The sequence below is a fragment of the Cornus florida genome, unplaced genomic scaffold (genome assembly GCF_030987335.1).
Source record: "Cornus florida cultivar Cherokee Brave unplaced genomic scaffold, ASM3098733v1 CherokeeBrave_3.0.0_Hap2_Chr11, whole genome shotgun sequence".
NCBI classification, from domain to species: domain Eukaryota; kingdom Viridiplantae; phylum Streptophyta; class Magnoliopsida; order Cornales; family Cornaceae; genus Cornus; species Cornus florida.
This window is the reverse complement of record NW_026775581.1, coordinates 108,591,905-108,736,083: the sequence shown is the minus strand read 5'-3', so window position 1 is coordinate 108,736,083 and position 144,179 is coordinate 108,591,905. Positions and strand designations below refer to the sequence as shown.

The following is a 144,179-nucleotide window of genomic DNA, read 5'->3' as shown; positions in this document are numbered from 1 at the left end:
ATGTTCACAGACAGTTTGAGAGGCAAACGACTTTTATATTTTTTACTTTATTTGAAATATGATTAAAATAATTTTCTTTGAATAAAATTACTCCTTTCGTTTCAAAATATTTAAAATATAACAAAAACAATTATTTTGAGACGAAGTTGTGAATTATGGATTTCAAAATACTTAATTATTTTGAGATGGGTGGAATAGTTTTTACTTACTAGTAATTATTTTTTCATTTCTTTTGTAAACTTCTAGACGAGGGAGATGGAACGGAGGATTAGGTTCCAAAGGTGAATAAGAAACTTAAAAAAAAGGGCCGTGGTCTTCATCTCGTGGGAGAAAAAGGATTCATTAATTGACAGCAAAGAGAAAACGAAACAAACAAGCAATAGAAAAGTCATGGCAACTGACGTCATCAATGACAACATGAGAAATAAACCCTAAAGTGGGACTGACTATTCTTCATTCCTCATTGGTTGTCTATCAAATTACTTGACTAGACTACATGACCCATTATTTAATTTTAGTTGGAATTCTCATGTCTTTTACAAATATATTTTTTATTTTAGTTTATTTTATTCAACTTTTACAAATAAAAAAATATAAAAAAAACTCTTGCAATGCTTTATTTCTTCTCAAAAGAAGAAAAAAAAAAAAATACCATCACGCCCCATAATTTTTATATTAACAAATAAAGAGGGGTTTGTCAGCCCCCCCCGGGGCGATATTATATACCTATTATTTTCCTTTTTTGAATTATATACTTTTAAAATTGTCCCATTAAAAATAAAAAATAAAACTATAGCCCCCAATACATTATATACCTATTAAATTTTATTTTATTTTATTTTGTTAAAGCTACCCTTACATAATTTTTTGAATTCATACTTTTAAATGGAAACACAACAACTAATGATTCGACATCTAAGTAAATAAAAACGTTTTTAATTTTTTTTTCAAAATCACCTTTTTCAAATGAAATCCGGCGATTCTGGTAATCCAATATAAGGGGAAGTGGGCTAATCACATGATGAACAGTGCCTGGAATATGTCATGATGTTCTTTGAAATACCTAGAAAAAGGAATATATGAATTTAAAAAGAAGTGAGAATTAAACAATTAAAGACAGCTTCAACTACTCCCAGAAGATAATGCTCGACTTTTTTCCTTGGTTTATGTAACCAACCCCATACAATTCCAAGTCGCTCTGTAATAGAGAGAAGAAAAATAAACCATCTACTTCTTGACTATCTATCACTAAGTCTAACTTTTGACAAAGACCAAGCTAGGTGATATAAGTGTACTGCCCCAGATTGATGAAAAGTAATCGGTTATTATTTAATAATTTAAATTTGTTTTTTTTTTTTTTTTGATAAATGAATAAGTGTTTATGTGTTACATTTGATATTAGAGTTAGACTCAGTTCTTGATTCGGTGTCATGTCAAGCGTTCGACTCGGAGGCGTCCGGATGAGCCTACCCGGATAGACAGGATGGTCCAATCGCAAACAAGAACGTTGTGAGTTGGAGTGGAAGAGAATGTTACAAGGGGTATTTGTTCCACGTTACATTCGGATAAAAAAGTGAAAATTTTTGAGTAAATAAACAAGCGTCCATCTGTTACTATAGGCCATGAAAAATATGAAAAGAATAAAACTTCCTTGCAGAGTATCAATCATTGCACAAATAATATAAATTTTTTTTTGCCAGTAACGGTAACAGAGCTCAAATATTAACATCCAACGTCAAATTTGCTGGGTCATAACCATCTTTGTTTGATTTTACTCACTACTCGGTCCTTTCAATTCCCTTGTAGCTGTATTACATATTCATGTTCTGCTATCTGTCATGGGCAATAAGTTCAAAGATTTGTGTGTTTATTTTGATAGCATTAGATTTTCTTTTTCAACAAATTGTCTGTCATAGGCACGAGTTCAAAGATGTTCCAGAAACATTTCCTTTTCCTCCGTCAATCTAGAACTTTTGACTTTTCTCATGATATCTTTTATGGGGAATCTGGAAAATTTCATGGACGTCAATACATTTCAATATCATTCATTCTTCATCTTGATTTTATCCTTTAGTTTTTAGGAGCTAGGAAGCAAAACAGTATTATTCTAGAACCACAACAATAATAGTAAATTCGAGTTGTAAGAAGGGTAAAGTGTGCCATTGTTCAAATTGAGAAAATAAGGACAATGGGTGAATTTGATAATTGAAATATCTAAAATGCTCTCTAGACAATAAAATTAAAAAATAAATATTGATTATTAAGTGATGGGGGTTTCTATAAACTTTTTGGTCAAAATTGATAATGGGTCAATTTAATAATTGAAATACCTAAAATGTTTTAAGACAAAAAAATAAAATAAAAAACATTAGGAATATATATGCACATATTAAAATGCAGGTGTTTGAACATTTTTTATGTGGCAGGTTTTTTTTTTTTTTTTTCTTGAAAATGACTAAAAGATGCAATTGAGGTCACAAATAATTCAAGAGACAGTGGAAATAATAATAGTAGTGTAAAATAGTCAGATATAAAACATTGTCATGTTTCAAAAGCTATATAAAAGATGATGAAATGACTTTCTTTCAATGGACGAATTTAAAAATGATATAAGCGGAAGCGATAAATTTGTTCACGAGGAACAGGTTACTTTCAATCCATAAAGTGGGTGTCTTGAAAGAATAATATTTGTATTGATAATTGAATGAATAAAAAAAATTAACTCTGCACTTAACAGTACATATAAAATTAAACTTTCTATAAAAGGAAAATAAATAAGAAACCTAAAATATAAAAATTATTAAACACATAAATGTGTCATACATCAGTCCCCTTTACTTTAAAAGAATTCGTTCTCGAATTTAATTTGCGGTAGAGTTCCTCCCCCGTCATGATGCATTTTGACGTCTAGATCAAGTTGAGCCGATTGTCATGTAAGAAATTGCGGTATTCACTGCACTATGTAGACGACATTGAACAAAGTCCACATCTCCATAAAAAATGTGAACATCATTAACCTCCTTACTTCTTGCATCCTCAAAAACCCAAACACTCGCTGCCTCAATATTTGTCAAACACCAAAGCTTTTGATTTTCTTTTCCAAAAAACCCCATTTTCCCAATTGAGGTTCCCAATTTAATTACCAACTCAAATCCATTGCTACTGATATATCTCTGTGTGTAAATCCATTCAATGGTAGCGGGTATAAATGGAAGGCGCGTCAAGCCCATCATGTCATAGGTGACTCCACATATTTTAACACAAAAGATCATTAAAAATTGGATGGCAAAGCAAATCATCCAAACTAACCACAACCAGCCTTTCATTTCCCTTGGCAACTCAAGAAGAAAGAAATAAGTCTTTGCAACTTTTGACCAGACCCAATTTCATCTAGAATGACAACAAATAAATTCTTCCGGCCCACTTCAATGGACTCCAAATTCAGAAAAATCAAATTAGAATGGGTACAAATATTAGGAGTCATTATTCTTGTTGGGCAATTGTACAGAAATTCAATTACCCAATGTCGTTTGAACAGTCCAACCCCATGAGGAAGATGAGCTCTCGTATTATTGTCCAAAGTTTGTTGTAATTCGATGACTTTGGATGGGTATTGGAATCCACTTGAAATACCTGTGAGGTAATTAATGGGCAGGTCAATTCTTGTCACACTTTCCAGCCCAATATGCCTTTCCAGATCTTCACCTTTTATCGCACAAAGCATTGGTGCGCGACAATTAATAGCAAAGAAGGTAAAAAGTAAAGAAAGATGGGTAGTATGTGCATAAAATAAAGTCCTACTATTTCTGTTCTATAATAGATGTCCATATTTATAAATTGGAGTTTTTAAAGGGATATACAATTAATGCATTATTGCCTTTTAAAATTACCAAATTATCCTTTTTAATTTAAATATATATAGTTACAAAGTTTGAAAATTTTTAAATAGATAAAGGACAATGATGAAAATATAAAGAAAAAATGCTTTGAGTTTTCAAAAAGGATAACTAATTTGGAACATGTAAAAAGTGAAAAATAGACTAATATTATAGGATGGAGGGAGTATTTTTGTGCCCCACACAGAGTTTTTCTGTTTGCTCTTCTCTACGTGATAGAGAAGTGTTTGGATATGATATATCATTTTGTTTAATATTTTATTGGCTGCTCTTGTTTCTTTAGTTTGACATCTTGATATGTTTTGAAACGGCTCTTTTATTTATTAAAAAATTATTATTTTTTTAAATACACTTTATAAATACTAATTCTCTTCTTCAATAATTCTCTCTCTCAATATTTTTTTTTAACATTCATCTTCATGGATCCTCCACCTCCATTATTTCGCTCCCATCTCAACTAATCTCATAACTCTGAATTACCACCGCAATCCAATTATAATTTGAATTCTTCAATTTTTTTTCAATCCGAAAATCCATCTCAACCCCAATACTCTTATTTCCCATACTTACCACATCCCCAATTCCAACCTCATTTCCAATTCTAACCTTCCCAGTTCCAACCATCTCAATCCCAACCTTCTTAGTTCCAACCTTCTCAATCCCAACCATCTCAAACCCAACATAATTCTAAGCGTACGAAACAAAATTGGTCAATTGAAGAAGATGAAGCATTATGCAAAGCATGGGTTGACATTGGGAAAGATCCAATAACGGGTTCGAATCAATAGAAAATCACGTATTGGCAACGACTCCATGAAAATTTTATTTGGCAAGCAGGGGGCACGACGTCCCGAAATGTACCAAGTTTGCAAAATCATTTCCCACACATTAAAAAAAGTGTTAACAAATTTTCTAAATATTACAAACAAATCCAACATCATACTCCTAGTAGCATCAACGTTGAAGATGCAGTAAGTTTTTTACTTTGTAAATTTTAAATTTTTTTATTTATTTTAATTGGTAATCTAACTAATTTCAATTATTGTTTATTTTTTATACCTCAATAAAACAAGAAATATATTTAATATTAAATTGGATCATTGTTGGAGTATTTTAAAGAATTCGTCATAATGAAATTTTATTTTCGACAGCAATAATAAAGGAAAAATTCTTGAAGATTGTTGAATGACATTGAAAACATCTTTTACTGCCAAAGGTTTACCACCGCAAAAACTTTTAACACTTTTAGCATTCCCACGCTCTTCGCATAATAAAAAATTATGCCATCAACACCTTCCTAGCACCACTAACCATATATTGTACAACATTATCTTCTTATACTTCAACCTCATGCTCACAATTGGTCACCAGCTTAGTACGTGAATTTTCAACCTTCCTAGTATGCAGAATATGGAGGCACTTTCTGCAGTCATCAAGAACTTTGTGGCTAAGGCTCATAGAGATGCAAACATCATAAGATCACCCACTTATCATATGCCGATGACCTCATTTTGTTCTCTCATGGTGAACTCAACTCTGTATCTATCCTCAAGAATGCTCTTGACCATTTATGCCTAATGTCTGTGCTGCAAATCAACCTCAACAAAAGCACTGTGTTCTTCTCTGGAATTCACCAATCTACAGAAACTGACATCTCATCCTTGCTAGGCATTGCAGGAAAAAAGTATTATTGTAAGAAAGGTAAAGTGTACCATTGTTCAAATTGAGAAAATAAGGACAATGGGTCAATTTGATAATTGAAATATCTAAAATGCTCTTGAGACAATAAAATTTAAAAAATATTGATTGTATTTTGGGGGGTTTTTGTAAAAACTTTTTGGTCAAAATTGATAATGGTTCAATTTGATAATTGAAATACCTAAAATGCTTTTAAGACAATAAAATAAAATAAAAAACACTGATTATTAAGTGTATTTTGGGGTTTGAGGATACTGAAGATAGAATGGGCCGGATCTGACCCGATAGGAAAGCATCGGGTTGGGCAGCAGGTTTTAACGCAAGCTTAAAGAGTAATACAACAGGCCTAACACCTGAGATCCACCGGATTGGGTCAAGCCCAAAAGGAAGAAGGCCCGAAGACTAAGAGCCCAACATAAGAAATTAGTTATAACACTTGTAATTGCCTATAAATAAGCATAGAAGAGAAAGAGAAAAAGCAAAAAAAATGAAAAATGTATGAAACTCTAAAGAAATTCGGATAGATATTTTCTTGCATTTACAATTGGCGCCGTCTGTGGGAATCGTTGAAGATTGATGCATGTTTGATCAACATCATGTTGATTCAGATTGATTCGTGAAGACGAAGCTTGATTTCTAGAAGTTGAATCCAGATCTAAGGGATTGTGGTTTGCTCTTGAGAAGTTCTTGATTCCTGATTGATTTTGAGAAATTGGAGTCAGATTTACACAGTGGTGATTCATTCTATTGTGGCTCAATCTGACAATTTTAAAGCCATGAAAGCTCAGATTTAGCGAATAGTGAACATAATTCATAAAATTTGAGTCCAGATCTGACGTGATTCGCATTAGTGAAACTCAGATTTGATTTAGAATTTGTAATTCATGCCTTTGCTCCGTTCCGAAATGATGACTGGGGGTGAGAACTCCAATCCGGTAGAGAATGTCCAGCAGATGAAACTTGATGAGTTGATGAACATGATCGAAGCTCTCAGGAGAGAGAATGCAGACCTAAGGACTAAATGCAGCGTCAAGAAGCTCCGGTGATTCCGCGACCGCTCCCGACAGGAGAAGAAGTTCTACGTCCCGGTGCTGCACATCACGATGAGGAGGTAGGGAACAACCAGACAGATCTTCACCACGAGGAGGTTCGGCCAAATGATTTGCCGCCAAATCCTCATCGTGTTGATGATCGTGAAGGATCAACTCACGTGGATCTGCGGCGTGAACAGATCAGGCGAAACGAAGCCATGGCTTTCGATCCATATCAAGAAATGCTCAACCGAGAAGAAACAATAAGCTATACCGCCGTGGCACAAGGAGTTTATGAAGGAAAGATCATTCGATCCGTCTTATTGGCCTTCCATGGCAATGTTTGATTATCGAAGCTTAGAAATGAGATCTATAGATCAGAGAGCTACCGCAGGGTTCCAGAGGGAGAATGAAGCCCTCCGCTCAGCGGCTCGAACGGTTGACTCGCCGTTTACCAATGAAATTCTGAATGCTCCAAGTCCGAGGAAATTCTCCATGCCCGTTTTCATTCTGTTTGACGGGACGACCGATCCGATTGATTATGTATATCACATCCAGTTGAAAATGGCCTTGAACACTGAGAACAATTCCTTGATGTGCAAATGCTTCCCTACAAGTCTAGCTGGACCAACGCTCAATTGGTTCAAGAACCTGCCGAGGGGCTCAGTGGATAGTTTCCGAAGCTTATGCGATCGGTTCATAAGCCAGTACTATGGGAATAAACGTCTAGCAAAGGACATTTCGAGCCTATTCACAATGAAGTAGCATGAGGACGAACGTCTCCAAGCTTTTCTTACCAGGTTTAACCTTACTAAGAGCATGGTGATTGAATGTCATCCTTCTACGGCGGTTCAAGTGTTTAAATTGGCCATGACTCGTGGCACTCCATTACACACAAGCTTGGTAGTAAATACGCCGAAGACTATGGATGAACTCAATGAAAGAGCTGATGGTTTTGTGCGCTTAGAAGAAGAAGAGGCAGCTAACGCTCGGAAGACATCCATCATATCAATAGAAGATAAAACCAAAGCAAAGATCAGGCAAAAGCATATTCAGCCACGGTATCAGACCTCTTGGAAATCTAAGAAGAGGCCTAGAGAGGAAGAGCTGGTTACTCCATTGAAAGTCACTTTAGCAAGGCTGTACCAAGAAAATAAAGATAATTTCCGATCTCCTTTACCAATCAGACAGCCCCTCGAACAGAGGGACCAGTCTAAGCATTATGCATTCCATTCTGACTTTGGCCATCAGACTAATGAATGTAGGAACTTAAGGAGACAGGTAGAGATGTTGATAGCCAGAGGGTAGTTCACAAGTTATATTCAAGGCCCAACGGTAGAACAAAACCGACCGATGGAGCACGTGAAGAGGAATCAGAAGCCGAGCTACCAAAACTCGTAACCAGTTTGAATAATCAATGCAATTCACGGTCGGCCAGAACCCACTGAGGAGTCAGATGAACTGCTTCGAACACACCTCCGCCAGGCACAGATGAAGAGGATGATAGGCAGTGTAAACACTCTGTACCAGCAGAGCGCATCAACACAGATAAAGTTTGACAGAACCGACCTGTTACGTGTTCAAATTTCTCGTGAGGATCCGTTAGTCGTCAGTTTAACAGTAGCGGAGTGCCTGGTACGATGAATCCTGATTGATCATGGAAGTAGCGCGGATGTTATGCCGAGGGACACGTTCGATCGACTCAAAATAAAACCCGAAAGGCTCAAGCCCACTGCAAATCCCTTGCTAGGGTTCGATGGAAAATGGGTGGAACCCATCGGTATGGTAGAAGTCGCAGTGCAAGCTGCAAAAAGGGTTCTGATAGAGAGCTTTGTGGTTATTGAGATCCATCTGTCTTACAACCTTCTGATGGGCAGAGGGTGGATTCACAAAGTTCAGGGTGTTCCCTCGACTCTGCACCAAGTGATGAGATGTTTGGGGCCTTACGGAAATAAGGTGATTGACATTCATAGGGACCAGGTTGCAGCTAAGGAATGTTATTATGTGAAATAAGCCCCAGATAGCAATTACAGGAGCCTCCACCCAGCCAAAGTGGGGAGGAGAAGTTGGGGAACTTGACCGAAGAACCCCTTGTTGATGTGCAGATCGATCATAACAAACCGGAACGAACAACTAGAGTGGGAATAAGACTTGTCGAGGAAGAGAAACATGAGTTAATTGATTTCTTGTCTCAGAATGCTGATGTGTTCGCTTGGAGCCACTTGGACATGCCCGGCATAAGCCCTTCGGCATCTTGCCACTCCCTCAACATCAATCCGAACGCGAAGCCTGTAAGGCAGAGGCAGAGAAGATTCGCTTCATAGCGTAATCGGATCACAGCCGAAGAGGTTGATAGGTTACTTGATGCGGGATTCATTAGAGAAATATATTACCCAGACTGGCTTTCGAATGTTGTAGTTGTGCGAAAGAAGAATGGGAAGTGGCGAGTATGCATTGATTTTACTAATTTAAACAAAGCTTGTCCGAATGATAGTTTCTCGCTGCCAAAGATTGATCAAATGGTGGACGGCACTATTAGATACGAACGTTTAACTTTCTTGGATGCTTATTCAAGATACAATCTGTAATACCCCTAATTTCGGATCCAATTGGTATGATATTGTTCGCTTTGGGCCTGAGCTCGCATGGTTTTGCTCTTGAACTTCACCCAATAAGGCCTCATACCAATTGGAGGTGACACACTTACATATAAGCACTTCACCTTTCCTCTACTCAGGCGATGTGGGACTGTGCACCCGTAGCTCGCCAGTGTGGTAGCCTGAAAGTGTCTATCGCACCCGCCCACGGCACACCCGCCCACAAGGTCATCACAATCCACCCCCTTTGGAGGCTCGACGTCCCCGTCGGCACACTTCCGGCTGGGTCAGGCTCTAATACCAACTGTAATACTCCCTAATTTCGGAACAGGGGTTGATCAGGTCCGCGCACAAAGTCAGGGAATATTAGTCAATCAATAATAAGCAAGCACAGAATACAAGAGTAAAAAAAAATAAATAAAATAAATAACGCTGAAAGGGAAAACTAAATTAATAATTAAATAACAAAACCTCTGATTACATAATCTCCAATAAAATTCCATAATAATAATAAATCTCCAGAGTACAACTTAGGAATCCATACAAGGTGGACCCCGAATATAAATCCCAACTAAATACGAAATAAATCAATGTCTAACCCAGAAATAATAAATAATAATGAAAACATAGTGGAGGTCCTACGTCTATAACACGGGAAGAGTGATGAAGTCTGGCCTCTGCTCTGCATGAACTAATTCTACGTCTGGAATTGTCGAGGACCTGAAAAGATATCAACAAAGGTGGGTCAAAACCCACGAATAAGCCCTTACTACTACATCCCAAATAGAGACCCGATAAACGATACATCCTAGTCCGACTCATGCAATAACTACATAGGCCAATATACATAAGTATACACACTATAGATTTTCACTGGATTATAAGACAGCCTCAACCGGATAGCAGGTCTCATGCAAGCGCACACAAGGTGGTCATGAGTACCTCTTCTACCAGGGCACACACATCCCTATAACCAGCTACTCATCTCATCTGGCAATATACGCCAACCCTAACCATCGATCCTGAGATCTTAAGCTCGTATCATAGTACCCAATTAAAATATACAGATATAAGTAAATATAACCATATCCTGACAACGGCACATTAAAGTCATAACCATATCCTGACAACGGTATGACAAAACATATGAGTCTAACCTTATTAGTTAGCTCATATGTGTATCAGCAATCCATATCCTAACAATGGTGCTGCGAGGACCATATCCTGACAATGGTCCTCCTGTTATATTCGTATATACAAATATATACAAGTCTATATTTACACGATCACGCCCATAATTAATATCATTCTACATTATATAGTAATTGCTATAACAAAATAAGTAATTACAACTTGTAAGTCAAATAAACGCTTTAACTACCAATATAACCATGATAATTAATCCCACATTCATCGATAAATTATAACATAACTTAAAAACCACTTAATCAATTAACAATATAATAAAGTATTTTAACTCTCATGCACCCAATAATACAACCATGATTAAGGTTGACAACCTTGACTTTTTTTTTTTAATTATTTTATTTTATTTTTATTTCATACTTTAAAGCCCATAACAGAATAAAATTAAATAATATATATACATGTGCTATGATCGTAATATATATAACTAAATAATATATATATATATATATATATATTTATATATATATATTATTTCTACCATCATCTAACCAGCCCAGGTTGCCAAGAGAGCATTGAATAAAATTACTGCGACTTTGATTTCAGCAGTAGCCTCCAAAAGACACGGACAACTTCCACATGCAATGGAAAAACTAACAGTTGAACAGGGTTCCCAAGCTATATATAAAAATTGCAACTTCTCTAAGTTGTTTGGTAACTGACACTTACTAAAAAAAAACAATACAGAATTTTTTCCCAAATAAGTCCCTTAAAACTCCATTGTCAATGCTCCTAAGGTCTGTAACTATATCCCAAATCGTTCCAATAATCCATAACAAGTTCGGGTAATTATTTTACACAACAAAACCTTCAACTGATGCGTTTTAAAACTCAAAACAGTAACTAGAAACAAGAATATATATACTTGAAATTCACACTATTCAGATATGATTTAGTTATGCAATTAAAATTTCTTTTCTGTAATTACACCCTATAATTATCCTAGTTATGTACCGCATACAAAGTCTAAGGGAATGAATAGAAGAAGACTTGCCTTTAGGATTTCAGATCGTAAATCCTACGCCGTTCTTCTCCAATTTAATTCTTGACGTCGGCTGTTTTCGGGTCGCCGTTAACTAGCCTTGCCGTTCCGATTATCGCCTACACAGCCTCCTGCCTACTCTTCTTAATTCGGCATCACAAATCCCTTCTTTTTTCTCCATTTTTCCTCTCTTCTTTCCCCTCTTTCACGCCGCCGCTCTGTGTTTGTTTGTTTTTTTTTTTTTCACTGTTCCGTTTCTGTTCTAGCATTGAATATCACCCAGAACCTAAACATCTATATAATATATATACAAATCTATAATTATGTAATATAACCTAAGTGATTCTACACTAACCCACTTACATCCAACCACACCATATCACTACCCATCCATCACACTAATATTGTACAAAACTAATAATCAAAAAAATATATGTATATAATAACAAACCACAAAGCCCACCTGTGCACTGACCTTGTCCACCACGTAAATAACATTTATTCATTTATTTTATTTATTTGATAGGTCACCATGTAAATAACATTTAGTCACCATGTTAATAACATTTATATAAATGTAAATAAACATTTACATAAATATAACACCTTAATATAGTGTATATAAATATATATTTATAATAAACTAACCATATATATATATATATATATATCTATATAACACCTTAATATATATATATTAACCCATCCATACAACTAACTAAAAATAATAATAATAATAATAATAAAATAAAATAACCTCAATGAAAAATTTACAATTAACTAAAGAATTTCTATTAAATAATTAACATTGAAATGACAAATAATTAAATATTCCAAAACAATTCAATTAGTCTAGGTACATAATAAAAAAATAATAATAAACTAAATAAGTAACATTTAATGACAACCAAATAAAATCCTAAAACAAATGCACAAACAATTTAAATAACCACGTAGATAAATAAATTGAAAAAAAATAAACAAATAAAAGCCTTTAAAAATTTAGGGGTATTACACAATCAAATCCCCATGAACCCGGCTGATGAGGAGAAAACTTCTTTTGTAACCGAACGAGGGACCTATTGCTACAAAGTTATGCCATTTGGATTAAATAATGCTGGGGCAACTTATCAGAGGCTGATCAGCAAGATTTTCAAGGATCAGATGGGGAAGACTGTAGAGGCTTACATTAACGACATGGTGGTGAAAAGCAAGAGAAGAGTTGACCATTTGAAGCATCTGCAGGATGTGTTTGAGGTATTAAGAAGATATGGAATGGAGCTTAATCCAACCAAATGCTCATTCGGCGTAAGTTCTGGTCAATTCCTAGGACATGTGGTTAATCATAGAGGAATCGAGGCAAGCCCAGCCCAAGCAGAGGCTCTGGCCAAGAATGCTGAACCAAAGACAATTAAAGAAGTACAAGCCCTCACAGGTCGAATAGCTGCATTGAGCCGGTTTATTTCTAAGCTGTCAGATCGCTGCAAGCCATTCTTTGATACTATACGAAGCCATGGGAGACAGGGCTTGGGGGATGAATAGCGGCAAACGCTAACTAGTTTAAAAGAATATATGCAGAACCCTCCGATCCTGTCTGTTCCCGAACCAGGAGAAAAGTTATTTTTGTACCTCGGGGTACCTAGTATTGCGACGAGTGCTATTCTGATCCGCTGCAAGGAATGAGCTCAGTACCCAGTGTTCTATGTCAGCAAAATAATGACTGATGCCGAACGAAGATATTCAATGGCCGAACGAGTGATACTCTAGCTCATAAATGCAAAAAGAAAGCTAAGGCATTATTTTAAATCCCATCCTATCGTCGTTATGACCGCTTTTCCAATCAGAGTGATCCTGCATAAACCAGACCTCTCGGGGAGAATAACGAAGTGGGCCATAGAGTTAAGTTCATTTGACATAACTTATGAACCCAGAACGGCTATCAAAGGGCAAGCAGTGGCTGATTTCTTGCTAAAATGTGATTCAGAGGATGTGGAGGAAGACCTTCGCAGTTGTCCATGGAAACTCTTCGTAGATGGATCCTCAAATCAGTTGGGGGCAGGCATTGGGATCAAACTACAGATGCCAGAAGGCACATTCCTAAGTCAAGCGCTCCGACTTGAATTCCGAGCCACTAATAATGAAGCAGAATATGAAGCGTTGTTGATAGGACTCAAGTTAGCCAACGAGCTGAAAATCAGGAACTTAACCGCTTTTAGTGACTCACAGTTGGTTATTCGCCAAGTGAATGGCGAATATGAAACTAAGAACGAAATAATTGAGGCATACCGTTCTGCCATCATGCGCGAGGCTAAAAACTTTGATAGTGTCAAGTTTGTCCAATTACTGAGGGAGCAAAATGAAGACGCCGACCAGTTGGCATGCAGTGCTTCGAGTTCTGGGGAGACATTGGCGAGGGTGATCCCAGTAGGTATATTGAACCAACCATCCATCTTCGAAGAACCTTCAGGCTCAGATCCTTGGCAGGTGAATGTCATTCCATGTGAACCGAGCTGGATAGATCCGATCATAACTTATGTCCGAGATGGCATTCTGCCTGAACAAAGGGATGAAGCTAGAAAAATTAAGTCAAATGCAGCGAAATATGCCATAGTGCATAACCAGTAGTATCGAAGATCTTTTTTTGGGCCATACTTAAAATGTGTCACCCCCACAGAAGCTCGGCAGATATTGCGAACCATTCATGAAGGTATATGTGGGAATCATTCAGGGGGGAGGTCTTTAGCGCACAAAGCAATGACGCAGGGGTATTTTTGGCCGAACATGTCACGAGATGCAGAAGAATTCTCTAGAAGATGCGATAAATGCCAAAGGTTCGGACCACTGATTCACCAACCACCTGAAGATTTGCACGTAATGGCCACGCCCTGGCCTTTCGCGCAATGGGGGATGGACGTGGTTAGCCCTCTGCCGACCGCAAGATCACAGAACAAGTACATTCTGTTAGCAACGGATTATTTTACCAAGTGGGTGGAAGCAGAGCCATATCCCACTGTAACCTAAACTCATGTGAGGCGCTTTATTTGGAATAATATTATTTGCCACTTTGGTGTTCCAAGGTCGATCGTCATGGATAATGGAACTAATCTCGATAGTAAGCAAGTAAAAGAGTTGCTAGAAGAGTATGGAATCAACCAGAAGTTGGCAGCAATAAGTCATCCGCAAGCAAATGGCCAAGCAGAAATCACAAATAGAACAATCTTTGCTTGCATCAAGAAGAAACTCGAGGATCAGAAAGGAAAATGGTTAGATGAACTGCTGAACGTCTTATGGGCTTATAGAACGACCCCAAGACGGCTGACCGGAGAGAGCCCATTCGCCATGGCATATGGTATCAAGGCAGTTATACCAGTCGAGCACTTGGTTCCGACTGTCCGAAGCTTAACATGGAACCGAGAGTGAAACGACAGTATGTTGAGGTTTAACCTCGATATGTTAGAGGAAAAGAGAAATGCAGCGGCAGTAAAGCTCGTATCTTACCAGCAAACCCTTATGAATAGCCATAACAAAAAGGTAAAGCACAGAGACTTTGCACCAGGTGATCTGGTTCTGAAGAGGAAGGTAGGAATGGTTAAAAAAATGGTGTCACCTTGGGAAGGCCCATATAGAATTGCAGGAGTCATAGGAAAGGAGGCTTACACCTTAAAGACCATGGCTGGAAGGCTGGTCAACAAGTCATGGAATGCTACATCTCTGAAAAGGTATTATAAATAGAAAGTCGAGTTTTAATTTTATCATTGTTCATTTTCAAATTATGTACGTACGAATATACGGAATTTTGAAATCTATAAAGAGTTATCTTCTTTTGAAAAATTGAGTGTTTGAAAAATAGCAAAGTAAATGGCAGCTGGCATTATGAACCGAACGCCAAAAACTTGCCAAAAAATAAAGAGTGACAGTGGCAAGTGGTATTCTAGCCGAGTGCCAACCACTCTGCAAAATAATTGGTAGCTGGCACTATGAGCCGAACGCTAGAAACTTGCTAAAAAATGAAGAGTAACAGTGGCAAGTGGCATTCTAGTCGAGCGCCAACCACTCTGCAAAGTAAATGGCAGCTGGCACTATGAGCCGAATGCCAAAAACATGCCAAAAAATGAAGAGTGATAGTGGCAAGTGGTATTCTAGCAAAGCACCAACCACACTGCAAAATAAGTGGCAACTGGCACTATGAGCCGAATGCCAAAAACTTGCCGAAAAATAAAGAGTGACAGTGGCAAATGGTATTCTAGCCGAGCGCCAACCACTCTGTAAAATAAGTGGCAACTGTCATTATGAGCCAAACGCCAAAAACTTGCCAAAAAATGAAGAGTGAAGGTGGCAAGTGGCATTCTAGCCGAGCACCAACCACTCTGCAAAGTAAGTGGCAGCTGGCACTATGAGCCAAACACCAAAAACTTGCCGAAAAATGAAGAGTGATAGTGGCAAGTGGCATTCTAGCCAAGCACCAACCATTCTGCAAAATAAGTGGCAATTGGCACTATGAGCCGAACGCCAGAAACTTGCCAAAAAATGAAGAGTGAATGTGGCAAGTGGCATTCTAGCCTAGCGCCAACCACTCTGCAAAGTAAGTAACAGTTGACACTATGAACCGAATACCAAAAACTTGCCAAAAAACGAAGAGTGACAGTGGCAAGTGGCATTCTAGCCGAACGCCAACCACTCTGCAAAATAAATGGCAGCTGGTACTATGAGCCGGACGCCAGAAACTTGCTAAAAAATGAAGAGTGAAGGTGGCAAGTGGCATTCTAGCCGAGCGCCAACCACTCTGCAAAATAAGTGGCAGCTGGCACTATAAGCCGAACACCAAAAACTTGCCAAAAAATGAAGAGTGGCAGTGGCAAGTGGCATTCTAGCCGAGCGACAACCACTCAGCAAAGTAAGTCACAGCTGGCACTATGAGCCGAATGCAAAAACTTGCCGAAGCTGAATATGAAGTTAATTGTTATTACTGATGAACAGGTGTAATCAATGGGAAAATGTAAAAAGTTTTGGAGCAAAGTTCAGCCAAAAATCTGTTATCTCATTTATAATAAAAATTTTGAGGTTATAACCCATGAAGTATACAGATGACATGAATACAAAAAGAAAGAAATTATGGCAACAGGAGAATCGTAACTGACTGCCTCTGATCCATCACCCTCCTGGTTGAGCTGACCTATCTCCTCGCCACCATTGGTCACCCCATCTCCACGAGGAGGAGAATCAAGCTGAATAACAGAGTCGTTCTGTTGAGTCTCAACCTCGACAGTGGTCGCAGAAGGGACCAGGGTGGACAGAGGAGGCACGTCCAAAGGCTGATCAGTGGTAGGAGTAGGAGTGACCCTGGAAGAAGCAATCTCCTGACACTCATCAAAAATATGCTCAGCAGGAGTGGAGTCTGGATCAACATAGGTTCCTGGGGATCAATCTCTAACTCCTTACCAACCTCATCCGGAGTAGAAACGGTCTGGCCTTCGGCAGGAACGCGGTCAGTATAACCCTCTCAGAACCCTTGTGCATACCTAAGGGCACCGACCCTGGAAAAGCGTGCATGAAGAGCCATCATACCGCCATTTACTTTACCAATAATGTTAAACAGGGCATCGCGTTCTTCCAAGGCCCTTTCTCAAAAGCCATTCGCGCAGTCTGCTCATCACTAAGTAGGCGCTGAAGTTCTCCCTTCTCAGCCCTAGGTGATTCACGCTCAGTATGCCAAACACTCTTCTTAATTTGCAGAGCGTCCTTTCCATCCCGAAGAGAATCTGCCTCCTTTTTCAGAGCATCTCTCTCTTTTTTAACTTTGTCAAGCTGAATCATCAGCTCGGCATTTTTGGTGCTGATGATCTCATTCTCTTTTTTTGGCCACATCAAAGCTATCAGAAAACTTACGAGCCTTATCATTCCTCAATTCCACTTGCTTCTGCATGGCCATCATACCGAACAAGGTCTGCAGAGATATACATGAATACTAGGTTAAATCGAGCGCATGGTCAGAGGAGGTCAAGTGTAAAGACTATGAAAAGATCTGGTGATTAAGGGGGGAAAAAATACCTCCATGGCAGATAAGGGGAAGCGGCTGAACACTTCCCTTTGAGACAAACCTCTGGCTACCTTAATGTCTTTGGGAGTCCACATATTCCTATAATACGCCATGGCGGTAGGACTATCCCTGAACATGGTCTCGCTTGGCTTCACGGTTGTCCCATCCTTTTAGACGAACCGAGGACTCCATGGCACCATTACGGAGGTAGAAATAGTGGATGTGACAGACCCAGAGGGGGCAGGGGGCCTAGTTGGTGGAGGCACGGGCACACTCGGCCCAGAGGTACGAACCCTTCTTGTCGGAGGGATACCATCTGGGCCAGATGTACCATCAGGCAGGGGCCTCTTCCCTCTCTCATTTTCACAAGTAGCAACAGTGGTAGCGTTCGAAGGGTTGCTGACTGAAGAAGTTGTGCTCGGATTGGTAGGCAAAACGTTGATGACCGGGCTGGCAGTTACCACGATCAGATTGATAGAAGGGGAGGTGCCAGGGATGGTGGCAGAAGAAGATGCCGAGGCTAGAGAAGAGGTTGCAGCAGATGCGGCAATGGTCTTTGGAGGGTCCTTCTTCCTACCAAAGGATGAGATCTTGAGCTGACTCATTGTATTGCCGAGGACTGAAAGGGCAAAAAGGTTATTTGAAGAAAGGAGATCTGAACAGGAAAGAATGTTGTTCAGAACATACTTCTTTAGGTAATTAACCCTATCCCTGCAAACACCATAACTAAAGTCATTACAAGAAATGCCCAGGGAATGGCATAAGAAAGTGCAAAAGCGAGGAATATAAGTTTCACAGGGACAATCGTTCTTATGTGTTTTGAATTTCTTATACGAAGAAACAGAGCACACGCCAAAGGCACTCGGGATTGGATAATCTTTTACAGCCATAGAAGACCAGGCCCCCCTAACCCCTATTATGTTGTTTCTCCAACCCTTCTCAGATTTGATTGTGTCCTTACATATGGATTTTTTTTCAAACGGGTAGAAGTAGTAGAACGATTCATCAGTTCGGATTTTGTTAACCTTGTAACAGATGAGAAGATCTATGATATCAAGATCCAGACCTCTGTCACGGGTCAGGAGCAGCAGAACGGATAAGATTCTAAAGAAATTGGGATTTACCTGCAGAGGGGAAATCCCTAATTTGTTAAAAACATAGCTAAAAAAGGGGTGCAGAGGGAACCTAATGATATTAAGATGAAGATGGGAAAATAGAACTTCGCCGGGAAGAAGACCCGTACCAGTTCTGACATCTACATCTCTAGGACATACCCTAATTTGAACGTCACTGGGGAGATTATGTTTCATACGAAGGATTTCTAGGTCGATTGTCATGATGAAAACGAATAAGAATTCTGGGAAAGTAAAGCAAATCCCCAGAAAGAATAAATAGAAGCAAAACTAAGTTCAAAGATTGGAGACTGCAAAGAGCATTGCGAGATCGCTGGAAAATAAGCTTTTGCAAGAGTTTGCCAGAAAAGATTTGATTTGATTCGAAAGGGACAAGCGAGGATTTGACTAACAGCAAGGCAGGATGGAGACGGTAAAGAGGGTTGTGGGAACATCTTTGAGACTTATAAAGACAAAGTGGGCCCGAAGGCTAAAGCGTCAGGAAAATGAGAAGTTTTTTGAATCTTGAAGCATCGTTTCTAGGTCCAACCATCCTTTTTCCCATAAGATCTCTTTGAGCCGTCAAAATCATGATTCTGTAATAACCCGAATTTTTCGGATAATTTTTTTCTGTTGTCTTTTCTCTCATGAGTTTGGTTTCTTGTCGATTAGTGTTGTCTCGAGTGCTCTGGAGTGATTTCCGAGACTCTTTTCCTTGGATTGACAACTTCCTTTGAGGACCGAGTCATTTCCACATTTTTCGTTTTTCGACACTATTCACTTTTCGTCCTTTTCCCTATTCTGTCTTTTTCCCTATTTCGTCTTTTCATCGTTTGGCACTTTGTTTACGTAACCACACTTCTTGTGTTCGGAGTTGGTTTCTAACTTCACGTATCTTCATTCCCAATGATTTCTATAAGATGCGTATCATTACTTTCGTGAGAAAATACTCTGTTGCTCCCGGTGTCCATAGGGACATAAATGCAAAGTTCTTTGGAAACTTTTTCTTTTCTTGGGGTGTTTTTCATAAATATTTTTTGAAGATATTTTATTTCAGGGGTATCTAAGAAAATATCTTTTGGAAGATATTTTCATTCGGGGGCAGTTTCGCAATTTTCACTTTTTGGAGGGGTCATTGTGCAATTAATGAAAGTTATTGCTCAATGCCTTGTTTTGAGCCTGGGTCCGCGTATGGGATTCATTTTCACATTTCGTCGAGTCGTGAACTCTTAGAAATTCCTCCTAGATGATGTTTTCCAGTTTCAGGTTTTCTGGCCCCGGTTTGCGCTAAACTTGTTTTGGGCATAACTCTCTGCTCGGGACTCAGTTTTCGACGTCGTTTCTTCCGTTGTTCATATTTTCTCATTTGAAATCTTTTTTGTTCACTGAGTTTTGCCATTTGAGCGCGTCTGCATGAATTCCACTTTTCCGGACCCGGCGGGGCCCGTTCGGGGCACTTTTTGAGTTTTTCTATAAATAGGAGGTCTTAGAAAAAAAAAATCAGATTTTTCTCTCCTTCTCCTCTCTCATGGCCGGTCCAAGCTCCATCCATGGCTGCCATCTTCTCTCTCCTCTTTTGGACTTCTTCCCTTCATTAAAAAGTGGTGATGCCTTTGTATTTATTGTTCCCCTCGGCGAGGCCTACGATTCCAACCGATTGGAATCTCGTTTTGGCCATTTCTTGAGTTCAAGTTTGAAGTCAAGTTCTGTTTTTGATGGGGCTTCTTTGGGATTCATGTTCGTGGTGTTGTCCCTGACAAAACCTAGAAGTTTCGTCGGATTCGGAGCCGATTTATTTTGGTGGGGATTTGAGATTTCATCTCAAATGGAGGTAGGGAATGTTTTAGGCTTTTGTGTGTGTTGTATTGAGTGTTTAGCATGATTATACAACTTATATATGTGCCTTGTATCAAATCTAGAAAGTTGGTAATTTTTAATTCTTTGTATAAGATTTAAAATTCATGATGATATATGACTTTGATTTGAATTGTGGCATGGTAGAAAATCTTGTTTTAACATGTTGGTTAAAATATACTAAATTTGGATTAATTAAATAAGAATTGCTCTTTTAATTAATATTTATCTTTTGTAAAATATTTAAGTTCATGGCCATACCTTGCATGAAATTGAGTTGTATTATGCTTTTAAATTAAGTTTTGTCATATTTGTTAACATACTTCAATTTGAGAGCATTTGGTTGAGTTTGGAAATCTAGAGACTTTAATTAAGGGAATTAATTAAAATCTATTTTGGTGGTTTCATGGGCTTAATTAAGCTTGTGTGTGAATATATGTAATGACCATGATATGTCTGTTAACATATATTAAATTGGGGCCAATTGGAAACGATTTGAAATCTAGAGAGTTTAATTATTTTGATGTAATTAAATTCTATCTTGTGTATCCATGGATCTAATCATGTTTAGAAGTTGTTTCTATTTTAAGAGTATGGATTTAGACTTGTGATGTATTCACTAGATTGTGTTATATGCATTGAAGAGCATTGTTGTTAAGTTTATATTCATGAGAGTATGTTTCTAATATAAATATATTATTGGCTTGTGATTTCGTAGCATTATGGATATGAAATGCTTATTATGCACAATTGAGAGTTATATTGCTAACTTGTTACTATGTAATAGTAATATGTATAAGTTATGAACTTATTTGGCTTATTTTGGAATCTTGGAACATTGTTGAGTTAAGATGGTTAGGGTTTGGCTCTAGTAAGGGGACGTGAGTCCTCTAAGTCATTAAGATAGTGCGCACTTAGGGTGGTCTTCCCTGCGGGTCAGTGCCCGGAATAACCATTGAGGTCTCGACAGAATTTCGAGCGTGATGTCCAAGTATTCCACTGTTTGTTTTCGCATTCAATTCCAAGTTGACAATCATGTTTACCTTATTAACTTGTGGTTTTGGCTATTGGCGATTTTGATGTTGTTAAGTACATCCATACTAAATTGATATATTTAGTTGATTTCACACTTTTAGATTTCTAGTTGATAACCTAAAGAATCTATGTCTTGATGTGTGGTATTAGATATTCTAATTATGCTAAATTATTATATTTAATTGATGTTGCATTTTAGACTTCAAGTTGATAATCTTGAGAATCTATATGTTGTTGCTTTGTGTAAGCATGCTTCTATGTTGTTGCTTTGTGTAAGCATGAATCTATGTTGCTAAAATTGCATGAATGAGGTGATTGATGCTATAAATGATCTTAGGTAGCTAGGATGCTCCTTGAGTCTCACCTTTGACATAGACGTTAGGTGGAATGAACCACAATGATTAAATCATGCAACTTGTAAAACGTAGGTCGATGCATGCTTATTTCCTACAAGTAGCTTTATGTTATTCACCCCTACGATACTGGGGCATATTTCAGGTGCAAGAATCAAAGTTGAGGTCTTCATTATGCTTGGATGGTTTGTGGACTTAGAGACTTCCACTTTTGTGAAGGTTGGCTTGGAATGCCAATTGTAGTCTTGTATGTCAACATGTGTACATTTGATTCCTTATATGTAATGTGTACATGAGTACACTCTTTACGATGTATTTGACATTTATGAGACGAGGCCAGAGACCAATGACATATAAATTGTATCTTATGTAAGTTTTGACTTCATGGAATATTATGAAAGTATTGTAAAATATTGAGTTTTTGATTCACCATGTTTGCATTGGGTGTGGAAATTCCATTTTGATTCTTCCATTAGCATTCATTCACCATGTATGAAGTATGGCCAAGGGCCAAGCAGCATTTTGAAACCATTTCATAGTTTTGAATTCCAAGTTTTCGTTCCAAACTTCATTTTTGGCATTTTGGCCGTTGGGGGGTCATATTTTGCATCGGCCATATTTTTTAGCCATAGACCATTATAGCACATTTTACTAAGTAAGTTACATTTGCGTGCATGGTCGTTTCCGGGCAAAGCTTTTTCTTTGGTGAAATGAGTCTCCTACGGACTCATTTTTCACTTTTGTTGCATATTCTGACCTAAGGGTATTTTGGGAATTTTCTTTGGGAAATAAATTCCACTCTTTACATGGTCACTTAGAAAATGTGATTTTAGGGTGGGGTGGGGGGGGGGGGGGGGGTTTCTTTTTAGAGTTTTTTTCAAAAAATGCCATCTTGGCATCGGAAATCGCATCTGAAGTTCAGCTCTCAGTTTTTAAATTTAGCAGCTTTTTGGACCCTCTGGACCAGTTTTCTTGGGAGGGCATTTTGGGCATTTCACATTGCGTATTTTTTTATTTTTCTCCTGAGTCACGTAGAAAGCTCGATTTTGAGGGGGGTTTCTTCTTTGAGTTTTTCCAGAAAATTTCATCTTGGCCCTCAAATTTTCATTTTTCCCAGAAAAACCCCTGCTGCCAGGTTTTTTGGGCTGCCCATTCTGCCTCCTTCACATGTAAACGGTTACGAGGGGTTTCGTAACCGGTTACATGTGCATGGGCAGTGTGTTTCTCGTGATTTTTGGCTTCCTAACCGGTTAGGAAGGTCTCCTAACCGGTTAGATGTTCTTGGTTGCCATCTTTTTGACCGTTTTGCCCATTCTTCTTCCGTTAGCCATATCTTCTTCATCCGGACTCCGAATCAAGCGATTTTTGAGTCTAAGTTCATTGATTTTTCGTTGTCTTTCCAATGGTGTGCTCGATGGCATCCTCTTTTAGGCTGGAAATGATAATTTTGCCCCCAGGTGCATTCTTGTCCGTTTTTGAAATGTTGTTTCCGCATTTAAATCATTTGGGTCCCGTGACCTTGTTGAGGGTCACAATGGTGTCTTAGAGTCATGTTGTATATCTAGGGACCGTTGTTTATCTTTTGCTTCCGCATTTCGGATCCGTTATCAGTTCATCTTTCGGTTCATCACTGACGCACCGGGTTGAAAAACTTGGGCCGTCACAGGTGGTATCAGAGCTCCTTGGTTTGAAAACCTTAGGACGACGGGTTTTGGGTGCATATCATGCTTTTGTTTCCATGCTCTATCTGTTTATATGCTTTATGATAACATATTTTGGTTGATAACATGTTATGTGTTTACGTGCTACATGTTGTATGCCGTTTGTTTAACATTGTTTTATTCTAATGTAAAGAGCATGACATATGATGTATGCTAGATTAGAATTGCATATGCATAACTGTGTTGCATTTTTGGCATGACACGAGTTTGGTCATTGAGGCACGAGTTGAGGTTGATGGTGATTGTAGTCACAGTCTCGTGGTGATGTAGGTTGTTGTCGACCTAGCATTGGTTTTGAGGTAGGTGGATGGTCACCTTTTGTTTAGACTCTCGTGAGATGAGTCATTTGGCATTACCGTAGTGGTGGATTTGTTGGTTTTGGGCCATGATGAGGTTATGGACCTCTTAGGATCCTTAATTGTTTAGGATGATTCCTTTGGAACTTGCGTTTTTTCGTGGGCGGGTACGTTTGTGGGCGGGTGCATGGTACTGTCATGCTACCGTACTGGCGAGCTACAAGTACAGTTCGGATGGAATCAATGTTGGTTTTGTTTTGATATGCGTTGTCCTTTTGATCGATGATGATGATGATTGTTTTGGAGATCAGTCATAGTGATTGATTTGGTTGTTATTAGTATGGCTGTAGTTGCCATTTTCCTTGAGGAGTTCTTGCGTGATGACGTTTTTGGGATCAAGTCCATTGATTGAGGTTACGGATAGTGAGAGCACTGCACTGTTAGTGTCACTTGTAGGGTTACCTTTAGATTCGGAGATGGATTGTAAGAGTCTTACTGTTGTGGTAAGGGCTCACGTTTGTTTGGAGACAGGTTGTTGTCACATTGGTTTTGGAGACAGTTTATGACTAGGAATTGTCCTTTCTTTTCTTATATACTCTAGGACACGATGTCCATAGGGTTCATTGTTGCATCATGTTGTCTTATGCAGTTTCGTTTACTACCATGTTAGTAGTATGATTTATGATGTTGTGATGTATGAGTAGGTAGAATTGTGTCCACATTTGCCTTCTTGTTATGTGGCATTAGCATACCTTCTTTATATGCTTAGAGATGCCATGTTGTTACTATATTTTTGTGACATGTTTTTGTGCTTACGTGGAGACGTGTTGCATGTACCTTTGATTTTTATCTATGTGAGTAGATTTTCTTACCGGTAGTTGAATTCCTTGTCATATGCATGACTTCCAGGTTTGGTTTTCTCATTCGTTTCCCTCAGTCGCACGTAATGTGTATGCGGATTTTCACAAGAGGGTTTTGTGTTGGTTCGTGTAAGGGACTTCACAAGGAGTGAGTCTCTTCTTTCCGTTGTGTTGTGCACTGTTTTGGGGTTGGTTGGTCCATGAGAATCATCGTTGTTGTTTTGAGTCCTTGGTGAGGATTTGTTGGATTTTGGTCGGCTTACTTCCATATAGGGGGTGAAGTCTTTGACCTTGTTGTCTTTCATTTCAGAGATAGAGTCGAGGTGTTGTCCTTTTTAGGACTGGTAGCTCCCTTTCTTTCGTGTCTTTCCTTGGGGAGTTTTTGCCGTGGTTGTTGACGGAGTTGTGGTGTTTAGAGTGAGTTGATTGGTGTGAGATCATTTTTTTTGGGGACTTATGTGCATATCATTGAGGATTTGTTTGATTGTGAGGTGAGCTCGATGCTCTTTTGAGAATGTCTTTTGGAGACTTGTTTCCGTTTTGGAGACCTGGATGTGGTTAACTTCTAGGAGAAGTTTTGGAGGATTGCTGTTGGATATGGCTTGTTGTGGAGTTTCTCGTCCTAGTTATGACGAGGCATAGTTTTGAGGAATCGTAGTTCTGATGATTGGTTGTGAATCAAAAAAATTGAGGAATTTTGATTTAGCTTGGTGTTGCCAAGCATGGTTTTGAGAGATCCATCTTGTGACCTTGGTTGTTGGCATTTTGATGTGTATGCCACTTGGTCGATTTGTATTTTGAGGACTTAGTTATCCGTGATAAAAATGTGGATCTGATGTTTGATCATGGTGATTGGTCTTGTAGTTGATCAGTTTCAGGGAGAAATGTAGGCTTTCGATGAAATGCCTTATGGTGAGGTTCGTTTTGATCTCTGGAAGTTTTGATTTGCTTGTCAGGTTTTGGATTCCTGATTAATATTGTTAATAGTGGTATTTTGAGACATTGGAGATGTTGGTTTTGCTGTATTGAGGATTTGGGGCCTTAAGCATAGCGGTATCTATAGCATTGTTGTCAGAGTTTTGGGATTGGCCAGGATGGTCTGGCCAGACATCTTTGGACCATATCTCAACTCTCACAAAATGTTGGTCTCCGTAGTGCTTTTGACAATGATCATTTTTGACATTGATGTCATTTGTATCGAGAGGTTTCATGGGTAGACCTAGTGAGGAGCAGGTTATGAATTAGTGCCTTATACTGTCATGCTACCATACAAGTTGTGTGTTGTAGGCGAGTACTAGTTGCCGTCGATGCTACCTTACTGACGAGTAAGTGTAGGCGGGTAGTAGATACTGTCATTGCTACCACACATTCGAGTACGTCGTGGGCGAGTTCTGGTCGCTATTCAAACTGCCACGTTGTGTTGTTCTGTACCCTGATTTGACATGTGGTTATCTTGGAGTTCTTTTGGTGGTTATTTTTGGTTCCTTATGATGGTTTATCAGGAGGGACGCATACGGTTGTTGTTTTCCATTCTTTTGTCTGACCTTGGGTTCTCTGTGTGAGTTCAGACTTGTCGTGTGGCCATGTGGTCACTTTTCCCTTGAGGGGTTGTTTTGTCATGAGCACGCGGGTGCAATTGACAATGGTTTGTGTGTTTCTTTCAGCTTCGAGGTCGCTGGTGTAGCACGTTGTGAGGGATACTCGGAGATGTACTCTGTAGTTATCTTGGTTTTGCTTTCTGTTTCGTTGGGCTGGATTTCGGGGACGAAATCCCTTTAAGGTGGGAAGGTTGTAATGACCCGGATTTTTCGAATAATTTTTTTTCGTTATCTTTTCCCTCATGAATTTGGTTTCTTGTCGATTAGTGTCGTCTCGAGTGCTCTGGAGTGAAATCCGAGACTCTTTTCCTTGGATTGACAACTTCCTTTGAGGACCGAGTCATTTCCATATTTTTCGTTTTTCAACACTATTCACTTTTTGTCCTTTTCCCTATTCTGTCTTTTTCCCTATTTCGCCTTTTCCTCGTTTGGCACTTTGTTTGCGTAACCACACTTCTTGTATTCGGAGTTGGTTTCTGACTTTACGTATCTTCATTCCCAATGATTTCTATGAGATGCGTATCTTTACTTTCGTGAGAAAGTACTCTGATTGCTCCCGGTGTTCATAGGGGCATAAATGCAAAGTTCTTTGGAAACTTTTTCTTTTCTTGGGGTGTTTTTCATAAATATCTTTTGAAGATATTTTATTTTAGGGGTATCTAAGAAAATATCTTTTGGAAGATATTTTCATTCTGGGGCAGTTTCGCAGTTTTCACTTTTTGGAGGGGTCATTGTGCAATTAATGAAAGTTATTGCTCAATGCCTTGTTTTGAGCCTGGATCCGCGTATGGGATTCATTTTCATATTTCGTCGAGTCGTGGACTCTTAGAAATTCCTTCTAGATGATGTTTTCCAGTTTCAGGTTTTCTGACCCCGATTTGCGCTAAACTTGTTTTGGGCATAACTCTCTGCTCGGGACTCGGTTTTCGACGTCGTTTCGTCCGTTGTTCATATTTTCTCATTTGGAATCTTTTTCGTTCACTGAGTTTTGCCATTTGACCACGTCTGCGTGAATTTCACTTTTCCGGACCCGGCGGGGCCCGTTCAGGGCACTTTTTGAGTTTTTCTATAAATAGGAGGTCTTAGAAAGAAAAATCAGATTTTTCTCTCCTTCTCCTCTCTCATGGCCGGTCCAAGCTCCATCCATGGCTGCCATCTTCTCTCTCCTCTTTTGGACTTCTTCCCTTCATTAAAAAGTGGTGATGCCTTTGTGTTTATTGTTCCCCTCGGCGAGGCTTACGATTCCAACCGATTGGAATCTCGTTTTGGCCATTTCTTGAGTTCAAGTTTAAAGTCAAGTTGTGTTTTTGATGGGGCTTCCTTGGGATTCATGTTCATGGTGTTGTCCCCGACAAAACCTAGAAGTTTCGTCGATTATTCGGAGCCGATTTATTTTGGTGGGGATTTGAGATTTCATCTCAAATGGAGGTAGGGAATGTTTTAGGCTTTTGTGTGTGTTGTATTGAGTGTTTAGCATGATTATACAACTTATATATGTGCCTTGTATCAAATCTAGAAAGTTGGTAATTTTTAATTCTTTGTATAAGATTTAAAATTCATGATGATATATGACTTTGATTTGAATTGTGGCATGGTAGAAAATCTTGTTTTAACATGTTGGTTAACATATATTAAATTTGGATTAATTAAATAAGAATTGCTCTTTTAATTAATATTTATCTTTTGTGAAATATTTAAGTTCATGGCCATACCTTGCATGGAATTGAGTTGTATTATGCTTCTAAATTAAGTTTTGGCATGTTTGTTAACATACTTTAATTTGAGAGCATTTGGTTGAGTTTGGAAATCTAGAGACTTTAATTAAGGGAATTAATTAAAATCTATTTTGGTGGTTTCATGGGCCTAATTAAGCTTGTGTGTTAATATATGTAATGACCATGATATGTCTATTAACATATATTAAATTGGGGCCAATTGGAAGCGATTTGAAATCTAGAGAGTTTAATTATTTTGATATAATTAAATTCTATCTTGTGTATCCATGGATCTAATGATGTCATTTCTATTTTAAGAGCATGAATTTAGACTTGTGATGTATTCACTAGATTGTGTTATATGCATTGAAGAGCATTGTTGTTAAGTTTATATTCATGAGAGTATGTTTCTAATATGAATATATTATTGGCTTGTGATTTCGTAGCATTATGGATATGAAATGCTTATTATGCACAATTGAGAGTTATATTGCTAACTTGTTACTATGTAATAGTAATATGTATAAGTTATGAACTTATTTGGCTTATTTTGGAATCTTGGAATATTGTTGAGTTAAGATGGTTAGGGTTTAGCTCTAGTACGGGGACGTGAGTCCTCTAAGTCATTGAGATAGTGCGCACTTAGGGTGGTCTTCCCTGCGAGTTAATGCCCGGAATAACCATTGAGGTCTCGGCAGAATTCCGAGTGTGATGTCCAAGTATTCCACTGTTTGTTTTCGCATTCAATTCCAAGTTGACAATCATGTTTACCTTGTTAACTTGTGGTTTTGGCTATTGGCGATTTTGATGTTGTTAAGTATATCCATACTAAATTGATATATTTAGTTGATTTCACAGTTTTAGATTTCTTGTTGATAACCTAAAGAATCTATGTCTTGATGTGTGGTATTAGATATTCTAATTATGCTAAATTGTTATATTTAGTTGATGTTGCATTTTAGACTTCAAGTTGATAATCTTGAGAATCTATATGTTGTTGCTTTGTGTAAGCATGCTCCTATGTTGTTGCTTTGTGTAAGCATGAACATATATTGCTAAAATTGCATGAATGAGGTGATTGATGCTATAAATGATCTTAGGTAGCTAGGATGCTCCTTGAGTCTCACCTTTAACATAGACATTAGGTGGAATGAACTACAATGATAAATCATGCAACTTGTAAAACGTAGGTCGATGCATGCTCATTTCCTACGAGGAGCTTTATATTACTCACCCCTATGATACTGGGGCATATTTCAGGTGCAAGAATCAAAGTTGAGGTCTTCATTATGCTTGGATGGTTTGTGGACTTGGAGACTTCCACTTTTGTGAAGGTTGGCTTGGAATGCCAATTGTAGTCTTATATGTCAACATGTGTACATTTGATTCCTTATATGTAATGTGTACATGAGTACACTCTTTACGATGTATTTGACTTGTATGAGATGAGACCGGAGGCCAATGACATGTAAATTGTATCCTATGTAAATTTTGACTTCATGGAATATTATGAAAGTATTGTAAAATATTGAGTTTTCGATTCACTATGTTTGCATTGGGTGTGGAAATTCCATTTTGATTCTTCCATTAGCATTCATTCACCATGTATGAAGTGTGGCCAAGGGCCAAGCAGCATTTTGAAACCATTTCATAGTTTTGAATTCCAAGTTTTCGTTCCAAACTTCATTTTTGACATTTTGGCCGTTGGGGGGTCATATTTTGCATCGGCCATATTTTTGGGCCATGGACCATTATAGCACATCTTATTAGATATTCTAAGTTACATTTGCATGCATGGTCATTTCCGGGCAAAGCTTTTTCTTTGGTGAAATGAGCCTCCTACGGACTCATTTTTCATTTTTGTTGCATATTCTGACCTAAGGGTACTTTGGGAATTTCTTTTGGGAAATAAATTCCATTCTTCACATGGTCACTTAGAAAATGTGATTTTAGGGGGGGGTTTCTTTTTTGTGTTTTTCCAGAAAATGCCATCTTGGCATCGGAAATCGCATCCGAAGTTCAGCTCTCAGTTTTTAAATTTAGCAGTTTTTTGGACCCTCTGGACCAGTTTTCTTGGGAGGGCATTTTGGGCATTTCACATTGCGTATTTTTCAATTTTTCTCGTGAGTCACGTAGAAAGCTCGATTTTGAGGGGGGTTTCTTCTTTGAGTTTTTCTAGAAAATGTCATATTGGCCCTCAAATTTCCATTTTTCCCGGAAAACCCCTGCTGCCAAGTTTTTTGGGCTGCCCATTCTGCCTCCTTCACATGTAAACGGTTACGAGGGGTTTCGTAAACGGTTACATGTGCATGGGCAATGTGTTTCTCATGTTTTTTGGCTTCCTAACCGGTTAGGAAGGTCTCCTAACCGGTTAGATGTTCTTGGTTGCCATCTTTTTGACCGTTTTGCCCATTCTTCTTCCGTTAGCCATATCTTCTTCATCCGGATTCCGAATCAAGCAATTTTTGAGTCTAAGTTCATTGATTTTTCATTGTCTTTCCAATGGTGTGCTCTGTTGCACCCACTTTTAGGCTGGAAATGACTATTTTGCCCCTAGGTGCATTCTTGTCCGTTTTTGAAATGTTGTTTCCGCATTTGATTCCTTTGGGTCCCGTGACCTCGTTGAGGGTCACCATGGTCTCTTAGAGTCATGTTATATCTCTAGAGACCATTGTTTATATTTTGCTTCTGCATTTCGGATCCGTTATCGGATCATCTTTCGATTCATCACTGACGTACCGGTTGAAAAACTTGGGCCGTCACAGATTCGCAGCCATTAATAATTACCCCCTAATTTATTAGGGAGTAATTATGAAGGCAGTTAAGGATACTGAAGATAGAGTGGGCCGGATCTGACCCGAGAGGAAAGCATCGGGTTGGGCAGCAGGTTCTAACCCAAGCTTAAAAAGTAATACAACAGGCCCAACACCTGAGATCCACCGGATTGAGTCAAGCCCAAAAGGAAGAAGGCCCGAAGACTAAGAGCCCAACATAAGAAATTTGTTATAACACTTGTAATTGCCTATAAATAGGCATAGAAGAGAAAGAGAAAGAGAAAGAGAAAAAAAAAAAAAAACGAAAAATGTAATGAAACTCTAAAGAAATTCGGAGATATATTTTCTTGCATTTACAGGGTTTTTGTAAAAAGATGACTAAAAGATGCAATTAAGGTCACAAACAATTCAAGAGAGAGTGGAAATAATAAAAGTAGTAAATAGTAGTGTAAAATTGGCAGATATAAAACATTGTTATGTTTCAAAAGCTATATAAAAGATGATGAAATGACTTTATTTCAATGAACGAATTTAAAAATGATGTAAGCGGAAGCGATAAATTTGTTCACGAGAAACAAGTTACCTTGAATTCACAAGGTGAGTGTTTTGAAAGGATAATTTCAAATAAATCTATGTTTATATTAATAATTGAATGAATAAAAAAAAAAATTAATTTTGCACTTAGCAGTACACATAAAATTAAACTTTCCATAAAAAAAATTATAAAAGGAAAATAAATAAGAAACCTAAAATATAAAAATTACTAAACACATAAAAGTGTCATACATCAGTTCCTTCTACTTCAAAAGAACTCTTCCTCAAATTTAATCTGCAGTAGAGTTCCTCCCTCGTCATGATGCATTTTGACATCTAGATCAAGTTGATGGAAGTCTCGGCTATAGCCCATTGTCATATAAGAAATTGCGATATTCACTGCACTTTGTAGACGACCTTGAATAAATTCCACATCTCCATAAAGAATGTGAACATCATTAACCTCCTTACTTCTTGCATCCTCAAAAACCCAAACACTTGCTGTCTCAATATTTGTCAAACACCAAAGCTTCTGATTTTCTTTTCCAAAAAACCCCATTTTCCCAATTGAGGTTCCCAATTTTCTTACTTCTTGCATCCTCAAAAACCCAAACACTCGCTGTCTCAAATCCATTGCTACTGATATCTCTTTGTGTGTAAATCCATTCAATGGTAGCGGGTATAAATGGAAGACGCGTCTAGCCCATCATGTCATAGATGACTGCACATATTTTAACACAAAGATCATTAAAAATTGGATAGCAAAGCGAATCATCCAAACTAACCACAACCAGCCTTTCAATTTCCCTTGGCAACTCAAGAAGAAATAAATCAAGTCTTTCCAACTTTTGACCAGACCCAATTTCATCTAGAATGAAATTCTTCTGGCCCACTTCAATGGGCTCCAAATTCAGAAAAATCAAATTAGAATGGGTACAAATATGAGGAGTCATTATTGTTGTTGGGCAATTGTACAGAAATTCAATTACCCAATTTCGTTTGAACAGTCCAACCCCACGAGAAAGATGAGCTCTCATATAATTGTCCAAAGGTTGTAATTCAATGACTTTGGATAGGTATTGAAATCCACTTGAAATACCTGTGAGGTAATTAATGGGTAGGTCCATTCTTGTCACACTTCCCAAACCCAGTAGGCCTTTCCAGGTCTTGACCTTTATCCCTCGGAGCATCTGATGGGCGACAATTAATAGAGAAGAAGTGTGAAAAATAGAGAAAAATAGGGGTGGTATGCGCATGAAATAGAGTACCATTTTTGTGACCCCCACATAGTCTTCTCTATGCTCTTCTCTATAGACAAAGAAGTGTTTGGATATGATCTATTATTTTGTTTAATATTTTATTGGCTGCTCCTGTCTCTTCAATTTGACATCTTGATATGTTTTGAAACAGTTCTTTTAAACGACTATTTTATTTTATTTTTTTTAAAAAATTACACTCTATAAATACTAATTCTCATCTTCAATAATTCTCTCTCAATATTTTCTTTAACATTCATCTCCATGGATCCTCCACTTCCATTCTTTCGCCCCCTTCTCAACCAATCTCATGACTCTGAATTACTACCGCAATCCAATTATAATTATAATTTAGATTCTTCAAACTTTTTTCAATCAAAAAATCCATCTCAACCCCAATACTCTTATTTCCATACCTATCACATCCCCAATTCCAACCCCAATACTCTTATTTCCATACCCACCACATCCCCAATTCCAACCTCATTTCTCAATTCCAACCATCTAAAACCCAACATAATTCTAGGCGTACGAAACAAAATTGGTCCATTGAAGAAGATGAAGCATTATGCAAAGTATGGATTGACATTAGAGAATATCTAATAACGGGTTCGGATCAACAAAAAATCACGTATTAATAATGAATCCATGAATATTTTATTCGACAACCAGGGGGCACGACGTCTCGAAATGTATCATGTTTGTAAAATCGTTTATCACACAATAAAAAAACTGTTAACAAATTTTCTGAATTTTACAAACAAATCCAATATCATATTCCTAGTGGCTTTAACGTTGAAGATGTAATAAATTTTTGACTTTGTAAATTTATAATATTTTTTATTTATTTTAATTGACAATCTAACTAATTTCAATTATTATTTATTTTTTATAACTCAATGAAGCAAGAAATGCATTTAATACCTAAAAAAATGAGCTATTTAAGTTGGTTCAGTGTCGGAGTATTTGAAAGAATTCGTTCAATTTTCAACAGCAATTATAAAGGGAAAATTCTTTGTTTGAAGACTGTTGAATGACATTGAAAAGCCACAGGTTTAACACCGCAAAAACGTCCGCAGCACTTCCGTAGCACCACTAACCATATATTAACCATATATATTGTACAACAACATTATCTCCTTCTACTTCAACCTCACGCTCACAATTGGTCACCAGCTTAGAATGTGAATTTTCAACCTTTCTAGCATGCTCAAAACAAGTGGCGGGTCCTAGCAATTTTGTTGTACTTTCACGATCTTGATGAGATTGTTGTTGATGGTGGTTGCTCACCTGCCGCAATGGTAACTAGACTGAAGAAACCATAGCTGCACTTTTGGGTTTCAATAAGCATGAATGCTGTTTTAGAACCAAATTTTCCTTGTTAATTTGTTATCACCACCACCTTTTTTGGTTGTGTTGAATGTCTTACAACCATCACTTGTAATAATTGAAGGAACCCTCTCCAATTCTTCATTCTTTGTATCTCCTTTTTTCTCCAATTCTTGGGAACTACCACGGGATTGCAATTCTTGGACACGTACAACTTTTGGTATGATTTTACCTTCTCGTGTAAACCTTTTCATTGGAGGAGGATGTTGAGTTGGAGACCATGATGAATTGGTATAGGCTTGAACCTTTGTACACCTATGGCATAAATTGGATCTCCTCCTACCCCTCATAATCTAGTGGAAGAAATTTGACTTTCAAAAGTCTTTTCATCTCCAACCAAGATCGTATAGGTGTTTTTTTTTGTCTTGCACAAGTAATTCGCAACTGTTCCCACCAATTAAAAGCTCTTTCCTTCAAATTGTATGTGACGACTGACGAGGGCCACCTTCTTATCCTCTAGAATCCTCATATAATTAAAGAAACTCTCAAAATCTTCCGGCCAATCAAGAAAATCTTCAACATGAGACCATCAAAACTAGGAGGAAAATTCCTAAAGTCATAATCTTTATAATCATGATATCTTCGTGCATATCTATGACCCCCAAAACTATGCGGAGGGAAGGGGTTGCGATTACGAACATGATAAAAACGATCTACGTCGTTGCGCAACCTATTGTCATCGCGGTTTTGCTCTAGACCCAATTTAAGCCTAACAAGCATTGCTTGAATATCTTGCAACGTTTGCTAAGTTTTACGCTAACAGTCTTGATATTCGGCCCTAAAAGGAGCCACTCTCTTTCGATCTTCGTCGCCAGCGAGGTTGTCACAAAAACGATCATCTGCCATCAGAACGGGAAAAGACGAGGTTCTCATATCAACTGACATAAGCAGAAGTGATAAATTTGTTCACGAGGAACATTATACCTTGAATCCACAAGGTGAATGTTTTGAATCCACAAAACAAAGAATAATTTTAGAGAAATAGATATTTGTATTGATAATTAAATGAATAAAAAAATTAATTATGCACTTAACAGTATACATATTTATAATAAAACCTAATACAAATATGTATATTGTTAAGTGCATAATTAATTTTTTATTCATTTAATTATCAATACAAATATCGATTTTATTAAAATTATTAACATAAAGAAACGTAATAGCAAAAAGAAAATAATTCCTAAAAACTAACTAAAATTAAACTTCCTGTAAAAAAAATTATAAAAAGAAAATAAATAAGAAACCTAAAATATAAAAATTACTAAACACTTAAAAGTGTCCTACATCAAACAAATCCCAGTCTAGTTGAATACAGTGGACAAACGGACGTCAAAGTAAATATTTCATGAACATAAAACCCCATTTTAAAATGAATCAGCAGATGAAGGTAAAACAAAGTTTTCATAATTTATTCATCAAAAAGTTACCTCAAGTTTAACAATAAACCATCACAACACAATAATTGCAAAATACATGACAACTCACTCTGTCAGTAGTTTATGGAAGGAACCTGAATCATTCTTCATCATCATGCTCTTTCTCATCTGTGTCATTTTTGTTGACACCAGAAGCGAGTTCAGCTTCAAATGACCTGGAAGGCAGCCTCTCATACATTCTGGACCCTAGCGGGAGAAGCCTACACCGGCCCAAAATAAGGGTTTGACTGAGCTTCTCGTAGTTCCACTTTTGCTGAATATAGACTACAACTGCTAGTAAAACTGCTGTTACAGGTATGGCAATGTCCCCAAACTTGGAGTAAAAATCCAAACGTGGGTTCACAAACTCGTATTCTTGGGAGAAGTAGGGATTAGGAATCGGAGATCTTATGCAATCATAAATATGAGGGAGAAGTCTAACCACTGTTATCCCAACAAAATATAGTTTTCTGAGTGGCTGACAGTGGATCTGCCACATTAAGTTCCCAATAATCTGAGGAAGCAAGAAAAAATCTTGAACAAGACCAACATACTCCTCTAGTTCAGTTTCCCATTCCCGCAGTGTACTGGGAATTCCTGATGAATCTATAACTTTTTCTGACTGTAGTGGACTCTGGGTGGTCTTCACAGAATGATAAATGAGAACAATCACATACCCAATCACATGTATGATCAAGGCAGTAATAAGTACCCACTTGTCATTCGGGACACGATGTGGTTCAAGAGGGCTGCGTGTGAGTAATCTAATTCGGGATCTCCACACCTTCTGGCATAGCCTTAGAGTTAGTGAAAATGCAACCAGTACAAGAAGCTTCACTGTGTAATCAATTACATGGATCCACTGACTATTGTCAAGATCATAAGATGAGCTTTCATAAGTTTCGGAAGACATCCTCTTGAAGAGAGCTTCTGCACCTGTGATCAGCGGAAGGCTATACCCAAGAGCTTGGACGCCTAGCATGACAAGAGAAATATAAGGAACAGAATCCAAAGTTTCCTTGATGTAAATGAGTTGGCTCCAAATGAAAGCAATTGCCACGGAAAGTGTAATGATGCGGAGGATCCCTTCAACACCTCTGCGAGAAAGAATTTCTTCGCGTTGCCTCCTGTACATAATTGGAAGAGTCTGGAGCTTGATTGGACTAAAATAGAGGGGGTCATCTTCATTTCGTTGGCTAGATATGGAAATCCTAGCTCTTGGATTGATCAACCACCGAGTTGTAGTAGGCGGATATGATACGACCACTTCGATTAAGCAATCTAGCCCAGCCTCAAGGTCCATGCTTTCAAACAGAACCTTCCATGAGGCGCGAACATCCCTGCAACCAATTAGATACATCTTCCCAACCCGTTGATCATAAAGACCCTCTACAAAAAGCATAGAGACATTGTTGTAGGGTTTTCCAGTAAGCCTGAGTTGAGCTGATACATTCAGAAGAAGCTGTTTTTCTGTGTACTCAGCCTTGGAATGGTAAGGAGTCTCCTCTTCTGTAGTGGAACCATTTTGTGAAGACCAGCGGTGACCAAACAAGGGACCAACTGAAACAATCTCCACCTGTAGATCAACTCTTTGGGAAACGTAAGTAGGAATTGGATCAGGAAATGCAGAAACATGAAGTGTTAAATCTTCTGAAAGAAGAGAGAGACTGCTTAGAAACGCCTCTGTGTCTTCTAGTTTGGGGAATTTCAGCAATGATCTCTTAATGATAGTTCCAAAGTTAAAGGGCTCATTTTTCTCAAGGACTGCAGCAGCTGAATCAAGTTTCGAGTATTTGTAATGTGCATGGAAAGCAATGTCCGGATCCCACAGCTCTGAAAGTTCTACCAGTTTTTCAAATGATAAAGGGAAGTATGATCTGGTACTTCCATTAATGCTCGAAAAAGTCCCCATAATTATGCTGCGTTGCTTAATGGAAAATGAAAGAGGAATATACAAACAGATCCGAGAATCACAACCATTTCCTTTTGCATCAACAAGTCCAGGGCAACCAACCATGCAAAGCTGCCCACTGGAAGATTTCCAGATTCCTTCAGCAGAAAGAGTCATGTTATTGAGCCCAGTCCTCACCGCTGCATTGAATTGATTCGGAGGAACTACTCTAAACACTGCAGAAACCCTTACAAGACCATCATTCTTTAAAGTTTCTTCCTCACATCGAGCATCCTGCAAGACAAGTTTAACATCTTTAAAGCCCCCATCTGTGGCATTAATCTCCTTATCTGACATAAATGGACCCAACTTGCTGCAAAAATCATCAGTGCTATTGCATCTCCAGTTTGGCATAATAGTCATACCATTCCCATTACTATTAACTCGCTCAAGAATTGAACAAAATTGAGGACCTTTATACACATCAATGTTGCCACTCATCAATCGGTCCTCATATGGGTATGGATGACATGCTTTTCCCACAATCTGATCGGAGCCAAACTCATACTTTGCAGAAGAAACCATCCAGGAAGAAATGTGGACTTCATCAAAGTACTTAAGGTTGGATTTCGGGTTTAAACTTTTCATGCTTCCTCGAATGGCTCTTTTTGTCAAGTTGAATTTCTTTGGGTAATGGAGAACAAGCAAGATTTCATCATCCTGCAAAAGAGGCGGCTGATTCTCATAACCAGATATCTTTACCCACTCCCATGGATCACTAGAATCAGGCTGACGAGAAGGCAACATTGTGGTTCCCAACAAACACATCACTCTTTCCCCACCGTTTTCTTCCAATTCCATGGAAATCCCCTGGAAAAAGACAGAGAGTTGAGAGTGACGGGGCCATATAGTAAACTGAGGACTTCCCTCATACGGTTTTTCCATATATATGCCATCTAGTGTCATGCCAATTTGCATAGCACCACTGACACTGACTGACTTCTTAGATCTATGAGCACGATCCACGTCAGTAACCCAGAAGGAAACCAATTTTAATGGAGATCGGAGATCCATTGAACCATTCGAAATATTTCTATCATCAAATGGCATTAAAGGTGCCCCATTTAGCTCCTGCCACCAATCTCCATTCGTAAAAGTCAGCTCTTCCTTAATACTATACACTCTATTATCATCGGGTTTCAATTCAGAAGCAGAACGTAAAATCGAGGCACATTCTTTCTTCACCTCATCGATTCGATCATATTTGTAGGTAACAGAATGTCCATTTCTAGACTCAAACTCTCCATCTATATACTCTGAATTTGTGAAGCCAATGCAGAACAACAACAACAACAACAACCCAATTACCATAGTCCAACCATGATTAACCAGAGACACAATCTTCATGATTGCAGAACCTAAACCCTAACCACTTTCTTCAAGACTTCTTAGCTACCCACCAGGCACTAACATATATCAGAAAAGTTGAACACCCAATTGTTCTTAACACAAATGGGTATTTGAATATGCAGGTACTAACCCACAATACATGAAGTTTCAATAGCAGAGTTCAATCACATAGACCATGAAAAAAATTACAGAAAACAGAAACAATGCTCCAAGTTCAAAACTTCAACTTATAGATTAGTGTGTACAGTGTAAATTTGTACAATTTACATAGAGAAGACTAACCTGAATTAGGGTTTTGTTCTCTTCTTCCAGTATGAACCCTTCTGAAATTTAACCCCACTGCATAGTAGTTGGATCTTGGAATCGAACAAAGAGATTGTGAACTTTGAGAGAGGTTTGAAGTTGAAGTCAAGGAAAAAAGTGATGAGTAAGTTGAGCGATGTTTTTTTAACAATGCAATTTTGAACCCACTCTCATATAAGCGCGTGAATCCTAGTATAGTAAATGATGGATTCAACTTGATGGTTCTCCTGTTTGACACGGACAATGCTGCGCGTGTGAATACTGCTAAAACTAAAGAGCATCTTGGTCATTCAAAGTCAAAATAGGGACGTTTTAGTAATTTCAAGTTGTCCTATGAATCAAGATCTAACCCGTCGTGGCATTTCGGATGTTTTTGGTAAAATCGTTGGGCAATTAGGGTATGAAGAAAAATGTGATAGAGACAAACAACCTAACTCTCAATAAAGATATTTCCTTAAAAAAAAAAAAAAACTAACTCTCAGTAGAGAAAAAGTATATAATTAATCGCCGATAAACACATCGGCGATGTTCGGATCTTGAACTGTCTGACTTTATTTTTTAAGTACTTGGGTTAGTGAACGCTAGGGTTGTCTAAATAACTTACAAAAATTATTAGTTTTTTTTTTTTTTTTTTTTTTTTTTTTTTTTTTTTTTTTTCACACAAACATTTCCTATATACAGTATATTCTAAAAGTGCTTTGCTTGTATTTTGTATATATATAAAATAAAATAAAAAAAACTGTAATTTTTCTGTTTACTAACATAAAATTAATGTACAAGTTCTATCTCATAGACCATTGAAACTTCTTGAAAACTTCTGTATTAAAATTCTAATACCTGTTGAAAAAAAAAAAGCCTTTATATTATGAAAATGTATTTAACACTAACTCACTCTTAAATTTTTTTTTTTTACTTTAAAACTCTAGAAGACATGATTTTTATACCATTTGTTGAAAAGCTTGTCGCTCACATTTATTTTTTCTCATTGACAAAAACTGAAAACTATTTACCTACATCTATACATCATTAAAATTCAACTAAAAAAATAAATCTATACATCATTAAAGTTATGGTTTTGTTATTTCCCAATCATGAATATTGGTAAGATCTTTCAATTTATTTATTTACTAAAACACAAGAAATATCATTAAATAATTAAAAAATAATTTTTTACGCCTGATTTTAAAGCCCACCCTGCTAAATGATGTGCAACACCATTTGCTTTCCAAGGCACGGAGATGACCGAAAAATTGTGATTTGGAGCCAAACATTTTTCAATATCTTCAGCGAGATCGAAATTAACAGTTGCACCTTGAGCCTAACAGCTTGTACAAATTACTTCAGCATCACCCTCAAATCTGGGCCTAGGAAACTTCCAATCAAGAACTAGTAAAACATTGCTTTCCTCAAAACCAAAAATTGGACAATGGAAGAAAGGATATTTTTCTGAAGAAAAGTAAAATCTGATCAGCGTGAATGACGATACCATTATTATCTCTCATCACCATACCACACCCAAAAAAGTGTAGCATCAACATTAATCTTAACGAAACTCCTTTGTGGAGGTGTGAAACTTTGGTAAGACTTTTCATTAACACATCAATTATACTATATAGTAAAAATGCCTTGAAATGGGATATTAGTTTATTGAATTTATTTAAGACTTTAAGTTAAGAAGGCTTATTTGACGGGAGGTTGCTGAGGAAGATTCTATTGGGTGCTATGTAGTAGCTGACACTCCTACGAAGGAATCCGATACCGACACTCCTCGAATACACTTTAGATATATGTATACACTTTATATACGTGTCTAATATATATATATATATATATATATATTATATTGGATACTTTACCAACACTTTCCGAGCATGTCAGATAATTTCCAGATATTTCTAACACAAGTATATCTAATAATTTTGAAAATAATATGAATACTATCATGACAAAATAGTAAAATAATGGTATATATGATATAAACATTATTGCAATACTGATATAATTTCATTTTCTTAATCATTTTAGAGCAACTCTTAATATATAAATTATAAATTAATTAAAATTTTATAATATTATTACTAAATAGATGTATAAAAATAAAATTTTATATTTATATGTAGTCGTATCCACGTTGTATTCGTGTCCTACTTTTTAAAAATTTAACGTGTCGACGTATCAGTGTTGTTTCGTGTCCTTTTTCTGTAGCCATGTGTGTGCTACATAGTTTGTCATGAGTAAAATGGAGTTATAGAGCCTTTTCCAAATTATATGGAGAAGAAGATTCTAGAATTTTAGAGAATATTGAGTTGTCTTCGACTGTATGGAATTGGAAAAAAATTTAGTTCGAATTGCTTTTCTCCAATTTCACTAATTTCAAAGTTGCCTCCAATTCCGTGCTATTGAATATAACCTTAAGCTGTGTTTGGTTAGATGGAAATAAGTAATAAAAGAAAATAAATAAAAGTGAAGTGAATGAAAAATAAAAAAAATAAAATAAATAAAAAAATAAAATAAATAAAAAAATAAAAAATAAAAAATTCTAGTATGTATAATGTTAGCATAAAATTTTATTCAAGAAAATGGTAGGAAAATAATAGTTAGTTAATTTGGATAGCATGAAAGTGAAAAAAAAATCAAGGGCCACCCGTATCATCTCTACCTTTCAAAGTGGATGATGTGGGTTCGAATCCCCAATGAAGCAAAATGGGTGTATGAGTTTCTTGCTAATGATTTCAAATGTTAAAAAAATAAACAAATTTGTGTTTGATGATATCTACTTCTAGTAAAGAAATAGTAAAATGATGGATTATTAAATTTAATAATATAATTGTTTAATATTTATTTCTATTATTTATATTTAAAATAAGGCTTCATAATATTTTTTAGATAAACTAATTACAATATTAGTTTAAGAAAAAAAATTATTTTTAAAAATTATTGATTATATATTTTTCTTTCGGGTAAAATTATATATAGTTGTTGCAAGTATATTATTATCAACTCATCAACTATTAGATCAAACAAATATTAAAAAATAAAAAATAAAGAGCTTAGATGAGCCTCCATAAACCAGTAAAAAAAAAAATCATTAAACAAGTTAATCTTTTTTTGAAAAGTTGTTTTGCCCAATTAAATATTGGATAAAATAGGAATATGGAATAAAAAATAACTCTTTTCATGTGAAAATATTATTTTCACGATTTAATTTTGCACAGGAAAAGTTTTTGGAGGAAAATAGATAAGTGTTAGAAACAAATTTTCTTAAAAATTTTAAAAAAAATTCTTCCTTTTCTAGTTGATTATATTTAACCGTCTTAGGACGTGTTCGGTTGTATGGAATTGGTAGAATGGAAAAAAAATTAGTTTAATTTTTTTAGTTGGCTTTTCTTTAATTTTACCAATTTCAATTCTAAGACTCTAATTCCATGTAGTCAAACATTAATTTTTTTAGTTAGCTTTTTTTCAATTCCACCAACTTCAATTCCAAGACTCTAATTTCATGTAGTCAAATATAGCCTTAAAGTATTGAAGAATTTGTAAATATATGCATGTGAATATAAGATTTTAGAATTATATGGAGTTGTGTAGTGTTATAAATATTTGTGTAGAGTATTTAAGGTAGATAGGATGGCTATACAAGGAGAAGAGTGAGTAACAGCCGATCAAGGGGGAGTGAGAATCCCTGTGAATGAAGTCATGGGAGAGTGATTTTGTACATGGAGTGGAGTTATTTGTACGTGGGTGACGGGATTCGATCCATCATTTCCTATTTGGTTAGTGAAATGAAAATAATCTTTTTACCTTTTAGAAATATCTAACCTAGAAAAATAGAATTTAATTAACAGTACATGCTGGGCCAACAATATTTTAAACTAAATTTTTATTAACAAGATACTAATTACAGAATGTATGCTTGACAAATTCCACATTTGCTAACATAACCCCTATTATTACAACATCTCAAACTTCATAAAAATGTTGAGCTTCGGTCTAGTCATATTGGTAAAGTAATGGCTGAAAAGCAGAATATCTCCATTAACAAATGAAAACCAAAGATCATACTTGTAAGAGTTGAAAACAGAATCTCTCCATTAACTAATGAGACCCAGAGGAGAAAAAAAGAAAAAAAAAAAAAAGCTTTACTGTGAAACCAAATTTACTTGGACATGTTATATCACAACACATATAATTAATTAATATGAGCAGGAGGTAAAAAAAAAAAAAAAATCTTGATCAAGACCCATATACTGTACAGGTGATTCTGAGAAATAGAAATCCGTCATTCTTGTGTATCACTTGCCTCGTACTTTGAAGTCAGAAGGCCTACCAGTGGAACCTAGAAAATCTCCTGCCTTTTGAGATAAATTCAGATCATTAAAAATGCGATCCATAGAAGAAATCTCACAATTAAATTAAACACCACATACTTGTTCCAATGTGTACAGTTGATATTCACATTCTTTCCACAGAAAAGAATGACAGCGTCTGCAACTAGCTGAAGGTCAAAACCAAGAGCATGAACACTATAAGCATTATCAAGGTATGGAAGGAATTATATCATCCTTCTTTTCGGATGGTATATGCAGGCAATCGAGTAGAAAAGCATCAGAATCCTAAAAAGTACCTGAAAGTCGTGGCAAAATATGAGTTCTCTTGAGCAGTATCTTTATGGAATTAGAAACGCAAGCAAGCTGATCAGACTATTATAGAGAAGATCCTCCTTATTCCTTTGGCTGACAACAGAAACTTTTACTAACCAATGTGGCTGGATGAGTACAGCATTTTCAGTTATATCAAGCAATCCATCTCACTTTCTAGGTTCATGTATATAAACAGATGAGACTCTTAGACATCATAACAGTTTCCAAATACTTGTACAATAATAAGGGTTGTCCTAATCATTTTTACGTGTTTCAAAGGTCCAAAGGATGGAATGCCTTTTTGAACAATAGTCTTGTCTTTCTGATGGTAGAGAAGATTCCAATAATGATGCTCTGTTGAATGAGTGTAAATGTAACAGGTAAGTATAAGCATATTGTTGAATCGCATCCAATTGAGCCGGCTTCAAGTCCAACACAACCAGCCAGGCGGAGTTCCAAACCGAGGAATGACATTCACTTAGCAGATACAGTCATTTCAAAAAGATCAGTACTTTCCTGTTAAGTACAATGATCCTCTAGAGAAGGGACTGCTCCAAATACGGAGGAAACCTTTGCATTTCTGAGCTTTGTCTGGATTCCGCCTGGCACAACTCTCCTCGTGATAAGCCTAAATTTTGTCAAGAATTCCTTTTGTTTCCTTAATCCCCCTACCAAGCATTAAAGGGCCCAAAAACATTGCAGTACTTTGCTCTCGAACATTTCTGCACCACGTCATGTAGAACAAGAAAGAGAAGGAAAGAAGAGAGGAGGAGATCGGGGGAAGAAGAAATTAAGGAAGAGAAACTCTGATAATGCAATATTCAATGATCAAATTAGCAAATGTATATATTGGCAACTAAAATAAGAACCTAATCAAACACTAACAAAAATAAGGCAAAATCCATAAAAATAAACCCTAAAATCATCCTCTGTGCCTACCTCCAACTTTCACCATCAAGGGTAGAGATAAAACAGTTCTGCACTAGGTTTCAACCCCAGCAAAGCGTCCATGCTCGCAAATACTACAGGGTCGGCTTCAATGTCTGAGATGAAGTCATGGAGGTAATTAATATTGGAAACGGGTATACAAAACAAAAACTTTGGATGAAATTTGGAATAGATTCCACTAAGAATTTTTTGCGGATCTATAGACCAGCGCGTTACTCTCCACAAGGAGATGAACGTGGTATATTTACTTTCTCAAATCCGTTTCTGGATGAATGAGAAATTAGATCCAAAGTGAGGTATTTGAAAAGCCTAAATAGAAAAAATGTTGAAACCAATTGAAGTTTAAATAAGTCAAGCTTGGGCTTGGATTTGGGCTTGGGCCTAATTGTAAAGTCCGGATTATTCCTTTTATTAAATGGAATTTTAGATTGGGCCTATTTTTGTGTTGGACTTATTTAAATGGGTTTCACAAATGGGTGGGTTTTTTGGGTGGTTGGTTTTTTGAATTAAAAAAACTAATTTTTAGTTTTTCTAAAGGGTTACGCCTTCTAAATTAAAAAAAAAAAAAAATCATTTTTTAGTTTTTCTAAAGGGTTACACCTTTTAAATAAAAAAAACCACTTTTTAGTTTTTTCAAAGGGTTACACCTTTTTCCGAACCATCATAACCCATGGTTGCACCCACCCGAAAAGGCACCTTCCTACCTATAAATACCCCCCTTTGAATCATTTGCAAATCACACCAAATTCAGAGAATTCTTCTCTTCCTCTGAATTTTCTTCTTCTTTCTTCTCTCTTTAGTCTGTGGGTTCGAGCCTCAGTATTTGGGTTCAAGCCTTAGTCAGTCACTTCGAGTCCGAGTTCGAGTCAGAGAGTACTACACCGAGCCGGTTCGCCTATTCCTTTGGTTTCCAGTGCTACTACCGAAGGGAGACAAGTCGTTGTATCCTGGGAGATAGACGCCACTGAGTCCGTAAGCACCATAGCGGGGCGAATCTGTCTTAAGGACATAGAATCAAATTCTAGCCTCGACTTTTAATCAGGTTCCTTTATTTATAATTTTTATTTTATTTTATTAAACTATACATTATAAGTAATTATATATATAGATTATTATTTTATAATATTTATATATATAAGCATTATATTATTTTATATTTACAAATAATATTTAAATAAATAATACTATAGTATATGGTATACTTAGACCATATTTTGGACAACAATCTTAAGACAGATTCATAGTATACTATAGTTTAATTATTTAAATATTGTTGTATTTTATTTCTGTAAATTTGACTGTGGTCTGTATATTTAATATATAATCAGACAAATGGCAAGTATAAGTACTACTATGCCTAATGTTCCGTCAGTCATGAGGAGAAGCCTGAAAAATTCAATGGGGCGGAGTTTAAAAGGTGGCAACAAAAAATGATGTTCGATCTACCTTACAACTCTAAATCTAAGCAAGTATCTAACTGAGACTGCCCCAGTGCTAGATGAGGGTGAGACTGACATTACCAAGCTAGGAGCTGTTGATACATGGAAGTATGGAGACTTCCTATGCAAGAACTACATCCTCAATGGATTGGACAACACTTTATATAATGTGTATAGTCCAATAAATACTGCTAAAGAGCTCTGGGAGTCACTAGACAAAAAGTATAAAACAGAGGATGCTGGCTTGAAGAAGTTCGTGGTCGGATGATTTCTGGACTTCAAAATGATAAACTCCAAGACAGTCATGAGCCAAGTGCAGGAGCTCCAGCTGATCCTACATGAGATACATGCTGAGAAGATGACATTGAGTGAATCCTTTCAAGTAGCTTCAATCATTGAAAAGCTGCCACCTACTTGGAAAGATTTCAAAAATTACTTGAAGCATAAGCGCAAGGAAATGGGGCTCGAAGACCTGATTGTCAGGCTAAGAATTAAAGAAGATAACCACTCATCTGAAAAGAAAGCCGGGAATTCTTCAATGGTGTCAAAGGCAAATGTAGTAGAAGTTGGACAGAAGAATAAGAAGAGGAAGTACTTTAGCAAAAGTCCCAGCCAAGGAAACTACAAGAGGTTCACTGGGAAGTGCTTCATATGTGGCAAGCTAGGACACCGAGCTAAAGACTGTCGTAGTCGCAAAGCACAACACAACCCCAAGAAAAAAACCACTGAGGTGCATATTGCTGAGGAAGATAAGTTGACAGCTGATGTGTCAGAGCTAAATCTTTCAGCTGTGATTTCTGAAATCAACCTGGTGAGCAACAATAGAAAATGGTGGGTGGACACAGGAGCTACTCGTCATGTTTGCTCTGAAAAGAAGATGTTCACTACCTATAAAGCTATAGATAATAAACAACTCTACGTGGGGAACTTTTCTACTGCAAAGGTTGAAGGATAAGGAAAGATCAAGCTACTAATGACCTCAGGGAAAGAACTCACTCTTAATAATGTGCTGCATGTACCAGACATCAGGAAGAACTTGGTCTCTGAGTCACTTTTAAGCAAGAATGGGTTCAAGCTGGTCTTTGTATCTGACAAGTTTATGCTGACTAAGAATGGGGTGTATGTGGGCAAAGGGTATCTAAGTAATGGACTATTTAAGTTCAATGTAATGACTGTTGTACCTAAAGCTATTAATAATAATAATAAAACTAATGCTTCTTCTGCTTATATGATTGAATCATCTTATGTGTGGCATGGTAGGTTAGGACATGTTAATTATGATACGATTCGTAAATTAATTAACATAGAGTCTATACTTAAATTTAGTATTGATTTAAATCAAAAATGTCAAACATGTGTAGAAGCAAAATTGACTAGAACCTCATTTCACTCTATAGAGCAGAGTACTGAACCTCTAGCATTAATTCACAGTGATATTTGTGACTTTAAATCTGTGCCAACTAGAGGTGGGAAAAAGTATTTCATTACTTTTATTGATGATTGCACAAGATACTGCTATGTATACTTGTTAAGAAGTAAAGATGAAGCCTTGGAAATGTTTAAACATTACAAGAATGAGGTTGAGAATCAACTTGGCAAAAAGATAAAGGTGTTTAAAAGTGATAGAGGTGGTGAATACGAAGTACCATTCGCTGACATTTGCTCAGAACATGGTATTATTCACCAAACTACCGCTCCTTATTCATTACAACAGAATGGTGTTGCTGAACGCAAAAACCGTACCTTAAAAGAAATGATGAATGCTATGTTGATAAGTTCTGGTTTAACCCAAAATTTGTGGGGGGAAGCTTTGCTCTCTGCTAATTATGTTCTTAACAAAATACCTCAAAAGAAAATAAATGTGACACCTTATGAATTATGGAAAGGTCAAAAACCTTCCTATAAATTCTTAAAAGTGTGGGGGTGTTTAGCTAAGGTTGCGGTTCCTATTCCTAAGAAAGTTAAGATAAGACTAAAAACCTTTTATGGTATTTTCATAGGCTATGCATAGAATAGTAGTGCATATTGTTTCATTGTGCATAAATCAAACATTCCTGACATCCATGTCAATACAATTATTAAATCAAGGAATGCTTGTTTTTTTGAGGATATATTTCCTTGTAAAAATCCTTTTAAAAGAAATCATGATATTGCTAATAGCAATATACAAGAGAATATAGACCAAGAGTCTATAGATGATGAAAATAAGGAAGAACCTAGGCGTAGCAAAAGAGCTAGAACGTCTAAGTCATTTGGTCCTGATTTTCTGACATATATATTGGAGAATGAGTCACAAAGTTATAAGGAAGCTATGTCTTCTCCTGAAGCTCCTTTATGGAAAGAAGCCATAAATAGTGAAATTGAATCCATCATGCAAAATCATACTTGGGAGCTGGTGGATCTTCCTCCTGGTACTAAACCTTTAGGGTATAAGTGGATTTTCAAGAGAAAGATGAAGCCTGATGGTTCAATTGATAAATATAAAACCCGACTTGTTGCTAAGGGATACAGGCAAAAGGAATGCTTGGATTATTTTGATACATATTCACCAGTCACAAGAATAACATCCATTAGATTGTTACTAGCTTTTGCAGCATTGCAAAATTTAGAAATACATCAAATGGATGTTAAGACAGCCTTCTTGAATGATGAATTAGATGAGGAAATCTATATGGAACAACCTGAAGGTTTTATAGTTCCAGGAAAAGAAAAGAAGGTGTGCAAGCTTGTAAAATCTTTATATGGATTGAAATAAGCACCTAAACAATAGCATGAAAAATTTGACAAAGTGATGTTGTCAAATGGTTTTAAAATTAATGAGTGTGATAAATGTGTTTATGTGAAAAACACTCAAAATGGATATGTCATTGTGTGCCTATATGTGGATGATATGCTAATAATGGGTAGTAATGATGTTATAATCAAAACTACTAAAAAGATGTTGACCAAAAATTTTGATATGAAAGATTTAGGCATAACTGATGTCATACTAGGAATCAAAATTTCTAGAATATCAAATGGTTTAATATTATCTCAATCTCACTATATTGAGAAAATATTAGAAAAGTTTAATAAAGAAGATAGTAGTCTTGTAAAGACTCCTGTTGATGTAAATCTTCATATATCGAAAAATACAGGTCCTAACATATCACAACTTGAGTATTCTCACATTATAGGAAGCTTAATGTATTTGATGAATTGCACACGACCAGACATAGCATACTCAGTTAATAAATTGAGTAGATATACAAGTAACCCAGGAAAGAACTATTGGACTGCAATAATCAGGGTTCTAAGGTATTTAAGATATACCATAAGTTATGGATTACATTATTCTAGATATTCAGCAGTACTTGAAGGATACAGTGATGCTAATTGGATATCAGATACAAAGGATTATAAATCCACAAGTGGCTATGTCTTTACTATTGGAGGAGGTGCCATATCTTGGAAATCTTCAAAACAAACTTGTATTGCCAGATCCACTATGGAATCTGAATTTATTACTTTGGATAAAGCTGGTGAAGAAGCTGAGTGGCTTCGTAATTTCTTAGAAGATATTCCAAATTGGCCTAAACCTGTGCCCGCTATATGTGTACATTGCGATAGTCAATCAGCAATTGGAAGGGCACAAAGTAATATGTATAACGATAAGTCTCGACATATACGTCGACGACATAATACCGTTAAACAATTGCTCTCAAGTGGGATAATCTCAATAGATTATATCAGGTCAAAAGATAATTTAGCGAATCCGTTTACAAAAGGTTTGACAAGAGAGCAAGTGTATATTTCATCGAGGGGAATGGGATTAAAGCCGAAAGCTAACGAGTCATCTTAATGGAAACCCAACCTAGTTGACTTGAGATCCCAAGATCTAGGTTCAAAGGGATAACAGAAATTCTGAATGGCTCACCAGAAGCACTGGGAAGAATTAATCTTCTACCCATTTCTATGATGAGACAGTGCTACTTACAGCGATGCGTAGGATAAGCTATGCTTTTAATGACTCTTATATCTTGAAAATTCAAGTGGAGTATAGTAGGATACTCTTAATAAGAAATCACCTATATGAGTGTGAAGTGGGGCCGCTTCTATGAGAACTTCTAAGGCTAAGTTTTCTAGAGCGCTCATGAAATACCAGGAGTTGTTCAGGGCCATATGAACACAACCGTGAGAACCGACTTTGTGCGGGAAGGAATTGTGTGTTTGCTATTGTCTTGGTTTACATCAACGGCTGAACAGTTCAAGACATCATGTTCACTGGTTAGCCAATAAATCCGATAGTAATACACTAGGGAATGTTCAAGGCCAAAAACTACCTATCCCGATGCAGTTACTTTCTAATAGTACTCTCTCTAGTGTCGGTATCTTTTTTATTTGCAATTGACGCTAATTTCCATTCATGTGGGGGATTGTTGGAAACGGGGTATACAAAACAAAAACTTTGGATGAAATTTGGAATAGATTCCACTAAGAATTTTTTGCGGATCTATAGACCAGCGCGTTACTCTTCGCAAGGAGATGAACGTAGTATATTTACTTTCTCAAATCCGTTTCTGGGTGAATGAGAAATTAGATCCAAAGTGAGGTGTTTGAAAAACCTAAATGGAAAAAATGTTGAAACCAATTGAAGTTTAAATAAGTCAAGCTTGAGCTTGAATTTGGGCTTGGGCTTGGGCCTAATTGTAAAGTCCGGATTATTCCTTTTATTAAATGGAATTTTAGATTGGACCTATTTTTGGGTTGAGTTTATTTAAATGGGTTTCACAAATGGGTGGGTTTTTTGGGTGGTTGATTTTTTGAATTAAAAAAACTACTTTTTAATTTTTCTAAAGGGTTACACCTTTTAAATTAAAAAAAAAAAAATTCATTTTTTAATTTTTCTAAAGGGTTACACCTTTTAAATTTAAAAAGTTTTAGTTTTTTCAAAAGGTTACACCTTTTTCCGAACCATCATAACCCATGGTTGCACACACCCGAAAAGGCACCTTACAACCTATAAATACCCCCATTTGGATCATTTACAAACCATACCAAATTCAGAGAATTCTTCTCTTCTTCTGAATTTTCTTTTTCTTCCTTCTCTCTTTAGTCTGTGGGTTCGAGCCTTAGTCAGTCACTTCGAGTCCGAGTTCGAGTCAGAGAGTACTACACCGAGCCGGTTCGCCTATTCCTTTGGTTTGCAGTGCTACTACCGAAGGAAGACAAGTCATTGTATCCTGAGAGATAGACGCCACTGAGTCCGTAAGTACCATAGCGGGGCGAATCTATCTTAAGGACATAGAATCAAATTCTAGCCTCGACTTTTAATCAGGTTCCTTTATTTATAATTTTTATTTTATTTTATTAAACTATACATTACAAGTAATTATATATATAGATTATTATTTTATAATATTTATATATATAAGCATTATATTATTTTATATTTACAGATAATATTTAAATAAATAATACTATAGTATATGGTATACTTAGACCATATTTTGGACAACAATTAATAGAAAAGCAGAAAAAGAATGCAAGATCCAAGTGATTATGAATCAGAAGCGAAACCCCATACCTGACATGGTAATTTCTGCATATCTTGGTATCAGAATATTGGTAATTAAAAAGTTCAAGTTCTATTACACAAAACTAAACATTCTAAGTCTTAAAGTACAACCAAGACAAAGTTTGTCTTTCTTCTTAAAGATTCAATAGTGCTTGGAGAGAAACAGTGAACTGGAACGAAAAAAGGGGAAGGTTTGGCTAGAGTTCTAAAGAATTTGAAATATGAAAAATAACCTTGGTGTTGCAGCTGTTGCTAATGTAAGTATTATAGCAGTGAAACTGGGACAATATGAAATAATAAAGAAAAAAGAACTAATGAACAAAAATCAGAATGCATTCCACTTTTTTCCTTTTTATGCTTCAATGACAATAATGCAGCAAAAGAAGACCCAGTAAATTTATCTACTTTACATATCAATGCTCTAGATAACAACAAAAATTCCTCTAGGATATAATTCACAAGAATGAAAACAAAAACCTTATTCCACTAATTTGTTTTCGGGATTGTATAAAATTGGTGAAAGATTATCAATGTCCACCATTGAAGTAGAGAAACACTTAAACCCACAAGTCCAAAGTCAAGATGAACCAAGAATCAAGATCACAAATTTAATTTGGGGGCAATTTAGTTGCCGACTGCCTGAGAAGAAAATTTTAGTTGTTGGCTGACAGTTAAATGTTACTTTCAGGATGTTATGTGCTGATGACATTTCCAAAAATCTAAGCACCATGCAACAACTAACGTGCAAGAAAAAACAAAAAAAAAAAGGTAGAAGCTTGAACCTTGTAAAAAGCTCAAACCAGATATAAAAGTGTGCGCGCGCGTATATATATATATAAGTTATATTTTCTTAATAGTAAATCAATAGAGCAATATTATTTTATACAAAGCCAATAACAAGATCTAATGCTATCTAGAATCTCCTAAGGGCTTAAACTAGTTTCATCATTGGAAAAGGCACAGGACTTGGATAATTTACCAAACCCAAAACAATGACATTCCATTTGCCTCAATTTCAATAGCAAAAACAGAACAGTGCCACACCCAAAGCCCAAAGCAGCACTAGAACCAGTGAGTGACACAGCAGCACATACCAGCATCACAAAAGATTCTTCCTTTGTGTTCATATCTCTGGAAGCCATAGCCAATTCAATCCCAGCAAACAGCAGTAGCACCCCAAGAATCCCAATCGGAAACTGACCCAATATTCTCACAAAAGAGTTCCCAAACAGCAGCCCAAGAACCAGCTTCCCAGTCCCCAAAAGAATCACAGACACGCCGCTCCGGCCACCAAACCGGTACTGCCCTGCTAACCCTCCGGCACCATGGCATACAGGCATAGCCCCGAACCAGCACCCAACTAAATTCATAGCTCCAACACTCACGGACACCGCCGTAGCTGACACTTCCCGTTCAGGAAACAAATCCGCCGACAACTTACACACTGCAATCACAGAATTCAGTATAGATAGCGGAATTTGAGGTATTGCAGCTCGAAGAAACCCAATTTTCCAATCCTCCCATGTAATTTTCACCATATGGATCTTGGATGGACCCCATTGGAGGTCATGAATAATGGAAGGATTTCTAACAAAACACAAGATCAACCCAAGTAAGAAAACTATCAGAGCTGCCGGAATTGACGATAAAATCCGCAATCGCCGGCGGACTCGAAGTTGAGAACGATTTGATGAACTATTTGGTTGTTCCGAAATTTGAATGTACTCGTTGGTGTCATGTGTTTCACCGGCACCGGTAGACAGTACAAGAAATAAAATTGAGCAAATAGCGAGTATAAGGCCGTCGAGGCCGAGCCAAGATCGAGGAGTACCCGATTTTCCGGAGACGAAATCTTGATTGTATCGGACGTATTTGATGGCGGAGAAGGCGAAGGAGAGGCCTTGGGAGAGCTGGACGCCGCGGACGACGGGGACGGGAATGTAACGGTAGAAGAAGGACATGAGGCCGGTGACGCCTAGGAGGAGGAGGACGGAGGCAGTGGAGATACCGGCGGCGGCGATTTGCGGGACGGTGAGGTGGGGGGTTTCGGAGACAGCAACAGCGGCGATGGACTTCATGGGTTGGACGGGCATGGGGATGGAGAAGAGGAGGCCGGTGGCGATGTTGTAGAGGGCAGTGAAGATGAGGGTGGTGCTGAGGTCGAGGTTGGAGACCAGGGTGAGGGCCAGGACTATGGGGATGTAGGTGCCGAGATCGCCAACAGAGCCGCCGAGTTCGGACCATATGGTGGTTTTGGGGCTGAGGGTGGGGAGACGATGGCGCCACCACTGGTGGCGGAGGAGAGGGGTGGTGGAAGAGTTTGATGATTCTTCTTCCATGGTGGAGGACTGTGGGTGTTGACTATCTGAGGGTGAGATTTCTTTGATCCAAAGTGAAGTGAGGATAAGCCAAAACTTTAGGCAAAAGGGCATATGCCGCGGATATTATTCTTAGGTACGCATAACGATTAGTTAAAGTTTTTGTACGAAATTTAATTGAATCGTATACGGGTATTAAATAATCTATGTATTATAAAATACTGCATATAAGCACTAAGCAGCGCATTTGGGATTGTTATTAAAATTATAAAAACGCTTTTAGTAATAAAGTTGTTACAAAATTGTTATATGGAAAAAGTATGTTATGTATTTCGTGATGTATTTTATTATCTAATTTACTAATAATATTTCTATCCTCAATATATTTTGTTTAATATTTCTATCCTCCGTATATTTTGTTTTATTTCTAATATATAGGTTTTTTCATGAATATAGTAATTGGATGATTATGGAACTAAACTCTTTCTAAACTAAACTTCTAATATAACTTGAATTTCTAATATAGGTTTCTTAAAAGGAAGGATGCCGAATTTCAAATACAAATATATAGGTTTCTTAAAGAAAACGGTAGGTTAACAGCAATACTAGCAAGTTCCAGTTTTCAGACAACACAATTCAGTTTGCATAATATTTGTATATTCTTTTAACACTATGGATAAAGTTGTATCTATAAAAAGTAAAGAGGGATTAAATAGTCTAAAACAATATAATTGTCATAAAAAATTTATGTTTACTTAAAACACAATTTTAAAAGTTACGGGTTTGTAACTTTAAGTGGATGCGCTTTTTAGATGAAACCTCTACTATCTAACCGCACTTATTTTTGTCACCAAGCGCATCTCATCTCAGTTTTTTCAAATAAAAGTGCTTTCTAATAGTAGAGAAGCAATCCCAAACACACAGAGTAAGATAAAAAGTCTGCATTACATTTTCTTCTAATAAAATCTAAATATTGTGTAATTATATTAAAATGACAAAGCACAATTAATCTAAGGCTATGTTGGGTTGGAATTGAGGAAGAATGGAAGAAAGAGGGATACAAGAATAGATGAAGTTTTCCTTATTTTGTTGGAACTTAGAAGAGAGGGAGAAAAGTAAGGAGAGATGAAGCATCCCTCCCAATACATGTTTTTTAAAAGTTTTTTTATTCATTTTAAAATTAGGAGGAAAGGAACCAAAGAAAAAAAGGTTGCCCTACAAATATGTAATACCAATTTTAACATTTAATTACTTACCAAATCATTAGTTAAATTCCATCGAAATTCTCTCACAATACATGATAAAAAATATATATATAAATTCGCTTGCCATCCTTCCAACCAAATCAAAAAATTGGTAGTAACCCATCCATCCTTTCTACTGTGCTTTCATTCAACCAAGTAAAATGCAGACTTAAACTATCACCTTGAAAAATGAACGTGATACTCGTAATTAATGTCATGATGTCACTGATGATTCATTTAAACCATAAAACTAAGGTTTTGACGCACCCAGAATTTCCATACATCAAATTTAGTCTGCTGATTTTTCTTTGACACTATTGAGTTCTAACCAGAGGAGGAGGACAAACATTGTGAAGGGAGATAGAAAAAGGTCAACATAGCATCCATTTGTGCAAATTTATACACTTATCTACCAGGTTCAAATTGTGCAGGAAGTCAAAGCATTCAACTGTGATAGAAATATACATATGTGAGCAGAGGAGAGGAACCCACACTTCACCAGTAATGCCTTGCTCCACAGCCAAATCTCCAATGGCAGCAAACCACAAGAATTTCAGTGTCAATTTTACTGATTAGCAGTGCAGTGGATAAGAGGACAAGGAAGCAGCTTCTTTCTTCAAGTCGAGCCATTGACAGAAGATAATTGGACTCTGTTTCAGAATACCTCGATCATTGTTCTGCTCTTTTTTGCTTTACATGTAATATGTTTTAGAAGGCCGGTTGAGACGTCCAGTATGCAATTTCAGTTCACAACCTTGGGTCTACCATTCCCGAATTCTCTTGTAAATCAGTAGGAAAGGTTAGAAGTTATTACAGCACTCTTGCTTACCAGTAATCAAGTTCTTCCCCAGTAACCTTCATCCCCACAGGAGCAGACTCCATCCTTAAAATTGTGTAAATGTTCGGTATCCCTAACCGAAATCTCTCTCCGAACAACCTTAGAGATAAATTTGATGGTATTATGACAGCTCTCACACATGTAGAGATTCTTTGTCACCCATACAGGCATACCAGGGGCAGTATTTATAAGTGAAAATGCAATGGCCAGTCTCTCACTGTGCCCACAGAAAATGTCAGCTTTTGAAGCTTTAACTTCATCTAAAGAACTTCTTTCTGGACTACTGAAATCGGCCAACTTCATTTTCTCATAAAATCCCTCCAAAATTGCACCTATTTCCTTTATTTGAGGGTGGGAATCATCACCGCTGAGGAAAGCATGGACTTTTCCTTTCACTTCCACCCAACTGCACCCGGGATCAACAGTAAGCCCTTTTTCTCTCATCATCTTTCTCAGTCCTGCGACTTCATCCCATTTACCACTGTCAGCATAAAGATTACAGAGGAGGATGTAATATCCAACACTTCCTTTATCCAATTCAAATATATTCCTAGCCGCAAGTTCCCCAAGCTCAACCCACCTGTGGATCCTGCATGCATTTAGTAAGGCTCCCCAGATGGCTGGATCTGGTTTTATTGGCATTTTCTTTATAAATTCATAAGCATCCTCCAATTTCCCAGCACGGCCAAGTAAATCCACCATGCAAGCATAATGTTTCAGATTCGGGGTAACAGAATACTTAAGTTTCATACTATTGTAAAACCCCAATCCTTCAATAACCATCCCAGATCTACCACAAGCACATAATAAAGCAATAAATGTAATCTCATCAGGCTTTACCTCTGAATTTATCATTCTATTGAATAGCTCCACAGCCAGTGTTCCTTGCCCCCGCTGAGCATAGCCAGTCAGCATAATATTCCAGGATGCCACGTCTTCTTTCTGCGTGTTAAATTGGTTCCATGCAGGTCCCATCCTTCCACACCTTACATACAAGTCAAGGAGAGAATTGGGTAAAAAACCATCAAATGCTAATCCATTCCTTAATGCATGAGCATGGATCTCTTTTCCACACATCAAAGCTCCTATCCTAGCACATGCAGATAGGACAGCCACCAAGGTAACAGAATTGGGGTTGATACTTACTATCATTTGCCTGAAGAAAATCAAAGCCTCAAAGCACCGGTTGTTGATTCGGAGCCCAAGGATGATAGATGTCCAAGATATCACATTCTTAACAGGAATGTTGTGGAAGACTTCCAAAGCCTTGTCAACACATCTACATTTGGAATACAAATCAATGAGAGTATTTGCTACCATAACATATGATATGAGTCTTGTCCTCTTGGCAAGCTCATGCAGCTTAATGCCCAAATCTAAAAGGCCCAAAGAAGCACATGCAGATAAAACACTGGCAACGGCAATCTCGTCCGGTATGACACCTTGCAGCTCCATCATTTGGTAAGTTTCCACAGCTTTATCAGGCAATCCATTATTTTCATAACCTGAAATCATTGTTGTCCATGATACCACATCTTTAGACTCGATTCTAGAAAAAACTTTTTCTGCTTCCTTCCAATTCCCAACACTCGAATACATTTGAATTAAAGAATTTTCCACCGAAAAATCAGCCCCGAACTCTGTTCGCACTACATACCCATGAATTACCCTCCCTAATCTCTCATCACCAAGAAGCTCACATGCAGAGATCACACTTGTCATGGTCATCAAATCCGGATTAATAGAAAGTTCACGCATCATGAAGAACAATCTCAATCCTTCCAAGTATTCAACATTCTCAAAATACCCTGAAATCATCGCATTCCAAGAAATCCTATCTCTTCTAAGCATTCTATCAAACACAAGCCGTGCAGCATGCACATTGCCGCATTTCACATACATGGTTATCAAAGCATTAACCACATCAATATCTGACTCAAACCCAAATCTAATTACATGAACATGAACCTCCCTACCCCTCTCCAAATCCGGTACACCGCCGCAAGTCCTCAAAACGCAAGGAAACGTATACACATCGGGTTTAATCCCAACCCACAACATCCGATGGTACAGGTTCAAAGCCTCATCAAAATAACCAGCTTTCGCATACCCACCCACCAAAACATTCCATGAAAAAATATCCCTTTCCTCCATTTTCCCAAACACATACCATGCATCAACCAAATTGCCCAACCTCACAAACATACTCAACAACGCATTACCGAGTCGAATACTCAACCTGTTCGTCGAATTCAATACGCACGAATAAACCTTAGCTCCTTGATTAGCTGATCGCTTCCACTCACAAAGCCTAAGCAAAGCAATGAAAGTTTCTTCTTCAACTGCAATTTGAAGTTCTTGCATTGAATTCAAGAGTTCTAGAGCTCGTTCTATGTGCCCATTGAGGCAGAGCTCGCATATACGAGAGTTGGGGTTTCTGGTGTCGAGGGAACTGGTGTTTAGTACAGAGATTCCATGGGTTTTCTTGAGAGAGAATTTGTGGGTTTGGAGGTTATGAGAGAAATTCAACGCTTTGGGTTTTTGTACATTGGAGTGGAGGTTGGAAAGGTCAGGGTGTGGAGGGATTGGTGGGGTGTTAGCAGAGACCGCCATTTTCGGAGATACAGAGCAAATGTGCAACGGGTGAGGTTTAACGGCTAGAACATTGCACAAGGTAATGTTGCACACTGAGAAGCGAAAGCGTAGCGATACGACGCCGTCTAAAGTGTTTGTTGTTTAGGTGCCAATTAAAAGTGTTTGTTGTTACCCATTATGACTTATGAGTGGTACTAGGAATTGGTTCCAACTCCCAAATTAATGAAATTCGTGTGTTTTGTATTAGTGGATTCGGACATTTTGGTAATGAAATTTGTTTTGTGTTTTTTCAAAAATGTTGATCTGAATCATTGTTATATCAATCAATAACAAAAATAAATTGGCAAAATTGTATTAATTTTATATTTATATAGAGTCATACTGTTTGTTTTGAGTTAATAACATTGTAATTAAGCACAAAGATGTAGTAAATCCTACCAATTACGGCAACCAATTTCAAGTGCTGATTCTGTGCTCCCAAACTTAACTATTTATTATTCACGAACTTCTGTGTAAAAAACTTATTTAGGCTTCGTTTGTTTGAATGGTATTTGGTTGTCGTAAAATATTTACGAAGAAAAAAAATATTAAAATTTAACAAAAATAACTTATTCATCAATTTTTAGCAAGTTATTTTATATGCCCCGTCCTATATATATTTGACTTTAACCTCGACTTATAACTTTACCAAATACTAAAAAATAAAAATAAAAAATGGATTTTACCTAAAAAGAAAAATATTTTCCATCAAAAATATTTTAGGTCGAAACAAATGGAGTCTTAATATGAAAATTTTGTGAAGTCTATAAAGAGGAATTAATATTTATTCAACCAAGTACTAGTAATATCGAATGTGTGTTTTGGAACCTATGGATGTAGGATTGGGTTCAGTATAAAAAACAGATCAATCTAATAAACATAATCACTACAGAGGTTACATCAAGATTATATGTTTGTGATGAAAAGAGATTTCGAGGTAATTAAAAGACAGCAAAATAACCACAAAAGGAACTTTAGAGTGGAGACTATATAAGACTAATTTTTGTGCTTTGATCATGATGAATATCAGATTGAATAAGAAGAATGATTAAGGATGTTTCAAGTAAAAATCTTAAAAGCATTGCAATATTAGAGGCACACAATTTGTTCCATCATATAATATTTAGCAACACACTCCCACATGTTTGAGCGCGCAGCTTGCAAAGATACAAAAAGTGCAGCGATATATATATATATATATATTTGAAATCCCATTGATCAAATTCAAGACATGGATCTCCTCCACTTGGTGGGAGTAGTTCTTCCTCTCATCACCAGCTTCGTCTTCTTGTCCGATGGAGTTTGTCGTCCAAACCCTAGCTCAACTTCCCCTTCTCCCACTAGTTCAGCCTTGTCCATGGGGGCGTAAATGGTTTTTTGTGAAGAAGGCATTCCAAGCTTCTTCCACCACATAAACCCTTTCTTCTTCTCCGACAGCCTCTCTATCTGAGCTTGCATGGAAAAGCACTGGTTTTGAAGCCTAAGAATATCTTCTCTTAACTTCTTGATCTCCATTTGTTGAGCCGTCATTCGTCGCTTGGACGGACAGCGAGCAGGAGGCTCCAGCCCAAGGGTGGGACTTGGGGCGCCGCCATTGAATGATCCGCTCCAATCGATCTGTTTGGTGAGTTTCGTTTGCTCGGAGAAGAGCACTTGGATGACTGCTCTCACCGGCAAACGTTCATTATGAGCTGCATGCAGAGAGGCCTCTGGAGAGAGTTTGCGACTGTCTATTAATCTACACACACTCTTCCTTTCTTGCTTTGACACACCGGGATGTGCCTGCACCCAAAACAAACATTAGGGTTGCACATTATCAATTAAAAGCTGACTTATAAAAGTTTTTTTTTTCATGTAAATACTTGGCATTTTGATAAATATATGAGTACAATTGGTACTATTATTATTCTTGTATCAGTCAATACTACTCAGATCATCTTACTATAAATACAAGAAATTAAGTGTATATATATATATATCAGTATAGTACTTTTGCAGTTAATCATTTGGGTGTATAGTCACTTGCCATGCTAAATAAAATCTTTAAGAAAATAAAATAAAATAAAATCATTACATAGTTTGAACCTAAAATAGGCCTGGTGGCCCGACCCAAAGAGTTGTAAGATTGAAGGCCAATATCCCAATTCTCTCAGCGGGCCGGCAATTGTCCTGATCAAGCTTGGTCCACTGACTCCACTGGTCTTGGGCCATTGCCGGTCCCGGGTTCGGGGTTCAGTTCATTTGGGGATGCATAAGTGTAATGATCAGGGAATACTGTATTGACGTCAAGATTTAGAATTGAAAAAAGTTTAATTTATATTAAATTTTCTTCAATTCGATATCATGTAATATTAATTAATTGATAATATTCTAATAAAACAAAAGAATAAAGATTCTTAAAATTAATTGTTATTTCCAGCTTCTAACTTTATTTGATTAGAGTGTTACCATCAGTGCGGATTGAGTAGCGCTTTAGTATCAACTTGCTGAAAATTTTAATGGTTAGATGGGAATATTCCACTCTCCAAAAATTCACACGGACAACATAAAAGACAATTATTGGTAATATGTGTTGATGTGTATACGAAAGTCAAGACAAAATGCATTTAATTTTGGAAAATGACTTGCAATGTATAGAACCCCAGCAGACACACATAAAGAATCTAATGCTAGCTGGTGGTGTTGTGACAACACAATAACTAATCATTAGAGGTGTAGGATGTGGCGGGTAACGGGTATCCTTTTTCTAGTATTTGGTGTTTACATGTAGACTGCATACGTATTAATATATATATATATATATATATATATATATATATATACATAGATAAATACACGGAGATACATTTGATAGCCTGTGAATCAATTTAAGGGACTATAACATCATAATAAGGTAGGCAAGCATGGATTAATTTAAGACCAATAAATTAACATTTCATAAATATGGTGAAACTTACTTTGAGGTATGTATCAATGGCTCGGTATAAACCATCATCTGTTGAACGGGCATGGCTGGGAAGAGCTCCGGCGAGGGCAACAAACTCCGACAAACTCAAGCTCGAATCGACAGCCACCTCCGCCAGATAGCAGTCGAGCAGCTTGGCCACCTTGATCAATGCAGCTCCACTTCTCACCCCTTGATCATCCAAGCTCACATACCTATTGACAAGCCTCAGAACCAGCTCTACATCTAGTAACGTACCACAAGTGTGACTAAATGATGGTATCATCAGCTCTTTCAATGAAGCCTGATCAAGCAGCCACGAAATGCGATTCTCCAGCTCATCCAGATACGCCGGCTCCACACCGACCATGTTGGCGATGCGGAGTAGCCGGAGGAGGAAGTTGCAAGGGATGGAGTCTTTCTCCGGTGGGAGAATTCCGACCAGGGTTTCGACGAAAAACTTTTTTTTCATCCACATTGCCGTCACACTCTCCGGTGATGATTCAAAATTGGTTATGCCCTTCTCGGCCTTGTCGGTGGAGAGGTCCGGTAGCCATTTCGAAGCGTAGTGGGTTATTATGGAGCCAATTAGGTCGGGCCGGACGCCTTTTGCCTTGATGTCGGAGAGTGTCTTGACGAAGTAGTCCATGTCAAGGATGCATGCGTCGTTGAACCAGCATTCCGACGCGAATTGTGTCGGTTTTCCGGCCAAAGTGAGGGACTCCGGCGAGGATAGCCTCTTCATGTTAGTACAAGAGAGGTTGTGTGAAGAAAGGGTTTCCGAGTACTGAAATTGTGGGCGGGCTGAATTTTTAAGTTACATAAATAAATTAAGTGCTAGAATTTGTCCTCATAAAAGAAGGGCAGAGGATAAGAGAAGTGTTCTCCTTGCCAATGCCACATATGGACATCCTTGAGCACTATTAGTTCTACTGACACAAATAACCATGAGTTATGGTACTTTTTGTGCTGAAAACAGCGATAAGATATGGGTGGTTTGGGGACTGAAGGATTCTCATAACCGTTTGAGATTGGAGCATGTTGTTTTTGTAATTTGTGTGTGTGTGTGTATTGTGTGTGTGAGAGAGCGAGAGATCTGTTCCAGGTCTCTGTCATGCTAATGTGGTGTTGTTACTATTGAGAATGCGCCATGATGTGTCTTTGGATGGAATATTAATGCATTTAAGGAAACTTGTCCTCTCTTGATATGTGTGGATATATAGTGCAGTTGGTAGACACACACTAGCCGTGAGTGCTTTCTAAGCATGGTCATGACGATTTTGTCTTCATCCTCAGATTGATCTGGTGATGACCGCGTGTGAGTACGCAAAGAGCCAATACTAACAATTAGGCTGTAATTCGGGCAGGCCCAACCCGAATTTACCCAAGCCCAGTCCGCATTTTTATAGGCTTGGACAATGACTTTTTGTTCTGGGTCTGGACTTGGGCTGAGTTTATTGAGCCCGAATTCAATTCGGGCCGAGCTCAGGTAGATATCTTATGAAGCCCGAAGCCCAACCCGAACCCGCCCAAAATGCTAATATTGGTTATGAATTTTATATTTTGTTGGAATGTGGCTTGTTATTTTGTTAATTTTGTACTTATTTATTATTAATGTTGGACTTGTATGTTTTGTATTCAAGGCCTGTACGTTCTGTATGTTTTGAATGTTTTGTATGTTTTGTTAACTTTGTATGTTTTGTATTTTGTTGGAAGCGTCATCATAAACACACATCACACAGATTCAAGGCCGTGTGGTGCTACAACTTCATCATCATCATCATCATCATCAGCTTCTAGAGTTGTCATCTTGATGTTGTTGGAGATGATGATGCACTACTTGAACATGATAAGGTTGAAACTTGAAACTCATACAACTACTCCAACTCTAAGCACTAATAAAATTGAGAGAGCCCGATTTAAAAGCCCAAGAAAATCCGAAAATATAACCCGAATAAAGAACCCGAGTTTAGCCCGTGTTTTAAAAATTAAGTATGGGCTGGGCTTGGGCTCACTAGGCGAAATTATACCCAGGCTTGGGCTGGGCTTGTGCTGAAGATTTGTATGCTGGGTTGAGCCCGAGTTAAGTGTCCAACCCGCCCGAGTTGCAGTCCTACGTACAATGCAATCATTTTGGTTTTAATATTTAATACGTTTGGATGAGAGATGTGGAAGGAGAGTGAGAGAAACTAAAGAAAGGATTGTTGAAAAATAAATTTGATTTTAATATTTAATTAGTCATTTCAAATATTTGTCTTACGTAGTATATGTGGGCATTTAGCAAGTTCGTGGGTAATAAATTGTCTTGAGCATTGCTATTTCACCCAACTTAAAAAAAAAAAAAAAAAAAAAAAACCTACTTAATAGCGATTATTTTTTGAAGTCCAAGTGTCATGTTGTAATTAGTGGAGTCCTTAATAGAAACACACACGCCTCTCTCCGCTTCGCCCACGCCCCCAAGTCTTCTCATCCCCTCTCTCTTTATATATATATATGTATTCCCTTTCTAAACTCTCTCTATTTTCATCTTTTTCCATATGAGTTATGGAGACCCGGTTAACCCATGAACCCGGTTCTTTAATTCTCAATTATTGTTCTTGATATCCAAAAAAAAATTTCAAATGACGAAAAAGATAAACGAAATAGATCTACAAACCCAATTTTTGTTTTCTTCCTCTTTTTCTTTCTTAGGGCGAAAACTATGGTTGAAGTTGAAGATAATAGCAAAAGACAAAAATTTCATTCCCTGCAACAAAGCCTTTTAATGGAAAAGATATTTTATAATAAGAAGAATTTTAAGCTATGGAAAAAATATTTTATAAAGAGAAGAAATTTTAAGCGAAAATATGTACATACGAGTAATTTGTACACAAAGAAAAGATATAACAGAAAGAGCATAAAAGGAAACCAAGAGGAAAGGGTAATTTTGTCTAAAAAAATGTATTGCATTTAATATGCCATGTGAGCCTTGGTATTGCGATTAGTGTATTGTCACGTGAAAGTCGGTTTTTATCGGTTACAAGAAAGTCGTCAAAAATAAATTTGATTTTAGTATTTAATTAGTCATTTTAAATATTTGTTTTACGTAGTATATGTGGGCATTTAGTAAGTTAGTGGGTAATAAATTGTCTTAATAAGATTTAGTATATGAGAGTTAGTGTGACGGTGAAAGTTATGTAAAACCAAGAGTCATCAGAATTAAGGCTAAATGGTTATGTTAGTGGAAATAGTAGGTATAATTAGGCATTTAAATGTAATGGTTACACATATGTTTGTGAGGCCTATATAATCTTGTACTCGCAATTTTATAAATAGTAAAAGTGGAATAAAATAATTTTTCAAGTATTCTTCCATATCATTCTCTTCCAAAATATATATTATTGAGTGTTGTGTGTATCTAGGCACTATTTCCAATAAAGTGGTATCAGAGTAAAACTAAAAAGTAGAATTAGAACAAAAGCCAACAAAGTGGTATCAGAGCTAGTTTGTGAGTGAGGGAAGAAATGGCAAACAATTTGGTTCCATTTCAAATGCCGCAATTCACCAAAAATAACTATGAAAATTGGCGTATTCGTATGAAGGCAATTTTAGGAGCACAGGATGTGTGGGAAGTTGTTACCAAAGGTTATGATGAGCCACAAGATGAGGCAACTTTGTCTCAAGCCGAAAAAGATGTTTTACAAGCCATGAGAAAGAAGGACCAAAAGGCGGTGATGACCATCCATCAATGTTTGGATGATGGAATACTACAAAGAGTTGCTAGTACAGAAAATGCAAAGCAATTATGGGAGATTCTTCAAAATTCCTTCCAATGAGTTGATAAAGTGAAAAAAGTTTGCTTCCAAACGTTACGGGATGAATTTGAAGCATTGCATATGAAGGAATCTGAATCAATTTCAGATTATTTTTCGAAGGTCCTGACTATTATAAATCAACTAAGGAGATATAGTAAAACCACCATGACTGATACAAGGGTCGTTGAAAAAATCATTCGGTCGTTGGATTCCAAATTCAACTACATTGTTGTAGGCATGAAGAGTCAAAGGATTTGGATTCCATGACTGTTGATCAACTTATGGGTTCGTTGCAAGCTCATGAAGAAAAGGTGGTGAAGAAACAAGATGCTTTGGAGCAAGTGCTATAAACAAAGTTTTTGTTAAACAAAAGAAACGAAAAACATGGAGGCGGAAGTTAAAGAGGCCAAGGACGTGGAAATGTACGTGGCTAAGGAAGAGAAAGAGACCGTGGAAGAGAAGAAAGAAGCGGTCAACACACAACTAACAATGAAGAAAAAAAATCATGACTCACAACAAACAAGAGGTCGTGGTAGAGAAAATTACTCAGGTCATGTGGAATGAGGTATGATAAGTTTCAAATTCAATGTTACAATTGTCAAAAATATGGTCATTATGCTTCGGAATGTAGAAATATTGCTAACGATATTGAAGAAAAGGCTAATTATGTTGATGAAGAAGTGGAGCCTACTTTATTGTTGGCATACAAAGGTGAAAAGAGTGAAGAAGGTGTGTGGTATCTTGACACAAGTGCTAGCAACTATATGTGTGAAAAGTTCATCGATCTTGATGAATCAATAAATGGTAAGGTGACATTTGGAGACTTTCACAAATTCCAGTAAAAGGGAAAGATAAAATATTGATTCGTTTAAGGAATGAGCATCATCAATTTATCTCTAATGTTTATTATGTGCCTAACATGAAGAACAATATTTTGAATTTTGGACAACTCTTAGAAAAAGGTTGCAATATTTCCATGAAGGATTGTAGTTTTTCGATAAGAGACCCATTGGGTAATTTGATTGCCAAGGTTCCAATGACAAAGAATTGGATGTTTTTGTTAAATATTCAAACCGACAAGGCTAAATGTTTGAAAGCTTGTTTTAATGATTTAATTTGGTTTTGGCACTTAAGAATTGGGCACTTGAATTTTAGAAGACTAGAGTTGTTGGCCAAAAAGAAGATGGTGAAGGGATTGCCTTTCATAAGCAATCCAAATCAATTATGTGAAGGATGTCTCGTTGGAAAACAATCAAAGAAAATTTTTCCTAAAGAAGCCACCACAAGAGCTACGGCGCCACTACAACTTATCCACTCGGATGTTTGTGGTCTAATTTCTCCATCATCATTTGGTAAGAATAATTATTTTTTATTGTTCATTGATGATTTTAGCCGAAAAACATGGATGTATTTTCTTGAACAAAAATCGGAGGTGTATGAAATTTTTAAGAAATTTAAGGCACTTGTTGAAAAACAAAGTGGCTACGATATAGAGGTTCTCTAATCCAATAGAGGTGGTGAATTCACATACAAAATCAAGTTTGAAGGGGGGTGTTGAAAAATAAACTTGATTTTAGTATTTAATTAGTCATTTCAAATATTTGTCTTACATAGTATATGTGGGCATTTAGCATGTTAGTGGGTAGTAAATTGTAATGTTTCTGATTTTCGCCATTTTTCATTTTCTGGAATTTTTTGAAGGTATTTTCGTCTTTTCACGTTTTGCGTGCCGGACACCGTGGAGTGTTCCGAATGTGTCCAAGAGTTGTGTGGGATATTTCCTTGGATTCAGAACTCTTGAAAATGCACTGGTTGTCATTTTAGTATATTTCTATTTTTCGAGTAGGGAAATCTTGGGTGGGACCCACTTACGGAGTCGTCGTGTACGAGGGTTGTGTCTCGGGTCCGTTGCATACCATGCATAATTATTTTTGTGCATAAGTTAAATGCTTAAATGCTAATTTGTGGTTGTATTATAAGTGGTGTTTGTATATGAATTTTGTGTAGGAAAATTTAAGTTAAAATGATATTTATTTTTGGGAGCCCACCATTAATACATTTTAATGGCCAAAAGGCCATGTTTGGCCTCACTTTCCTCTCTCTCCCGTAAGCTCCCCCTCTCCTTCCCTTTCTCATTTTTCTTTTTCTTTTCTTCACAACTTCAAACTTCATTTTCTCTCTCATTTTTGGGAGTTTGTTGGTGCTGTTTGAGGCAAAACGGAGAGCTCGTCGAGATCTTCAGTTTGATAGGAGCAAATCACACTTTTGACCAACCTTGGATTTTTGAAATCTAGGGTTTGAATAGGGGCTTTTGCTTCAAAACAAGGTAGAGTTGTCTAACTTGCATAGTTCTTAAATTTTGTAATTGAATCCATGTTTTTACATGCCAATTTGATGTCATTTTGGTAATAGCATGCTACGGTTTTATTAAATTGATGATATATGTCAATTTGTTTGTTGTTATGTGTTAAATGATGATTATGTGATGAGAAATTTCAAAGGTTGAATGGACTAGGTGGCTAATTGTGAACAAGCATGCTCCTTGATATTAAATTGACATTTTTAGTGTTCTTAAATTGCCAAGTATGCTATGTGCTTGTAAAATTGCCAATGTGAATGTTTAATTGTAGAATTCATATTATTGTGGTTTTAGTGATCATATGTTGACTTATAGAATAATTATATCATTGTCAATGCCATATATGTTCATAATTTGATGATTGTGTAACAATTCATGTGGAGGTAAAATTACGGCTATAAATGGACAATGATGACTATTGAAGTTGTAGAGAATTGTAAGTATGGCATTAACATTGTTGCATTCGCATTGACCATTGGGTGTATTGTGAAGGAAATTTTGGATAAGTGAATTGGGAAAGTTTGAAGAAATTTTTTTCTAAAACCCGGTTTTGGGGAGGTACCCCCCTATCGGTGGTGCTAGCTAGCTAATAGGAACAAGGGAGGTACCCGTGAGTAATTTAGCTACCTCGGGCCCCAAATGGTAGTTGTGTGTCACCATTTGCCAGGGACGACTAGCAAATTCTCCCTAGGGATAGCGGGGGTACCAAAATCCGGCTAGTTAGTACGTTTTCGGTGTGTGGATTGGGTGTGTGAGAGTGTATGTGTGGAATGCATTACATAAGCCATTTCATGCATATTTGATGATGTGTGATCCCGACATGATCCCTATTTTCCTACTCTATTCATTAACGTGTCTAAGCATACGTTTTCTCTACTTAATTTTAGGAGATGCCCTTTAGGCAATCTCTACTGGGCCTAGGGATGTCAATCTTTACCGCCCCATCCCACCCCATTAATAACGGATATGGGAACACTTTTTATACCGTTGGGGCGGGCATGGACACAAATTTTGTACCCGTTGCAGGTCACGGGGCTGGTAAGGGTTTAGTACACATATCCTAAGGGCCCCGCCCCGCTAAGCATATAACTATATTATATATATATATATATATATATATATATATATATATATATATATATAATATTAATAACTTATTTTAGCAGCTTACCGAGTTACCCATCTCTTACAATCCTAATTTGGGATGTAAACTTGGTATTAAATTTGTTTTTGTTTTGGTTATGGTGGAAGTTGAAGCTTAGAACTTTTTGTGATTTGGTTGTATTAAATTTTTATTTTTGTTTACTATATTCACTGAATTATGTTATGTGCATGTTATTTTTTTATTTTTGTTGGGATACATAATTTCATTTTTGTTGTGCCATTCCCAGACTTTCCACATTTAAATAGCACGAGCTTAAGTTCCAAAACGTGGGAGAAAAAAATTTGTTAGCGGGGCGGGCACGGGGCACAGTATTTCCCAACGGGGCGAGGCTGGACATGAAAGTCTAACCCGTCGCGGGTCTCGGGGCGGGCATGGACTTGACAAAAATTAAAAGCGGCGGGGCGGGATTTAAGGAAACCCGCTCCAAACCCGCCCCGTTGCCATCCCTAACTGGGCCTTGTGCTCATTCCTTTATATTTTTCAGGTTTGGAAAAAAAAAGTGGCGGACGACAATTCACCACAAGCCTAGTCTGGTTGAGAGAGATTTGGACTTCTTTTGTGTTTGATGTGTATATTACCTTTTCTTTTCTTTTTTTTCTTTTTTTTTCTTTTTTGTAAATTGTATTAAGTGGTAGCGTGTATCTATTCAACGGTAGGAATGGTTTTGAGACCTCGACACCATCTGTTTGGGGTCTCATTAGGATTTCTATCTTCTTTTGGGTTTATAGCTTTTCAACAATGTAATTTAAAGACATTTTGTTTTGGAACATTGGAATCGGACAAATATGATGAATGTACGATGAAATCAAAGTTTCTTTATGTCGCCATGTTGTAGAATTCCTTGAATTAGTTTGTCAAGTTGTTATTTTATCATTCATGTATGTTAGGGTTGAGATGATTGAATTTACAGCTTAGAAATGCATTTGGGGTAGCAGATTTCAGACCTCCCAGGTTGGGAGTCGACTCTTTCCTATTGGGAGTCGGCTCTAGTAGCCTTATTTCATCGAAAAAAATTGGAGTGGAGCCTGCTTCTTTGGAATGGAGCATGCTCCTTTGGGGTGGAGCTAAGGGTGCACACGGTTCCGGTTCTCACGGTTCGGTCGGAACCGGAACTAGAACCCATTCACCACGGTTCCTTGAAAATGGAACCGGAACTGGAACAGTATAGTACGGAATCGAACCGTAGAACCGGTTCGATTCCATGAAAACCTTTAGCATAATTCACCGAGTACCATGACAGGAATTGCAACATTGACTGAATGCCATAAATTAATAAAGCAATTTCGATGGGGCACATACACATCCCGGCCAAGGAATCAACAACAATCTTAGTGTCTGATTCAAAGCACAGTATCTGAAATTTAAACTCCTTAACTGTGATGATCTTGTGAGTGGGTGTGCCGTGGGTGGGTGAGAGACACTGTCAGGCTACCACACTGGCAAGCTAAGGTGCAACAGTCCCACATCGCCTGGGTAAAAGAAAGTTGAAGTATTTATATGTAAGTGTGTCACTCCAATTGGTATGAGGCCTTTTGGGGTAAAACTCAAGAGTAAAATCGTGCGGGCTCAGGCCCAAAGCGGACAATATCATACCATGTGGTGAAGTGGGTCATTACAAATGATATCAGAGCCTGACCCAGCCGGAAGTGTGCCGACGGGGACGTCGGACCTCCAAGGGGGGTGGATTGTGATGACCCTGTGGGCGGGTGTGTCGTGAGCGGGTGCGAGAGACACCGACAGGCTACCACACTGACAAGCTACGAGTACACAATCCCACATCGCCTGGGAGAGGGAAAGGTGAAGTGCTTATATGTAAGTGTGTCATTTCCAATTGGTATGAGGCCTTTTGGGGTAAAGCCCAAGAGCAAAACTATGCGGACTCAGGCCCAAAGCAGACAATATCATACCATGTGGTGGATTGAGTCGTTACATTAACCCAATAAACTTCCCTTCAAACAAATGAGAGAATTTTGATAAACATAATTAGTGAACCAAACAGTACTTGTATTAAGACAACACAGGTTCATTGCTTAGACGAAACAATTGCAATGTTCAAACCATCATCACTACAAATAGTATAGTAATAACAAAATACTTAATATATTATCAAAAATATAAATATAAATAAATACAAAATACAGAAAATTTGAGATGGTGGGTGGGTGTAGATCGAAGAAGCCGTGTGACCGTGTCACTGTCTTAGAAGTTTGGAGGATTCACTTGACTCGAAATCTGAGATGGGAGTGAGGATGAAATTATGAATGATTGATGAGAAATCTGAGATAGGAGTGACAGATCAATCAAGGACTTACCAAGTAATCTGAGATCGGAGACGATTAATGATGAAATTTGAGATGGCGAGGGCGATGAGGACTAAATCGACGAGAAAGCTTCAGATGAGACTTGAGAAGAGGCGAGGGCGATGAGGACTGAGGAGATGGGAGGAGGCAACTCAGGCAAGAGCAATGAGAGGTCAGACTTCAGAGTAGGCGAGGGTTAGCTTAGGGTTCGTCACTTCGTCAAACCCTAAGATAAGAGATTGGGAGGAGGCGAGGACTGAGAGCAATGAGCGTAAGAGATTTAGGGCAAAAAACTAATAGGTTTTTTTTCACGCGTAAGGTCCAGGCTCCAGCGACTTATCTTTCCTTCTTTTTTTAAGTATAAAATTAAATATTATATAATACATATATATATATATATATATAATATAATATAATATAATATATATACGGTTCCGGTTCTTACCGGTTCCCACGGGCTGGAACCAGAACCATATGTCAACGGTTCCTAAATTTGGAACTGAGACCGGAACCAAAACCGTCAGAACCGGTAAAAACGGTTCTGGTTCTCACGGTTCTAGTTCCGGTTATTTTATGCACCCCTAGGTGGAACATGCTCCTTTGGAGTAAGTGGAGGCGGCTCCTTTCACAGAAAGGAGGCGGCTCCATCCAAATGGGAGCCGGCTCCCTTACTGCTTGTCTCTTCTTTTTAATTCAGACTTTGAATGGTTATAACTTTCTCATTTCAAATCCAAATGGGTTCATTCTTGAGTCAAATTTCAAGTATTTTCAGTCAAATTTCCAATGAAATTAATTTCATTCAAAAATTCAAATCGTAAAGAGAGTTACAACCCTTTTTAGTGTGGACTGCTCCGAAATTCCTTGAAAAATGAAGGGCGCAATTGTGTGAAATTCTCATTCTTATGTCTGGGACTTTGTGTTATGGGTTCAAATGACCCTAATGACTTATGTTGGCCTATTTAGACTCATTTAGAGTTATATAATTAATTTACACAGCTTAGTTGACCATTTTGCCCTCGGTTGTTTTCGGGTTCGGGTAAGGACCCAGTTAGCAATTTGGACCCACGGGTTCGGGTCATTACATAAATTGTCTTAATGAGATTTAGTAAATGAGAATTAGTGTGATGGTGAAACTTATGTAAAACTAAGGGTCGTGAAAGTTAAGGCTAAATGGTTATGTTAGTGGGAATAGTAAGTGTAATTAGGCATTTAAATGTAATGGTTATACATATGTTTGTGAGGCCTATATAATCGTATACTCTAGTAATTTTATAAATAATAGAAGTGAAATAAAATAATTTTTCAAGTATTCCTCCATATCATTCTCTTCCAAAATATTATTGAGTGGTGTGTGTATCTAGGTCACTATTTCCAATAAAGTGGTATCAGGGTAAAAGTCAATAAGGATAGCGTAGATTGCATTTGAGTTGTTTAAAATGAGAGAAAATAAATGATATATGAAGGGATAAGGAGGGATCTCATATCTTATCTCTACAAAAATAAGATAAAAGACTAATAAAGAGATAAATGATAGTGTTTAAGTGCTTTTATAATTCCAAAACTACCCTCAACAATTAAAATGAGAAAATTATTATTCCACTCATATCCCACCTATTTAAAGGGCATAATAATAATTTGATTGTTATCTTTTCTTTTCTTTTCTCCCCTACATCATTTCCTTTCTTTTCTTTTTTCTAATAACAAATACGTAATATCTTCTCCTCTCTTTTCTATCATGTGTATCCAAACAGAGTCTAAGACTTGTTTGCGCCGAGTAGGAATCACCTAATACTTCATAAGGTATCAGAGCCCAAATCTTTTATAACTATTCCAACCCTTCGGTTAAGAGAATTTTTTTTTTTTTTTTTTTGGTTAAGAGATTTGATTGGCTATCAAACCCATACCTTTACTGAACTCGAGCATTGCATTGGTTCTTTGCAATAAGATACAATATCATGGAAATCTTACACAGCACATTATTTTGACAATGCAATATTTTACATTAAGATATAACAGTCCAACGATATTCAAACATGTCGTTCCTATTATATTATCGATTTAACAGTGTTGCATCAATCCAGTAGAATCTCGCAAAGCGGTGAAGATGAGTTGAGAATTGTTCAAAAGGAATGTGATGTAGGCACATGTATATTGCCAAATTTTGTAATCTGAACACACAGTAGTACGTGCACACCATGTGAACTTTTCATTTCCTTTTTGTTTTATAGTCCCACAGTGTGGTCCAAGTGTGCCTCTTCTCAAAAGCTTGGGTCGGGGTGATTTTATAACCACTCAGTTCGTGTGGTGTGCCTCACCCCCAAAAACATCATCAATTCATGTGGTGTGCAACCCATATTATACATGGATACATATATTTTAATATTATATGTGATGTAATCAATTACTTGTATTGTGTGTGTTTCATATAAATTGTATTATGGGATTTCATTAATTAATTGACCACCAAAACCAATCAGCAAACTCAGTCATCCATTAGAGAGAGCAAGGAAGCCACAACAAAGCTCTACCAAGCATAAACCAAACCACAGCAAAATCAATATTTGCAAATTCAGCTTTTGAGGAAGCTAATTCACTGCCAGACCATAGAAATATTTCAAAGATCCATTCTACTTAAAGAATATTTGCTTTCAGGAAGAAGTAAGTTACCAAAAAGGACTCTGATTCAATAAGTTGCAACCTTCCTGCATAACAAAGGTACCTAGAAGTCAAAGATTTGATCTTTCTTGTATTTTTTTCTTCCTCTTTTTTTTCCCTGAATGATCTTACTAGTAATTCTATCTACCAGAAGCTTTAAGTTTTGAGGACTCCGATATATTTAATATGAGGGAATCCTAATTGGGAATCTAGTAGCAGAATAATACTTTGAAGCTCTGAATCAGAAACGGCTGAAAGAAATATAAGGATTAAGAGTTAGACCAGTAGACTGACAAAGGGAAGATAAGCTTGAGTAAGCAATGTGATGGAATTGAAGTAACCATGAGAGAACAAAAGAACATCATCAGCAAATCATAAATGGCTGAGGTCTTGTGTTTTCTTACACCTCCAATGCTATTTTAAATGAGAACCAGCTGTAAATTTCCTAATTGTCAAGCAGAGAAATTCATAGCTAAACTTAAAAAGGTAGGGTGAAATAGAATCCCTTACCTTAAGCCTTTTAACTCCTTTAGAATACCCTTCCAAACTACGGAATGCAAGAATAGATCCAATGAATTGTTGTGACTAGTTGGTGTGCAACTTGCACCCACTCGCCACTTCACTGTCTTAGCCGCCAATTCTAGTTCTCTCCACAATATCCAATCTCAAAAGAATGGAAATTGCTAAGAACTTACCACCATTATCGACATGCCAATCTTTAGTTGCCTGTAGACAAAGACTCTAGATCATTGCATCAAATGAAAGTATAAACGACCAAAATTTAAAATGTTGAAGGTCGACATGCCCTCTCAATTTAACAATAATCAAATTTTCTAGCTAAACCATCGAGAACAGATGGGGATGCTAATCTTCATGTAGGCAATCCACATCTTGACAAGAAAGTTTCCCAATACATTAAATATAAATTCAATGCATGTTCTACAAAAAAGAACTTGAATTATACAGAATAAGCTCATCACATCACATCACATCTATATTTTAGAAGAAACTAGAAAGTTGGCTATATGCCTTGGTCCTGATTATTTCTATAAATAGTACAAAACCCTACAACCAATATGTTCTGATTACTTCTATAAAAAGAGTAAAATTCTACAAGCAGCATGTTCTGATTACTTCTATAAAAAGAGAGAAATTCTTCAACCAGCAAATCACCTGACGGTACATTGAATTGTCATCTTTGCTTAATCTTCCTTTTTTGCAATTAATTGAACGATATTGTCAAATATTGCGGGGAGTTGAGGTTTCAGATGAACTGCTGACTGAGTCGTCTGGTGCCAACCCACTGGCAAGAGAACCATTTCCAGTTTCTTTTTGTGCTACAAGTGGGACTTTCACAGCTGCCCTTTCCATCTCCTTCTCAAGCTCTTCCTCCCGACGCAACGCAGTGAACTGGGTATCCAAAGACTTGGCCGCCGCTAACCATGCAAGAACAATTACCAGAAGTATCCCTCCAAGGTAAGGAGTTGAGTTTGCAAGTGAACCAAAGGTTAAGATCATGAACTGCTGGATCAAAGCGCCGCCGGACTTCCCCAATGGGTTGCAGACAACATCAATGGCTGCCTTCCCTTTAACCTAAGGCAATATAATGGGAAATTATGTTTCAAGTGAAGAAAAGACAATTATCTTTGAAATGTAACTTAGTAAATTGTGGTTTAGATTTTAGAAGAATGACATTATCTCAATGGTTCTTTTCGCTTTAAAGCAACTTTGGAGAAATATTATATTCCTCACCAAATATAAAGCTTCATCAGTCATATATTTTGACATTCCAAAATTGCGTTTTATTTTTAGCATGACTGACATTGATGGCAAGAGGCATGACTGACATTGATGGCAAGAAGAAAATTTAAAATCTTGAATCGTAAGTAATAGTTTTTTTTTTTTTTCTTTTCCCAGGAGAGTAAAGAATCAAACCTTGGTGTCTTCATCTAAAGGAATATATGCCATTTCCTTGCAAGGATCAAACAAGCTGTATTTGGCACTCTTGCTGAAAATGTTTTGCATTGCACCCACATAAACAGCCGCTAGAAGTGGAGTCATCCCAAGGTTCCCAATAGCAGGTGCAAGTGGGCCCCCAAACAAAATCAGAGAAAAGAAGCCAACTCCAGTGAGTAGCAGGACAGTGGGTGTGATCTTTGCAGCGACTCCCCAACCATACTTGTTAAATATCCATTGGCTTAACAGCATCATTGTAAAAGTTGCTATTCCGGTGGCAGTTGAGAAATCACCCATAAAGGAAGAGTATTCATTTGGGCTAGGAAACTGCACAATTTTGAGAGAGAGGAGGGGGGTGGGGGGGGGGGGGGGGGAGGAGTTGGGGTTAGTAATAAGTAGAAAAACGAAAAAAACGAGAGAGAAATAGATGACTAATTTAGCTACCTGAGCTTTGAGCTTTGATTTCCACGTAACCTCAACAAGGTTGATGCTAATACCATATGCTACCACCAAAGTGGCAAGATCCCTAATGTATCTCGAAGACACCAAGAATTTTAAGCTCTCCATTGTCCCCATCTTCGGCTTCTCCTGCCAAGGGAATTGTGTTCTGTTATGGAAATCATTACTTTACAAAATGCAACTGCCTAATAGAGAAAAAAAAAAAAAAAAAAAACTGGACCTGTAGAGTATCTTGGATATTCCAGTTAATTTTTCTTTTCCTTTCCTTTCCTTTGATAGGTTGCAGTCATTTAACAACAAAAGGTAAAAGTATTATCTTAATTTTAAGCACTTGGAGAACAGGGTCTGAGCCAGTATGACCAGTAAACAGCAGAAAAAACTATAGAGTGCAAGCCTTTTTCATATTAGAAGTAGCAATTCTCTATTCAATTTAATGACATTTTGGATCCCACTGCCTAATGTGAAGATGGGTTACCATGTTTCTCATAATAAGGGATAAACGGAAGTGATTAAAATTTAAGTTTTTGCACCAGATAGATAGACTCGGGTTGCCAAGAATCAAGATAGTTGAAATACAATAAGAAGAGAGAAGTATCTATGTTGATGATTACCTTCTTCTTCATACTACGAGTTGGAAGAGGAACAAATTTATTCACCCACCAATACAGAAAACAGATTACAAGCCCCATCAGCACTACAATGCTCATCATTGCTTTCAGGGAGACAGCCCAACCATCAACTCCAGGACCCAAATTCTTTCTCAGATTAGAGAAATACTTCACTGTCCGACCTGAGAAAACAAGGGCAACATTGGCGCCAAGCCCAAACAGAGGGTAGAATCTTTTGGCTTCTTCTACAGTTGTTATCTGCAAAAAGTATGCAACAATGTTAATTGCAGCCTCAACCACTTCATTTGACGGAAAATTTCAGAGAAGTGTGTTTTTAAAACTAGATTCTAAAAGAATCTGTCTACTGCCTAAAATAACATCAGCATGGAAAAAGTGTAGCCCAAGCAAATACAAAAGAACTCACAATTTTTCCCATTCTGATTACCAAGACCCAGCGAGGGTCAGAAATATTGCAATAAGTTCAAAGAATACTAACAAATAAATACTTCAAGGTCTTCTGAAATTGGACGATTTACATGAACTGCAGTAATGAAATTTATGCTGATGGCAGAAAACATTATGACACATATTTTCTAATTATGACTGAAAGTCTAGACATTTATATGCTAACAACATTACTGATACTATTCCCTCCTTCATTATACAACATATATAACATGGCTCTTCGGAATGATAAAAGACCACAAACTCTTGGACAGGGGTATTAGATATGTATTAGATGTGTAGTTGTGTACCTAACAGGTATATCCAATAGTACAACTTTATTATATAATTATACATAAAACTCTCCAATTATATTTATTTTAATATAAAATTACTTCAAAACGAGTGAAGCACCGTGTTGAACACTATATGTTTCATAAAAAAACACCATTTTACCATACAGACCTGACCTTTGGTTTAATTTATATAAAGTGATTGTTCTACTCAAGCACACATCTTCATACTAGTCAGTCCAACCTATTATTATATAATTAAGCAGTGGCCCTACATCCCCTATAAAATAAATACTTAGCTTTGTCCGATGTCCATAGGTCTAGAGATTTGACAAATCCAAATCACATTTTTACACCCAATACATATACCTGAGTTGAAGTAATGGTAGATGAAAACCAAATATCATATTTTCTGTAAAAAATTCTGCTCCGGAAGCCGGGAGTGCAACAAAGCAAGGGGAGCTCTTCCGTCTTATTACATGCATATACACATACATATACAGCAGGAGCAGCAGGAAAGCATTTGCCAATCAGGGATCGATGCTCAAGCAATCAAGCTACCATGTTGCACAACAGAAGGGGAACACAGTGTCCAAATGAAGGGAAACGGGAGCAAGGGCTCTTCTTCACAGCCATCAGTCAAGTGCATGCATGCCCGGTGCATCACATACATACATACATAGACATAGACTTTTTTTTATAGAAATGGATTCAGAACCAGCCAAAATGTTTATTAATATACGATTATTAACATAAATTCAATCAACGTCAAATTCTCTTTGTAGTTTGTACTATTGCAAATTTTCTTTAGGTATCTGACCATCAATAAGCAGAGAAACCATTACGAATCCATTAATTCAACATAATGAAATAAAGAATCAAATAACAATGTTCTTATAGAAAAATCAAAATCACATAATTTCAAAACATAAGAATAAAAAACCAAGCAGACATATGTTAATTCAAAAACCAGAATTTACTCTAGATGACAAGATTATTACCTGATTGGCAAACCCCCAAAAGAGCACAGAGATCACCACACTTCCCCAAAGCTCAGCCATGACATAGAACAAACAAAAACTCCAGATCCTCATAATTGCAAGCGGACCAAGGAACCTCGGACCGAGCGTGGCTAGAAGCTTATCAGCAAGAGCTGTAGGATGAAAATAGTTGCTGAGAGGATACAAGACAAACCCAAAGGCCCCGAAAAAGGCGATGAAGGGGACAATAACAGTATAGAAGAGGGCCTGCTTTGACAACACATTAGATAATTTTGTGTACCACAGCATAAACCCAACAGCCATGGGCAAATTCACCCAGGTTTTCAAGAATGGTATAATCTCAGCACTAGACCCTTTAGCTGTCACAACCAGAACATCTTTGGTGTCCCTAAGAATTGTGTAATTGAAGAGTATGCAAAAGAACATCAATCCAAGTGGAACAATCTTCTTGAGAGTGACAAGCTCAATACCCATAAACTTGGGTGACTCCACTTCTCTATATAGTGGCTGCCAATCAGCAGCTGCTGCAGCCTCAGCCCTGCAGATAAGTGAAGTTCTATTTTTGGGGGCAACCCCGTGAGATTTTGTGACAAACCCATGAATTTTTTGGAAACCATTGAGAGAAAGAGAAAACCCACCAAGGGTTTTAGGTTTGAAGGTGTTGAACCTATGCCTGAATCCCTCTTGCGGTGGATTGAAAGCCCTGATTTTGGGATTTGGAGATAGAGAAAGAAGCCCTTTTGTCTGTAGAACAGCCTCCATCTCTCTCTCCCACTTTTCTCTCCCTCTCTCTAACCTTCAGAAACACAAAAATATGAATAAAAAAAAAAAAAAAAAATCTGAGAGAGCTCTTGGTTTCAGAGAGAGTGTGTGTGTGTTTTTTTTCAAGTTTCAGTAATTGCTGAGAATGGTTCAATGAATGGCGGAGCAATTGTTAGAAATTTCAGATTGAGTTTACCACGTTGTCTTACAAATTTGTCGAGAAAAGTACGGATTTAAATAACAGACTGAAGAGAAAAATTGAGAAACGAAGAATTAAGTGTGTGATTGGTTTGATTGAAAGAAACAGTCAAGCGTAGAAAAAGCATCTGAAAGGGATCTTCACCAAAAGTGCAAGAGAATCATGTGAACATGTATGTGATAGAAATTATATGTGTGTGTACTGTATATATATGGTGCCCAAAATGTCCCTGACTTGCTAAATGACTAAAAAATGTTGTCGAGATATTTGTTTTAACAAATTCCCAATCTGTGAAAGTTATTACTCCGTAATTCTTAGATTTGAATCCAACCGTGAATATGTGATGTAGCATTTTTCGGTACAATTAGGGAAAAGAAAAGAAAAGAAATTTGAGTTAATAAATGTAAGGATGGATATTCCATATATGAATAATTATTTTCTATTGTCAAATATCAAAAACTAAATTTGTACTCCCTCTTTCCTTCTTAATATAATTTTTTAAGTGAATGATTTTTATTATTTTTTAATTATATTAGTGATTAATGAATTATCAATTTTATTCCTAATGAGTCCATCATGATGTGATAACTTACCTTTTATAGATTGAATTTTTTTTTTTTTTTACTAATATACTTTATTAAATTGTTCTTTTTTAGTTATATATCTCTAAAATATTACTATTTTCCCCATAAAATTATTAAAAAATATTATTATTGTCCCCTTCACTTAATGGTCTGGGTCCGTCCCAGCTTTTACTCATTGTATGTATTAATTTTTAATTATATAATACCTTCTTCCGCTAATCAAAAACTATACCAGAGTATCTCTTCTATAAAAATAATAATAATATAAATAAATAAATAAATACCTCTTTCATCTTATTTTTCAGATATATATATATATATATATATATATATAGAGAGAGAGAGAGAGAGAGAGAGAGGGAAAACAAGTATTCAAAATATGAATCACGTTTAGAATCAGCCAGTACTTCTCTCTTGTGCAAGTGGGGGAAGGAATTTTAAGTGTGTCAATGCCTATCATTTTCGCAAAAGCTCATTTCCAATTTGTCTTTAACAACCACCAATTTGGGGTGGGTGGTGTTCCTATGTTGTTTGCTGCATACATCTTGTTTCAACCGAGCAAATAAGACCATACTATTCAAAGTTCAAAAGAAGTGGCCCTCCGCTTTTAGAATTCCTTAAGGTCTGTTTCGCGTACGATATATTAAATGTTATGTTTTTTGTCCATATCAAAATAATTATTTTATTATAGAAATATTTTGGGTAATAATTAAAACTATATTTGATAATGAAAATTTGTTTTAATTTCGCGGCTACCGTACCAAAACACATAATACTACTAATTTGGTCATATGGATTTGGGCCAAAAAAATCTTATATTTTATAAATAGGGGTGACAATTTTTACAACCCCGTTAATAACGGATATGGGAACAACTTTTATACCATTGAGACGGATATGAATATAAATTTTGTACCCGTCGCGGGTAAGGGTTCTTATACATATCTGTCGGGGCCCCACCCCGCCCGTCTCGCTAAGTATATATATATATATATATATATATATATATATATATATATAATATTAATAACTTATTTTACCGGTTTACCCGGTTACCTATTTCTTACAACCCTAATTTCTTAAGCCTTATGTGTGAACTGAGCGACGCATCAAAGAAAGACAGAGAGAGTCACACACTCACGCAGGTAGATCTATTCTTCTTCAGTTCTTCTTCTCCCTTATATATATATATATATATATATATATATATATATATATATATATCTCTTATTTTATAATTTATCTGATCTATTCTTCTCAGGCAGAGGGATTGATCTATTATTTGTCTTCTTTTGTTCGGCCTATTCAATCAAGAAAATTGTGGAAGAGGGCGAGGCGGGCATGGGGCACAATATTTCCCAACGGGGGTGAGGATGGACATGAAAATCTAACCCGTCACGGGGCACGGGGCGGGCATGGACTTGTCAAAAATTAAACCGGGCAGGGAGGGATTTAGGAAAACCCACTTCAAACCTGCTCCGTTGCCATACATAGTTATAAACTATTTCAAACCAATATCAGCGATTTCAAATATGATATGAGCCCAAATATGAAGATCAATATCAGAAAAACAATATCATAAATGTTTGGATCCAAAATAAATGGTATTGTCAAATTCCTTTATTTTTTTCACAAGATCATTGTGATAGGGCTACAACTTGGGCACGTTGAAAGTACAACTTAGGCCCAATCCAACATAAGAATTGTTCAATCTTAATTCCATCTCCAATCCTAATTACTCAACTCAAATCCAAATCATTCTTGAATTTTTAAACTTGAGTTGAAATTTTGAGTTAGAAAGTCAGGTTAACCGGTTATCCATGTGACCAATCTCTAAATTAAAATTTTAAAGTATTTTTTAGTTATTTATAGGTTTGATTACTCCTAAGCACAAAACTTATATATATATATATATATATATATATATATATATATAATACAAATTTTTTAAAAAATTACAAAGAAATTATTAGGAAATCAATTATCTACAATGTCGGCATAAAATAAATCAAATTTTAAACAAAGAAATTTGAAAATAAAAAAGTAATCACAATCTGAATATTATATATAATATAGTTCAAATAAAAAATATGTATAATAATAATAATAGGATTTTTTTTCAAAGATCATTGTGAGTTAAGTGAAAATAAAAATAAAAAATAAAAAATAAACCATGACGAATCAAATTTTATTTATTTGATGTACATCACTTTTGCGTTCTAGAATATGAAAAGTTTTAGAGGACAAAAAGCAGTGTCCGCATATTATTGAATACTAAATTGGAGATTATGATTACCAAATGAAAAGGAGAGGGGACCATCCACCAAATATCCTACTATGCCATGCTATTATTACAAGAGCCCCAGATTGTCTTGCCAAAAATAAAAATAAAAAATGAATATGATAGTTTTTCAAATTAACTAATTGATCTTAGCCATGAACATACATTAAAGACTTAATTATAATGATACTCCAATGTGAAAAATATAATTATTTGACATTGTATCAAATTATCACATCTCTACCTTTTAACAATTATTTAATCTTGCTTTGCTAATGTGCATAATAATATTATTATTATTATTATTATTATTTATTAGTAAAAAATGCACACACATTATTCACACATTTAATTTGATTTTTTGCAAACTCTAATCTTACCATTCATCTAAAAGATAAATAAGATATCAATAAATCACAAAACTCTTGATAATACTCATATTACCCCCCAAGTATATGCATATACACACGTGTATATCTATTAAATACTCTCTCTCTAAGTTCCAAAGTTGACATGAGATCTAATAATTGATAGACAGCTCAAACATCATCAATCGTGTTTGATTTAAGTTCTCTGCCCCATGCGCTCCACGAGTTCGGTGAAAGTCGCTACCCACCTGTCCACCAAGTACCGAGGTCACTTATCACTCAACAATTATGTAATTGCTTTGCGGTTTTGTCACTATCAATTTTATCTTCTGTTTTTTTTTTCTTTCTGGGTTGGAGTTTAAGAAATTTTTGTTCTATTAAAATTCTGCCCTATTCAAAACCAAATGTTGCAAAAAAACACAGAGCATAGATAATTAAAACCGATAGTAGCTTAATGTCAGACGATGAAGATAGTATTTGACTGTATATGAAAGAGATTCTATATCCTTCAACTTTCTTATTGTTTGAGCTTCCTTTTCTTTTTAATCATTTTGTATCTCTCAGGTACATATAGTTTAATCTTTTGCATTCGAGTTAAAATCCATGGGTATTGCGTTATTGAATTTGAGGGAATGCATTCAATTTAGAGCATGATTTCACTTGGCAAAATATCTGTCTGCCCAAACCAACCACCTCTCACCACATACTACACAAACAGAACACATATATCAATGCACAGGATGCAGTCTATCTCTCTCTATATGTGTGTGTGTTTATATATATATATATAAACACCTCAACGTTATATCAAAATCAACAATGATTGTCGACACTTGATGAAGAAGGTGAGACTAGTGGGTTCAGGTATTAGCAACATGTATGATTGAGAGCTTAAGCTTTGTCTGGTGCATATACGTACAATATGAACTTATGGGTCACGTCAAGGATGTTCTGTATGTATCATCGTTTATGGGCAATAAACAATCACATGATAATCTTCTTTTTTTTCCTTTTTCTACTTTTTTCGTCCCCACATTGAAGGCTACTAATGTTGGTTTACTAGATTTTTCAGGGTAAAGCCACCCAAATATTGATAAAAGTCACATGACACGTGTGTCTTAGTATCTTAAGAGTTTGACACCATATCTTCCTTCATAGTTCCAAATATTAAATATAAATAAAATAAAATAAAATAATTGACATAAAATTATTCAAGGTAAAATAATTTTGTTAAAAAATATTTTTTAAGTAAAATGTATATATATATTTTTTATTTGACAAAGATCTAAATCGAATTGAACAGGTAAAATTTGTAAAATAAAATTTTAAAAATTAATAAGTAAGTTATTTTTATTGAAATTTTATTTTATATAAATATTTTATGATAATTAAATACTATAATATAAATATATATATATATATTTTTATATCTATAATTTTATTTTCAATATATATATATATATATATATATATATATATATATATATATCTTTATACCCCTAATATTTGATTAAATATCTAAGTAGATCCGTGAATTTTGATTGAGTGGGATAGTCACAATTTTGAACGGACAGGGCACTTCAGGGCTACAAAAGGTTTGAGGTGGCACGGATTGTCTGGCGTTTCTTTTTGAATGACGTGTGGTCTCCACTAGTGAACGATGAATATCAATCCACGTGGCATGAAATTTAATGGCAAACATCAAATCCGTTTACAGTTGCACAGAAACACCTCAACGGCTTAGAAAGAACCCAGCATAGACACATTCTAATTTTTTTTTTTTTAGTTGAATCGTATGAATAATATTTTATTAAATAGAAAATTTTAAAGGTTTTATCACCTTTAAATATTTTATTAAAATAAATTATAAATTTTTAAAATGTATGCAATTACAATGACATAGCCCACCCATAACTATCCATATATATATTATAATCTTTTGGTGACCATGTGTAAATATAATTTTTTATCTTATAAAAAAGAAAAAAAAAAGTTCAAGAACACACTGAGATGTATCTATATATATATTATTTTCAAGGATTGCCGAAGTAGTGTGAAAGAGTTGATCGGAAAGTATCAGTCCAGTGTTTTAAAAAAATTTGTTAGGTGCACAAAATATTTAAATTTATTTTAAAATATCAACACATTCAAGAAGTGTCCAACATATATTCAAAAAATATATGTAAATTATAGACAATAATAATAATTTTTTCTTCTTAAAAGTGTCTGCTTTCTAGGTGGATTTGAAGCCATTGTCTATGGCAAATTTCATATTTGGTTATGAACATTGCTTGATTGATTATATAAAGTTTGGAGTTAATCACAATTAAAAAAGTAAGTGAAATTTGAAATAAAGCTGATATATTTATTTGTGTATTGAGTTGTGATTCATCGAATTCGAAGGGTGATATAAAAATTTATCTTTTCGGTGGAACTTTCACCAGTTGAGCCAGCTTACATAAGGTTAATATAATTTCAAAATTGAAGCAGGCCCACTGGGGCTGGCAACCAAATAAAGTCCAATTTAAAAACTAGATTTGGGCCCATTTATGAATCCAGGTGAATAGGACCAACCATCTCAAGATAGTTAAGCTAAGTCCAGCTGGTTGTAAATTGTAATGGATCCATATGGATATGGATAGGTGAATTAGTCAAAAACAGTTTTTCAAGAAACAGACGCTGTCTTATGTTCAACTCCTTTTGAATTTGCTTGTATTTTACAGTAGTTGATTATTAGCATTCACATTTACTAGTGTTCATTCAAGGTAGATTATATAAAATTTGGTCTAATATATATATTGTTGATGCACAATTGTGTCACAATCCAAACTCGAACGATCCTGCAAGAGAAGAGAGATGGTTCTAAAAATTTTAACTTAAATATACATTATTACTACTCTTATTTGTTTCCATAAAATACACTCATTTCCCTCTTATGTATCATTTTTTCTTTTTCTTTTTCTTATTCTTATTTTTTTTATTTTTTTTTTATTTTTTGTTTTTCACAGCAAGTTTCATAGAATTCAAATATAAGATTTTGATTTGTACAAAATTTAGAACAAAACCTACAATGTGTTTACAATTTTTTAGTGCTTTGCAATTTTTTATTTTTTAAAATTCCTCCTTGTTTTGTTTCTCGAAGTCCGATAGATAATTAGATTTGATCATTATAACAATTAACAAATGCGGATATTAATGATTAAAAACACATTAAGATGAAACATACATAATTTAATATACATAGTGATTGAAACTTTAATCTGCCATACTATATTACTTTTCAAAAAGTTAATTGCCTTATATTTTAAAATAGATCCCATTATATTTGACATATAAATAGCTACATTAATTCGGTGAAGTAGTAGATTTTTATTTGTCGTGATAAATAACAACACTCTTTTAATTTCTCATACTTTTTTGGTTAATATTCAACTAGCCTGGCCTTCTGCGTCATGATATCTAGGGAGAGATCTTTGTGATTCCCAGGGAGATATTTTTGGAAGGAAACGTCAACTTATGAATTTTAAATTTGTATCTTTAATTATTTTTATATATTTGGTTTGAATTGAAGGGAATTAATGTTATATATGGTGGCGTCGCATAGTATAGCATGTAAAAATTCTCTTTTTCAAACAACAAAAGTTTCCCACTCTTTGTTTAATCATCTTTCAAACTTTCCTAAACAGATCGAACTTGTCTTCTAAAACAGAGAAGCTCAATAAATGGGAAAATTTTCAAATCATAATATAACAATAGAAAATTTAATGTGAGTTTTATGATGACAGTGTCTTCATTGCAGACTTGTTACAATTTATTTTACAATATTTTCATACATCTCAGGCATAAATGGCCTGTCATTGTAATTTCCTAATACAGATATGTTGCCTTTCTTCCACTTGGACCCATCTATATATATGGATTTATTTATACATATATAATTATATATAATATATATGAGTGACATTGTAAGCTCAAATTAACAAACAACCCAAACTCCACCAACAACCTTTATCCCCAAGGACACCTAGCAAAACTGCATCGCTCCAAAAACCCAACCAGCTTAGCTCATTATATTTTAATTTATCTGATAATCAACATTTTTGTTTATTTATTTATTTGTTTTTTTTATTATTATTATATTGATCCAGCATTTTGGTCTCTTTTAGGCGCGGAGTTGTCAACTGTCTATGGGTTTTGTCTGAGAGAGTTTTGTATCAGAACATCTTCTTGTCCACAAAGAAAAAGACAAAAACATTATGATCACATATATATATATACATGTCGTTTTATAGTTATGGAATATGATCTATTTTCTAAGATCCTGAGAATTATTTTTCATCTTAATTTTTGTTATACTCATCTTCTCATTTTCTGTAATTTTTTAAATAATTTGTAGTTAGGTAGTAATTTTTTTCTTTGAAATTTGTGCATGTATGAAAAGTATAAACTTGATCAGCATGCTAGTTTGAAATTTGAATATTGTAAGGTGACACAATTGACAAACAAACTTAAATTTTATATATTTGACTTTTAATAATTATTTAAATCCACTCCATGGTCCATTGTAACGTCAGTAACAAAGCTTTTGTAATGGTGAGTGAAGTATGACAAGATAAGAAATATTAAAGTTATTAAACCATCAGTGTTAGTAGGTGTGACAGCATTAATTTACGATGTAAAGACACTAATACTATGCTATTGATTACCCATCATATATATATATATATATATATATAGAGAGAGAGAGAGAGAGAGAGAGGCATAGATTGATCAATCCATAGTTGGATATGCACCTCAGCTACATTGGAATAAAGTATTTTTAGTCAAGTTGAAAATTAAAAGTTGGAATATACTTATATGATTATGCCAAGCTGTACACAGTGCACACTTTGATCTTAAAAATAAATAACTGAAAAGAAAATAAATAAATCTTAAAAATAAATATAATTAAAGTTAATTTTTAAAGAATAATAAAAATCATATAAGTCAAATGGATTATTCCAAATAGCACAGATCACTATAATTAACAGATATGTTCTCGTAGTGTTACTGTCATGGTTGGCTGTGGCTGGAATTTCTATGAAGGGGACCACATGAGAGAGAAATTTCTGATTTTAGTTTTTGTTTTGACATTTACAATTGTGTCACTTTTTAGGGAATCTTGTTCGTTATGCTGGTAGTTGTTACAAAGAGTATTTATTTTACATAAGATCCGCGAATTCGTTTATATAATTTAAGTTACTAACAATTTATATATTTTTTTATTATAGTTGATATCAGAATCAAATTCAATTCTTAATCTGGTGTTACGTTAAGTATTCGATCCGAAAGTCTGAATGTGTCTTAGGATACAAATTCAATAATTACGTCGAGGGTCCGAATCATACAAAACAACAAGCAATGAAACCAAAATTAGCTAAAGCACCTAAATTATAAGATAATTATGTCTCTCCCTACTAAACACATTCATGTCGCTAATTTGAAGCTTGTTTAAGTAAACAATTTTTTAATATAAAATTTGATACAAAAATTTGTAGGGTGAATTGCATGGATCTCTCTTAATATTTAAGCAAATTACACTGATCTATTATGAGATTTAGGCAAATTGCACACGGGTAAATTATTTAGCGTTTATTATTTTAACCTCCCTTAAAATCTAGTGCGTGTGACCAATGACATCCCTAATGTTTTCTTTCTAGCAAAATTATTGACCAAATTTTATAAAATGACAATTTTGCTCTTCTCTTGTATGTAAATCTTGTCTTTCCTTTGTCTAAAAATCAAGACATTTTTCATACTCAAAATCACCTTTTAATCATGGACGAACAGATTTAAAAAAGATTAAAATAATAAACGGAAACGATTTACTATATTTTTCTTATTTGTGTTTCAGACTTTTATTATATGTACAGGAGGGATTTAAAAACAGAGACCTTGCAGATGAGGTGCACTCATTATAATAGTAGTGAATCTTCTTCACTATGTTGCAAGTCTAATTGTAATCATGAATGTGCATGAACATAATTTTCATTACGTTGTTCGATGATATATCACTTGTTAGATATTGACACTGAAAAGACCTAACAGCCAATGGATAATAAAAGCATTTAAGAATCCAATTGTCCATCATAATCCTTTTAATCATACTCATAGAGAATTTAGTGTAATAATTATGTACGTGACATCATAATAAAACATATAGCTGAAAATATTCAATGTTACAAAACGTTTATTGTTACGCTAATTAATGACTTCTAATTAAAATAAAATAAACTGTAATTGAGCTTAGAACAATTTGGTAGAATGGAAATGGACGGAAAGAAAAGAAAAAAAGGTAGTGCAAGGAAGAAAAAAAATGTATTTATTAAAATAATTTTATTTTCTTTCTTCCACCAAACATAATTATAACGTTTTTATATATATATATATATTATTAATCAACCAAATATGATAAGCAATTAATACTATTTTCATTTTTTGTATTTTTTTTTTTTTTTTTTTTAAGTTTTTCCTTCCAACTATACCAAACATAGCCTCCTGGGGCAATGGTTTTTCCGTACTTCTTGTGAAATTTTTTTCCCAACTTTGGAGGAACGAGAACATTTAATTTTAGGACCACCTGACATAAGCAGCTTAGTTGAAGTGACAGGAGGACCAAATATCTATCAATCTTTTGCAGTGGCCTTTATGTCCCAAATTTATCAGCTACAATCCCTTTTGTCTCATGCACTACTATAAATTCACCTCCTTAAACTTTCTCTAAAAACGTAGACCAAACAGCTAGGTATGGGTACCAAAAGAATCAACAATACTATAGCAAATTGCTTTTCACTCCATTGAATATATAATATACTGTCATGAATCTAATACAACTCAGTTCCATTGCATGCCCTCTATGTAACCAAGATACAGAAAAAGTTTAATCTATCTTGTTTATCTATGTATACATGTGATAATCTTGTAGCTGGAGGCGACTGTGAACAGTGAAAATATATCACATTGGGCAGGTTGCACAATTTTATATCCTTAAGAGTCTGACGGAGATTAAGTGCTTATATGTGTTAGTATTATTTCTAAATAATATGAGGTATTTTGAGATAAAATTTAAGAGTAAAACAACACGGATTTAAAATGGCCAATATCATACCATATAATCTTTTTTCAAGATTTTTAAAAATTGATGTTCATTAATTTTATTTAGTTGTTTACTAAGTGATAAATTCTGTAATGTAAAATCTCTTGGGCTAAAGACCGCTGGGATGTTTAAAACTAGGGTAAAGACCTAAGGTTACACTAGGACCAAGTTGGGTATTTTTTAAATAACGACAATTTTGGTTAGAATTGTCATCCAACAAGGCTTTAAATGGTTTGAAAAGACGAAACTGACCCTTAATATTAAAATCAGTTTTATTGTAAAATATCATACATGTTAAAATGTCGGAATTGCCCTTGAGTTAATATGAGCCACAAAATGGTGTCAATTTCTTTCATTAATTTCTCCGACGTATTGTATTATTGCCATTGCTATGAAATTATTGCCATTGCTATGAAATTTTTACCAAAGGTTCCTCTACATGTCTAATTACTCTTTGAAAATTTTTGTAATTTTTGGCTTCGAAAACAGCTGTTGTCTAGAATTTTTCACTTTTTGAAATCATATTTTTAATTTATTTATTTGACAGCCTTTTGGACATCGGATTATCAACAAAATTTCCATTTTTATACTTTCGTGAGGGTACTTTCCAAAACATTTTGGTTTGCTCCATTTTGATTTAAAACAAAAAATTTATTCATTATTGTGCAAATTTTTTCTCTAACTCAATACTTCAAATTTTTTGCATCAAATGTTAATGGGGGGTAGATTGTGATCCAATTTAATAAGCTGGAAAGTTAAAAAGGTCCGCTGAACAATCTAAGGCCTCGTTTGGATTGAGGGATTTGGAGGGTTTTGGAGAGAAAAGAAAGGGAAGGATAGGGATAGGTGTGTTTGGATGGAGGGTTTTGGAGAGAAAAGAAAGGATTGGGAAGGATTTGGAGGGATAGCCTATCCCTCCAAATCTCTCCTAAACAGTAAAACCAAATCCCTCCAAAATTGACAAGATTTGGAGGGATTTGGAGAGAAAGGGAGCTAATGACCTTTGGAGCCCATCCGGAAAAGTCGCCGGAAGTTGCAAAGATCATCGGAAAATTCGTCGAAAGTTGCAGAGACTGTCGGAAACTCGCCGGAAGTTGCAGAAATCGTCGGAAAAGTCGCCGGAAGTTGCAGAAATCGTCGGAAAAGTCGCCGGAAGTTGCAGAAATCGTCTGAAAATTCGCCGGAAGTTGCAGAGAACGCCGGAAAATTCGCTGGAAGTTGCAGAGATCGTCTGTTGCAGAGATCGTCTGTTGATTTTGGTAGATTTTGTAGATTTTGTAGTTGGCAGTTGGAGAGAGAGACAGCCGATATGGGTTTAGGTCCAGAGGCGGCGGTTCTGGAGCTGCCGAGCGCGTGCGCCGATGTCGACCTTGTTGGGACGGACCGGTTTCCGCCGGGCGGTGGAGAAGAAGCGGAGATCGGAGCGCTGAGATTGGAGGAAGGAGATCAACGATGGAGATTTGGGGATGGTGAAGATTGGGGGTTGGTGGTGGTGAAGAGAGGGTTGGAGTTGGAGGAGGGTGGTGTTGCGGAGGAGAAGACGAGATGCGAGTCGCCAGGGGAGCCTGGAAGAGGCCATCGGATTTTCTCGGGAATTTTCCGGGAAATGAGTGGGAAAGTCCGAGAATTTCTGTAAAGACGGCTGAATGGCACTCGAGAATTGTGTTCTAACCCTACCAAAAAGGGTAAAGGGTAAGATAGTAATTTTATTATTATCAATTCTTTTCTTTTCTCTCCTTTTTGTTATCCAAACAACAATATTATCAATTCTTTTCTTTTCTCTCCTATCTATCCAAACATGAATATAAACATTTCCTTCCCTTTCTTTTCTTTTCTTTTCTCTCATAATCCTTTCTTTTCTTTTCTCTCCAGTGTATCCAAACGAAGCCTAAAGGTAGGTAAGTCAATTCTTTGTATGTCATGTGTGCAAGTGGTTAGAGGGGTATTTTAAGAATATTTTTGTCAACTTTTTCAAACTTTAGGAATATCATTAAAAAAATAATAATAAAAAATAAATAAATAAAAATTAATACTTATATGATTATCAATATGACAAACCTTAACTTACCATTAAAACTATTATGTCTATGTGTTTTAAAGAGAAATGTTATAAATCAATAATCATATAGTCTTTATATATAATCTAGCTATTATATTGGTAAGGAATTGCTAGCTTGAGTAATATTTTATATTTTCCTTTGTCTTGCTACAAATAAAAATAAAAATATTTTTTTTTTCTTCTCAAATCTCAATATAGAATCACATGATAATTGCGGATTTCTATATAGAATCACATTATAAGACCTTGAATTAAAAAATACATACATTAATATATATCTATATAAATAAAACAAAACAGAGACGTTTCCATCCGATTTGGTTGGCAAATCAAATCGACACCACTACAACTGAACTGATCAGAGATTTCCAATTAAAGTCTAGCTAATACCCACAATGTTACCACCACCACCACCACCACCTCTTTTTTCCTCTTTTCTTTTTTTCACCAATATATGTGCGTATATAGATATATATATATATATACACACATATATATATTGACCACGAATTAATTGTGTAGGGTTATCATAATTTAACTTTCTTGGAATATTTTCACTACGTGAGTGTTAATAATCAGTTATACAATTATTATTATTATTTTTTAAGACAATCAAAACACATAAAACAATGTCACAGAATGCATGTCTTCTTTCTTTTTTAGTTTATTTTCTTGTCAACCAAATGAATGCACGTAAAAAAATTATAACAAAATGCATGAAGGGTACATGTGTTTGTAAAAACATACTCAAATATGAGTATCAATATTGGAATTTTATAAATACAATAAGAATCATTAAACTTCTAAAAGTATACCCATTTAAACAATAATTATCAGTACTAGTTTAGAATAATGGTAAAAGTTGACCAATGGTATGTGGTATCCTTGGTTATACGTCAAAAAGTTAAGCTAACTTATTATCAATTTTCAAGGCTTTGTTTTCGGCAATTAACATGGTTGACATTTTGTGAATTAATTAAATTAAATAATTAGAGGTAAATATGATATTTGAAACATCAGGGAGTGTCATTATCAAAAAAATCATTAACCAGCATCTCAGTTGCATTGATCAAAATTTCAGGGGGTGTCGGTGTAATTTTTAGGAAAGATAATGATAAGCGATAGAAAATTTGATGCATTCAACTGTTTGGAAGTAATTATGCTAAGATGACATCATCCTTTAATTTTTTATTATTACTTTATTTTAGGAAGCCTCAAGAATATGCTAAATCAATATGAGAAATATAAATATTTGACTAATATAAGAACTAAAATACTTGTATTTTGAAAGTAATGTATGAAAATTATACCCATTGACTTCATAAAATTTTTTTTTTTGTACATATTACATACATCTTAGGTAAGTACAAAAAGAATAATTTTAAGAAGTTGGAAAGAAAAAAGAAAAAGGAAAGAAAAATGATTTTAAGTAAAAGAAGAAGAAAAATGAAAGGAAAATGATTTTACGTAGGAAAGAAAAAAGAAGAAGAAAAAGGAAAGAAAAATGACAACTTTGAAAAGAAAAAAAAAGAAAAAAAAGAAAAAGAATTTGATTAAAAAAGTAAAATTTAACATTATTTTAAGCAAATCAAAAGAATTTGAAGAGTAAAAGGAAAAATTGTAAGAGACAACTTTAGAAATTACAAATTTTAAGGGAGACATTATATTGAAATTTCCATATATATATATACAAATAAGTTAAATATTAACTAAATATTGTAGTGGCGAGGGCAGGGGACGGGCACACACTGGCTCGAACTCTGCATTCATGCCCATTCTGAAAAGAAAAAAATAAGTTAAATATTAACTAAATATTGTAGTGGCGAGGGCAGGGGGCATGTGCCCCCCTTCGGGCACACAATGGCTCGAACTCTGCATTCATGCCCATTCTGAAAAGAAAAAAAGACATATCAAATATATTGCACAACTGTTTTTTTATTTAAAAAAAAAAAAAAAAAAAAAAAAAAACAAAAACAAAACAAAAAGAAATTCAAGTACTCATTTACCCATTAAAACTTGGCTGTAGATGGCACAACATAATTAATTTGAGGACTGAGGTAAACTTAGTTAGACATAATACACTTGTAAGCTGGCCTTACAATCACTATAAGAGAGTTTTTTTTTTTTTTTTTTTTTCGCGCTTGGTATGCTATAAAATAAGAGAGTTTCGTCAAGCTTTACACTAATTTTTTTGGTATGGTTATAAATGACCAGAGCTGAGTCAAGGTTTACACTATTCAAACTCAACTCGTTTGTTTGTAAGTTCAACTTGAATTTGGATGCGATTATTACAAGTTCAAAATCTTGAACTCGGCTCAATACACAATGATTTTGAAAAGTTCAGCCTCCCCTTGACTGAGCTCGACCCAACTTGTTTAATACAATAAAATGAATCAAGTTAGCTTAATCTCATATTCCTGCTCATGCTCAATTTGAGCTTATGTTTATGAAGTTACCGGCCAACAAACATTTTCAATCACTTTAGTTACCTAGATTACCTATTCTTCTCATCAGTGTAATTCCATACATGAAATTTTGCATTAAATATATAATAAAGTCTTATAAAATAACCCTTGAAGAATCACATAAGAAATTATAAGCATATTAATACATGTTTATAAAGATAGTTTTCGTTTATAAATATAAATAAGTCTACACGAATTTATGTCCATTAGCTTATACTTTTAGAACTCAATGTTATTCAAAATCTGCTCGTTCATAAGTTTTAGATTAACTTGCCTATTTAACGAAAGAAATTAAGTTATTATTAAGACCAAAATATTTTATTTATTTATTTTCTTTTGGCGAAAAATGAAGTGAAAAAATGGCATTTTGTCGAAATTATTGATTATGACAAAAAAAATGGCATTTGATTATGACAAAAAATGGCATTAGATTATGACAAGAAGTATATTTTTTTGTGACAAACATTTACCTCATAAAAGAATTTAAAAAAAAATAATAATAAGTAGTGAGGACAAAAACACACCTGTAAAAAGTTAGTAAAAGAAAAAGGAAAAGAGAATCAGTGTAGAGAAAAATTGCATTCCCGTGTTTGGTATGTGAAAGAGACTCTGTAGAGGAGGACAATATTACCAAGGCTGACTTGTTCTTGAAATCAATAAAAGTTAAAAAAGTGACGTTACCAATTTAACGTTTCCCCAACTTTTGTACAACTCGGATTACACATACATACATGTACCTACCTACCTTACCTAACCTTTGTACAATAAAAATCCTTCTCTATTTCAAAAATAAAAATCTGACCGTTGATCAGCCCAACCCCATCCACACAACTCAACTTGGCATCCTTTTTTGCAGGCACGCGATGTCAATATGGCACGTGTCATCCACTTGCCAGACACGCCTGACCCTAAATAGGTCCCACCTGCGGGGTATCCAAGATGAACCATCAACGATATATATCTATACTGTATATATATGTGTGTGTGTGTGTGTGTGTAAGTATGTATACAAATTTTGATTTCTGGTCCCGACCACGATCTCTTAATCCTCGTTCGACCCATATAACGGTCACGTTCTCGGGCGTCGCTACCTTTGAATTTCATTTAATTGCCGCCCATTTTGTACCATCAAGTATTTTATTGCTCCTTTTATTCCCTAATTACCCTCGTAACCCTTTGCATTGTTGTTGGGAATTGAATACTCCTATTATTATGTAGGGAGTATATGTTACTAGTATATCTTTATTTTGTAAATATTTAAAATTTAAATTTGTGATGTATAAATTATCTTTTTGGTATGTTGAAGAAAAATTAAGTTCCTTTAAGAATGATTTTTATTATTGTTAATGAAATCTTGAAACACAAAAGTAACTGAATTTATGTGTAAATTGTGTAATCAATATTTGGAATTAGACTTTTTCCGAAATTAGAGTTCAAAATACGAGTAGATAAATAAATGAAAGGGTTTGCAATGAAAACTGGATTCATGTGTAAATTGTGTAATCTATATTTGGAATTAGACTTTTTTCGAAATTAGAGTTCAATTTCATTTCAAACCCTTTCATCTATTTCTCTACTCGTATTTTGAACTCTAATTCAGTTATTGTGGAATATATTGGAATTTGAGAACCTTTAATAAAGGTATATTTGGCCGATTACAAAATTTAGTTTTTGATTTTTAAATATATTGGAAATGTGTTTTTATGGGATTTAAAAATAATACTTTTTGCCATTTGAAATTAATCCAATCCATTTTGAATATGATGCTAAATTCCTTATTTTGTGTGTGTGTGTGAGAGAGAGAAACTAGAATTGCCAAAGAGCCAATCAAATTATGTACTTGGAATTAAGGTTTTTTTCTATTTATAAAAAAAATCATTCACTCATTAAAGAGTTCAAAATGAAAAAAAATTTGTTAAAATGGTACATTTATATTTTGTTTTCACGAAAGATTCAAGATCTCGTAAAATAAATGAATGTGTGAATTTTTTATCCAGGAAAAAAAAAAATAAAACAATGAATTGGAAAAAAAGTCTATTATATTAAGGTCCCAATAATTTTGTGTTAATTTAAAATACGTGATCCTTTAGTTTAAAAAATAGGACTTCTCTAACGGCTAAAATTTGGGATCCCCACTCATTAACGGAAACAACTCTTTATAGTGAGAGATTAAATTTGACGAATCCTCAAACTTGCTGGTTCACTTCCCAACCCAATCAAATGAGTGGTAACAAAACTGCTTAGTTGTTCATGCATGTGACATATATATATATATATATATAATTGTGTGAATTAAAAATAGTAGTTTCACCCTTTGAGCTAAGACTATTTCCTTCCAATATGACGCATTATTTTAATTGAACTCTAAGTTTTCAATATTATCTTGGGTTAACTTTGATAAATGAGAATTATATAATTTCAATTCCATTTTAGAACAAATTAAACTAAAACTTTCAAATTCAAAATGCATCTTTCATGTTGACTCAATAACTTGTTGATAAATAATTTAGAACCAACTCGTTTAAAAATTGATTTAGGCTCATTCATTAATTAAAAATGAGCTCAGTTGAAAATTATTTTTTAGTTTAAATTCATTTAATAAATGAGTTAAATCACAAATATTATTAAGTTGACTTCATATCATCTTTTGAACATTGATTTGTGTAAGTTTATAAACCCTTCCTTTCAAAATATATATTCATTTTGGGATGTCCCGATAAACATGTCTCATTTTAAAATTATATGTACTATTTTTTATAGTATTGTCTTAACTAAATAATTGCACCTCAATAAGGGTATATTTGAAACTTTACATTTATTAATATAATAAAAAATTATTAAAACTTCAATATCATAAAAATTGGATTCTCCAAACAAATATATTTTGAAATATAGAAAGTACGTGTTTATCAACATAACAAAGATTTATTTTTAACAAAGACTTCTCATATTTGTAAAGGCTCTCATGAATCTATACTAATAAACACTAGTATAAACTTTTTACACTCGTAAAAGTTCATCGAACATGAATTTAAAATTTTCAAAATAATGAGGAGACTAGTAGAAAATAATTTTTTAAAATTCGATTTATGAGTTGAATGCACAATTGTAAATACTGTTTCAAAATGAATCAAGGAAGAGAGAGAGAGGGGAGGGTAACACGGTCATTATAAAAAGCTGCCAGGTATGCAAAACAGCAAAAAGTTGGTATGTGGTTGTTTATTCTAGAAATACTAATAAAATCATCATTTCCTTCTGCTAATAAAGTTTAATTAAACGATGAAAACGAACCACCCAAACAGTAATACACAATTTCACATTTTAAAATCAGATAAATATAGAAAGAGAAGAGAGAAGCAGAAGCAGAAACAGAAGAGAGAGAGGAGGGAGAATTCCGACGGAAACCAGAGTCACCTAACTCTGTTCCACAAGCAACTTTTATTCCTCTCCTGTATTCGAGCTGTGTCTGTGAAGCCCTAGGCATGGTGGCGTCTTCTTCAATCGCTTCGCAACAACGCTTCTAATACCTGTAAATAGCCCTAGAGTCACCGTTCACTCGCCGTCAAATGGCCGGTGAATCGCCGTCTCTCGCGGCGTCTGTCTCTGGCTTCGTTTCGATTTCGATCCCGGATCTCCCGGAACCCTACTTGAACATTGATCGAAGAACTAACAATTGAATCGACAAAAGTGAAATCTTTTTGTACATATTCGAATTTTTCCGGCACGAACAAGGTTTTATAATGGCCGCCGGAAAGGGATGCTTCGAGAAGCTTCGGAGATTCGTACGGACGGTGTATTTCATGGTGGCCATGGTGGCGTCGCTTCTGATTCTCTCGGCCCCTCTATTGGTAGCGATAGTTGATATATTGGTGCCTTGTGTGTTGATTTCGAGTTTCACATGCGTGAGATGTTACAGCTTCAAAGAACATTTGCGTAGATACGCTTTCAAGAGTTCGTTGACGGATATTCCCATGGTTTCGGTCATCAGATCTATTATAATCGCCTGTATGCTCTTCCATATCTCTGTTATTTCTTTATTGTTTTGATACTTTTCGATACTGGATTATGAAGGATTCAAACTAATTTACTCGTATATATAGGTTTTATGTAGACACAAAAAGTTTTTACGCATGTAGAACAATGAAGTGCATTTTTAGGTTTATCTCAGCAGCTTATATGCAAAGATCTTAGTGAAGTTTGTACTTCCACAAGATGCTCATGAGTTTTGCAAATTTTATATGTACATGTGCATGTGTGTTTATCTGTGAACTTCTCCATATGTTTCATTAGTTTGACATGGTGAAAAGCTTAGGAAAGGAAAGCAAAAGAAAAAATTAAGCTCTTTTGATTGGCATAAAATGACAACCTTATCTTCACTATGTTAAAAAGTTCTATGAGGCTCTGCTCGAGGCTTCAAAATTGCTGGTCACAAATAATAAAAATTCTTGTCAAATTTGAATTTAGATTTTGTAGTTATTTATTTTTCAATCTGTATACTCAACAATCAAACCGTGAATCAGTAGAAGTTGTAGGGAAAAAGGGACTTTGATGGACAGTCTTCACTTAATAGCTAAGAATCCTTCAGGTTCCATGCATAGTTGTTAAAGGCGCAGGGCTCATCAAGGCGAAGCCATGTGTTGTGTTCACTTTAGTGCTAGTTATATCTTTTACTTTTTTTTCAAAAGGACAAAAAAATAAAAGTAAAAGAAAAATCCTTCAATAACAGTAATGAACAAGTTAGTTCTTTCTGCACTGAGCTAATGGATTTTTACATGACAACAGGTGTTTATTCAATGTGTGATGGCCCTGCACTCTCACACGGGCCATATCTCGGAACTGTGACACTATGTTCTTTCATTTCAATTCTTCTTCTTTCGATCAAGGCTTGTGTTTTCACCGTCAATTCTCAAATTGAGGCTGAAGCTTCATCTTCTCTCTCAAGGCAGAAGCTCCATTTGAAGAAGTCATGGGGAATGCCTGTATTGTTTCTCTCATCTGTGGTTTTTGCCCTTGGCCATACTGTGGTTGCTTATAGAACAAGCTGTAGAGCACGGAGGAAACTCTTATTTCACCGAGTTGACACAGAAGCAGTAAGTTTGCGAAGTTTATTCCCCTTCTTTTATTATTATTTCATTAATCTTATATTATGAGTCCATAGGCACCATGAAAGCTCATCTTTAATTAAGAGTGCTATTTTTTGGAATTTAGCATATTTGTTAAGCAAAGAAAAATTAGTGTAAAAGTGTTGCCAGAATTCAGTATTTCAATTATTATGCGGCCATCAATTGGGTCAGTATGTTTATTATCTGCACAGTCGTTAAGTTGTTGATTGAGTTGGCATCACAAAATTGATTTGATTTGATTTTTATTTTTAAATTGCCTTTTTCTAGATTTCATCTTGAAATAGCTTCTACAGGGCTTGGGTAAGTAACCATCTATTGTATGCTATATTATTAATATCCATATCAAATTGACAGGTACTTTCCTGCAAAATTGTTTTCTCTGGCTACCAGAAGGTTCCGCGATCTCCTACTCCTTCTGTAGGAAAAACACCAAAAAGTGACAGTGAAATGAGGCGAAGACCTGCAGGGACAGCTCGTGAAGAAGCGGAACTCCCAGTTACATTACTTTCTGACATAGACAGCTTATTCATCACTTTGAAAGGGCTTACTTTACACTACAAGCTTAGCATGTCTGGTTCACCTTCTCGTTCCTTATCCTCAACAGCCTTTCTTGACAGGCCATCGTTAAAAGTTCTCTCAAAAACCCAACATCATCATTCAAGGAGCTTTAGCAATCAATTCCACACCTCCTCTTTATATGTTCCCTTATTAGATGGTTCTCCAACTTCTCCTGTAATGTCAGAAGAAATTCCTGTTTTGAGCTTAAATGATGTAGGTGATGAGGATAATGCAGGAAAATTGAAATCTGCATCTTTAGAGCGAGATTTAGAGGCAAATGGCCGGTGTGGCATTGTTTTAGTGCATGGGTTTGGAGGGGGAGTTTTCTCATGGAGGCATGTGATGGGTGTGCTGGCACGACAGGTGGGTTGCACGGTTGCTGCTTTCGATCGGCCTGGTTGGGGATTAACTTCGAGGCCACGACAGAAAGATTGGGAGGAAAACCAGTTGCCCAATCCTTACAAGCTTGAAACTCAGGTGATTTCCTTGCTTTTAAGCGTATGTTATTTGTTTTTTGTGTATAAGCTAGATGGAAAACAAAGTCAAACCTCTGGAGGTGTAGATCGTGAGGACATGTCCTCCTCCTCTTAAAAACTAACAATCAAAATGAAAGTGAATATAAGGTGGTGAGGTGGAAACACTAACAATAGTACCCACTATTAAAATCTTGCTATTTGCACTGTAACTGTTGATCCCAGGAGCTAGTTTTACTTGTCATCGTTTTATTGCTTTAAAGATTTGTTCCAATGGTTCTGAAAGTTAATCCCAATTTGCTTGCACTGGGAAATTTTATTTATATATTTAAAGTGGATGGGTTTTGGCGAAAAATCATTGGGCATTTAATAAGATTGCTGGCACTAACTTGTCTACTATACCCAACTTTTATTTATTGCAGCAATTGTTTTGATAACTCGTAAGTTTTGTCGTGAAAAACCATGAATTGATTTTATTTTTTCCTTTAAACTGCAATCATGATTTTGACGAGCCATCTCAGTTTGCAGTTCGTTTGTTCAGTGTAGAAGTGAACTAATCTGTTGATATTAAAGGCCAGAACATCCAATATTGGCATTACTAAATGAGTGCTCTCAATTGAGTTTTGTTTTCAGTCATATATTCTTGAGTAAATTTGAAGTAAAATAAATTGCCACTTCTTACTATTGATGATTGGCATTACACATTTTGCCAACCTGCACCAATAAAAAAAAAAAAAAAAATGATACAGCTCCAATGTATCAATATGGAAACAACAGTAAGCTCTTTTTGCTGTTGCCATGTTGTTTTGACTAGTTAACCAAGATTATGGCTGGGTATTATAGTGAACTATGTAGGGCTTCAAAATTTATCATTGCGGGGCATATCAAAAGTTGGCAGTCATTTTTTCTCATTACCATTGTTATTGATCATTGAGTAGTTTTGGGCTTCAATTCAATTGCTTCCTTACGGGTAAAGCTTTTGTGGGTATAATTTTTCGGTGGGCATTATTTTCATTCTATATGTGAGTGAACGAATCAGCCTATGTTTTAAAATATAATATTCGTGATTGGGTGCATTAGTCTCTTGCATTTTTACTTGAATTATTTTAATGATACATTAGATACATTTTGGATGCTTTGGTGAGATTATAGTAAGTTTTTGGTAATTGTCCTGATGGATTCCACTTTTAATCCTCAGTTCAATGCCATCATATGCCCGTAAGCATGGCTAGACAATTCAAGATTGACTCAAGGATAGGTCACTCAGACATAAGTATGTAATTGTTGAGGATTTATGTGTGTGTGTGAACTTGTTCTCATATACTCCGTATCTTTCTTTGTTTGATTATTATGTTTCAATCTTTTTATTATTATTTTTCTTTCTTTCTTTCGATTGAGCATATGGTTTATTCTTGTAAACTTAATAAGTTTAAGGTCAAGATTACACCTTGTTATGAGTATCTTGTTTTATTTGTTCTATTTCTCTGCATTCTTTTTGTTATACATTTTACATTTCTTTTGGTGTAAACCATGGCATGATGAAACCTTGTAGGTTGCTCTTAAGAACCAGTTAGACATCCTCTGAGCATTTTGTAATGCATAAATTTGTAATTTTGGCTTAGCTTCTCATATCCCTTCTTCTGATAACTTCTGTATTCTATATATAGTTTCCTGTATTGGAGTTTAATTTGAATATTGGTTTTGTTGGTATTGATATTTTCAGGTTGACCTGCTTCTTTCTTTCTGTTTGGAGATGGGATTTTCTTCGGTTATCCTTGTTGGTCATGATGACGGAGGCCTGCTTGCCTTGAAGGCTGCACAAAGAATCCAAGCATCAACAGATTCTGTCACTGTGAGTGAGCTTTGCTTGGTTTTATGTGCCAACTATAGACATATTTGATTAGTTGAATTATACTAGTACTATTCTGAATAGCCTTTTGAGTTTTATTATGATGATGGAGGTATTAAATGTAGGATCCCGTAGATCGGGTTTGGGTGGAAAGCAAATTGATCTTAAAAAAGAGAGTACCCATACTGAAAACCAATTCAACTTTGAGGTCACTTTTTCTTTCCCAGTGATGCTCACTTCTTCTTCCCCATTGACACTCACTTTTTCTTTCTTAATGGTGCTTCAAAGGAAATTGACCTAGTAGTAAATGAGGGTAAAAATTTGACATTTCCTATATAGGAATTAGCCCCTATTTTATAGGAGGTGCTTCAAAGGAAATTGACCTAATAGTAAATGAGGTAAAAAAATTGACATTTCCTATATAGGAATTAGCCCCTATTTTATAGGAGAATATGTGTGCACGGAGGACAACAAATGCACGCATCAAAATGACGTGGTTAAACAAAGATACTTCCATGTCATATGTGAATGTCCTTTGGTGAAAGGAAATGCGTCAAGCGGAACTTGTGGCAAATGTGTTTTGATAATGGAGAAAACCAAGAAAACTTCCCACAACTACACTCCCAATGGTGTGTAAAAGCGAATTTGTTCTAATCGGAAAATGAGGTCGAGATAAAGACTAAACATAAGCTATCCTCGGCTTATGTTTGTAACAATGGAGTTTGTCTTAAGACTCCATTCATTCTGGTTTAAAAATCTTAACCAAATAGTAGTATTAGGAAAACCAGTTTTACCTATGCTACAGCCAATGAAAATCACCTTTCGAGGAATAGATTCACGTCTTTCTGGAGAAAATTGTTCTTCTCTAATTTATTTATCCTCCCCAAGATAAATTAATAAGATTCCACGGATCACGAGTCTTCTTGTCTTGTGAGGCAATATGTTTTGAAATGGTGGAACCGGTTTACATATGGGCATATTTGTCTCTCCCCTGGATGAATCTAAGCGAGATAAATTATCTAGCTTAAAGCAATCACTAAAAAATTAGTATCCCAATATGTTTTGAAATGGTGGAACCGGTTTACATATGGGCATATTTGTCTCTCCCCTGGATGAATCTAAGCGAGATAAATTATCTAGCTTAAAGCAATCACTAAAAAATTAGTATCCTAATATTTTCAAATCGTATATAATAAACATATGGTATAAGTTCTCGGTTATGTCATTGCCTGAGTGTGTGCCCCTTCAATAATTTTATGAAAATTTGAAAGGTTCTTTTTCATTTTTTTTCCTGAATATTCTTTTTCTTATTTATATATTTACTATTGTTTTTTGCCATCATAGGTTGTAATCAAGGGAGTGGTTTTGCTTAGTGTAAGCTTGTCAAGAGAAGTGGTTCCTGCCTTTGCTAGAATACTTTTGCGTACTTTGCTTGGGAAGAAGCACTTGGTCCGTCCTCTACTTCGGACAGAAATTACTCAAGTGGTTAACCGGCGTGCATGGTATGATGCCGCCAAGCTAACAACAGAAGTTATAAGCCTGTACAAGGTATGACTGCTCATCCTTGAAACCACATCACACATTTCAGCATATGTATTGAGCACCTGCTCTGCTGCCTACTGCATAAGTAATTGTGCCAACAAATCCTGCATAAGATTTTAGGTAGTTGTCTTGGAAGTTTAGCAAAAAAATATACATGGGAAACAAAAACAAAATAAGGGAAATGGAAATGTTGGTTATATTTTACAATGGGGCTGCATCAATTGATTCTAGTTCATGATTTACTTCTTGAAAACACTGTTTAGATTACCACGGAGATGTTAAAAATTGTTCCTAGATGAATAAAAAGGGCTAGCCCAGTGCATGACGCACCATTGCGGGGACTGGGGAGGGTTAAATCTACGCAGTTTTACCTCCGCATGCAGAGAGGCAGTTTTCTAGATGAATCTAACTTTAAATTTGAACCTTTTACGATTCAAAGAAATAATACATCGAAGCTCTTCTTTCAGCAATTTGGTATATACGGCTTCTCCATTAGGATGGCAGAGAGAAGAGAGACTTGTTTTTGCCAGTTCTAGAGAATGGAGTTAATAATTAAGTTAATGGTATTGATCAATGGATTTGTTTGCCAATTTGATGGGTACAAGGGTAATGTTACATCTGAATTATGAGGAGCTAATTCCATACCCATTATCTAGCATATGTTGTGTCATTTCACCAAAACTTTCATTCTTGATTTTTCTCATGTGAAATGGTAGAAGGGAAATTCAGGCTCCCTTCCATTTTACTGTATCTTCCACCTCGAACCATCTATTAGAATGGCAAAGGATTCAGGAAACTGTTGCCATAATATTCTGCCACATCCTTGCAACTTAGTGCAGTTTAAATTTCTTTTGATTCTATCAGATTGTCTATCATGTATGTATACTGGACAATCTTAAAAGAAAAGGTATGATTCATGTTACTTATTGATCTATCAGTACTTTTAGCTACTTTAGCAACCGGCTAGTTCTTTGAGAGCCATTTATTCTATTTCTTGATTTTAGTAATATGCAAAAATGGTAAATAAGATCATCATCTCTGTGACAACTTTGGATTCTATTTGTATGGGACTCCAATGCAATATCATTTCTTTACTTCTATACATGTGGGCTGGAATGAAACAATAGTCATAAGTAGGGATGACTATTTCTCCCACCTGCCTCTTCCCTAGTGGAATGGGTATGGGAAGCTATTTTTTAAAATAGGGGGAGGCATGGGATTTGAGTATTAAACCTGAGTATGGGAATGGGAAGCTATTTTTTAAAATAGGGGGAGGCATGGGATTTGAGTATTAAACCCGAGTCGGGTTCCAAGCGGGATGTGTTTTTGTTTAACCTGCCCCGTTCCGATTATGTAACAGTATAACACTTGTACTCGTATTCTTACTCCCTCCATCCATAATTCTTGTCCATCATTCCATTTGGGGATGCCCCAAAATTCTTGTCCCTCAAATGTAAAAAATTACATACTTCCAAAAATATCCTCAAATGTGAATGCATGTCCCCTTGAGTAGTTGGAATTTCAAAGTTGGACAGCAATTTTGGGAGAGAGGGAGTATTAAATTTACTGAAAATACTCTTATATCTGTGTTATAGCAGAGGGTTAGGGTTCCCAATTTAACCACCCTTCACTCTTTAGACACCCATCATTGGCTCTCTCGCGATCTCACTCTTTAGACACCCTTCACTCTTTAGGCACCCAATTTAACCACCCTTCACTCTTTAGACACCCATCATCGGCTCTCTCACGATCTCACCCCACCCCCCCAACTTGCCTTTCACCAGTCACCCACCACTCAGCCTCAACCAAGGACCAAATAGGCGACTGTCTCTCTTTGTTGCGACTTTGATGCTGTAGAGCGGCAATTTGCATCAATCATGGGACCAAGATGATGTGTGACAATGATGTATTTTTATTTTATTTTATTTATAATTTTTTTCCCTTGATGTTTACAGAAAAGTATGTAAACAATAAACCCCACCCTTTTCATTCAATCTGGTCAAACAATGATGCTTATAATAGTTTTGATTATTTTTTTCGATAATTTGATTGGATTGTTCATTTTTCTTGCATAAATTTGTTGCCATCAGTATAAAAAAATTTCTTAATCAATTTAAAATCATTTGAATGCAAGTGTTCAGAGAATCAAGCATTTCGGCTGATATACATATACACACACATATATATATATATAAATCTGTTGGTTTTGTCTTGCGCATTCAATGCGATTGGGGTGGGGAGGGGTTTGCATGCATTGTCTATAAACGGGGATGGGATGGGAAAATAAAACCTGTCCTGGGTATGGGATATTGTATTTACTTAACGGGGTGGGATAGGGTTCAGAGAAACCTGTCCTGAACCTGCCCCGTTTCCATCCCTGGTCATAAGCAAGGTTTATGTCAGAATGTTGTATCACTCTCGTAACAAGAATTGTCAGTTAATTCGTTGTAAACGATTGTCATGAAGAACATGAGATAAAAGGGCAGCTTAAGTAAAAATGGTTGAATTTTCATTGACAATAGTCTTTTTTTTTTTTTCTTTCTAAAATCTTAAACTGATAGGGAGGGTTTAACTAAATATTATATCATCTAACATACTCTGTCATGCATGACTGGACTCTTCATCATGAGTTGGCCAACACGGTGTTGGTGATGTTTGAACTCATACCATGTTATACACCATATACATGATATATATATTTAATTAAATATATGTTTTTCTATTGTTATTGGGGTTCAATATGTTGACAATGTACTTGTTTTGACCAACTCTTGTATGGATCCAGGCCCCATTATATGTAGATGGTTGGGATGAAGCACTTCATGAGATCGGAAGATTATCTTTTGAGACTGTTCTCTCACCACAAAATGCGGCATCTTTGCTACAAGCAGTCGAGGGTTTGCCAGTTTTGATTATTGCAGGAGCTGAAGATGCCCTTGTCCCTCTAAAATCTGCTCAAGCTATGGCTTCAAAACTTGTAAATTCTGTAAGTGCATATCTAGCTGCGGCAAATTTACATTTCAGATTATGTTTTTTATTTTTTATTTTTTATCGTAGCTACTAGTTTTATGGACCAAATGACAGTCACTTTGAGATGGTATATGATTGAGATGAATAAATTCACTGAATGATAAATTGATACCACTGTACTTCTCAAAACTTGTGATAATCATCCATTTTGCCTGCTCATTTCGTGGTCCAAACAAGAAATTCCCTGTATCGTATAAAAGCTTCCTCAAATATATTTTGCAGAATGAAAAAGACCCGCTTGGTTCAATTTTCTAATATTTTGATGATTTATTGCCATGCAGAGACTGGTTGCAATATCTGGATGTGGGCATCTTCCACATGAGGAGTGCCCGAAGGCATTACTGGCAGCTATATCACCTTTTATAAGCAGACTGTTGTTAAAACCAGAGTTGCAGGACCAATAGTGTGCTTTGTTTTTAACTTTACAAATAGAGTTTTATCTGTTGTCCGGGGGCATTTCCTCTTTTCTTTTTCTTTTTTCTTTTTATCCTTTCCTTTTTTATGATTCGCCTGAAAAGAAAGAGTCCAATGTCATCTCTTCTCTTGGGTGTTTTTGATATGTTAGTTTGGGGCCTTAGAGTAACCCCAAAGCTCTGGGGTTTTAGAGCTCTCACATGTAATTTTTTTACTTTTTCCTATTGCCAAGGTCTATTTGAACATTTCTTGTTATTTTCCGCTCCAAGGATGTGGAAAATAACATATATTTTTGTACATTTTATCAGATTAGAAATGCATGCATTGAAGCATGGTTTGTTGCATGTCTATCAATCGCGCCTCTTTTTTATAGCATAATAGATAATTTGGGGTTATATGATGATATGATACCAATTATGGTTTTGATTATAGGAAGACCCCAGTGGTTTGATCAAGGTTGGTGATGGCGGCAGTGCTGTTAGCTACTAACATTGAATTCAAATGAGACGATGTGTGTATTTTACACGATGGTTTGGATTTTATATCAGCTTTTGAAGTTTAAAATCAAGAGATGCAAGACAGAATTGTTTATATGAACTATCTGAATGTAAAATTAAAAGGAAAGATGCAGTGTGATATATAAAGAGAATCCCAGCTGAACAAGTGAAGAAGAATAAATTGAGGGGTTGTTTTTTTTTTTTTTTTTTTTTTTTTTTTCAAAGTAAAAAATAAAAAGAACTATTTTTTTTTTTTTTTTTTTTAGGTGTATGGCAAAAGTGTAGGTTGAGGTCGAGTCCATAGGATGAGGCATGTAAAATAATTTGCCGAAAATTGATGACAACCAAACACCAAAAAATACTAAGCGTATATTTGGAAAAATATTTTAAGCGACAACCAAAAAACGAAACAACTTCTGTTGGAGACAAATTACATTTTTTTCAAGTATATAACACAACCCTATTTGTCCAGTTGGGAACTCAGCCCTCATCGTACACAAACCCTATTTGTCCAATTGGGGGGGAATCAACACCCAACACACACCTGCTATGTATCCCATTGGGGGACTCAAAACAAACACATCCATCGCTTGGGGAATCAGGCCTCAACACACACACACACACACACACACACACACACCTATTTGTTGTACCATTGGAAACTCAACAGTTAACTTCTCTCACACACACGCACGCACACAGGACACTAGCCGTGCGCACACAGCTACTCATCCCAAATGAGTACACTCAACGTTCAATTTTGAAACCACATACACAAATCAACTTATACAATGTCCTTAACAGTTCAATGTGCCTCTTAGATTGGCTAATTCATACGCCAGTCTGATACAAAATCGCATAAAACCACATACATTGAATAACTTAAAAAATAAACGTACATGTTCTCATCCTTCCAGGAATACAACAATTATAACTTATTTAATAATGCAAGCAATATGCCTTCTACAGAGCTTAAAAAGAAATGCATTACACATTATCAACAGACAGCCTTGAAGAAATCAAAACATTCTTCAATGCAGACAGTTCTTTGGCCCATATTGCAGCATTTAACAATTTTATGCTGAAAAATAAATCTGAGATATAGGAATCACCATTTCTCCAAGGCAGAGAATGGAGGAAAGCAGCCTCTCAACATAAGATTTCCAAAGTGCTTCTCTTACAATTTTTTTCAGGTTTAAGAACACAATTTAACAAAAGCCAAGGCAAACATGTTCTAAACTACTCCTTGGAAGACTTGTTGATAAGTGACTTGTGGATATGCGGGATAACTCCCCCACCAGCAATTGTTCCCTTGATTAGGGTATCAAGTTCTTCGTCCCCTCTGATTGCTAGCTGCAAATGCCTTGGTGTTATACGCTTCACCTTCAGATCCTTGCTAGCATTCCCTGCCAACTCCAGTACTTCTGCAGTCAGATACTCCAATATAGCTGCTGTATAAACAGCAGCAGTTGCTCCAACCCTCCCATTAGCGGAAACCCTAGTCTTCAGTAGACGATGAACCCGACCCACAGGGAACTGCAGTGAATTTTTAACAAAATGCCTTCTAATATGAGAACATGCAATTCATAGAAGCATAGAGCACTTAAACTCTTTGTTGGAGCATAGAGCAGCAGCAATCAAAAAACACAAGCATCACACGGTCACATGGGCGTGCACAGATAAATATTTGACCTCAATTTGGTGATTAAATGAAATTTATCAAGTAATATCAGTTTCTTGTGCACATTCACAAAGTTAAGAGGATTTTCTCTAATCATCTTACAGATTTCATAAACATCCCTAGAGGAAAGTGTCAATCGAGTGTGCACATTCACAAAGTTAAGAGGATTTTCTCTAATCATCTTACAGATATCATAAACATCCCTAGAAGAAAGTGTCAATTGAAAATCTGCAAAACCTACACCATAATAGCCAAAATAACCATTCTGTAAACTTGTAAAGGTCAAAACAAGATAGCTACTGTCACATCTAGTGATAAATACACACAGGACAGAAACTGTACTAATCAATTACACACCATCCAAATTACATTTATGTAAACGTGTAATACAGTAGTCAACCAATGTGTTTGGTCATGTTTAGGGTAATATGCTAAACTCCTCAACCCAAGGCAACCTATTAAAAAAACCCAATTAACTTCTTCCATCCCGACCTGCTTGCGATATTTTATTTGAAAAATGCAAGCAGTAATCAACCAAAATGAGAGCAAGAATGTCTGTGATATAACCATGGTCAAACTCATTCTATTTTTACACTTTACTCTTTCTATTATATAATAGCATATACATGCTCTTGGATATATAATGCACTATACAAAGAGCAAGCAGTAAAGAAAAACTAATTACTAGTCTCCAGAATCAGAAGAAATGTGACAAAAAAATGTCAGTTGTGTCATGGTCTATATGTGGTGTCACTTTAGTGGAAGGATTCGACGACTGAGCCAAAGGATTGCATGGACAACTTGTTTAAACCTTCATCAATCACAATATAAAGAAGGTAAGAGACCATAATGTTGGTTAGAAAACTTGGATTTTGAGTTTAAGCTAAAATCCAATTTAGAAGTTGATTTTGGTAATGAAAATTTGACCTCAATGTCTTTAAAAATAAAATATTTAGAATTTCATGATAATCTTTATATAGTTGGAAACTAGACTCAATAAGTTTTCCAATGATGTATCATATGCCTAATTTCGGGTTTGTTTGATTCCTCAATGAAACATCCGAAGTCAGACTGTGTAATCTAGTTTAGCAAAAAAGCTTGGTTAATCGAAGTAACACCAGAATAGATCAACTGAGAGCTCAATTGATTGAGAAAAACCCAAGGTGATACATTGCTAGATCAAACGAATGCCCAAAGTCGGTAAAAGGCACGTTTTCAAGTCCAAAAAGGTTTCTAAACTTCTGCAAAGTCATCCAAAACATTCCTAATCAATTTATAATCACTCCAACAATACACAAAAAATAATAATAATAAATAAATAAACAAGTGAGGCTCCCCATAGAATACCCAGTTATATTGTGTGATTGAGTTCAAAAGTAAGGAGCTTCATCGAAACAACCACACCTACGCATCAAAGGATTAATAAATGACTAGTTATTTAAAATCAATTCGCAGATCACATGCAGAGTGAAACTGTGTGTCTGGTGACTCTAAGGTGGTGTTTGAGAAAATTGAAAATTTTAAGCACTGAATTTTAAACGCTGAAATTTTAAGTGTTGAATGTATTAATCTGAAATCTTAATTTTAAGCGTTGAATTCATTAAGATTGTTTGCTAAATACAATAAAGTGAAATCTAAAAGTTGAACAGATTATATTTTTGCCCTCAATATCTAAGTACTCATCCCATTTTTTCTGTAGCTTAGTTCTTGGTGTCAGTCACTGGATCATCCCCATATCAACTATTTCCCATCAACAGTCCCATTGACTTTTATTTGTCAAAGATTAAGATTCACATTTTATTCTCAGCTAATATTTTCTTTATCTTGTCCCATGACTCTTTTCTAAGACGACTTTATTTGCTTCTTCAAGGCACAAATCTAAAAAGAGTATATAATTCAGGATCCGTCAAATTAGTTCCACTAGTGTCATTAGTAGCCATACCTAAAGAAATGTTTTGATTATTAAAAATAAATTAAATTATTGGCTAATGCAAACAATAGTGACATGCTAATGTGTAGTAAGAGCAAAGAATGAAAAATAATTAATGTAGATTACTGACGTAGCTAATTGCAGAGAGCAAAATGCATCTATGAACAACAAAAGATGGTTGGATCATGCCAATATAAATTATATGGAGAAGAAACTTGACATATATATCATCTAAGGATTAGTAAAATCTGAAAGTTGTTCTACTTCTCAAACCATAGAACTATCCACCTTCGCTAAAATATCCTACTAGCACCTACACTCAACCATTCCACCTAAATTCTATCCATCCACCAACACACTAACCATTCCAACAACAGTGATAAAAATTCTAGTCACTAATGTGTAATGGTGTGTTCAAATATGAGATCATCAAAATAATGTCAAATTTCTTAAATGCCAACAACAATGAAAAAAATTTAGTCAGTAAACATGTAATTGAAATTTTGTTCAAATACGAGAACATCAAAATAATGCCAAACTTCTAGGTATGTGGCCAACTCCCTTCTATCACATTCCTGATGATTAAATGGATGGAAACCCTGTATGACCACTGCACTGTGGCATATTAGAGAGGAATTTTAAGGAAGAAGTCCTAAACAGAGATGTGTTGAGAAAGTAACCCGTCAAAGATGAACGTCTACTGGACAATGATTATACAAGGGTAAAGTGGTGATTATAAAAATATATATAAAACCTTAACCACTGACCGTATCTTGCGATAAGCGACCCTCCTTACGCTTAAAATTTTGACATATTTTAAGTTGTGCGCAATTTTTTTGAGTGGTGCCATAAATTGTTACCAAACACACTTATTTTTTTAAAATCACTTAAATTGTTGAGTTATGAGCGCCGAATAAGTATGTTTCTAGTGGATAGCTGTTACAAGGGAAGTCTTGTTCCACATTGGATCTGGATGGGAAGTGAAATGGGTATAAAATGGGTTGGGAGTTAGCTCCACTTAATAGCTTAAGCTTTTGGGGCAGAATGCGAAGCACCCCGGCCCGTTACAATTGGCATCGGAGCCAAACCAGTCCTTGATCCAATGCCATGCCAATCGCCCGCAGAAGGCTTTCGAGTGAGCACCCTGGGTAGGCAATGTGGTTCGACCGCAACAACGGCGTTGCGAGTTCGGGTGGGGGAGAATGTTACAAGGGTAGTCTTGTCCCACATCGGATCCGGATGGGAAGTGAAATGGGTATAAATTGGTTGGGTGTTAACTCCACCTAATTGCTTAAGCTTTTGGTCGGACCGCGAAGCACCCGACCCGTAATAATAGCGTTATTTGATAATCTCATTCAACGCTTAAAACTGAACATATTAAGTAATTTTAGAAAATAAGCGTGTTTGGTAAGGTATCACTTAAAAAATTAAGCACCGCTTAAAATAAGTCAAAATTTCAAGCGAAAGAAGGGTGTGGTTTGTCACATAACACAGAAAGTGATAAAGGTTTTAAGTTTTTTTCTTTCTAATCACCAATTTACCCTCGCATAATGGTTGACGTAGTTCATCTTTTTGCATGTTACCTTCTCAACACGTTTCGCTTTTGCACCTTTCTGGCTTCTTCCTTAAAATTCCTCTCTGAACGTAACAAAGAAATGGTCATCCATTGGTGTCGTCCATTAATCGAAAGTGATAAAGGGTTAGTTTGATATTATTTTGATGTTCGCATATTTGAACAGACAATTACGCATTTATTGACTAGAATTTATTATTATTGTTGGAAATTAGGAGGGATGGTTATAGTTTTTGGACATTGGATGGAATTGTTGAGATGGTAGGTAACATTTGAAGGTAATAGGATATTTTAGAGAAGGTGGATATTTGTATGGCACGAGAAGTGGAACACTTTGTAGAAGGAAGAAAATTTTCTTTTCTTGTCTGGAGGAGTACTTTGTTGTGCAGATAGTAATCTACATTAATATTTTTTTATTCTTTGCTCTTACTACTCATTAGCATGTCACTATTGTTTGCATTAGCTACCAATTTATTTAATTTTTAATAATCCAAATATTTGTGTACGTATGGCTACTAATGATGCTAATAGAGCTAATTGGAAGGATCCGGAATTAAATAAACTTTTCTTAGATTTGTGCCTTAAAAAAGCACATAAAGGAAGTGTAGTGGAAGTCTTAAAAAGGAATCATGGGACAAAATAAAGAAAATATTAGCTGAAAAGTTACCCGTTAATCTTAATTAAAGACAAATGAAAAATCAATGGGACTATAAGAGGAAAATGTTATATGCGGATAAAGTTGATGAGAAATTCTGAATACGAGGATGATCGAGTTACTGATAACAAGAACTGGAGTTCAGAAAAATGGGATTACAACGTACAACTTTCAGTGTTCAAGTTTTGAATCTACAGGTTATCGAGGGTAGTAGTGTAATTTTAATAATTTTCAAATTTTAGTTTTTGTATTTAACAATCTTAATATATGCAGCCCTTAAAATTCAGGCATTATCAAACAGGTTTCCAGATTAATAAATTTAGCACTTAAAATGCAGTGTATAAAATTTTAGTGTTTAATTTTTAGTTTTATTAAACGCAACCTAAAGGTTCTAAAATTTGAAAACTGTTGACCTAGTGTAAATCTCTCTCTCATGGTGGATTTAATTTTCCTGAATTAGGTCTCATGAATCTTCTCTATTGGAATTTTCCATGTAAAACATTCTGTTCATGCTAGGGCTGCAAATGAACCAAGTTGTCCATGAATAGTTCAGGCTTAGAGTTCGTACATTAATTAAATGAACAAGGACAAGCTAATTTTTAGGCTTGCTTACGAGTCTGAGCAGCATTCAGCTTGGCTAGTCTAAGCCCGTGTACATAGCCCATAAGAAGCTTAGGAAGCTAATCAAATCTCCTAATAACAATTTATATATAAATCCTGCAGATAATCCAAGCCCATGAGAGAATCTTTAAGCCCCTTATGGCCTTACCTATTTTCTAAACAAGTCTATCATCTCCTTTTGATTTTAGAGTTAGCCTCTCTCTCTCTCTCTAGAAACAAGATCTAGTTTTATCTCCTCTTATGTATAAATCTCACTCGTCTCTATCTGCTCTCTATTTCTCATCACTCTCTCTCATCCCTAATACTGTACCAACTCACAGTGAGCACATCTCGTGACCAAACAATGTCATCGACGTGGTGGTGCTGACAAGCAAAGGATGAAGATGTTAAGGGAGAAAAAAAGGCCTACATTTAGAAGATTATGATTAGTTGTGAGACGGCGGCAATGCAATATGATAATACATGTGTATATATACTGTATTCTGTGTGTATATATCTCCTCTTATGTATGATCTCACTACTCTGTATCATCTCTATTTTCATCTTTCTCTCTCGCGTCCCTAATACTAAGCAACTCGCAGTGGGCACACCTCGCGACCAAACAATGTCATCCACGTGGTGGTGTCGACAAGCAAAGGATGAAGATGATGCAGAGGAAAAAGGGCCAACAATTAGAAGAAGATTATGTTTGGTAGTGAATCGGTAGCGATGCAATATGCTAATAATACATACATGTGAATATGTATTGTATTCTCTGTCTCTGTGTCTAGATAAACAAGTCCAATCCGAGCAAAGCCCGAGCTTACCTCAACCAAGCTCGTCCAAATAATAGCCAAGCCTAGACAAAACTGTGAGTCTAGCGAGCCGAAAAGGAACAAGGTGAAGCTCGGCTCGATTCATTTGTAGCCGCATTCATGAGTGTGGATATTTTATGCTTTATATTTCTACACTTTACCTATTATTAAATGTTTATTGATTGATGGTTAAAATTCAATTGATTATTGTTGGAAATTGTCTCAAACTCATATTCTAATATCCTAATTAGAATAGGAATTTGAGACACAATTTCCAACAATCTCCACCTGGGGTCAAATTCCATCCAGCTACTCCTTTCGCCGCCTCCACATGCCCCTAAGGGCCTCAGCAACTCAATGTACCAATCAAGTCCAGACAGTGTCTGAACTTGAGTGTAGGAATGACCTTAGTCATCATATTTGAAGGATTCTCTGCTGTCCCAATCTTCCTTACTGCAATAGCACCATGTGCAATCACATCTCTGATGAAGTGAAACGTGACATCAATGTGCTTGGTCCTCTCATGGAACATCTGATTTTTAATCAAATGTATGGCACTCTAGCTGTCGCAAAACACAGTCAAATCATCCTGCTGCAAGCCCAAATCACCAACCAGCCCTCTCGACCATATAACTTCCTTCACTGCTTCTGTAGTTGCCATATACTCAGCTTCAGTAGTAGACAATGCAACTACAGGCTGCAAAGTCGCCTTTCAACTGATCACACTCCCACAAAGAGTGAAAACATACCCTGTCAAGGACCTCCTCCTATCAAGATCTCCAGCATAATCCGAATCAACATATCCTGCAACACTCCCACACGTGTCGCTCCCTCTGTCATAGACTAACCCAACATCTGCAGTGCCTCGCAAGTATCGTAATATCCACTTCACAGCCTGCCTGGAGCTTTCCAGGTCTATCCATGTATCTTCTCACTACACTAACTGTATGTGAAATGTCTGGCCTAATGCACACCAAAGCATACATAAGGCTACCAACTGCACTAGCATAAGGAACACGAGATGTGTTCCACCTCCTCCTCGGTCTGTGGTGACAATCGTGCTGAAAGTCTAAAATGGGCAGCCAATGGAGTATTCACAGGTTTTAATGCCTACATACCAAAGCGTTCCAGCACCTTATCAATGTATTTCTTCTGTGACAAATACAATATGTCCGCTCCTCTGTCCCTGTGAATTTCCATTCCCAATATCCTCTTTGCAGCACCAAAATCTTTCATCTCAAATTCACTATTAAGTTGAGCCTTCAAAATGTTGATTTCAGACATGTTCTTGCAAGCTATCAACATGTCATCAACATACAACAGCAAGTACAAATATAAACCATTTGAAAGCTTCCTGTGATACACACAACTGTCAAACTTACTCCTACAGTAGCCATTTCCAACCATAAAGGTGTCAAATCGCTTGTACCACTGTCTAGGAGACTGCTTCAACCCATACAAGGACTTCTTCAGTAGGCAAACATGATCTTCCTTTCCCATAATCTCAAACCCCTTAGGCTGATGCATATAAATCTGCTCTTCCAACTTACCATACAAGAAAGCAGTCTTGACATCAAGCTGCTCAAGCTCCAAGTCATACAGAGCAACGATAGCAAGTAACACCCGGATTGAGCTATGTTTCACCACAGGATAAAACACTTCATTGAAGTCCACCCCTTCCCTCTGTGTATAGCCCTTTACCACCAAGCGTGCCTTGTACCTCGCATCTTCCACCCCCGGAATTCCTTCCTTCTTCTTGAAGACCCATTTACAGCCCACACAATCTTCTAGCCCTTAGGCTTCTTAACTAGCTCCCAAGTCTGGTTCGTATGAAGAGACTCAATCTCCTCACTCATGGCAACAGACCACTGTGCTGACTCTCCACCTATGATGGCCTCATGATAAGTACACGGCTCATCAATATCCTCTACCACACTAGGTGCATAAGCAACCGAATCAGCATGTGAAAACCCATACTTCTCAGGTGGCCTAATATCCCTCCTAGGCTTGTCTCTAGCTACACTATACTGCTGCAACTGTGCATCTCCCTTAGCCCAAAATTGCACCTGCTTGTGAGTCAATCGAACAAGACTATCCTCTAACTGAACCTCTACATGCTCCACCTGCTCACTGACACCCCGAGCTTTCCCTGAATCAACTACCTCCTTCTGCGGAGTAAGCATCGCAAACTCATGAAAGATCACATTCCTGCTAACAAGTATCTTCTTTCCCAAAGCCTCTGGGCACCATAATCTGTATCCCTTGACCCCAGGCTGATAACCAAGAAATATGCATTTCTTAGCCCTCGGTTCAAGCTTCCCCTCATTCACTTGAGCATACGTTGGACACCCAAATATTCTCAGATTACTGTAACTAGCAGGAGAACCAAACCATACCTCCTCTGGAGTCTTACAATTGATAGCAGTCGATGGAGACTGGTTCACCAAGTAACTAGCTGTAGAAACAGTTTCAACCCAAAACGCTTTGTCTAACCCTGCATTGGACAACATACATCGTGCCCTCTCCAACAGCGTTCTGTTCACCCGTTCTGCAACTCCATTCTGCTGCGGAGTCTTCCTCACTATGTGGTGTCTCATAATCCCGCGGAGTCTTGCAGAACTCATTAAATTCTCCATCACAAAATTCCAAGCCATTATCTGTCCTCAAGCGCTTGACCTGTTTTCCTGTCTTCTTCTCAATCAAGGTCTTCCACTGCTTGAATGTAACAAAAGCCTCATTCTTGTGCTTCAGAATATAAACCCAAGCTTTCCGAGAAAACTCATTAATCAACGTCATCATAAATCTACCACCATCATGTGAATTAACCAGAGAGGGACCCCAAAGATCAGAATGAATATAATCTACCGTACCTTTGGTCCTGTGAATTTCTGTACTGAACTTCACTCTGCACTGCTTCTCGAAGACACAATGCTCACAGAAATCCAGCTTCCCAATATTCTGACCACCAAGCAAACCCTGCTTACTCAAAACATCCATCCCCCTCTCACTCCTATGCCCAAGCCGCATATGCCACAATCTGGTAGTATATGAATCCGGATCCGAGGACGATACAGCAACTGAACCCATGGTTGTGCTACCCTGCAAAGCATATAAACCATGCTTCTTCAGTCCCTTCATCACCACAAGGGCACCCTTGGAAACCCGAATGACTCCACCTCCAGGCTTACAAGTGCACCCGATGGAATCCAATGTACTTAGGGAAATCAAATTCTTTCTCAGTTCTGGTACATGCTTGACATCAGTCAGTGTTCTCACTATGCCATCACATAACTGTACCGATACCTACAACCTTGCATGGCGCATCATTCCCCATCAGAACTTCCCCTCCATCAATAGATCGATAAGAGGTAAACCAGTCCCTGTTTCGACAAGCATGAAACGAGCAACCCGAATCAAGAATCCACTCATCGCAAGAGTTGCCGACTGAAATTGTGAGAACATTACCACCATCTGAATCATTACCCTCTACAATAGCGACACTTTCAATTTCAGAGGATTTTACCTTTCCATTTTTACGCTCCGGACAATCCTTTTTGAAGTGCCCTTCTTTGTGACGGATGAAGCATCTCAACACCTTCATTTTGTTCTTAGACTTAGAGCGACCTTTGCTACCAAACCCTCCCTTCTGATTCGTTCTCCCTCTAACAAATAACCCCTTTGCCGAACTTTCTGTATTGCCCTCAAACTCCCTTTTTCTGCAACTCCTTAGAATTCAAAGTTGCCGTCACGTCTTCCTTGGACAAGGCAGTTCTGCTATACATCATTGTATCGACAAAGTTCTCATACGAGGGTGGTAGAGAACACAACAGAATAATAGCCTGATCTTCATCCTCTATCTTGACATCAATATGATTCAAATCCATGATGATACTATTTACCTCATTAAGATGGTCTTTCAGAGACGACACTTCGTGCATCTGAAGAGTGAACAACCACTTCTTTAGATACAAGCGATTCGCAAGAGATTTCGCTATATACCGGGACTCCAACTTTTGCCATAGCCCATCCACTGTAGTCTCTCCAGCAACCTCTCGCAGAACCTCGTTACTCAAGCATAACAAAATCGTACTATGTGCTTTCTCCATAACCTCATCTTTATCCTTGATCTTTTTTGACGGTGCATCCTTCCCCTTCAGCGCCTTGGATAACCCTTGTTGGACCAACAAAGCTTGCATCCTAACCCACCACAGGTTGAAATCGTTTCTGCCGTTAAACTTCTCGATTTCCAGAAACTTGGACGACATCCCTGCTTCGAACCGAAAGCTCTGATACCAATTTGTTATGACAAACACAACGAACCCAAGTTGAATCAAGAATCACAACAGAAAAATAAACACACCACAAAAAGAACACAAAGATTTATACGTGGTTCGGCAACAACCTACGTCCATGGTCAGGATCCGGCAAAAGTTTTCACTATGGAATTCGTACATAAACAGAGTGAGGGGCTGAAATCTTGTAATCTCTGATTTTACACATAGTGAAAACTTTCGCTGGATCCCGACCGTGGACGTAGGCTGTTGCCGAACCACGTACAAATCTTTGTGTTCTTTGTGTGGTCACTGTGGTGTGTTTACTTTTCTGTCGTGATTCTTGATTCAACTTGGGTTCGTTGTTGTGGGTTGAGACTGAAGAGATTGAGGTAGAGAGACTCTGGAATTCGTACAAAAACAGAGTGAGGGGCTTAAATCTTGTAATCTCCGATTTTACACATAGTGAAAACTTTCGCCGGATCCCGACCGTGGACGTAGGTTGTTGCCGAACCACGTACAAATCTTTGTGTTCTTTGTGTGGTGTGTTTACTTTTCAGTCGTGATTCTTGATTCAACTTGGGTTCGTTGCGTTTGTCATAACAATTATTAAAATTAAAACTAAGCAAAAATTATTGAAGTGCACAAAAGACCTATTTAACCCCCTCTAGGTCTAGTTGGGTATGGCGTACTCACCTATGATTGTCTCGGGTCACAGCCCTAGATTTCTTAACAAGGTACATCAATGAACAAATTTATAAGGTTCATTACAAAATCCATCCCCAAAAAAGAGGGGGGGTGTGATCAAGTAAATATAGACATACAAACCATTCAGAATAGATATCCACAACCTTAAAGAGGCAAATTGCATCTCAAGGCGAAGAAGATAAGCTTAGATGGTATTGCATGAAAAGAAGATAAGCGTTAAATGCAAAACAACAACCTCCTCACCTATGTTACCCAGACTTGGGTGCAGGTGTAGGTACAGTGCATGTAAAGAGGTAAATATTTTACTTACTCATATTATAGGATACAAGGACTCGGCTGAAACGGGTCCAAAAGAAGATTTGCCACATGCTTGATTGTCCTTCCCCCCCTCTTTCAAAATGACTAAAGAACAAAATGTAATTTAGTCACTTTTATCTCAATTATACGCCTACTAAAAAGATAAAGAGTTCTAGATACACACGATTCCTTCCTTTGGTGTGTTTGATGTGCCCAACTCAAGGTAAAGAAGACCCAAAGACAATGGGACAACAACTTATCAAATTTGTATATTAAATAAATTAAGAATTTTAGAAGCACAAGCTCCTTTTTTTTACCTTCCCTAATGCAAAAGGCGAAAGGTTAGAGGACAACTACATCACTTGGGAACATAGCGCAACAAAAGCCCTTACATAAATTGATAAATCCACGTGTCTAAAACATGTGAAATCGTGTAAAAGACGAATGGTAGCCGATCTAACAAGGAAACGTCGAAAAAAGTTCTAGATCCTTTACAAGCATCCACAAACACAACTTCCATCACCTTGACAGCCATACTAGATAGAAGCAAAATTGTGTCTGTGTTGTGTCGTGTCAACATAGACACCTTAGCAACAAAATTAGAAATATGGAGAAAGACTTTAGAAGCTAAAGGCTTAAAATTGGAAGCTAAAACAAAATATATGGAATGTAAATTTGATAAACTAACAAATGATGACGATATGAATATTAAAATTGAGGATAAAAACCCAAAATATTTATTTTCGTTGCCTAGGATCAATACTACAAAAAGATGGTGATGTAATGAGTAGAATTGGAGCGGGGTGGACAAAATGGATGCAAGCTAGTCGTCTACTTTCTGACAAAAGAATACAATTAAGTTAAAAGGGAAATTCTATAGAACTATTATTAGACCAGCTATATTGTATGGAGCGGAGTATTGGGCGTTGAAAAAGACACAAGAACAACACATTCATATGCAGAAATGAGGATGCTACGTTGGATGATAGGAATAACTAGAGAAGATGAGATTAACAATTAATGCATGAGGGGAACACTAGGTATAACACCTATAAACGATAAAATTAGAGAAAGTAGATTTAGGTGGTATGGTCACATTCATCGTAGACCTGGTAATGCACCGGTTAGAAGAGAAAGAGTTATTTGCCTAGATGATAAGCGTAATGGCCGACCAAAACTTCATGGGAGGAATTAAAAAAAAATGATTTTAAGAAATTAAATCTAAGAGGAGACGTGGTATACAATAAGAAATAATGGAAAAAGATAGTTCATGTGGCCGACCCCATCCATATGGGATAAAGGCACGGATGATGATGATATAGAAAAACAAAATCAATTAGTATAGGTGTGTATATGTATATGTATATTTTCTAATGCATAGGAATAATAGTATTATCGCGTCATAAACATGGCAGGGTGGGGACACTTTTCCCAGTCCCCGCACCAAACCCACACAGGGTTTTCCTCTCAAAACTCATCCCCGCCCAAACCCTATTAGACGACCCCCAAAGCTGTCTTAAACTGGAAGGCACTTTGTGTTTCCTTTCTTAATAACGATTAGTCTAACAATGTTACTAGTCTAAATTACTAATTCAACAAAACTACTAGAAGTTCAAGATCATACTATAATGAGTCATTACTGTGTCTTCTTTAAGATAATAATAATGATGATGATGAAAACCAAAATAGATAGTTCGATCAAAATGAATTCTAGGCAATCAAGAAGAGGCAATGCCTTCTTTTTTCCTTTTTTTTTTTGGGTTTTGGGGGGGGGGGGGGGGGGGGGGGGGGGGAATGAAGGAAATGCATGGTATAAAATTAGAGAGCTTTAAGTCACTTATAACTTACCAACCAAATAAGTAAAAAGTTTAATATCTAGATCTGAATAAAGCATACAACTCTCACTATAGGATTTCATCCGAAACAGCTTACAAGAGCTGCAGAATTATTAAGTCTACAACACATATAATTGAATCCCTCACAAATATATTGTGGGTGCATATAAAGGCAATTATCTGAATTGGATCCTGCGTACATAGGGTGTTGATAAAGGAATACTAGAGACAGACCTAATGCTTGAAAAATTTAGGAACACTAAATGGGAGATCCTAAATCGATGACGCCAAAAAGCCATCTGAAATCATGGAATCTTGAGAGAAGCAATTAGTGCTTTCAATATTCATTCCAAGTTCCCAACATTGCCACCTCAACTATATATCCACAAGCAGTGTAGAACCAAAAGAGGCAAGCTGAGTAATATTCATGTAGCAAACAAGAAGGGTCGTTATCAGAAGTTGTCCCGTCAATCTAGAGTAATAGGAGGCAGACTGAGTACAGATTTTCAACTCCAATTAGCATAAATTAATTGCCTGAATCCGAAACCACGTTCCCAGATATGAGAGCAAGATCGTTTATATATATATATATATATATTTTATTAGGTAAGTAGTTGTGCGAACACATTGCCCACACTGGGGCTTGAACCCCTCCCCTCCTCTTTAAGGATAGAGAGATTATACCATTGGGCTAATGGCACATTGGTAAGAGCAAGATCTTATTCAACTGAACCAAGCACTAACCCTACCTCCAATAGGAAACTGATTAATTTCATTATTTAAACCTAACATTTCATATAATCCAACCAAACAAAAAGCAATTACACTTTGAAACTTAAATTATATCTTTTGGCATAGCTGAATCACTAGATATTTCTCTTTTCTGAACAACAATGATGCGTGCTTGCTACTACTGTCAGCTTTTTGGCAATTACTAGCAAGCATACTTCAATAGTCTTTTAGTTAACATCAAATGAAAAAAAAAATCCATTTGAATATTTTCCAATCTTTCTATGCATAACTTTCCATTAATTATCAAAGAGATGCCTGATGAGGAGGTTCCTATTTTTATCCTTCTTAAAATCCCAAATTTATTTCTTTATTAGCGATTAATGAAGACTACAGCACTAAAATGAATTTCTATTTTATTTATAAATTAGTGGTAATTCATTTTTCTTTTCCAAGGTTATATTAGCTTTTTTAGTTATTTTATACCAATGCTATAAATTTATGATGCCGGGACTGTCCACCTCTCTTGACTGTTCACATGTGATAAACATACCAGCTGAAGTCGCATAAGAAACATGGTGTTTTGAGCAAATAGGAACTTGACAAATAAGGAAGGGGTGCCTGTCAGTTAGCAGTTTAGGCTCTTTAACCAAATTCTAACATGTGTGGAAGTTAATTTTGCAATCTAAACAGTGGTATCTCTCTCTCTCTCTCTCTCTATATATATATATATATCATGTTTTCTCATATTCACTCGTCTATATTCCTCTCATCACTCCTATAATCATCTTCTCTTTTGGTTGTTGGTGATAAGAGGTTTTCTCAACGTTGCTTCTTGTTAACATGTAACTTTGCTTTCTCTATTTCCCATACCTACCCACTTTTTCACCGTACTACCTTCATATTTTCCTTACATAACAACGGTCTAAAGATCAGAAAAATGAATTTTCTTAATTTTTATGTCCTTTGATTTGGGTCCAATTGGTTGGATTGAGTTACATTTCTAGTTCAGTGTAGTGTGGAGAATAACGTATATGGTAGCCCATCTCTTATGGTTTATATCCTTTCTTCCTTACAAAATCTTGTTGTCTTTGTGGGCTGCTTGCCAACACTTGTGGTTGAATAAGTTACTGAACAGAAAGCCTTGATTGAATTGGTAGGCTGAATTTAACTCACATAAAATCCTTTGAAATTCATATGTTTAGGTAACCATGAGGCTGCATAAAAATTCTAAACATGATTGCTCTGAAACGGCTGTTGATCTGGGTAAGGAATGGGTAGTAGCAAATATAAGGGTTACTAGTGAGTTGTTGGGTGTCTCATCAGAGGGCAATAGCGATCAGGCACTGTCCATTCTTCATGCAATTGTGGAAGGAAGAGAGGTTGTAGTGACAAATGAGGTTGTGAATAAGAGACCTTTATCGTCTTAGAAAGGGGAGCAGGACGTCAAGAATCCTATCTCTTATGTCAACTATGAAGGGAAGAGAGGGGCAGTGAGGGAGAGGGGAAGGACTACAAGTAGGAGTGGAAGGAGGGGAGATAATTATATCTGGTTCTTAATGAAGCTACGAATCATTACTTGGAATGTTCGTGGTCTTGACGATCCGGACAAAAGGAGGGCGGTGAAGGTAGAAGTGGGGCGCCCAGGTTGTCTGTTTACAAGAAACCAAGAAGGCCTCTATTTCTGATGGGATTGTTAGGAGTCTTTGGGGTGAAAGGTTTGTGCAATGGGAGGCCCTGAATGCTTCAGGTACCTCCGGTGGAATTTTAGTTATGTAGGATCGCAGATGGTTGTCTCGGATGGACGTTTGGATGGGGAGGTTCTCTGCGTCCTGCGTGTTCAAGATGGAGAAGGGCAACTTCAGATGGGTTTTCTCTAGGGTCTACGGACCGGTTGTTGATGGTGATAGACCTCTCTTTTGGGAGGAGTTTTGCCATGTACAGTGATTGTGGTCTCTTCCTTGGTGCCTGGGTGGGGATTTTAACTCTGTTAGATCTCCGTTACAGAGGTCCACAGGGGGAAGGTGGTCTTCGGACATGACTCAGTTTTCTGATTTTATTGATGGACATTTTCTCATTGATCTGCCAATGGAAGGGGCAGCCTTTACCTGGTTTAATGGCAATGACCCAGTTACCTTATCAAGGCTGGATAGGTTCTTGATCTCTGGGGAGTGGGAAGAGAAATTCCTGGATGCTGTTCAAGCGGTTTTAGCAAGGGCCACCTCTGATCATGTTCCTCTGGTTCTAGACTGTGGGGGTCTGAGGTCTCGGTATTCCCCGTTTCGATTTGAGAATATATGGCTGAGAGCGGAGAACTTCTAAAGGAAAGTTCGGTCTTGGTGGGAGGAAGCAACGGTTATAGGTTCTTCCAGTTTTGTGTTAGCCAGGAAGCTAAGGGCTCTCAAATCGAGCTTAAAAGGTGGAATAAGGAAGTGTTCGGGAATCTTAAATGGAGGAAGAATAGAGTCCTTGCTGATTTTTCTGAGATTGATCGTCTTGAGGAGGCGGGTCGGGATGTGGAGTCTCTACACTCTAGGAGAACTTCCTGTCAGGCAGTTCTTGCTAAGATTGCTAGCATGGAGGAGATCTCGTGGCGCCAGAAATCTCGTGCCTTATGGCTCAAAGAGGGAGACCGTAATGCGAAATTTTTCCATAGGCTTGCTAATGCCCACAGAAGGAGTAATCACATAGGCGAATCCAAGTGGATGGTCTGGAGTTGTGGAAGGAGACAGAGGCGTGCAATGGGATCGTCTCTTTTTACCAGAAGCTATACACTGAGCCGTTAGGATGGAGACCAAGACTTGACGACCTTCATTTTGATGCTATTTTTGAGTTGGATAGAGATGGTCTTGAGATCCCTTTTTCCGAAGAGGAAGTGTTAAAGGCTTTATCGAGTTGCAATAGTGACAAAGCTCCGAGGACAGATGGGTTTACTATGCAGTTTCTGATGGAAAGTTGGGAGGTGGTGAGAAACGAGGTGATGGGTACCTTTCAGGAGTTTCATTCTAACTGCGTCTTCAAGAAGTCGTTAAATGCCTCTTTCATTGCCCTCATCCCTAAGAAGGGTGGCGCTTCTGATATTAAAGATTTTAGACCAATTAGCCTAGTGGGCTGCATTTACAAGCTCATTACCAAAGTTCTTGCTCTTAGGATGAGAGATGTCATGGACAGGATTATTTCGGATTCCCAGAATGCTTTTGTCTAAGGACGGCAAATCCTAGACTCAGTTCTTATTGCAGGCGAATGTGTGGATTCCAGGTTGAGAAGTGGTGTCCCCGGAGTTTTATGCAAGCTTATGATCACGTTAATTAGAATTTCCTGCTGTACTTACTTCAGAGAATGGAGTTTGGAAGTAGATAGAAGAAATGGATAGAGACATGTCTTTGGTCCATAAAGTTCTCTGTTCTCGTGAACAGGTCTCCTGCTAGTTTCTTCGGGTGTTCTCGGGGTTTGAGACAAGGAGATCCCTTGTTGTCTTTTCTTTTTCTCGTCGTCATGGAGGGCTTGAGCAGACTTATGAGGAGTGCAGAGGATCTCGGTCTTATCAAGGGCTTTGGGGTGGGCAGAGATCTAGCTCATCAGTTGGAGATCTCTCATTTACTGTTCACGGATGATACCTTGGTCTTTTGTGATGCTGATGTGTCTCAACTTATATATTTGAGGTGCACTCTATTCTGTTTTCAGGCAGTTTCTGGGCTGAAGGTCAATGTAGCCAAGAGCATGCTTGTCCCAGTTGGGGATGTTCAGGATATTTCCTCCTTAGCCGCAGTTCTTGGGTGTAAGGTGAGCTCTTTCCCTATCCCTTATTTGGGTTTGCCTTTGGGGGTCTCCTCTAGGAGGGTGGGGAGTTGGGATCCTGTGATTGATAGGTACATGAAGAGATTGGCAGGGTAGAAGAAGTAATATCTGTCAAAGGGGAGGAAAGTTACTCTCATAAAGAGCACTCTCTCGAGCCTTCCTACTTATTTTTTATCTATATTCCAAATTCCATGCTCTGTTGCAGAAAGGATTGAAAAGATCCAAAGGGATTTCCTCTGGGGCAGAAGGGGTGAGGAGTTTAAATATCATCTCGTCAGGTGGGAGCAAGTTTGCAAGCCCATGAAGTCGGGTGGTCTGAGTATCCGGAGGTTGGTTCCCTTTAACTAAGCTCTTTTGGGTAAATGGTTACGGAGATTCGGCAGGGAAAGGCATCGCCCTTGGAGAAGGCTTGTTTCATGTCGTTTTGGGGAGAAGAGTGGCAGTTGGTCTACTCGTCCAGTCTCTATTACGGGCAGAGTTGGTGTGTGGAAATTCATTCAGAAGGGCTGGGATGTCTTCTCTTCCCATATCAGATTCAAAGTTCGTGATGGTAGATGTGTATGATTTTGGGAGGATTTATGGTGCGGTAACCAACCGTTATCTTGTACCTTTCCCAGTTTGTAAAGTATTGCCACTGATATACATGCCTACGTAGCTTACTGTTACCGGTTTGATAGCAGTGGGATTATGTGGGACGTGCGCTTTAGGCATTCTTTTCAGATTAGGAGATGGACAAAGTATGACTTCTGGATTTGTTGTATCAGCAGCAGGCAGTTGACAGAGGTCGTGATGATCTTCTGTGTGTCCCCTCTACCCATGGTAGATTCGATGTACGGTCCATGTTTCAATGCCTCTCCAACTTCGTTGGCCTTGATTTTCCATGGAAGACCATATGGCGCTCTAAGGCTCCACCTAGAGTGGCATTCTTTGTATGGACTACCGTAAGGGGCAAGATCTCGACGATTGACAACATGAGGAAGAGAGGCAACAATATTGTTAATTGGTGCTACCTTTCCAAACGAGATGGTGAGTCAGTGGATCATATCCTCCTGCTTTGCCCCATAATGTACGACTATTCCCATAGCGTACGACTATTGGAACCTTATATTTGGCTTATTTGGTATGCTTTGGGTAATGCTTCGATCTTCTAAGGGTAATGCGTGGAGGGGAGGTCGCGTGAGAAGCAGTGTACGCGACTATTGAAGGACAGTTCCACATTGCGTTTGGTGATGCATTTGAAAAGAGAGGAATAGCAGAATATTCGAAGGGAAGGAGTCGTCCATAGTGACACTGAAACTTCATATTATTCGTTCTATCTTTAGTTACATGAAGAGGAGTTCTTGCTCTTCTTCCAATGACTTAGTTAATTTTTTGGATTCTTTGGGTCCTTAGATCCCGGTTCTGCTTTTGTATAAGGGACGCGTTCCTCTTTTGAACACTTTTTAATCGATTATTATTTATCAAAAAAAAAAAAAGTATGCCTCAAAAGCTATGCTTATATATTGTTTCCAAAGGTAATCTGCACTCATACTAATGCCACTTCATTTGATTTTTTCAAACTATCTGAGTCTTTTAAATAGATAATCATCCCTTTCTACTAATAAAGAATGATTAATCTGGCTAACCAGACAATTTGACCAATATGGGGCAATATTCCCACCAAAACACTTAATTTCATGGTAGAAAAACAAATGAAACTTCTAATGATGTACTGGGGGTTAAAATACACGTCAAGAGATTATAAATTTGCTTTTCTTTTTCATGCCAATACAGTTTCCCAGCAGAACTTCAGAATTTCTTAAAGCCCAGTTAGGATCAAGAAGTCAATACCAATTATAGCCCTGTAAAGTAATATATCTGTTCAATAAATCACCGCATGGCTAAATAATGATTGACCTTTTACTCTGATCTCAACGTCTATTAAAAAGACATGGGTTCACCATCTAACATGTCCCAATTAATAAATCAGTTAAAAGAAAAAGTTTTTTAACTACCCAATTTGCAAATTCACAACTTGAAAATATCGAGTGTTTTTTTTTCCTACAAAAATCAAAATGTTTAGATCATAAAACCTAGATGAATTCTGATGCCTGAGACCTAGTAAACTTGACACCTTTTGACTGTGTCTTGCTTCTCCATGCTGAATTGGCAGAACTAAGAGGTACTAGTTTACACTCCACAAAAGTCTACAATTACCTCAAAATAATAATAATAATAATAAAGTACACGTCACAATTTTGAATTACTAAAAAACCCTAATCAGCAGAGCTATGGATTGCGAATGTAAACAGAAAACAACAAATTCATAGAGAATTTATAAGATATTCATTGAGAGAGAATGAACCTGGAGACCAGCGCGCGAAGAGCGAGAGACGGGTTTTTTCTTGTCTTTGTCCTTGTTGGCTCCGTTTAGGGCAGAGGACTTGCCCATTATCAGACCTTTCGCTCCTTTACCCGACATTTTGTCTTCACCAAAACAAAGTTAGGGTTTTCGTTGCTCGACAAATCAATAGCGGAGAGCAAGGTATCGATTGTGTATGTAACGCGATTTTGCGAGAGAGAAAAAGAGACGGAAACTATCGGGCGAATCTAGAAGTCTATTTCCGTGGGTCTAAAAGACGATATTACCCCTCTAGAACCCAGGACCAAAACAATCTTGTGACGTCGTGGACTTTGTCGTACTATGTAAAATTTATTTATTTATTTTTTTTTTCCGAACAAAAATATTTTAGGGATTAATTATTAGAGGGAATGCAAGAACGTCAGGTTTAAAATTAAACAAATATTGTGAAAAATATCTGAGTAATGTTATAAACTAAACAACTTTAAAAAAATATCTGATAAATAGCGAATTTCAAGACATAACTATTCACTTTTCATACGGTTATGTAAAGAATTACTTTTTGAAAATTGGGAGAAGTTTCTCCTCACTCTTTTCTTCTTCTTTTTTCCCCTCCAACCATGGATTCTCAAACCAATTTGATCATACTTTGAATTTTTATTTTTTTTATGCATAAAATCAAACTGAGATCAAATAAATTTTCTGATGAAAAATGTCATTCAAATGGCCAATTTATAGAAGAAATTGGAAAATTTTAGGGAGAAGAAATAATATAGAAGTGTAGGAAATATGTGAGAAACAAAACTCTAATCTTCGGTTCCATGTATGTCTGGTATACAATGGTACTTATGTCTCGAGCTATCTTGTTGAGAACTCTTTCATAGTTTGAGGTAAGTGGATAATGTAGATTTCTTAGTTCTTGATCACATTCATGAACTGAAATAAAAGATAAAGAGAGAAAGAGAGGAATGGGGTTTAAGCAGTTTTTTTGTGGATGTTCAAAATATACACATGTTAATTGATTTTAAGTCAAGTAAGTGAAAATAGTCAATAATATCATTTTTTATTATATTTTTAATAACCCAGGAGTAACTACTCTGTGGTACCTCAACCAATATCAAATATAGCATGTATGTGTGCCCGTTTAAAACTTGAAGTAATTGAGTCAACAGTACGACAATGCAATTATATAATAAGACATAATTGAGTTGATAGTGGAACACGACGTAATTGAGTCAATAGTACCACAATGCAATTAACTAAGAGTAATGTTGTAGACTTAATTGAGTTTTTTTTTTATACTACTTGAATAGATAGTCCAATAATAAGATACATTATCTCTTTTGATAAAGTATTTTTATCAATAAATGTCACATCAGTTGGTAACAAAAACTGATCAAGAAGTCTACATTTTTTTTCATTATCTAATATCAAAGACTATAACCATTAACCATCCTAAAACTCATGACATTAATTTGGTGGCTGCATTGTATCTCATGCTTAACCGCCACTACATGTTCCCAATCACCTAATTATTAAAAGTAAGAAAAATAGAATGTTAAGTAATGAATGATATATGTAACTTTCAAGAGTATATAACAAGTGTACCAGTATTATACGTGGAGCTAAAATTTGTATGACTTCAGTGCCTCTTGTCCAAAATAAAAGTAAATGGTTTGTGTTTCGATTCAGTTGTTCACTGCTGCACAAACCGTGAAACACAAGTGAACAGAGAATCTAGCAGCGGAGATCGAGCACCGTACTAGTCTACTAGATCCGTTGTTTAGTTATAACGTTAAAATATGTTAAACCTTGTGTCTATCATGTGTAGTCGTTTGACAGTTAAAATTTGTTTATGACTCGACTTATACTTCGCAAACTCATACAATTACCAATGAGAATGGACCCATGAAATTGGCTAATGTATTGACCAGTATAAAACAACGACATTAGCACTTGGGAGAGGGCCTGATGTCACGGACGATTGCGGTCCAAGTCCGTGACGCTGAGCTGTAAATAAACCATCATGAAATTAAAACAAGATTAAAGGGAAACGTTAAAAGAAATTTTACACTAGCTCAAATCAACGCAAACCTACTTTTTAAATGCACATTAGTTCAAACTAGCTCGTTGTTCCATTCAAGACTCGCACCGATTTTACAAACTAGGGAAATCATAGGCCTTATAAGATGCAAAAAGCATTTCCTGCCGGCCGAACAAGCTCCTGTAATGGGCACGTTCTCCTTAACATATATAATCACAACATCCTCTATTTTTCTGCATTTTTCATTTTATCTATCACTGAAGTACTGATTACAAGGAAAGAAACAAAAAAGGTATTCCCAAAAACATAGCTAAAAGCAAAAAAGAAAGGAAAATACAGAGAATTATTATTGTAAGTTTTTATTATTATTATTTAAGATAAAGATGGTTCCTTGAAAGTCACACCCACAAGCTCACAACTAATGACCCGGCAGAGAGAACATGGTCAGTGTTCCCAGTCAACCATCTGCAGTGTTTTCCTTCACTCCAGTCTTCTCTTTGGCAATATGTAAGCTCTCGATCTTTTGGGTAACCTCATCGGCTGCAACATTTACTTTTAAGGTTGGCCCGTTTGCAGATGTATCATGCTCATTATTACTCGAAGGACTGATCTGCCATATCCTGATGGTTCCATCTTCAGATCCAGAGGCATAGGATTCACCTCCGGGTGAGAACCGAACACAATGTACTGGACCATGGTGGCCTTTGTTGCATCCTGCAACAATTTAATTTAGTGCAACGGTAAGGCTCAAAGAACTGAAAATATGGAGATAAGCATGCATCAGAATTGAGTCTCCCGAAAGGTTTAAAAAACCTTGAGTCAGAAATTTTGTTTTCAAGAAAAAGAAAATTCATACTTCCACTAGAAAAAAGCCAATCCATTTTAGGAAAGGGGGAAAAGTTGGTAGTTTCCTTGAATGCTGTTTAATCCCAAGGCACAAAAATCAGCAACAAGCACAATTGTCAGGGTTCAATAGCCCCAATGTTAGTTCAGAAAAGATGTCTTGATCAAGTTCCTATGAAATAACTCTTAAACAAGAGTTTGGCAGGTTTTATAAAAGTGCAAGAATAAAAATTTGGCATTAAACAACATGAATTTATCCAATTTTTGTACTAAAAAAAGTTACTTTGTGCCTTCATGCAGCATCAATATCAATGCAAGTCACAGGTGCGGTGTCGCAAACACCATCTATATACAGTTAAGACATAATGCAAATTCCAATCCTATCTCATTTGAGCACGGCACTGTAAATGACTGATACTTCTAGTAATACGCACAGAGCAACAGACATGCAAACTGAATTCAAATTACATACAAACAACGGTAGAAGTATTGATTCAAGGACACCTACCAAGCTCTTCACCAGTATGGAAGTCAAAAATATGAATCCACAAGTCTTCTCCCCCAGCTATAAACTTATTACCAAGCTTTGGTTCCAATGACGCCGATTCCACATTGCATGGCATGTTGTAGCTCTTGATTAATCCAAAACTAAAAAGTAAATGGTGAAAATTTGTCGGCCATTCATGCATTTGCAAGGAGTAACAAAACAATCCAATTTGATACTTACTGATTTGCATCCCAAAACTTAACTGTAGACCCATCAGCAGTAGTTATGTAGCGGCCATCCTGACTTACTTCAGCGCTGGTTACTGGTGCTTTAGTCTCAAGTGTTTGCACAATTTTGCCACTTCTCACGTCCCATAACCTACAAAAAAGCCAGTTAAATCAGGGAAATAAAATGAGCATTGCTGGGTGAATAAGGACTCAAGATCTCCTAGATTGTTAAGTATTAAGTGCTAAAGGACTCAAGGAGCACTAAGTAGTCAAGGTCTCCTAGAGTCTAACTGTAAGTGCATCATTAAGTGTCAGCCTGAGCCAATTATATTATTAAATAAATTAGAATCAAACGTTAGATATCTGCAATATGATATCTAGCAAGTCAAATAACAGGTGGTCAAACAACGGGTCGATTAAAAAAAAAAAACATACAAAAAATATGATTGATTGGTTAAAAATTAAAACTGAGCTTTTTTGGGGGTCCTGGAGCCGTCTTAAGAGCACACACTTGAGAGTTCTGCATGCCATAACTGGAGGACTAGGAGCCTCTATTGTAGTAGATTGAGGCAATGAGCCTTGACAAGCTGGGCTTTTTTGTAGTCCAGGCTCGCTTTCAACAACTATGACAGCTCCAAACAAACAAACAAAAAAAAGGGTGCAAAACACTACATACACAAATCTCCACCGTTAAATGCTCAGCATTAAGTACCTTTATAAAACAAGGATGACACATCAATTCATTCCAGGAGTTCTATAATTCATTTTTAATCACCATATACCAAGTCATAAATTCTAGTTTGACCAATCAATAAGGAAAAACAACTACTATAAATCATAAAAAAAATCAACATAATAGTATTGCTATCACTCGCATAACTATTCTGCGCATACCTTACGCCCCCAATATCACTGCAGGAACTTAATATGGTCTGGTCACTGTGAAGAAATGCAACAGTTCTAACTGAACCGGGAGAGTTATCAACTTCTCTTGGAGGTGCATCTGGTTGATTTAAATCGAAAATGCGAAGTATTTTTTCAACACCACCAGTGAGTAGCAGGCGTGTATCCTGTAGTCAATCAACAAACTTTGATTCAGCCTACATGTAAAGGAGATGAAATGCAATAAGTAGTCCAGTAACATATGAATGTTCCAGACTTATTGTTTGCAAAGCCACAGTAGGTGAATCAACCATAAATTCACAATAATTTGAAACCTAAAAAAAACTGCACGTCGACATTTTTTTGTATCAGAATAAGAACTGATGCACAAGGAAGGAAATGTGTGAAAAACAGATGTTATTGTAAAAACAAAAGAAACTATAAAAACTGTAAAGAAATTATACATAAAAAATGGAAATACCCCTTTCAGGACTCCATACATAGTCAAAACCTGTCCCTCAACAAGAAGCACAGAGCAAATCTTACATTGTCAAAGAGCTTCCATCTGATAAATTCCTGCGTACTAACTAGTAAATCAAGTGCACATAAAGGCCAGCGAAATTTGGTGATATTATCATTAAAGCCCAAGAATTAGCTAAGAAGAAACATTTTAAGAAATTTGAGATAGAGAGGAGAGAAGAGGAACAGAAAAACACAACAAAGCCTGTAAATTGAACAATTCATGCTATCATCTTATTTTTGTTGCACTAGCTCTTCTGCATTAGATAAACAGATGGTAAGTTAAAATAAGGCCTCATAGTTAGAAACCAAGGTCTCCATAGTCATTTGAAAAATCACATGCCATACATTCCAGCCTTGAAAATAAGTAAGATAACATAAAAATCCACCCTAACATATAAAAAGATGGGACAACAGAAAAAGAAATCAGAACTACCTCAGAAAAGGCACATGCCCGAACAATGTGTTTGTGTTCAAAGGAGTGCAACACATCCCCAGTCAATGCATTCCACAATTTCCTGCAAACAAGAATAGATGCGTCAAGAAGAGGCAATTTTAAAACTTAGGACCAAACTACACTGGGAGACTGTATAAATGTCTCCTTGTAAAGTAAAAGATAAGAAAAAAATCATGGGCATCCCCTGCCATTAAAGGGGCATAAAGAACAAATTTTACAGCATTAAACATTGCCACAGAAATGAAAATAGTAAAAAAAATAAACTTTTGCATTGAACATATCGGTAAGAAAAGAAGCTTGATCACATACGCAGTGAAATCAGCAGACCCAGATGCAGCATGTAGAGCATTAGTATCAAGGCAGCAGCTCCACACTGCACCTTTATGACCTTCAAAGGTTCCAATCCAATCTCCAGTCTCTCCATTTCTTAGCATTGGAGTAGAATCTAAATTAAAAATAATAATGATCATAAGTAAAACACAAAAGAAAACCAACCCACTCCCCCAAAGAAAAAAAGGAAGGACATAACTATCAGGTGAAAATGTGACAGTCAGCAATCAAAAGAATCCCTAAAGAGCATATATCAACAAATTATCAAACAAATAGAAAATATGGTTAAAAAAATGTTACTATTAGTGTACCAGGTTCCATTAACCAAAGAATACAACCAAAGCATCATTCAGTAATTAGTTTACAAAGTCCCACCGTGAAAAGATATAATGACCATCACATAATTCACTAATAACACATTAAACAAAGAGAATTAAAGTGTATCTTTATGTTCCCAAAAGTTTCCTACTTCACATCCTCATTAATCTATCTCATCCAAACAAAACTTGAGGGCTGAGAGAACTCCCAATGATTTTCTTTTACATCAAACATTAGGCTGGATCAAAGAGTTATCCAATAAACAAGACCAGCTTTATAGATACCCTAAACTGCCATGTACCACATCAAGTGGGTTGCAAGTAGGAACACACTAAAAGGTTCAGGTTAATATGCAAGGAAATTTATGTATTGTTTCTTGACATGAATTTCCAATGAGGGAACTACCTAAATCTTGCATGCCTAATGCTAGACAGGTGGCATGCCCCGTACCTTATGGAAAATCTCCCTCGCCCTTCAGTTACCAGCAGTTATTTCCTTACAATGAATACAGTGGATAGTCAGATCCATGGAACAGTTGGCACAACTTTAATGTTTCTAAATTAATACTTCACCTTAATTTTAGACATACAAAGGCAGTGGTACTTAAGATAAGTTCAGGTCACAACAATGAATGGGCTGGCTTTATAAATAACGGTATAGATAAAGGAACTTTTAAGCTAGGATTATTTAGATAATTTCTGACCGTCAATGTAACCAGGCGATCCTTGTCTGCTTAAACACAAAAGTAGGTCCATTACTTGTGCCTTGCAATAATCTTTTTTCTTTAAATTTTTTTTTATAACACACACTTTTGCCCATGCCAGGGCTCCTCCCCTCTTTGAGGGAGGGGAGGTTAAAGTAACATATTTCATGAGAACAAGAGCCAGGATCGCAACACACAAGTGCTTAGCTTGAACTTAGTTTTCTGAACTTGTCACAAGCCCGAGTTGTGCTGACAAATGAATGAGTTAAGTCCAAATAGTATTGAGGTCACCACACTAAATGCAGTGATTGATTGAAATTACATTATACTACCTAGAACCTTTTTAACACAACATAAAGAATTAGATCAGCTGCCACCAAATTACTTCCTTATGATAACATCAGCTTCAGGCTACATCTTCTTATTTGATATTTGATATGAAACATTACTTTCTCGTATAGTTAAGTGCTTTTTATATGCCCGTTTGTATAACAGATAAAAGTAATGCAACTTAAACAATATATTCAAACAATTTTATGGAATGAACATGCGCACTCAATTGTAGATCCGGTAACAGTGGGCAGTGGTTTTTAAACATGTGCTTTCAAAATAGTTTATGACAACCTAAAGAATGGAAATTCTTCCTTCTTGACACATGGTAGCAGCTTCTTATCCATAATTTCAAACATGCTGATGAAGAAAAGGATACATTAAGCAGATTGAATCTCACATAACGTTTGTTGCATTTTAAAGACTGATTTCAAATGAAGAAATCAAATGAAATTGATGTCTATCTAACAAAGTTTCTAGAGCATTATCATCGACTTAAAATTCCATGAATGATTGCATCCTTGGTGATAAATTATGGTAGAAAAATAAAACTATAATGGACAATTTTGCCAAGGAGTTCATGGAATTTTAAGTCGATGATAATGCTCTAAATATGTACGACTAACCTTTTTAACAAATTTTCCCCCCAAAATGTCACTTATTTTATAGCGGGAAATTAAAAAAACGGATCATGTATTATCAATAAACCGATCCTCAACCACATTCCATGATCCTACCTCCCACCGTATCGCCGCTAAATTCTACCCCATACTGGAATGGCCTACATTGAGCAAACAACTAGCAAAGAGATTACATACAATGATGCATATTTCCTTTACTGCTTGCTTATAAATACCATTATTTGGAACTTCAAGAAAATTTATTAAGTTTCCATCTGAAAACTCAAGGAATTAAATAAATGTCATTCTCAATAAGCTCAAACAATTTAAATTGAAAAAATCATTTATTCATTATCTCTTTCCTTCTCATGCTTCTATTTTAAAGACAACCAACAATCTGTTTGATGTGTCACATTACAAGTTTAATTGACTCAAAGAGTTAAAATAATGATTATTCTTGCAACTCTAAACTCTTTCACGAATATTTGCAGGGGCCACGTCAAATGACCTTGTAAATGTGAGATGCACTTTCTAATCACTTTTGATGTGCTGGCATGAGTGCCCATAGCCATGTTGGATCATGTTGACACAAGTATGCAAGGTGAAACAAATGTCCATGTTAGGCTTGTCAATGGATTGGATTTTGATTTGATAACTCGGGTGTGAATTAAAATTTAATCCGATAATTTGTTAACAATCCAAATCCAACAATCCTTTAAATTAACAAGCTGGATATGAATTTTGGTCAATTTGATCCAATAATAATCCGATCCAACCTCATATAATATATGATATGCTATAAAGATATTATTATCATTCGATTAGAATGTGTATTTGATGAAAAAATTAATAGAAATGTTGTTTACACAGTGGTTTATCATATATAATATTAGAACTGCTAATAAATTATCTTAGTTTTTCCCCATACTTTTCTCCTCTCTCTCTCTCTCTCTCCCCTAACATTTTCTCACTATATATATTTTTTTTTTAAAATAATCAAAAATCTAACTGTTCTTCTCTTCTTTTGTTCATATTTTTGGGGTCTTTTCTCTCTTTTTCTAATTTATATTGAATTTTTTTTAATCAAAAATCACCCCTCTTAACAAACCAGGTCATCAAAACAATAATCAATAGACAGCAAATTGGATATAAATTAAATAATAGATAATCCAATCAGATTATTGGATCAGATCGGATCACAAATATTCCTTACCGGATCAATCCAAACCATATGTGGCCCAAATCCGATCAGTTGAGTGGTCTGGTACGTGTTAAGATAACAAAGGTCTTTGCAAAAACAAAATTTATGTAATTTCTTGTAATCGGTGTCTTTTGGGAATGCTTTATTTTTCATGAAGCCCTCTAAAAAGGAAATGAGAGACGCTGCTACCACAAGCACATCAATAGAAAGTAATTAGCACCCATTTGCTAAAGATCCTTTCTTCTTTTAGCTCTATGCTCGCCACGTGGCCCATTTGATGAAAAACTTAATTTAATCAAATATCCAAGTCTCAAACAAAATCCCTAAGCCATCCACGAAAGCTTCCAAGCCCCTTAAGAAGCTGCGCCACACACAACCTACTAATCCATCATATTTTGCCTAGCATATAAAACATACGACAGACTCCAACTCGTAATGATATCACAATATTCAACAACATAATTGGAAATAATCTCACTCATCAGCATGCTACTATATCCTTATTTCTAACAGCCACTGGAGTACAAATCCTTGATCCAGTGAGACTCACATGGACACCAACATGTTGTGCTTCTTATAACCAGTCATTACTTCAAGTATGTGTGTGTAATGATGTATTGCAGATACTTAAAAGGTCAACAGCTTCATGATTTAAGGAGCCCTATTAAGCGTACCAGTTTTGTCATGGGCACTTCATTTGATAATTCCAAGATGCTTCCTTCAATCAATTTAAAATCAGCAAGGAAAGCCAGTTACCAATGCAAATACTAACCATCCAATGACGGATCCTAATCATATGTCCTAGTACCAAAAGTTGAAAATGAGTCAATTCTAGGTTCTGCCTATGAGGGTGCTGAGAGTGCAGAGATAGGCATATCATTTGACACTATTTTGTACAGAGTTCGATCCAAGGGTTTACCATTGCACCAAGCGACAGCCCGTCACAAGTCGAGACATTCAACTTGTTGTATAAAATGCATATAAAATCATTTCAATCCGACCAAAAACAGGTTGAACTCATTTGACTCCTCCAAATGCTTGGTAAATAACTGATGACTAATTAACTTTGCATAAGGCATCCAAACAACCAATTAATAAACTATATTATGTTTACAAATATTCATACCGTTCACTTCAAATTGTGCTGTTAGTCAAAATTAATTATCACAGATAAGTTAATCGCTCAAAATTTTGAGTTCCCAGTTGACTATCCACCACTACTGTGCTATTTAAAGGCACCCGGGTGCATGTCAAAAACAATAAATAAAAGTAAACAAACTCAAATAGAATACCAACCTCTAAATAACAAAAATAATTTGTTTTCTACATTTACACTGCCAATAGTCAGTCGCTCCACGCAAACGATGCTAATATCCACGCAAATAGAAATAAGATTTCTAGTTCCAATAAAAAAGAATCAAATAGAAAATAAAAAGAAACAAAATTTAAGTACAATCTTAAGGAAATCATCAGTAATCATCAGCATCATGAAAGCCCACATACATTGTAACAAATCGAAAAGTAAGCATTTCTATTTAAATTTACAGTTACCCTTGCTAGCACTGATGAGGAAGTAGCCATCTGGTGTAATTGGGCTGTAGAACAAATCAACAACTGGACGAGAATGCCCGTGGCAGACGAGCGGGACTGCAAGCTTCTTCTTATCCATCGCTTTCAGACTCAAATTCTCAAAACCCTAGGAACGATATCTTGATCAAATAGACTAACAAGCTCTTTTTTGTAATGTACCCAACAAAAAACGACCAAAATCGATTAACAAAACCAAGTCCTCGATCCTAAAAAGTCAGAATTCAAGAACCCAGGACCCTAAAAACCGACAATTGACCAGGAAAAAAAAAAATCACAATTGCCTGAAGAAAAATGCAATTTCGGAGAGAGAGCAAAGGTATTAGATCCTGTGATTGATCAAATCAAGTTATAGAACAGGAAGAAAGAAAACAAATTTTACAGACATTAGATGTTTGATACTATATATGTGTATGTATGCAGGAAGAAATGGCGCAACAACACAGGTGGGAAACCCCAATTTTGAACTTTGATCTCTGTAGAATCCACACCTCCTAACCCTAAAAAATAAAAATCTCTAAAACGATATATCAAAATTATTGTAGAAATTGAAGACAAATATAAAAGGGAAAAATACAAAAGACTAATCTAAACTATTGGGCTAGGCGCAGGGAAGCAAATGGAACATGAGTCATTATATAGTGTGGAGATGAGGTTCTTTTCTTAATTTTTATTTTGTTTTATTTGTTATTATTATTATTTATTTATTTATGTATGGTGCTAATGGGCTTTGTAAGCAGGAGCCCACTTTTTAAAATGTTATTATGATAGGGCCTGACTTCTATCCTAAATGAGTTTTCGTAAGTCATTTTCACATTTTATTTTGGGTCATCTAATCATTTATATTCTTAATTTTTTTTTCTTCTTAAAAACACGTGTATCGACCCTATAATACATATATCATTTAAAACAGGAGTGCAATTAGAAAGTGAGATCTCAATGACTTACCTTACGAATCCCTGTCAACGTCGCTATGCCTATAGAGACATTCATATTCTTATTGAACTCCTATGTCCCTCTAACAACTAATTTTTTTTAGTTCTTTTAATCTAAAAATCTAATTTTCAATCTTCTCCTTCTATATGTATACATAAGTGAGAGGAGAGTGAAAGAGATGGAGAGAAAAAGGGACACAAATTTGGGTTAGTCGAGGAACAGATTTGGGTTGAGAGCATGTTATAAGGAGAGAGTGAGGAGATAAAGTAACGAGGGGAGGGAGGAATGGTTTAGCATAAAAATTTTAAAAAAATAAAAAATAACCAAAAGGAGATTAAGGGTTCAAATCTCAGAAGAGACACATGTGTGTGAGTACCAACTAGGAAAAAAGAAAAAAAAAAAAAAAAAAAGTAAAGTAAAGTAACAATGAGGGAGGGGGATGGTTTAGGGAATATTGTTCATGTTGGTAAGGGACATTGAAGAAATAAATAGTTAATTGTGCACAAAAACTTATCTAGAAAATATTTTACGGACTGTTGCCAAACACGAGAAAATAAAAAATAAAATAAACATTTTACATGAAAATATTTTGTTTAAAAAAAAATTCACAAGAAAAACATTTTAGGTCCAAACAAACAGAGCTTTAATTGCAAATCATTTTGCTAAGCTGTCTTGGTTATGGTATTAGACTTGGTAATAAACATAATTTTTATTCGAATTCGATTGGAATCTGATTTGACAATTCATATATGAATTAAAATATTCAAATTTAATAATTTGATAGCCAAATAAATTGAATATGAATTATAGTTGATTTAATTTAGAATTGTTATAAATATTAACTCTCTCCAACTCACTCAAGAGTCTGCTGACATCGAGAGATTTTACAATTATGTATCAAATATGATATTATACAGCCAGATGTCACTCTTTTGAGGTGGGAATTATACATATTCTCCTAGCTCCTCACAAGTTATAACCCTTGTCCTTAAACCCCTTGCATTTTTCACTATCTACACATTTCTCAACACATCTTTATTTATAGTCTTCAACCCTAATTTCCCGTTGGATAATGATTCTCCAACCTACTTACGAAGAGTTACTATATTATTCAACTCTAAAACAACAACCTAATATTTCCCAACTCTTCAGCCTCTTTCTGCAAGTATTGTGGCTCTCAAAACCCCAATTGAACTGGGTCCAATGGTTCCATCTTCATTCATTCCAATTCAAATGGTTTTAAATAACTTAAACACGTTCATTTGTCAGAACATTACTTGCACCCTAAATTCAAGACACAAAACTCAATAATCTCCACCTTGGTTTGAACTTGGTCTTCACGTGTTCCTCCATAAATTCACATCGAACAAAAATTTCTTCATAGTTTCACCTTAACTGAAGTTCGTTCCACATCAATCAAAACACAATGATGAAATTGAGAATCACTATAACAAAAATTATAGTTTATTCAATTTAATAATAATCCATTTTGTATGTTACAAATTTATTATCTAAAGTGATATATATAATATTTACATATTATTGAAATATTTTATTTATAGTTATATTTTCAATATTTATATACTATATCATATTATTCAAATATTGATTTTGGAGCTTTCATTTGGACAATGAGTTCTCAAATAATTCAAGGCCCTTTTGACAAAAAATGAGTTTGAGAGACTCGTCCCACATAATCTGATCTCTTTTTACTAGGGTTAGGAATAAGATATTTAGGCATAGACATACTAAATTGTTTAGCCGTTCTAAACAAGTCGAGTTGGAGCTTGACTTATTTTTCAAGCTCGTCTGAATATTGTGTGTGCGAATAAGCTCGTATATTTAAAAAGGCCCATATTTTTAAAAGGTTCAGCCCATATCATGTAAGTTTTGAGCCCTTCTCTGATCTCTTGGTCCAATATTTTAACTCTTAGCCCAACAGCAATATCTAAAAGACTCAATCTCAGCCGTTGAAATCATGTCAAAACTTGGATTTGTTAATGGCCCGCTTGATGTTGCTACTGTATTGAGGGGGGAAAAAAACAAGAAAAAAATTATAAGTAGGGTTGACACAAAATTGCTATTAGGAAGCATATGCGTGTTTGATGATATATTATATTCAAAATAAGAACGGATAGAATTGTTCTAAGAAAAAACGATTAGTGAAAATACAGAACATTTACTTTAAAAAGACTTGTAAAAACTAAGTTTAGCTTATTCAAAAAAGTCTACTGATACTAAAGCTTGGATCGGCTCATTTTGCAATCATAATCGAGAGCATAAAAAATACCTTCGGCTATATTTGGTTGCATGAAGTTGGGGATTTAGAATTAGAATTGGAATTTATAAAATTGAAGAAAAGTAACTTACAAAATTGAACCAAATTTTTCACCAATTTCACCGATTTCAATTTCACATGTCTAGTAATAGACTATATTTCAATTTCACGTATCTAATAGTAGACTATGGAATACTCTAATGTTACGTTAGTGTGCATGAATCGAATGTCCATTTTAACCATTTTTTTGTTTGGTGTGTAATTTCCATTCCTGTGAATGAAAATCTATTCCACAACTAGACCTTTGAAATGGTTATTCTATTCCCAAATAATTTTTTTAAAAAAATTCAGCTTCCCAAAAAACCCTCATTTTCCAAGTTCAAAAACCACCATTACCTTCTACCACAACTACCTCTGCCTTGCACCACCACCAACTTCCACCACTACCACCACCTTCTACCGCCATCACCACCACCATCGACTTTCACCACCGCCCATCGCTTTCTACCACCACCGCCGCCACCTCCATCACCATCACCGCCATCAGCTTTTTCCACCGTCGCCACATTCCACCATCGCCATCGCCTTTCACCACGTACAACCACCACCTTCACCATCACTGCCTTCCACCACCGCCACCACCACCGCTATCACATTCTACTGCTACCACCTTTCATCACCACCACCACCACTGCCTTTCACCACCACCACCGCCATCGCCTTCTGTTGCCACCGTCTTCCACTACCATTACCACTACCACCACCCACGCCTTCCACCACCACCACTATCACCACCATCACCATCTTCCACCACCATCACCGCCACTACCTTCCACCACCACTGCTGCCATCGCTATCGCCACCACCGCCACCCCTTCCACCGCCGCCACCTCTACTACCTTCCACCACCACCATCACCTCCTTCCACCACCGCCACTTCTACTGCCTTCCACCACCACCACAGTCACCTCCATTGATTCTCACCACCGTCACCTACACCACAATCTCCTTTTACTACCACCACACCACTACTACCACCGCTTTCCACCAACATCACTGCCGCCTTCCACTACCACCACCGATTCCGCCTTCCACCATTGCCACCACCACCGCCTTCCAACACCATCACCTACACCACTACCACTTTCCACCTCTACCACCATCCGCCACCACTTATTTTTTAAAAAATTATAGAAGAATGTCATTTTGTTAATTTAATTTATTTATTAGTAAGAGGAATATTTTGGAGAACTCAATTTGAAATTTATTCTATTCTAAATTTT

General features: G+C 36.3%; 8 protein-coding genes across 8 annotated transcripts; 1 reads left to right on the top strand and 7 right to left on the bottom strand.

Moving 5' to 3' along the window:
• Positions 1-35,329: 35,329 nt before the first annotated feature.
• On the bottom strand, positions 35,330-39,080 carry LOC132282458 (uncharacterized). Its single transcript, XM_059784150.1, has one exon. The coding sequence runs from the start codon at positions 38,658-38,660 to the stop codon at positions 35,463-35,465; it is 3,198 nt and encodes a 1,065-aa protein (XP_059640133.1). The 5' UTR covers positions 38,661-39,080; the 3' UTR covers positions 35,330-35,462.
• A 13,298-nt stretch (positions 39,081-52,378) lies between these two features.
• Positions 52,379-53,988, bottom strand: LOC132282286 (molybdate transporter 2). Its single transcript, XM_059783899.1, has one exon. It carries the CDS (start codon positions 53,980-53,982, stop codon positions 52,474-52,476), a length of 1,509 nt encoding a protein of 502 aa, XP_059639882.1. The 5' UTR covers positions 53,983-53,988; the 3' UTR covers positions 52,379-52,473.
• A 1,181-nt stretch (positions 53,989-55,169) lies between these two features.
• Positions 55,170-58,721, bottom strand: LOC132282285 (pentatricopeptide repeat-containing protein At1g15510, chloroplastic). Its single transcript, XM_059783898.1, has one exon. The coding sequence runs from the start codon at positions 58,561-58,563 to the stop codon at positions 55,948-55,950; it is 2,616 nt and encodes an 871-aa protein (XP_059639881.1). The 5' UTR covers positions 58,564-58,721; the 3' UTR covers positions 55,170-55,947.
• A 918-nt stretch (positions 58,722-59,639) lies between these two features.
• LOC132283157 (coleoptile phototropism protein 1-like) lies at positions 59,640-62,554 on the bottom strand. The gene is made up of 2 exons (XM_059785073.1): positions 61,542-62,554; positions 59,640-60,366 (listed from the first exon to the last, which is right to left on the bottom strand). The coding sequence occupies exons 1-2, from the start codon at positions 62,271-62,273 to the stop codon at positions 59,809-59,811; spliced, it is 1,290 nt and encodes a 429-aa protein (XP_059641056.1). The 5' UTR covers positions 62,274-62,554; the 3' UTR covers positions 59,640-59,808.
• Positions 62,555-74,692: 12,138 nt separating this feature from the next.
• Positions 74,693-79,705, bottom strand: LOC132282497 (plastidic ATP/ADP-transporter-like). Its single transcript, XM_059784202.1, has 5 exons — positions 78,563-79,705; positions 76,828-77,082; positions 76,202-76,345; positions 75,737-76,084; positions 74,693-75,394 (listed from the first exon to the last, which is right to left on the bottom strand). The coding sequence occupies exons 1-5, from the start codon at positions 79,322-79,324 to the stop codon at positions 75,041-75,043; spliced, it is 1,863 nt and encodes a 620-aa protein (XP_059640185.1). The 5' UTR covers positions 79,325-79,705; the 3' UTR covers positions 74,693-75,040.
• Positions 79,706-97,727: 18,022 nt separating this feature from the next.
• On the top strand, positions 97,728-108,116 carry LOC132286370 (uncharacterized). Its single transcript, XM_059788696.1, has 7 exons — positions 97,728-98,420; positions 99,198-99,505; positions 99,893-100,573; positions 102,293-102,421; positions 103,763-103,966; positions 106,746-106,946; positions 107,272-108,116. Exons 1-7 carry the CDS (start codon positions 98,156-98,158, stop codon positions 107,392-107,394), a joined length of 1,911 nt encoding a protein of 636 aa, XP_059644679.1. The 5' UTR covers positions 97,728-98,155; the 3' UTR covers positions 107,395-108,116.
• A 629-nt stretch (positions 108,117-108,745) lies between these two features.
• On the bottom strand, positions 108,746-129,378 carry LOC132286371 (probable histone H2A variant 3). The gene is made up of 2 exons (XM_059788697.1): positions 129,138-129,378; positions 108,746-109,437 (listed from the first exon to the last, which is right to left on the bottom strand). Exons 1-2 carry the CDS (start codon positions 129,252-129,254, stop codon positions 109,141-109,143), a joined length of 414 nt encoding a protein of 137 aa, XP_059644680.1. The 5' UTR covers positions 129,255-129,378; the 3' UTR covers positions 108,746-109,140.
• A 2,010-nt stretch (positions 129,379-131,388) lies between these two features.
• On the bottom strand, positions 131,389-140,306 carry LOC132282428 (uncharacterized). The gene is made up of 7 exons (XM_059784101.1): positions 139,647-140,306; positions 134,903-135,038; positions 134,573-134,654; positions 133,630-133,805; positions 132,749-132,886; positions 132,530-132,669; positions 131,389-131,892 (listed from the first exon to the last, which is right to left on the bottom strand). Exons 1-7 carry the CDS (start codon positions 139,762-139,764, stop codon positions 131,636-131,638), a joined length of 1,047 nt encoding a protein of 348 aa, XP_059640084.1. The 5' UTR covers positions 139,765-140,306; the 3' UTR covers positions 131,389-131,635.
• Between the last annotated feature and the right edge of the window lie 3,873 nt (positions 140,307-144,179).

Excerpts from the sequence above, each read along its gene's own strand:
- LOC132282458 (XM_059784150.1), bottom strand. The coding sequence starts at position 38,660 with ATGAAGATTGTGTCTCTGGTTAATCATGGTTGGACTATGGTAATTGGG.
- LOC132282286 (XM_059783899.1), bottom strand. The coding sequence starts at position 53,982 with ATGCCCTTTTGCCTAAAGTTTTGGCTTATCCTCACTTCACTTTGGATC.
- LOC132282285 (XM_059783898.1), bottom strand. The coding sequence starts at position 58,563 with ATGGCGGTCTCTGCTAACACCCCACCAATCCCTCCACACCCTGACCTT.
- LOC132283157 (XM_059785073.1), bottom strand. The coding sequence starts at position 62,273 with ATGAAGAGGCTATCCTCGCCGGAGTCCCTCACTTTGGCCGGAAAACCG. Across the intron at positions 60,367-61,541 it reads CCATTGATACATACCTCAAA|GCACATCCCGGTGTGTCAAA; the intron begins GTAAGTTTCACC and ends TTTTGGGTGCAG.
- LOC132282497 (XM_059784202.1), bottom strand. The coding sequence starts at position 79,324 with ATGGAGGCTGTTCTACAGACAAAAGGGCTTCTTTCTCTATCTCCAAAT. Across the intron at positions 76,346-76,827 it reads CTCGTAGTATGAAGAAGAAG|GAGAAGCCGAAGATGGGGAC; the intron begins GTAATCATCAAC and ends TTCCCTTGGCAG. Across the intron at positions 76,085-76,201 it reads AATCAAAGCTCAAAGCTCAG|TTTCCTAGCCCAAATGAATA; the intron begins GTAGCTAAATTA and ends AAAATTGTGCAG.
- LOC132286370 (XM_059788696.1), top strand. The coding sequence starts at position 98,156 with ATGGCCGCCGGAAAGGGATGCTTCGAGAAGCTTCGGAGATTCGTACGG. Across the intron at positions 99,506-99,892 it reads ACCGAGTTGACACAGAAGCA|GTACTTTCCTGCAAAATTGT; the intron begins GTAAGTTTGCGA and ends TCAAATTGACAG. Across the intron at positions 106,947-107,271 it reads CTTCAAAACTTGTAAATTCT|AGACTGGTTGCAATATCTGG; the intron begins GTAAGTGCATAT and ends ATTGCCATGCAG.
- LOC132286371 (XM_059788697.1), bottom strand. The coding sequence starts at position 129,254 with ATGTCGGGTAAAGGAGCGAAAGGTCTGATAATGGGCAAGTCCTCTGCC. Across the intron at positions 109,438-129,137 it reads CTTCGCGCGCTGGTCTCCAG|TTCCCTGTGGGTCGGGTTCA; the intron begins GTTCATTCTCTC and ends AATTCACTGCAG.
- LOC132282428 (XM_059784101.1), bottom strand. The coding sequence starts at position 139,764 with ATGGATAAGAAGAAGCTTGCAGTCCCGCTCGTCTGCCACGGGCATTCT. Across the intron at positions 135,039-139,646 it reads CCTCATCAGTGCTAGCAAGG|ATTCTACTCCAATGCTAAGA; the intron begins GTAACTGTAAAT and ends TTTTTAATTTAG. Across the intron at positions 132,887-133,629 it reads AGTGATATTGGGGGCGTAAG|GTTATGGGACGTGAGAAGTG; the intron begins GTATGCGCAGAA and ends GCTTTTTTGTAG.